The sequence below is a fragment of the Desmodus rotundus genome, chromosome X (assembly GCF_022682495.2).
Source record: "Desmodus rotundus isolate HL8 chromosome X, HLdesRot8A.1, whole genome shotgun sequence".
NCBI classification, from domain to species: Eukaryota; Metazoa; Chordata; class Mammalia; order Chiroptera; family Phyllostomidae; genus Desmodus; species Desmodus rotundus.
Genome location: NC_071400.1, coordinates 82,726,351 through 82,870,529, shown reverse-complemented (window position 1 = coordinate 82,870,529; position 144,179 = coordinate 82,726,351). Strand labels below are relative to the sequence as shown.

At 41.9% G+C, this 144,179-nt stretch overlaps 6 protein-coding genes and 2 non-coding genes across 8 annotated transcripts; all 8 read left to right on the top strand.

The window, feature by feature from the left end:
• Positions 1-47,030: 47,030 nt before the first annotated feature.
• LOC112302020 (melanoma-associated antigen B4-like) lies at positions 47,031-47,996 on the top strand. The gene has a single exon (XM_024557556.2). It carries the CDS (start codon positions 47,031-47,033, stop codon positions 47,994-47,996), a length of 966 nt encoding a protein of 321 aa, XP_024413324.2.
• Positions 47,997-57,498: 9,502 nt separating this feature from the next.
• Positions 57,499-58,548, top strand: LOC112302019 (melanoma-associated antigen B2-like). Its single transcript, XM_024557555.2, has one exon. The coding sequence runs from the start codon at positions 57,499-57,501 to the stop codon at positions 58,546-58,548; it is 1,050 nt and encodes a 349-aa protein (XP_024413323.2).
• A 19,427-nt stretch (positions 58,549-77,975) lies between these two features.
• Positions 77,976-79,019, top strand: LOC112302023 (melanoma-associated antigen B2-like). Its single transcript, XM_024557559.1, has one exon. It carries the CDS (start codon positions 77,976-77,978, stop codon positions 79,017-79,019), a length of 1,044 nt encoding a protein of 347 aa, XP_024413327.1.
• A 10,133-nt stretch (positions 79,020-89,152) lies between these two features.
• Positions 89,153-90,184, top strand: LOC112302025 (melanoma-associated antigen B2-like). The gene has a single exon (XM_024557561.2). It carries the CDS (start codon positions 89,153-89,155, stop codon positions 90,182-90,184), a length of 1,032 nt encoding a protein of 343 aa, XP_024413329.2.
• A 9,523-nt stretch (positions 90,185-99,707) lies between these two features.
• LOC112302026 (melanoma-associated antigen B3-like) lies at positions 99,708-100,790 on the top strand. The gene is given in 1 exon segment (XM_024557562.2): positions 99,708-100,790. A coding segment is annotated over 1 exon segment (1,083 nt).
• Positions 100,791-108,318: 7,528 nt separating this feature from the next.
• Positions 108,319-108,425, top strand: LOC128780038 (U6 spliceosomal RNA). Its single transcript, XR_008426038.1, has one exon. It is a non-coding gene; the product is annotated as a U6 spliceosomal RNA (small nuclear RNA).
• A 23,224-nt stretch (positions 108,426-131,649) lies between these two features.
• LOC112302027 (melanoma-associated antigen B3-like) lies at positions 131,650-132,640 on the top strand. The gene is given in 2 exon segments (XM_024557563.2): positions 131,650-132,584; positions 132,586-132,640. Coding segments are annotated over 2 exon segments (990 nt in total).
• A 7,239-nt stretch (positions 132,641-139,879) lies between these two features.
• On the top strand, positions 139,880-139,986 carry LOC128780037 (U6 spliceosomal RNA). The gene has a single exon (XR_008426037.1). It is a non-coding gene; the product is annotated as a U6 spliceosomal RNA (small nuclear RNA).
• Positions 139,987-144,179: the final 4,193 nt, after the last annotated feature.

Here is a 144,179-nt window from a genome sequence, read left to right as displayed (position 1 = left end):
GAAAGCATAAATTAGGTATTGTTAAAGTTTATGTTCCTTTGGTTTATCATTAGGTTTAAAAATATATGATTATTATCTACCTGTATTTTTCCATTGAATTGTTTATTAATGTCCTAAAGCCAGCCTAATTAAGCAGAAGCACTTAAACAATAATCCAAGGCCTATTTGTTAAGAATGGGTGGCAAGGAAGAAAGGGACAAATGGCTAATTTCTCCTAATCTTGTTACTAAGCCAAATACTTCCAACATCTTCATTTTCTACCCTTACATACCTATAGAATACAAGGGATGCGTATTATGTTAGTTTTGCATCTCAAATTTTCTCAGTTTCTTGTTAAATAACAACAACGATATAGGTGTCAAGTTCTGAATTAAAACATCCTGCAAAAATACATGAGCCGAACTACAGTAGTACCACGGTTTTTAAAATTAAATGGAGGAGGTTTTTGTCTTATTACCTTATTTATTCATAAATCATGCCAATATAAAAAAAGAATCCACCCCGGCTGATGTAGCTCAGTGGATTGAACACTGGCCTGAGAACCAAAGTGTCGCTGATTCGATTCCCAGTCAGGGCACATGTCTGGGTTGCAGTTCAGGTCAGGCCCCCAGTAGGGGGCACTCGAGAGGCAACCACACATTGATGTTTCCTTCTTTTTCTCCTTCCCTTCCGCTCTAAAAATAAATACATAAAATCTTTTAAAAATAAGAATCATAATTGTCACTGGCTCCATTGGTTTAATTTACATAGGGAATCAAAGTTCACACTGAGAGATGACAACATTTTCATCACAAGGTGGCACCAACCAATAAAAGTTTGCTTTGATTCCACTTCATACATAACAATACATTCAAGATCAAAACATTATACTTAAAATGAAATTCAGTAAATATTATTTTGATCTCTTTTCTAATTTGTGAAAATCATATATTTTAGGAAATTTTTCAATTACATTTGTTCTCATTTTTATTTAGAAGTGCAACTGTTTTCCTAGGAAAAGTTTTCTCTTATTACATCTTGTGGTGCATTTTCTGTTTCATTTCTTTTGATCTGATCTTCAGATATTTGATTATCTTTGCTGCTACATGTCTGTTTTCTGGCTTTCACATTTATAATTTCTCATAATTTTATCTCTTTATATTTCCTCTCTACCTAATAAAACATGCATCTCAAGTTTCCCTCCTCTTTTATGATTGTGCTTGTTAATTTTCCTCATTACTGTTTTGAATACAGGTTTTTAATATGCTAAATAATTGTAATTTCTTTGTTAATGTTTATATCTAACATTCCTTTAATTTCCACTTTACTTCCTTCCTGTCTTACCATATCTCATATCCTAGTTATATCTTAGTTATTATAGTCATATTTTCTTAAACATTACTGTGAACAAATATGCTTTCTAATTTTTACTTCTGGTTTTTTGTAATTAAAGCTTTTAAAATTATTCTCTTCCATTGCACCTTCTCATATGTTCTCTCTTTCCATTAACTTGATGTTGGGATTTTACTGATCACTCTCCATGCCATTTCAGTTGGCATTCCCTGGCCTGGTGAGAGGATTCCTCCTGGATCACCTCTCTGACCCAGGAAGCACATTAGGAGGAAGGGCAGCTGATAGACATTTCAATGATTTGGCAGCCAGAGAGAAGTAAGAGAAAGAGAGAGTTGTGAGGAATGTTGTCCCTGTATAGACTCTTCTCTGTGTGTGATGATTTTATGAGAGCCCCCAAATTTCTATAGTAAATACCCCTGCCTTGTGCCAAATAACTGATGTGGTCACCCCTAGTCCTTTCCCTGAGAAGAGGTCCTTCTTCTTTCACCGGGTGACTTGCAAATGAACATTTTGATTGCTGTTGAACACAGGAGCAAAAATCATTTCCAGGGTTCACTCTCACTTCCAAATCTTATCCTTTCATCATTAAGGAGTTGTTCGGAAATTTCTGCCAGATCTCATCTACTTACTTTCATCAGCACTCAACTACCCTCTGGGAAAATTCACTTTGAGAAAACATTCCCTAGGTGCCAGCTTCAGTATAGCAGGAGGAAAAAAGTCATCGTATTTCCCTTTACCCCTGTATTTCTCCCCAAATCCAGTTAATTTTTCAAAAGAATGAAGAGGATGATGGTTCTCTGCATGGTGCATTGATGAAGAATTTACTTTCATCTATGGAATCAGAAGCCCACTGGCCAGCAATTTTTCTGCTTATCTAGCCTTATTTTCAACTGTTATTTCATTTTTCTACTTTGCTAAATTTAACACCTCACCATGGTCCTCTTCAACCTCAGGAGTTAAATTTACCTCTCTTTGTGGTAAAGAAAAACAATCACCAGATGGGAGCCCATTAACCTTCCTGCCTCCAATTTAAAGTTTACCTGCATCCATGCACTGACCAGTGTGACTCAGAGGGTTGGGCGTCAACCCACAAAGTGAAAGGGTGCCACTTTGATTCCCAATCAGGGCACATGCCTGGGTTGGGGGTTTTGTCCCCAGGTGCGGCATCTCTGAGAGGCAACTGATCGATGTATCTCTCACACACCTTGATGTTTCTTTCCCTCTCTCCCTCCCTTCCCTCTCTCTAAAAATAAATAAGTAAATAAATAAAATGTTTTAAAATGTACCTGCATCCTCACCTATTGTGTCTTCTTTCCCATTATAATAAAAATAGCCCCCATTTTCCTGCACTAACATTTGTGTCCTAAACTGTTTAAAACCCCCAACCTAGTTCCGCACAAATAATTCAAGTATAATTTATCCCATGAGCCATCTTTGAAATCTTCATCATATTCCCCATATCTAACCCAACACTTTGTTTTCTCAAACTGCTGCTATCAGCCTCCATGAAACAACCATCATCTATAGACTGGACCACACAAATTGCCCCTAAGTTATCTGCTCTAGCTCATTATTTTATTCTCCAGTTTTTCACTATATTATAGCCAGAGTAACCTTACAGGTCTTTCATAAATGCAGGTCTACTCACATTCCTCCACCACTTAACAAATTTCAGTGCTTCCTATAGGAGAAAGGAAAATCTTTCACATGTAGCTAGCAACCTCTCCAGCCTAATCCTATCACCCTTGCTCCTTATGACCCAACAAGGTCTTTTTGCTTGTGAGTCCTGTGCATAGAATGTTCTTTCTTTCTCTTTTCACCTCATCATTTTCTATCACTCCTTAAATTTCAGTTACACCATTATTCTCTTAGAGAAGCCTTTCCTGACCTCTTGACTCCTACGGTTTGTTCGCTGTTAGAATAGAACTTCCAGAAGGGCAGAGATAGTGTATTTTTAATCACAATTTCAGACTTCGAACCTAGCATAATATAAGGAAGAGATTCTACCTCAATAAATATCTGTTGAATTAATGAAGACTGAATGTAAGAAAAGGAATCTACAATGGGAACCGAGAAAAGAACCAACATGGAAGTTGGAAGAGACTCAGTAGAGCCTTTAGTCTCAGAAGCCAGTGGGAGAAAAAAATTTTCACAAAGGAAAGAAGTAACCACATCAAATGTTGCTGGGAAGTCAAGTGGGCCCATGGAGTTAACCAATATGTGGGCAGTTAATGACTTTAGAGATAGTGTGGTTTCCATAGAGTGATGAAAGCAGGGATACAGTGTCTATAGAGAGGTCTGTAAATATGTTTGTCACCTGAGAAAAGGAGAGAAATAACATAGCAGGTGTGTGAGTTAAAAGGAGAGTCTTTTATTTTACTACAAAAGATGCTTATGTTTAAATGCTAACAGAAAATAGCCAGTTGAGAGAAAGAGTGAAGGTACAGAAATTAAACTATCTGTAGCATAAAAGAGATATTATTTGGAGAAATGAAGTAGATTCCCCTGAAATGGGTTTTACTTTCAGCCACCCAAGGTAGACCTTTAAAATCAAGAAGTTACTCACATTTTAGTATAAAGTATGAGAATGAAACTAAAGTAATTATAAAAACCATTAAGATTAACAGAATATTCCCTGGCTGGTATGGCTCAGTGGATTGAGTGCTGGCCTGTAAACCAATGGGTCACTGGTTCAATTCCCAGTCAGGGCACATGCCTGGGTTGCAGGCCAGGTCCCCAGTAGGGGGTGCGCAAGAGGCAACCACACTCTGAGGTTTCTCTCCTTCTCTTTCTCCTTCCCTTCCCCTCTCTCTAAAAATAAATAAATAAAATTTTTTAAAAGATTAATAGAATATGATCTGTGCCCCCCCCACCACCCTCCAACATGGGACATCACCTTAGGTTTAGGAATCATTGAAAATTGGAGTTTTAAAATATAACCAGAGACATTGAAGTTAAGAACAATCTAACAATGGTCAGGGGGGAGTGGGGAGGAGACAGTGAGGAGAGGGTATTACAGGAACTACTATAAAGGACACATGGACAAAATCAAGGGGGAGGGTGGAGGCGGGGGAGGGAGGTGGGTTCAGCTGGGGTGGGGTGGAGGGATGGGGAGAAAAGGCACACAACTGTAATTTAAAAAAAAAAACAAAAGAAAACTTATTGGTGAAAATGAAAAAAAAGAAAATTGCAGTTTTGAGACTGAAAATGAAATGAAAGCTGAACACTAGTATCTCCAATTTCAAAGATATTTTAATAGTTAGTAAGTAATGATAATTTTCCTTGTTGGAAATTTCTTAAGTATATGACTGTTACTGTTGTTTCATTCTAGCTTATAAATTCGTAACTGTTAAGTAACATAATAATGATAAAAGAAAGAAGACTGGGGATCAGAAGGACTCAGTGACAGTTCTGGCTCTGTTGCTAGTTAGCTGCGGGACCTTGCCCATGCTGTTTCATCTTTCCTGCCTTACTTTCCCCATCTACAAATTAAGGGCAGTAAGGTCTATAATGCCTTTCTCAGAAGGTATATGTCATGAGGATCAAACCTATTCATGCATATGAAAGCCTTTTTACTCATATAAAAATGCTATACAAAGCAGCTAGACAAGAAGACACAAAACCACAGTGCAAAATGTTACTCCATCACTTTCCAGGTACGTGACTTTGGGCAAGTTCCTTAACATGTCTATTCTACAATTCCTTCACCCATGGAATGGGAATGATATTCCTGAATGCTGGCAATTTGTATTAAGAATAAATGAGCTGTGAGTGAAAACAAATAGCATACTTATTAAATGTGCCTTGATTTGAGATTTGTTTGGCCTATGATTTTGTCCTTTCACTTTTAATAGATGGGAAGATGACTCCACTTGAGTGGTTTGATGTAAGACAAGATTCAGATTCTAGTGTGTTAAGGCCTTTTGTAGCTTTGCTGTTTGAAGGGTGGTCCCCAGGCCAACAGCAGCAGCAGTAGCAGCCAGACTGAGAGAATAAGAATATGCATTTTAACAAGATCCCCAGATGATGTGCGCACAATTAATCGGGAAATCACTAACAAGCCATACGGTTGTAAGGCGTTGGTTCAAAGAGAGCTGTGTACATACTGTAACCCATGATGAAATTTCCTCCTGTTTATTTTCCTTTATCCTCAGTCCCCTAACTCTGTTTTACTATGAAAATGAAATGAACTAAAGAACAGAAAAATAGAGCAAGATATTGAACAAACTTCAAATGTGTTTGTGAAGTGGTTTTACACTGAGCAAGAATTAGCTCCAGAGCTACCGCGTGCCTTTGTATTATCACTCATTAGATATCTCTGCCTAGAATAGCACTGTCTAAGTGGAGCCCTTCTTATCCACCCTACCCATCTGTTCTTTAACTTCCCACCACCATCAAAGGCACTATCAAAATGTGGAATGCCAAGGAGAGTGTCCAAGTTACTGCTCATTAACAACAAAGGTAGCTACAATTCTACAGATTCTTCTGGTAGTTTCTCAGAAGTGAATGTGAGAAATGTAGAAAAATATTTAAGCACTAAGTTTATAACTTTTTAATAGGCACTTAGAGGTATGTCATTTTCAAAAACGTAAGCAAAGAATAAAATCGAATCTATTTAAATAAATTTCAATAATAATCAAGCTGCATACCCTGACTCTATTATGGGCAAAGCTTTTGTTGTTTCCTTAAATTTTTTTTCCTTGTGCCCTGGCTGGTGTGACTCAGTGGATTGAGCGCCAGCCTGTGAACCAAAGGGTCACCAGTTTGACTCTCAGTCAGGGCACATGCCTGGGTTGCAAGCCAGGTCCCCGGTTGAGGGCATGTGAGACGCAACCACGCATTGTTGTTTCTTTCCCTCTCTTTGTCTCTCTTTTACCCTCCCTAAAAATAAATAAAGAAAATCTTAAAAAGTTTTTTTCTTGTTCTGTTTTTCTTTATTTTTACTGTTGACACTTACATACAGATGTCCCCATTTCTCCCCACCCTTTGCCCCCTTCCCTCTGGCCATCACCACACTCTTGTCTGTGTCTACGTGTTATGCATATATGTTCTTTGACTAATCCTTTCACCTTATTTCATCCAGTCCCCCTGCCCCCTCCCCTCTGGCAGCTGTCAGTCTGTTCCATGTATCCATTAAAAATTGTTGTACTTTGTTAAATGATAAATTTAAAGACTGAGGAAGTTTGTTACTGAGAACACATGAAATTTCAGCAATGAATTAAGTTTGCACATTGCTGATGAAGGTAAAGTAAGTCTACCTTGGTTCAATCCAAGATCTATAGCTTTCTACTAAATATAAAGAGAGCCATTTTGTCAGTGCTGCAAAGGAAAGAGATTTACAAGTTATCCAAAATAGGGTAGCATCTCTTGGGCTAAAAAGATATGTCATCACAATAAATGTATGGGGAGGTTATCAGGGGTGTGCTTCTAGATGAAGCCATGCTTTTAAAAATTATCCCATTTCCCTCATTAAAATTCTCCCTTTAAATGGCAAATGGGCCCTTTAAACACAGCATCTAAGATTTTGACTTATGGAAAACCAGAACAGAATGAAGTTTGATTTAAATGTCTCTGGGAATAGCTATGATTTTAGAAGCAGTATATACTGCGTTTATGAGGAGGCGTCCCACACAGCATTTAAAGATTTGTGTGTCCCTTGGAGGTACAGGTAAGGGAATTGTTGGTCTTTTCTTTATGCTAACAGGCTCAATTTTTCAATTTGTAATTAGATAGCCCCATAGTCATCTTGTGGGGCTGCTAGAACTGGTGCTATTCAAGAAAACCTTGAGCAAGTTATGACAAATAAAGGCTTAAAAGATGATCACCTGAGAAATCAAGATGATTAAATACTCAGACCCACCAGGGCTCTCAGAATGCAGTTAGCAGTGATTGTGAGCATTTGAAAGAAACACGGATCCAGTCACTGCTAAATAAAACCAAACCTGAGTAATGGATTCTGCTCTTATGATCTGGCTGCAAAATTTAGAAAAAGGAAAGGTGTGAATGAATCTTTGCAAAAGGTCTGAAAGGCAGGGAAAACTAGAATTTCAAACAAGTTTGATGTAAATGACACGAACTTGAGTATTATGAGATTTGCATCCCACCTTAGACTGTGGTCTTGTTCTAAGTATAAGTATATACTCTTCATGGGTGTTCAGGTTCAAGACAAAATAGAACTATTGATAATTTTGAAAGTTCTCAATTTGCTAGCCTTTTCACTTCTAGTTGTTGGGAGAGGAAAATCCGAATCAAATAACACTCTCTTGTGCTTTACACCCTTTATTTTTTCCTTTGTATGGAATTTATTGGGGTGACACTGATTAACAAAATTATGCAGATTTTAGGTGTACAATTCCACAACACATCATCTATACCCGGTATTGGCTATTCACCATGCCAAGTCAGGTCTCTGTTCTTCACCATTTATCCCCCTATCCCCCCACAGTTCTCCCCCCAGCAATCTCCACATTTCTGTTCACATCTATGAATTTTTTATATTTTTTTCTTTTTTGCTAAATCCCTCCACTCCCCCTGCAATAAACATAGTGGTGCTTATGTTCTTTCAAATCAGTGTTTTGGGTTCCTTTGGATATATTCCCAGAAGTGGGATTGCTGGGTCATAAGGCAGTTCCATTTTTAGTTTTTTGAGGTAACTGCATACTCCTTTCCACACTGGCTGCACCAGTCTGTATTCCCACCAACAGTGTACTAGGGTTCCCTTTTCTCCTCATTGTCACCAGCACTTGTTTGTTGATTTATTGATGATAGCCATCCTGACAGGTGTGAGACGATACCTGGTTGTGGTTTTAATTTGCATCTCTCTGATGATTAGTGATGTTGAGCATCTTTTTGTGTGTGTATTGGCCATTTGTATGTCTTCTTTGGAAAAGTGTCTATTCAGGTCTTTTGCCCGGTTTTCAATTAGATTGTTTGTTTGGTGTTGAGTTATATAAGTTCTTTATAAATTTTGGATATTAACCCCTTATCAGATATATCATTGGCAAATATGTTCTCCTATGCAATGAGTTCTCTTTTCATTTTGTTGATGGCTCCTTTTGCTGTGCAAAAACTTTTTAGTTTGATGTAGTCTCATTTGTTTATTTTTTTTTCTTTTCTCTCCCTTGCCTGAGGAGATATATAAGAAAAAATATTGCTATGAGAAATATCTGAGATTTTACTGTCTATGTTTTCTTCTGGGACTTTTATGGTATTGAGTCTAACATTTAACTCTTTAATCCATTTTGAGTTTATTATGTGTGGTGTGAGAAGGTGATCTAGTTTTTTTTTTTTTTTGCATGTATCTGTTCAATTTTCCCAGTATCATTTATTAAATGGACTACCTTTACCTCATTTTATGCTCTTGCCTTCTTTTTCAAATATTAAATGACTATGAAGATGTGGGTTTATATCTGGGCTCCGTATTCTGTTCCATTGATCTTTACGTCTGTTTTTATGCCAGTACCACACTATTTTGATTACTATACCCTTATAGTATACTTTGATATCAGGTAGCATGATTCCTCCAACTTTGTCCTTCTTTCTCAAGATTGTTGTTGTTTTAGAAGCAATAAGAAGAAATAAAAAGAAACAAGAGGATATTAGACAATTTGTTCTTAAGCAAAAGGAAGGAACAAAGAAAAGAGGGCAGGGAAAGCAGGGAGGCAGACAACTTGCCAACCTGATGTGATTCACATGAAAATTCATCCCATAACTTCCAGAATATCATCTCCACTTAAAGTCAATTTATGATTAGATAGTATGGGCAGCTGTCTTGGCAATATGACTTGATTGGAACTACAAATTGATACCCTGCTTCAAAGTAGCTCTTTTGCTGTTTATATATTGGAACATTTCTTTTCAAGTTATCTAATTAAAAGACAAAAACAAAACATATTGTTTGTCTTATAAAAATAACGCACTGTTATTACAGAATGTTTTAAGTGTAGATAAATAAAGCTAAAAAATACTTTTGACATCATCACCTAAAAAGAGAAACACTGCTTACATTTGCCATTAAGTAGGGTTTTTTAGTACATTCCGTACACATCATAAAAAATAATGTTTTGAATTGTAACAATTTCCTTTAATATACATAAGAAAGGTCCTCCTCATCACTGTATATTCTTCTATAACCTAACTTTTTAAAGATTGATAGTATTCCACTTGTGAATTTTAATAACTTGTTAATCCACTGTTATTGGGGTGTTTATGTTATTTACATTTTTTAGTTGTTAGAAACAGTTTTGAAACCAACATTACTGTAACTCAATGATTCTTAGTCACAGTGATTTTGTCAGCATCTGGCAATATCTAGAGATGTTTTTGGTTGTTATAATGAAGAAGCAGGAAGAGATATTATTGCAATTTAGAAAGTAGAAAAACATATTTCATAAAATTATTGAAATGTAAATGAGATCACAGGTTGTGCTTATGAAATTGAGATATAAATTTTACCTATTAGCTATAATACTGTTTTTAATTCTATCTACCACTTATTCAAAGTTTCTATAAAAATATTTTAGCCCTGGCTGGTGTGGCTGAGTGGATTGAGTACCAGCCTGAGAACGAAGGGGTTGCCAGTTCGATTCCCAGTCAGGGCACATGCCTGGGTTGGGGGCCAGGTCCCCAGTAGGAGGCACATGAGAGGCAACCACACATTGATGTTTCTCTCCCTCTCCTTCCCATCCCCTCTCTCTAAAAATAAATAAATAAAATCCAAAATAATATTTTAAGCGTGAAGATATGAGAGTTCTACAGGTGACATAATTTTAAATTTTACAAAATACCATATGATTTCACTCATATGTGGAATCTGAGGAACAAAATGAACTAAGAAGCAAAATAGAGACAGACTCATAGAGAGCAGGCTGACAAGTCTGTGGGGGGGGGTTGGCAGATGGAGGGATCAAGCAAAAAAAAGGAGTCATGGACATGGACAACAGTGTGGTGATTGTGCGAGGGGAGGAGGATATAAGGGCATAAATGGTAATGGAAAAAATACGATAAAAATAAATTTTAAAAAGCACATATCAAAGGAAACTTCTCCAAATATTCATTATCAAAGTGGTCTCTTCATAACATGTTTTTTCCTGAAAAAGAAACTACTTTCACACTAATTGTTAATACTTTGCTTTTATCTTAAAGAGATAGTGTGATTTAGGTAGACATTGGCTATTTTTGTCTTATCTCTTGTTTCCCTGGTTAAGCTTCCCAGAGGTTTGTCAATTTAAGAAACAACCTTTGATTTCGTTGATAACATGTTATATGTGTGTTTTCTGTTTATGATTTTGTTCCCTTTTTCTTTCTTATGCTTTTTAAAATTTACTTTGCTCTTGTATTTCTAACATCTTGGAGTATATGTCTAGTTCATTAATTATCTTCTTTTGTAATACACACATTTAAAACTATACTTTCACATCTAACCTAACTGAAAAGAACAGACATCTGAATTCCAATCGTGATGAAAAAAGGGGTTCAAACTTATAAGAAGGCAAAGGACTATAAATGGAATAATTGTTAATGTAGGAAATGGCCATGCAAGAGTGAAAACTACCTTAAATATTTCCACTTACATCCAGTGGAAAGTTGAGCAGCTGCTCTAGTTACTTGAAGTGTTTCAGTCATGCACTTTGCTTTTCCAATGTAGAAGTTTGGTGCACTGAATTGTTGAAACCCTTTATATTCTTTCTCCACATGGCTTCTGCTCCAAGGAAAATGTGGCATAAGGGGCTCACAGCTAGAGTTACTATCAAAAGCTAGGCAAGCAGAGAAATATTCATGCTCCTATAGGATGCTGCAATTATGGAATACAATCACAATTTTAGGCCAAATGTTGACTCCAACAAAGATCAAGTTGAAATGTTTGCCCCAATTTTGTTTTATACCACACGTATTTTGTAGTTTTGGAGCCTCTCTAACAGAGGTTACCAAATTTCTTTGGTTCATGGCACCCTTAGGTTCTCAGTAATTTTTTCATGGATCCCTAGGCCAAAAGAAATACTTGTGTTTATGAAGCAGATAGGTCCAAACAACTTAATAAGTATTTACATCCTAACAGCTTCTCCAACCTTGGAATCAAATTGGACACTGCCACCCTTATTTCCTGTTCTGCACTGATTTTTGCACAGTACCTGCTTTTTTTTTTTTTTTTTGTCACAACTACTCAGAGTGCCAGTGTTGTGAAGATAGGACGTCATCAATCTGAATGTAATTCACACTGTATCCCACAGAGGTATCTGGTTTACCTTGAAATTTTAAATTATCCTGCGGTGCTTCCGTAAGTTTGCTGTGTCACCTTGGGACACTTGGCACACAGTTTGCAAACAATAACTCCATACCATTCCTTATGTATTTGAAGTTCATTCAAACAGATATCCATTACGGACAGATGGCTGTTGGATCTACATATCACTTTCTACCTTTCAAAGTGTTTCTATTGAGGAAGCTGGATGATGTTATTTGAAAAAGTAAGTGTAAGGAGTTACATTATAACTCATCATAAAATACTTTTTGAGATTTTAGGGAATGTAAAGAGTGTAGAGGGAGGCAAACAGATTTATATGTTTCTCCAGAAGTTTAGTGTATTGGGCTAAATAGTTTATATACGTGATCTGATTATGTCATTTTCTCTGTGAACTTTGTTAATATCTCCCCTATATTTCTACTACATAGTCCTTCACAATTTAGGTTCCCTTTCTTTTTCCTGATATCCTGTCTCTTTCTAACACCACTTCTCTCCCTCTGCCTCCCAGCTCCCCACATTCAAGTATAATCATCTTTATGATAATAAGCTCCTTATGATTCCCAAGTTCATGTCTTTATCCATGCTATTTCCTGTCAGGAGGGATGAATTTCTCCCTATTCTTCACTTAACAAACTTCCATTCATCCTTATAGTCCAGCTCAAATATTTTTCTTAGTGAAATCTTTCCTTACCCTTAACTTGGTTATTCTTCCCCTTTCAGGAAAAAATTACTCATTCACTCATGTTTTTTCTTTTCTTTTTTAAGATTTTATTTGTTTATTTTTAGAGAGAGGGAAAGGGAGAGAAAAATAAAGAGAGGGAAGGAAACATCAATGTGTGGTTGCCTTTCACACACCACCTACTGGGACCTGGCCTGCAACCCAGGCAAGTGCCCTGACTGGGAGTCGAACAAGCGATCCTTTGGTTTGCAGCCCACGCTCAATCCACTGAGCTACACCAGCCAGGGCATGTTTTCTCTTGTAGTACTCAGTACATGTGCCTGTGTTTCTATCAGTGTTCCATAAGTGAAGAACTACTGGGGAATGGAATAGAAACAGGTTAGATAGATGGATGGATAGATGATAGACAGACAGATAGATAGATAGATAGATAGATAGATGGACATGGGATTTCATAAAAGGATTTGACTTTCTATAATTGTTGGGGAAGCAGGTTCAACAATCTGTGGGAGGCAGTTGTCACGGTGATCACTTCATAAGGTATATAAATGTTGAATAACCATGTTATACACCTGAAACTAATTTAATATTGTATGTCAACTATATTTTAATTAAAAAAGAATTAATAATGACTGTGTCTAAGTTAATGCAAATGACCTGGAATGAAAGTACTATGCCATTCTAAAATTTACCCTAAATCCTGAAATCATTGTACAGTAATGGTAGATTAGGAAGGCTTATGATGTTAAGGCTTTGCCATTTTTAAGTGGTTAAAAACCTGAGTTAAAAATCTTGGCTTTGAAATGTATTAGCTGTTTAGTCTTAAGAAGGTATTTAATATTTCTGATCATAAACGCTACCACTTGTAAATGGGAATAAGAATGCCTACCTCATAACCTATCATAATCACACAGTTGCCACTCTAAATTTCAGTTTCCTCTTGCAATTTGAAGACACAAAAACAAAACTTCTAGGAAAAATGTTTACCTGCAAAGGTTTCTTAAAGGTGTCCAGAGGAGAGTAGGATTGATCATAAAATTAAAAATACAACAGGCTTTTAGAAAAATTAAAGAAAATGATTCCATGTTTGCCCAGGTTACAGTTAGTCTGTTCATAGTAAAATAACATTTTTCTCATGTGATTGTCTGTCAAAGTTTTCACATACCTTAAGATATCGACAAAAAGTAAGAATCTAAAGTTTCATTGTTAATTTTTATTATTTTATAAGAAGTAAATAACATATACAAAAAGCTAAGGTTACTTACATTCTGGAGACTGTTTGTGAGACATGAGATATGTGTCTTACAATTAATAACAGCAAAGCAAGATGTTGATTTTCCATCCATAAGAATCATAATAAGTTTAGTTAGGGTGCATATTCTTAAAGTCTCTCTATGAAGGATGCAGTTCAAAATAGAATCGGGCTCTGTCTTGGTGTAGGCTATTAATGATGCAATTACAGGTGGGCATAAGCTATAGATGACAGTAGATTTTGGAGATTGAAAATTATGAAATGATCATGTTAATGATGCTTTGGAGTTTAAAAAAAAGCCCAGCTGAGAAAGAGGGTCTGGGATTGAATTAATGCTCAGAGAAGTAATGATAAATAGAAATGCAGACAGAGTTAGGGTGGCAACATTTTGCTTCAGTTAGTTTTGTGCCAGTGGATTCTGAAATATGATGTATGTAAATGAAAGTAGACTAAAGAAAAATTAAGTAGTAAGTCAGTATTTATTTTTATTTTATAGTTTAATTGAAGCTACTTTTAAAGAATATTTTGTTGTCAAACATATTCAGAAAAGTGGTGATTCAGTCATATTTAACTAAATAAGTCATGTAATAAAATGCATAGTTTATAAATTTGAAAGGTTTATATACATGATAAATTTTTGATAGCCTTAAATATATTAATATCATCTTAAAGGGGTTAGGCTATATAAGGTATGTTAAGTATCTGCTTTGGGAAATAACAAGAGATTCTCTCTGCTTATTACCTTGCTATATGACCAAATATTTAGTTCCTAACAGTTTACTGTCTGATGTTGTTAACCGTCTTTTTTCATTCATACATTTGTTCATTTGTTTGTTTATTCATTATTCAACAAAAGTCTGTGAGTTCCTATTATGTGTCAGGTTTTATAAGAAACACCAGGGAAATATTACAAGATGTGGTCCCTGTCTCCAGGAGCACACATTCTAGAGGCAGGGACAGACATCGAAATAACTGGCTACAGTGAGGCAAATGGTCTTAAAGGCTATGGTGTATTTTTGTTGTGTCGACCTAGCCAAGCTAAAACGATTCATTTCCCAGAATTTCCTTCTCTGCATAGGTCCAATTTGGTGTGGCCCACAAGAGACATATTGTGTGAAATTTAGAAGGCAGAGTTAAAGCAGCTGCCATTTTCATTTTATGCTTTAAAGGTCCACGTAAGGCATAAGACTCTCTTGCAGCTCATAAGCTTCTCTGTGAGCTCCCAGAGGTGGTATGGAGCACCAGCTAGGGCCAGGGCTCTTTCAGCTTCTACTTCAATTTCTCTGGCTCTCAGACCAAATGAATGTTTAGCTTCATGATCATGAGCACGAGCTTCTCCTGCAGGACACCTCCATTGTCAAAGTCGAAAGTCTGAGGTAATGAAAAATCAACCTAGGTTCTAGTCCAAGATCTGTTCATGGGTGTCAGAATAACTTGAGCAAATTAGACCTTTTGGGAAGGGCATCGTGATTGTACTTGCCTCATATATTCATTTGAAGGGATAAGTATGATAAAAACATACTATTCCTAGTGTAGCACCAGGCACTAATACCCTAGAGATAGTTTTAGTTAATTTTATTTTCATCATTAATGAATGATAGGCTTAAGGACAAAGTTGTCTTCCCCGTTTATCTGGAAAACTATTTTGTATATTTCAAAACTCATCTTTAATGTCACCTTTCTGTGATTTCCTGGGAAGACTTTAGGTGCCTTTTTCTTGTGTCCACATAGCACTTTGTTTCTAATTCTGTGTGAGAATTCGATAATTCTAATAATTCAGACATCTCCCTTTCCAGTGGCTACTATATCAACTGTCTAAAGTGAATTTTCCTAAATGCAAGTCCTAACAAAAAGATTTGGGTGAAAGTCATTTATTTAGGAAGTACTCCTCAGAGAAACAGGAAAGGGGACAGTTGAGACCAAAAGAGACAAAGCCAAACAAAGGTGTAACTTCAGGTGAAGTCTCACTCTCATTTTGATCCCACAGGGAGCTCTGGAACATCCATTATAACTCTGAATTTGTCACTTTTATTTTGCAATTGCCAGTTGGCATGCAATATTATAGTAGTTTCAGATGTACAACATACAATAGTTATTAAACGTTTATATGACTTGCAAAGTGATCACCCCAATCAGTCTAGTAGTGCCCATCTGACACCTTACATAGTTACTAGAGTAATATTGACTATATTCTCTATACTGTATTTTACATCCCCACAACTATTTTGTAAGTACCAATTTGTACTTCTCAATCCCTTCACCCAGACTCCCAACCCTCCTTTCATCTGGCAACCATTAAAATATTCTCTGTATCTATGAGTCTGTTTCTGTTTTGTTTGTTCATTTATTTTGTTTTTTAGATTCCACATATAAGTAAAATAAAAATCACTAATTTGAAAAGACATACGCACTCCTATGTTCATTGCAGCATTATGTAAAATAGCCAAGATATGGAAGCAACCCAGGTGTCCATCAATCAATAAATGGATAAAAATATGGTACATACATACTTTGGAATATTACTCAGTCATAAAAATGAATGAAATCTTGCTTTTGCAACAACATGAATGGGCCTTGAGGGCATTGTGTAAGTAAATCTGTCATTCTTTAAGGTGAGAAATCTGGGCTCTCATATACCTTATTTGTTAGTGGTTGGTTGAGGGCATGGGATGGGGCATAAACCTGCAGGTACTTTCAGCTCTGCAGGCAGTGCTTTGAAGAAGGCCTCAGATGAGAACCATTAAGTACAAAGCACACAGAAAACAGACCATAGGGACACCAAATCAAGGAGGGAAGGAATCTGGGTGTAGCACCAAGAGTATCTGCCACATAATCCTTTCTTAATAAAGTCCTACTCTTTTAATGTCTTAATTCCCAGCTCCCCTACACTGCCACACTGTTTCAGGTTTCTGGCTCAGTGCCAAGATGGGTTGGCCTTGGAAGTCCCTTTCTATAGTAAATGGCGTTCCAACTATGGCACTAGCCAGACCAGTAGTCTGGAGTTATTTCCAACCTCTATGGCTGATTTTGTGGATACCACTACCTCTTCTGATCTATAGTAGCTTACATAAGATTGTAAATTTAGCTTCCTTCTGACCCTAATAACCACAGACACCAAGGTGGTCACTTGCATCATCTTTTGTTTGAAGACTTGCTGCCCAATACTTCTGCCCAAATCATAATATCCATTCCATTCTTTCAGTTCCATTCAGGAAAGAAAAATTACCTTTGTCCCTTCCAAATAAAGCCTTTAAAGCTCGTCTTCTTTTATGATGTTCCTGCCATTCTACATGGAGTTGCATTATCAATATGTCAGGGTACCACAGTCTGTCACCCATGTCTTCTGTTTCACAGTTGGAATCTGTTTTATAAATAGAATATTCTTATTGTTAGAAAATATTTCATGATTAAAAAATGTGTGTTCAGATTACATAATTATTGTTTTCATATAGAACACATCTATATTTTTAATCTGTGTATACTATGCAACATTCAGTGATATTTTCTCACCATGAATCTTTTTCTGCTATAAAATTAGAAACTCTCTCTGATAGTATATAAAAAAGAAGAAAGCTGTTCCACAGTGGAAATATATAGTGTAATTTTTAAATGCTAAAAGTAAGTCTTATAGTTTTGTTTGAATCAAGAATCTCTGGTCCAAAATAGGTTTCCATAGATAGATGGATAGATTAGATGGGAAAGATAAATGGATGGATAGATAGATAGATAATACATAGCATAGGTTATAATAATTTGTTGGTCATGTATTTTACAATATTTATTGAGTCCCTACTACCGGGATAGGCCCTGGGAATAAAACAAGATAAAGAAATCAGGAAATCCAAGGGTGGGGGAAGGTAAGGGGAGGAGGGATTGAACAAAAAAGAAAAGGGACTCATGGACATGGACAACAGTGTGGTGATTGGGAGGAGGTATATAAGGGGGATAAATGGTAATGGGAAAAATACAATAAAATACTTTAAAAAACCAAATGAGGAAAAAAGTAGTCATACCAATCAAAAAGGAAAAAGAAAACAAAAAGAAATCAGAACTTCCCTTAAGGCATCACAATCTAATAGGGGAAGACAGACATGAAAACAAATAATTATAGTGCATTGTTAAAGGTTCCACAAAAAAAAAAACAAAAAAAAACAAAGGAAAGAAGTAAAAGCACCAAACATTTGCAAAAACTTTATCGTGAGTGGACAAATGATTTTTCCTGACTCAGCTCAGCCCACCCAGGCTGAGTTAATATTTCTTCTCCTTGTGATTGACTGAAAATTCATCACTTAATCCTATATTTCTTTATTTGTCTACCTCCCTGGCTATCCTCTGAGCTTCTTGAATACATGATTTTGTCTTATTTGTCTTTATATTCAAAGCATGGATTACAATTTTTAGTACATGGATGCTCCTCAACAAATGTTTGCTAACTGAACTAATAAATGAACAAACAAATGAATGAACAAAGGAAAGAAAGGGAAGAATTTCTTTGAAGTCTTTATATATAAAGTTATATTGAAACTGCTATAGCTCACATATTATCCATTTAAAATTCTGACATTCAAAGTAAGGTTAACAGGATCATCTAATTCATGGGCCAGCCCCAATTTTGTTTTCTTGTCCGAAGATCTAGACTTTGCAAAGTCAACATACATTTCTGCATTCACCATCCTAAGGCTCTTTAGAACAGAAAATAGCTAGCTGCACCGACCAGAGCAACATGTGAGATTTACTGGAAAGAAATGAATATTTCCTATGTCACAAACATGGGCTTTTAAACACTTGTTGAATCCAATTCTGGTAATGTTTCATTTTTAAAATATCATCTATAAAGTGTTATTTGCTGTCCCTGCAGTATCATTGGATGACTGCTGCCTCAGCCTTTTGTCAGCAATTATGGCAAGTTTTAAAATCAAATAGCAGTGTAGGGGTGTAATTTTCCTGGTTCCCTAATGCAGTTCGATTTCATGCCTTAATATTTTTTCATCCATTGTTAACTGATTCTTGATGGGCTTTCTAAAGAGTACTTAAGAATAAAAGTGCTCTGCTGTTGATTTTCAAGTATTCAGATATTTTTTTCCATTTTTTGAAAAACAGTCTAAAATTTCTGGATGCATGTGAGAATTGAGTCTAATAACTTAGGTACTCATATTTAGAAACTGGCTATACAGATAATTATCCTCTCCTGCTAAGTTCCATAAGGTATATTTGCCTCAAATGCCTCTTTACAGGGTTCCAGAAAAGAGTTTGGAAGACAGAAGCCTACCTGAAATTTTTGCTTAATGATTCTAAAGGGGGAATTTAAGTTGAGAACAACCAGGTGACACTTTTCTTTTCCTCCAAAATAATCAGGAAGTGAGTTGCAAAAGTCTGGAAGTTCAGACTCTCAAGTGGAAACAAACCTGCCTTGTGTTCATTCTTAAGTAGTCACTCGTGTTATTCTCAGGTAGTACAATATCAAGTGGAGCAGAAATTCAGCTAGCTTGTCCTCTCCTCATTTCCCTCTCACTTCTGACTCCTTTATCCCCTTCTCTCTTTCTCTGTAATCTTGAGCGCCTTCATTTGACCCTGCCACTCTTCCTGCTACTAGGCTCTTTCTTTCCATGAACAAGGGTTCTTGACTTCTTTCAACTCTTCTTTTGCAGAAGAACTTCAAAATGTTCAAAAGAAATAATGGTCCAACTTTCCTAAGAAGTTAAATTTGGTCATGTCCCTGGTGAAAGTGACCTGCTGTGAGGGTATTCCAAGTCGCTAGGGTATGTCTTATAAAAGAGAGTTAAAAGTTAGTAGGAAAATAAAGAAAAATCCAGAAGTTGTTCCAAGACTGAGTTATTTAGGAGGAGCTGCTGTTCATGCAGGGATTTAAAATGCAGTTAGCACCTGTCTTCTAAATATCTGGCAAGCATATATTGAAATGTGTATCTCATAATCTATGAAATGGCCTGGTGCTTTTTGTGACAATAATAATCATACAAATAGAAAAGTATTCACTCAGTGACAATATTCTTCGTTGGATGTTTAAGTAGAAACATAGAATGTAATATGTTTTACTAAAAGCGACCTAAGAGATAATTGAGACTCATGACCTCAGTTTGTATAAAAGGAAACTGTCCTCCAAAAAGATCATACTCTCTTTTTGTGATAACACAGCTTGACTGGGAGAAGTGGAACTAGGACTCAGGACTTCTGATCCCTACCATGCTCTTCTCACTGGAAGAGCCAAGTCAACGAATTTTCAGGCTCTTTGCTAAATTACAGTTTCTTACACTGGGATCTTTGGAAGACATTTGCGGGTCTTCTATAATTTCAGATAAATTCCAATGTGTATGTACATTTTCCCCTGGAGGGAACAGAGCTTTCAAAAGACTAAGAATAGCCCATACTCCCCCTAAGGAAAACAAAGCACAAAACTTTTGTGCTAAATAAATGTTTGTTTTATCTTAATATAAAAATTATATATAAGTGTTTTAATGCTATGTCTCCCTTGCTTCCCTCCGCCATCTACATATGCAGTTACACTAGCTTCAGTTCTAGTTCAGTCATCCAAGGACCATGGAGTAAAAGAAGTGATTCCATATACCTTGACCATACATAATCCATCTGCTAAGAAATTTTGGTTTTACACACTCTGGCTATTTTTGTGGTTTCCATTTCCTCACCACTTATCCCACTCACCTCCTGAAACTCCTTCTTGGGGGACCTGTCAAAAAACGTAACTCATAAGAGTACTGTATCATAGTAAGACAGCTCTCTTGGACAGATAAAGACCACTTGGAAAACATTAGTAAGAGATTAATTGTTTGCTATTTTTTATTTATTAATCTAAATTTCTTTATTATATGTTGTTAACTCTTGTAGCATAGTTACCTTTTCGATAATTGCCTTGTGTCAGCTAAGACAACACTCCTCTTTTTAATTGGCTCTGGTTCCTCTTTTCCTGTCCCATCTGTTGACTCTACAAATCCCAAAATCTTTAGTTCTATATCTTCTTTATATATGTAATATGTTACACATACTCCTTCAAGGGCTTCATTCATTCTGAAGATTTAAATGTGTTCTTTCCACCAAGGAATGCCAAGTCTGCGTCTCCAACCATTTTCCTAATGTATTTCCAACCACTCAGATTTAAGCCCAGTTTATTATATATTCTTCCATCAAATAAGGACTGTGTCCATATAGCCACAAAGGCAGTTAATTTCTTGTTTACAAATTGAATCTCCATTCTACATTCCAAGTGTCTCACAATAGCACCAACTTTTTGATAATCTCCAAATTAAGATATTCAAACTACTTTTTCATTGACAACATCTAGGAATTACGCACACCTATCTGTTTTCCCATTATATCTCTTTGCTTTCATTAATTCATTTAATAAACAAATGTTTATGAGAATCCACTAGGTACTAGATGATTGTTATGTGCTATAGAAGGAACCAAGGTGAATGAGACTGTTTTAGCCCTCTAAGAAATTGCTAAAAATGAGTATTTACAATAGCCAAGTACTGGAAGCAACCTAAGTGCCCATCAGCAAATGAGTGGATCAAAAAACTGTGGTACATTTACACAGTGGAATTCTACGCAGCAGAGAGAAAGAAGAAGCTTATACCCTTTGCAACAGCATGGATGGAACTGGAGAGCATTATGCTAAGTGAAATAAGCCAGGCGGTGAGGGACAAATACCATATGATCTCACCTTTAACTGGAACATAATCAACAAAATAAAAATGCAAACAAAATATAACCAGAGACATTGAAGTTAAGAACAATCTAACAATAGCCAGAGGGAAGGGGGGAGAGGACAGTGGGGAGAGGGGACTACAGGAACTACTATAAAGGACACATGGACAAAATCAAGGGGGAGGGTGGAGGCGGGGGAGGGAGGTGGGTTCAGCTGGGGCGGGGTGGAGGGATGGGGAGAAAAGGCAGACAACTGTAATTGAATAACAATAAAAATTTTTAAAAATGAGTATGAAGTATAGGGTTTATTTCAGATTTTTCCATTCTGTACGCCTTACTTTATTTTCTATTTATTCCCTTACTTTTTCATGTATGGTCCTTTCAGCTATATGACTTGTTTGATTTTTTTCTCTCCTGGGCCTATGTGTAGAAGGGTATGACTCTGTAATCCTCCTGTTGATCCAGTGGAGTTTTTTTTGAGCCCTGCCCTTTAGCAATGAGCATTAATGGGAGGATAACTAGGACATGAACGTTCTTACCTAAAAAGCTGATTTTAATTAACTGGAGCTCCCTTTCTCCAACTCTCCTTGCCTTCCTAAAGCTGAGATCATTTACCTCTTCAGCTCTAGATGTGTTTCTCTTGCTGCAGGAGGTCTATCTTTTGCAGTTTGGCTCAGAATGAACTTTTCGGCTTGTAGGACACATAGGTCACTGCTGAGTATTCTTCTCTTCCCACCTGGAACACTTTGGTGTAATGCAAGCTGTGATAAAGTGATTCCTAGGTCCAAATTAATGAAAGGGAAATGAATGACTACCCCAAAACAAAACAAAAGCAAAACCAAAAACTACTGGACCCAGTGTTCGTTAGCCTACTGCAAGAAAGAAAACTGTCAAAACCTTGGCACCCTGCCCATTGATTTCCTGCTCTTTCAACATCCACATTCTACCGCAGGTATTGTAATTGAGCTCCCGGCTCTCCTGAAATCCATATACCACTCTAATGAATGTTTTATACAGCATTCCATCATGTGTTAACTGCTATGTCACCCAATTGAGTGAAGAGAAGACAACAAATCATGCTTAGTTTTTGAGCTCTTGTCAATTCCAGCTCTCAGGCAAAAGGTTGCCAAAGCAAAAACCTATCCTTAAAACCAGTTATATTTGTTTATATTTTTCTGCCATTAATTAATCCATGAAAGCATCATATCCATATTCTTTTTTTAAAAACAAGAAATCCCCTTTATTCAATTCCTCTAAGATCTTATGAGAAAAACAGTTGCCGAAGCATGATTTCGTTTCTTTTTAGGCTAAGATTTTACAAATCATATAAAAATAAAGAAGAAAATGAGGTAACCCCCATTCTTCATTGCATCTTGTTTCTAACCTGAAAGGTTAGCCATGGAATAGTGAAACAAAATTGGCAAATATAATTATCTATCTTTGAAACCACGCCTTCGTGTGTGTATGTGTGTTACCGCCTGATTTGCAATTTTATATATTAGGAAATCTCATCTTTCAATTCTCTGTTTAGAAAACAGAAATTCAACATCCCTTCAAATATTCACTCCTTTACCTCTGGTGGGAAAGGGTGGGGAGGAGGTCAGTGAGAAAAATTATAAGTGTATAGTGACATCTACAGGTAGCATGTTAAATACGATGTGATTACCCTCTGCTGAAGAATAGATTGTTCTAACAAGCCTCTCTGACTTACCTTCATTTAAATGTGCCTTGCCCACAGTAACTAACAGGAAAAGTTAAACCATTTAAACTGGAATGGCTGGCATAAGTGATCTTGTTAATATTAAAAATCCATACAATAAATAGGGCTTTGATTTACCTAGTTTCTTAGACCTAGTTTATTTTCATGTTTGAAATGGCAATAGCAGTTTGATTGGCAGTTCATGTTGAAAATCTGTGTAAGGTATACATATATACTTGATAAAAGTAGTCACTGAAAACTGATGGAAATCACAGAGAAAGGATATGCCAATTAGAAATTCAGAAAGTCATTTTCAGCTCTCAATGATAAAAGGAGCCGAAATAAAACTTTTTGAAAGGTACGTTCCAGTAATAACGACTCAAGATAACATGTCAGAAGCTATTTGTACATTTATTTAATGACAAGAATGGGGAGAACAGTAAGAGTGAGTGGGGTTGAATAATAAAACATAATCAAATTAGGCTCATTGATGTCAATTCTTTTGCTATCTGCTTAAAAACAAAATAAATCAAGGCAAAGAAAAGATACAATTTAAGCTCTCTGTAGATGGATTCTGTGTTATAATTCTTTGTATTTCTTATCGGTAACTAGACACACATAGTGAATAGTTGATCAATTAAGAAAAATATAAGTAAGGTATTGCCCTAAAAATATATCTTTCTCACAACAATTTCTAGTGTTTTCTCATTTCTATGGTTTTGTTTATGTTTTGGCTTCATAATCTAGAATACCCTTTCTTTCTCTGAACATACAAATCCTACCCAGCTCAAATGTCCTGCCGTCTGTGAAGTCTTCCTTAGGTGAGGTAAAACAGTTATTTCTTCTTCTCTGAATTCTCATAACACTCTCTTATGTCACCTATCACCTTTTAACTTGATATTAAAATATTTATGCATCTATTTTAACTGTCTTTAGATAACTTGAGAACAGGGACAATCCTGAATATGTTTATTTACATGCATTGCACACTGGGTGCTCAATAAGTATTTGTTGAATGAATGAAATGAGAGATTCATCCTCCGGACATTGAATAACAAATCAAGAATTAGAAGGTAAGGTAATATTTATAAAAATGAGTTCACAAGGCCATTAATTAGTTCTTATTTTAAGAAGTCTTCTTTATTCCATAAGACCTCCTTTTTTGGCACAAATCAAAACCTTAAATACCATTTAGGGTTTCATATTTGTGCTTATCTGAGAAGAGTAGGATTAAATACACGTGGATGACTGGGGAGAGAGGGAGGCAGTAGAGCAGTCTAAATTCCCTCCTTTTGGCATGGGAAAAAAATGTATGAGCTCCCAGTGGTCACTGCCAAGATTCCCTGACTAGAGCAATTTTGCTAATAGTCAAATGAAGGAGGATACCAGGTGAGGAATCTCAGCAAGCAAGAGGTTTTAGGATGTTCTGCTACATGAGGACCTCTCCTGTCAGGAACAGCATAACAGACAAGCTTCTTATAGACCGATGAAGAACTCCCATGTGTGTTCAGTAAGAAGGTCAGTATTTGGGCACTGCCACAGAGGGTATCTTCAGCCTGTCAATATTAGCCAGAGAAGCAGGAATAGCCACAAAGAGGGTAAGCTTTAAAGAGATAGGGGACAAGAGGTGTCTGAGAGCCAGACTCGGGCTACACTTCCCAGATCAAACCAAATAGTCAAGACTGCCACTCAAGTCGGACCTGAGGATAAGGAAACGACATTTTAAAAAAACTTTGGAATTAATGCTTTGATTTGAAATAAAGTTGATTCTGAACCCGCGTACAGCTGCCTGCCACTCAAAAGCCAATATTGAAGAGTCAGGGTCTAATAGTAAGAAAGCAGGTTTATTGAAGAGCTAACAACTTGAGAAGATGGGGGATTCTCATCACAAAGACCATCTTAATATCTCAATGCATACCGGAGTTTTTAAGAGTGGGGAAGAGGGAGGCAGAACAAAGGAAACCTGAGGAGTTGTGGCCTCCTGCTGAGGTTGCCATGTGTGAGTCAGCACAAGCTGCTCGATAACCATCTCAGAGCTGCTCAAGTGATGGTCTGGGTTTCCTGGAAGGTAAGCAAATCTCCTGGAGCCAAAATGTCTGAAAGCTAAAGTCTGCTTCCTACAATTCTTTAAGAAAACAGACTGTTTACCAGTAGCTACATGTGAATTTACAAGTCATCATTTACAGAAACAATTCCCAAAAAATGGTGGGGTGGGTTATAAAGTTTAATAACCACAAGTGGCCACAAAGTAATGGAATCTTCATAACATCACATTGCTATACTAGAAAGGGAGATCCAATAGGCAAGAGAGAGAAGACAATAATTGGAAATACTATAGCCACTTTATCTTTAGATTCCACAGAACTCAAACTTCTCAATAAACCCAGGTACATTAGCCAACAAAGAACTATCTTAGTCTCTTAAAGCTGCCGTAACAAAATACCATAGACTGAGTGGCTTAAACAACAGAAATTTATTTTCTCACCATTTTAGTAGGGTTCAGTTTCTGGTGAGAACTCTCTTCCTTGCTTGCAGATGGCTGCCTTCTTGATAGGGGACTCAAGAGTTGGAAAATTTTAGTTTAAGGTAAATAGTTATAAGCCTAGTAAGTAATGCATATGTTAAAGCTTTTGTTTCAGAAACCACAGATAACGCCCATCCTGGCTCCTGGGAAAACAGCCAACCTCCTGCTGCACTGCTAAAGATTACCACCTGGGGGCAAGTGGCGGCATCCGGAGCATTGTGTTCCAGGGAGAGACAGACGACCCACCTGCCCCTGGGAACAGCTACCTGCCCAGGACAGGAATGCTGCAGTCTCTTTCACCTAATCCTCCCTGACCTTCAAAACCACTCGCAGCACCTGGTTTATTCCCTGTTATAAAAACCTTGGCCTGGAAAGAAAAGACAAGATGGTCTGTTGGGGTATGACCCCGCCGCCTTCTCAGATCGCTGGTCATCTGAATAAAGCGCCCATAAAGATTCAATCTCTGTCATTGCTTATTGAGTTTGGTAGTGACAGGCAGCCCAGACGCCAGTGCCTTTCCGGGTTTCATTCTCGTTGAGTCCCCACATGGCAGAGAGACTGAGAGAGAAACAGAGAGATCTGGTGTTTCTACTTTTTTTTATAAGGACACCCATTCTATCATATCAGAACTCCACCCTTATACCCTCATTCAACTTCAATCAGCTCCTTACAGGCATGATCTCCAATACAGTCACATGGAGACTTAGGGCTTCAACGTATCAATTTTAGGAAGATGCATTTCAGCCTATAGCAAGAACCTCTTGCTGTGTGGCAAAACTGCTTAGAGACACAATAAGATAGAGAAAATCAGGCTAGAAAAATGATTTGCTTCCAATTCCTTGGAGGCCAGGGGAAGGGTGGATTTTCAAAATAATTCAATATGGCATAAAACTCAAAACATATTCTTCAAAAGCTGAGATGTATCTCTACCTGTTAGGGTGTTTCCCTCACTGGGTACTGCTTTCATTATCACTGGAGAAGGCATGGATTTAGGTCTGCATAACAACTTTACCCTTGTTTACTGTGCTTTTCCTGGCCATCTCCCATAACTGACCCTCCATCCCAGCATATTCTTTTGTTTTTAGCTGAAGGTGGTATTTAAGGTAATGGCTTTTGCTATTTGGGGGACTTACTCAGTGTTCTGAGATCTCTTCCCTGTATATGAGGTATACATGTCATTAAACTTTAATTTGGTTTTCTCCTCCTAATCTGTCTTACGTCAATTTGATTATTAGAACAGACAGAAGAAACTTGAACGAAAACTTTTTCTTCCCCAACATGCATTTTACCCAGTTATTTTAAAATTACATCTCAACAACTTATAAAAGGTAAGTAGAGGTAAATGTGCTCCTTTTACACATGACAAGCACACCACTATAACTGTTCAAAGAGCCAGCACTCCTGAAACAATGAAATTTTCATTAGCCCCTGTGGTACAGTCAGCTCCACAAATATAAAAGGCTTTGAAAACATTCAACTGGTTACTGCTGTTAATGTTCTGTAGGAAGTTAAAGTACAATGAGAAATAATAAAATACTGACTGTGAGAGCTGGGAACGATGGAACATGGTCCTGGTGTTCTGGAATTTGAGCAGTAACCTATTTGTAAGCCTGGAAGATCTCAAAAAGCAGCTGCTGGCCGGTCTGACAGGTTACAGGCGTAAACTCTATAACTGCAATTGTCTCGAGGAAGACAAGCTCCACCTTGGGTGTGTAACAGTGGAATTCATTGCTTTAGTATGACCTTTTCTCCTTTCTTTCCTTTTGATTCAAACTGGCCTCATCCAGCACCCTGACTCACCTGCCTCCTTCTTTCTTGCACTACTGCTCCTTTAAGCATTAAGCCTTCAGGAAACTGAGGTTCTGGTTGGTATCAAATAATTTTAGGGAAAATGCCTCAGGCCTGTTGACCACAGAGACAGTTTTTTGTCAAGTTAAGATAACATCTAGGCCTCACTTGTCTTTCAGCTCCAGAAAAGCAGGGAAACCAGATGAAGTGACTCCACGGCTGATGTCAGGACCAGACGCACAGACCAGTGAAACCCCTACCCTCGTGCTGAGCAATCAGTAGAGACCACAACCCTGACCACAACCCTAACTCCCATAGTCACCATAATTAATGATTTCTGTCTATAAAACCCAGCCCCTGGAAGCCATTGGAGAGCCAGATCTTTGAGTGTTGGCTCCCCTGTTTCTCCACATGTGGGCCACTTCCTAAAAATAAACTTACTTTCTTTGCTGGAAAAAAAAGTTGAGATGGGCCACAAACTGGCATTCTAGGACTCAACAGTAGAAAGCCTCAAGTTAAACAACAGTACTTTGGAGAATCCAGATAGTAGAAATAATATTAGAAGGTTAAGACTAAGTAGAAAAAAATTTGCATCTGAAAACTACTTGTTACACTACAGTAGTCTGATCTTTTAAAAGAAATAGTTCTGACTTCCAGGTTCAGGTCTGACATGTAAAGAGCTTGGAAGTACTCACTTCTCTCCTCAAAAGAAAAGAGCTGTTCTCAAACTAAAAATCAAGAATTCTTCTAGATTCATCAGAGAATTGAAGTCGCAGGGCAAACTCCTGCCCCTCAAAACTGAAGAGACAGGCTGGCAGATACAAAGAATCACAGCTTCCTAGGAGCAGAAGCTCTGGGGCACAGAAGCCCACAGCTGGAGACAGAATGGTACCAAAACTTTACATTGTAACTGATGAATTCTTGGAGGCTCAATGTAGACTACCTGGAGAGTTAAAGACTCCAAAGGAGGCCCATTCTTAGCATCCCCACTTCCCTAATTTTTACCCTCAGGAACCTTACCAGGTTCTCACTATAAAGATCAGAGAAAAATCCCCTTACTCTTTAAGAACAAGGAGGGGAAAAGTAACATTTTTGAAATATCACCAGAGTTCTTTTTCTTAAGAGGGCCTGCATTCAAGGGAAACTATTTTACTAGAGCTTAACCAAATGTGGTTTTACCAAAGCTTAACCGGACATGGTGAACAGGACAGTTCCAACCCAGCTCTCTCTAGCCTTCCAGGTGACAGAAGAAAAATACCCAATTGAGGCTTAATTAAATATTGAGAACTAATCAAAGAACTATAGCCTCCCCCCCACCTTCCCACCATATCAATAGGGCTCATATATAACAACAGTGGGTTACAGCTAAAGGAACTGGATGCCCCAGACCCTGAAAAACCCAAAGGCAATAGGGGAGGAAAAAAACAAGGACACCAGAGGAAATTTTTGCCCCTGACAATGCAATGACAGCAAACAGTAAACACAGCCTAACTCCTAGCCAGATAAACTTAAACCTCACACTGAACCCATACTCCATACATCATGTTTGGTTTTCGACAAAAACATTGCAAGGTATACTAAAGGACAAAAACACAGTCTGAATGGACAAAGTAAACATCAGAACCTGACTCAGATATGGCAGTGATTTTGGAATTTACTGACTGAGAATTTTAAATAACTATCATTAACATGCTAAAGGATCTAATGGCAAAAAGAGGACAATATGCAAAAAAAAGATAAGTAATATAAGCAGACAGATGGAAACTCTAGGAAGGAATCAAAACAAAATGCTAGAAATTAAAACCACTATAAGAGAATTGAAAACTGTCTTTGATGGATTCCTCTGTAGAGTATACACAGCCAAGAAAAGAAACAGTGAGTTTGAGGATATATCAATAGAAATTTCCAGAACTGAAATGCAAAGAAAGAAAAGAATGAAGAAGACTGAACAGAATGTCCAAGTACTGTAGGAGAGTTACAAATGGTGTAACATACATATGATACCAATACCAGAAGGAAAGGAAAGAAAGGAAAAGAAGAAATATGGAAGTTTTTAATGACAGGGAATTTCCCCAAATTAAAGGCAGACACCAAACCACAAGTCCAGGAATCTCAGAGCACAATAACCTGGATTAAAAAAAAAAAACTTGAAATCTAGGCACATCATATTCAAACTACAGAAAATCAAAGACCAAGAGAAAAACTTGGAAGAAACCAGAGAAAAGTTGCCTTACCTACAGAGGAACAAGGATAAGAATTAAATCAGACTTCTTTTCAGAAACCCTAGAAGCAACAAGAGAATGAAGTGAAATATTCGAAGTACTGGGAGAACAAACAGCTAACATAGAATTCTATATCTAGCAAAAATCCTGCAAAATTGAAGAAGAAATAGACTTTCCCACACAAACAAAAGTTGAAGAAATTTGCCACTAGCTGCCCTGCCTTGAAAGACCTATTAAAAAAAGTTCTTCGCAGAGAAGGAAAATTATGCAGGTCAGAAACTTAGATCTACATAAAGAAAAACAGGAGTGTCAAAGAATGAATAAACTGAAGTACAATATTATCTCTTGTTTTTCCTATTCTTAATTTATCTAACAGGTAACAATTTGTTCAAAATAATAATAATAACAATGTATTCAGTGACTGCAGCTTATGTATATGTGAAATGAAAGACAGCTATGTAATAGGGATGAAAAGAGAAATTGGGAATACTCTGTTATAAGGTACATGTACTACCTGTAAAACAATACAATGTTATTTAAAAGTAGACTTGGATTAGTTATAAATGTATATTCCTAATCCTGCTCAACCCCTAAATTTTTAAAAGGTTTTAATTATTTTTAGACAGAGTGGAAGGGCTGGGGGAAAGAGGGAGAGAAACATCAATGTGTGGTTGCCTATAGCACACTCCCTACCCGGGACCTGGCATGTACCCTGTCTGGGAACTGAACCAGCAACCCTTTGGTTCACAGGCTGGCACTCAATACACTGAGCACACCAGCCAAGGCTGAATTTTTTTTAAGTATAATTGATATGCTAAGACAGGAGAGAAAATGTAATCATGTAAAATGTTCAATTAGAACACTAGAAGGCAGGAAAAGAATGGGATACAAAAAAGAAAGAAACACACTAATTGAAAAGTGGAAACTGTAAGAGGATGTTAAAAAAAAACAAGACCATAATGCTCTCCAGTGTGAGAGCACTATGCTAAGTGAAGTAAGCCAGGCAGTGAAAGACAAATACCATATGATCTCACCTATAACAGGTACCTAATGAACAAAACAAACAAATGAGCAAAATAGAACCAGAGACATTGAAATAAAGAACAAACTGACAGTAACCAGAGGGGAGGGAGGAGGAGGATAATGGGAGGGAAAGGGGGAAGGGTTTTCAGGAACAAGTATAAAGGACACATGGACAAAACCAAGGGGGGAGTGGGATCAGGGGGTGGAGGAGGGGATGGCTGTGGGGGGGGTGGGGGGGAAGGCAGACAGCTGTACTTGAACAACAATTAAATTAAAAAATAAAAAAGTAAAATATTCTTTAGAAAACCAAGATCAAACTAGATGCTGCCTACAAGAAACCCACTTTAAATAGAAAGATAGATGAATTTAATATAAAGGGACAGATAAAGATATAATAAGCAGACATTCATCAAAAGAAAGCTGGAGAGCTACATTAATTTTGGACAAAGCAGCCTTCATAGGAAGGGAAATTATCACTGATAAAGAAGGGAATTACATAATGATAAAAGGGTTGATTTTCCAATAAAACATAATCCTTCATGTGTATTGTACCTAACAGCAGAGCATCAAAATACATCAGACAAAAACTGATAGAATGCAAGGAGAAATAGAAAAATCCACTACAACTGGAGACTTCAATACCCTTCTATTAGTTATTAACATATCTAGCAAGCAAAAAATCACTAAGGATACAATTGAACTGAAAAGCATTATCAACCATTTGGATCTAATTCACTTAATCCAACAACAGTACAATACACATTCTTCTCAAGCTCACATGGAACATTCACCAAGACAGACCACATTGTAGGCCACAAAATAAACTTTAACAATTTTAAAAGAATAGCCATCAAAAACTATGCTCTCAGACCAGAGTAGAATTAAAACAGAAACCAATAATAGAAAGATAGCTGGGACATTTCAATATATTTGGAGACTAAACAACACAATTCTAAATAACAGATAGATCAAAGAATAAATCTTAAGAGAAATTGAAAAATATTTTAACTAAATGAAAATGCAAATAAACCTTATCAAAATTAGAGGCATATAGCAAAACCAGTGCTTAGAGAAAAATTTTATAGCACTGAATGCATATATTAGAAAAAGAATGGTCTAAAAGCATTATGCACCACAACCAAATGTGATTTATTCCAGGTATGCAAGGGGAGTTCAAAATTCGAAAATCAATTAATGTAATCCATTACATCAATAAGCCAAAAATTATATTATCATATGGATATATGCAAAAAAGCATTTGACAAGATATAACATTCATTCATGTTAATATGCTGATAGAGGGGAACTTTCTTCAACTTGATAAAGAACATCTACAAGAAAAACTACAACTATAATTATCCTTTTTAAAATTTATTTTTAATTACAGTGACATACAATATTATATTAGTTTCAGGTGTACAACATAGTGACTACTAACATCATTTTTAATGGTGAGAAACTAGGTGCTTTCCCCCTAAGATGAAGAACAGGGCAAGGATGTCCCCTCTCATCACTACTTATCATGATCTACCAGAACGCCTACCCAGTACAATAAAACAAAACAAGAAAAGGAAATAAAATGTACTCATATTGGGAAAGAAGGGAATAAAACTGTGTTTGCAGGTGACATGACTGTCTATATACAGAGAGAGGGAGGGAGAGAGGAGAAAGAATTTGTATAGATCAACACTGTCCAGTAGGATTTTCTACATAGATGGAAATGTTCTCTATCTGTGCTGTGCATTATGGGAGCCACATATGACTATTGAACACTTGAAATGTGACTAGTACAACATTGAATTTTAATACATTTAAATTTAAATACCCACTATTTAAATTTAGTGTGACTAATGTTTACTGTATTGAACAGCACAGGTATGTATAATTTTCTCACTTGACAAATTTCAATGTTTTAGAAAATCCATGGAGTAAGTTATTATTGAGAGTCTACTACATTTAAAATACCAACTTTGAATATTATGGGTAATAAAGAAGTAAAATCTGTGCTCTTCTTCTTGGAAATTCATTTGAGGGGAAAGAAAATTGAGTGTTGAACAATTAAGTAACAACTGCAGTGTAACCTATATACAAAACCTGTAGATACCACTTTCAACTGTAAGGAAGGGTACTTTCAATTGAAAGTATAAGGCTATAAAGAAACTTAGGTATAAGTATAGGAGTGAAAAGATGTTAATAAATATATGGAGAAGTCTGAAAAGGGAATGGAAAAAGAATATTATGTATGACCCAAAACCTGTTTTTATCCTTACCTACAAAAAAACTCTAAATATTAATAGTGCCTTAGCAAGTGACCTTTTGAGCCATTTTTATTTTATTCATCCTGACACAAGTTGGACAGTTTGAGGCCTATATTTTAATAAATGTTCACTGCTAGCTAAAAAGTGTTCATTACTGAAGGAAAACTCAGCAGTTAAAAATGATCACCAAAATTTTTCAAATAAGTTCCAGAATATCTATGGACTTCCAACTAGTATGTTTGAATTTAAATGGAAAACACTTTTTTACCTTAATTTCCAGTTGTTTAACACTTCTTAATAAAATGCTAACAAGAAAGTGTCGTAACAGTGTGGCTTCAAATTTGGCTTCTTAGAATCACTTGAGACCTCTTTTTAAAAATCTAGATTCCAAGACTCTCTTGATTTAGAGTTGAAGCAGGCTTGGATACCAGTAATCTCAATAAACTCCCCAAGTGATTTTGATTACCAGGGGGAAGGGAACCCATTGCTTTTTAAAATTTTCAATCGCAGTTTACATTCAATATTACTTTGTATTAGTTTCAGGTGTATAGCCTAGTGGTTACACAACATATACTTTATAAAGTGTTCCCTAATATTTCCAGCACCCACCTGACACCATACAGTTACTACAATATTGTTGACTGTATTCTCTATGCTGTACTTTACATCCCCATGACTATATTGTGACTACAAATCTGTACTTCTCAATCCCTTCACCTTTTTCACCCAGTTCCCACAAACTCTCCTCTCCACTGGCAACCATCAGTCTGTTCTCTGTACCTATGAGTCTTTTCTACTTTGTTTGGAACCTACTGCTTTTTAAGAACTCACAAGTTCTGTTGTCCATTGCTTTTCCCCAGCTAATGCTCAGAGACTAGAAAGAAGCTACCACTCCCCCAGTGCCCTGTCATCTTGCCCATTCCCAATGTTCCCATTTCCCCTCCCATTCCCTCCAACATACAGAACTCCACTTTTCCCCTACATCATTTGTGGGACTCTCTGCAGCATAATTGTGTACTCCAGGCATGTGAATGAACTCTGAATTTAACAAAGATCTCCTTTAATTTTAACAGAGCTTTAATTAAAACAGAGCTCCTTTGATTTCAACAACACCTACTTATTAAGTTATGTTTTAATATCTCTGGTACCTTTTGTTGATTGTTTGATGTTGTTCTGGATTTTGAGTACTTGCTGTTTTGTGTCACTACAGAAAGATTGTTTTCATCACTCTTAGTGTTGACTCCACTTTGCTCTCCAAATAGCTTACCTGTGTCTTCATTTTTGCTCTGAAACTGAAAGCCAGGGACATCTTAGTTCTACAAATTTGGACTTGTATAGACATTTCATATAACCTAGAACTTAAGACCCCATCTCTCTAGATAACAGACACTTGATCTGGACCTCTAGCTTTCAGTCATAAATGTCACATCAAATCCAACTAATTAAATAAATATATAGCAAATGCAGGCCACTTTGTCATTGTGTATCTAGTGGATGTTAATGTCTGGAAAAAATTATATTCTACATTAGGTGTTCTCTGTCAATCACTGACAAAGCCTGAAGTTCAAATCCTGATGATGGATTTTTGTTTCCTTTTATTCTTGCTCTTTGAATATCCTATGCAATTTTAAAGCTACTTTCTCCCTAGGGTTCTGTTTTAAGAGAAGATTATTGCCAACAGCCTAAGCAAAGCCCTGAAGTAATCAAAGCAGTATATAGTCATTAGATGAAGAAAAGTAGGGAGGGATAATTTAAAGAGCCAGGGACTTGAGAGAGGCAACCTATTGATGTACCTCTCACATATGTCTCTCCCTCTCTCTCACTCCCTTCCCCTCTCTCTAAAAGTAAATAAATAAAATCTAAAACTGTATTCATATCCAATTATCATAGAGGGAAATATCACAACACTAAAATCCCATTGAAGAGGTATTGCTAAAATAAGAAGCAGTGTCACAGATTTCAGAATTGATTATATTTAATATATTTCTTAATTATCTAGGTGCCACATGACTAAAACAGTATATTATTGACATTCATGAGTTTTGTTCTACTGGGAGATAAAGACGTTAATAATAAGATTGCAAGGAGATGCAATAAATATAGCTCTAAATATATTACTCATATGCTGTTTTTTTAATGTCAGCTATCTTGTGCTATCACCAGTTTCTCTTTTATTTGAAAATGCTTTGAAATATAGCATTTAAGACAGTAACTTGATGAGGTCAACACATTTCTAATTGTCTGTATACCTTATGTCCAAATCAGAAGATAAAGGCTGGGTTTGTATTACAGCTTTGCCTAGCAAATCGTTTTAGTTTTAAAATTTATTTGAACTGTGAAGAGGAAAATGGGTGTGTTTTCAGCTATACCCCTCTGGACTTCTAGAGGCATCTGAGGGTCATTTTTTCTGAGCCCCTATCTCCATTCCCTGCCTTCATCTTTCCCAGATAGATCTACTACGTATATGTGTCCTCTGCGGGAACATGGCTTGCTCCAGTTCCTGAACGAGTCATTATTAAGAATGGCAGAAAGAATATCAACCTCAGTCTCAATATCCAAAGGAGCCTAGAATTAAGTCCTTTAAAAACTGTTATATCCTGTCATAGTTGGAGGAATTGCAGTCACTTGTGTAGCTTCCATATTACCACATTCCCTCTCCACTCTCACTATGTAAAATCAGTTAATAAGATACAATTTCTCCCCTGTGGTTTCCAAACATTCTCATTCTCCACTGAGAGTGAACACTTGCCCTGTACTCACACTTTCCTGATTAGCTGAGTGGCTCTAGCCTATTCTTCCCCTTGGGGGTTGGGAGGCTGAGAAATTATGCATCTATTTTCCTTTCAGCAGCCCTAGTACAATATCATTCTTTGGGAAATTTAGGGTGACCTACATTTAACATGACCCTTAGATTGTGTCTTTCAATGATCATGCATCTCAAGCAAGTTTTGGATGTGGCTGAGTCCTATTCACTCTAAAATGAAATTTTGGAAAAGAACCTGAAGAGCTGATATTTCATGTCACTCCTTAAACAGATGTCTTTGCACTTCATAGGCACTAATACAGACATTTTGTTTTGAAAATGTCCATAGTTTATATTCGTGTCCCCTGCAAGGACCACTGCATTTTCACCAAAAAAATTCCAAAAAACGTAAGTTGAGCATCTTCCAGGAACTTCATAAACACCATCTCCAAAATGCAAAATGTTCTGTGATGAAGTTTTGAGATTCAAAGTGAAAAAAAAATGACACAAGGACATACTTTCCATGGTGAAATATGTTAAGAAAACTCAACATACTATATCACCCCTCTTGGAGTTTCTGGCACAGTGGAGGCTCTGGGAATCTTGCAGAGAAAACAAAACCAGAAACTAAAATATATTTAACTTTAAGCCAGTTTACTCTAAAATAATTAAAATTTTTTGTAGCACCTAATACTATCTCACAGACCCGATTTTTGGAAATGCTGATGTAAACACCATTACAGTACTGATTGGGAGGTACCTTCAATTCCCTATAATAAAATGTCTCAGCAAGACCTACAAGCACAGTCTGCTGTTTCACTATTCATTGCTGTCACTCCCTCCCCAACAGGTCCCTTGAAGATGCTCAAACTTCCTTTCCTCTGAGCACCATGATGTCTCAGAGTACCTCCCATATGAACTAAGAATAATATAACTCCAGAACACACAGACCTGAGTCCTGCTCCACCCCTGAGGTGAAACCTGGGACGCCCAGGCAGAATTTCAAGCTGATGTCTTTCACTTCCCCCTCAGGCAGGTTTTCCAGGCCTCCTATATACATAACAATACATCCTGTATTTCTTTGCCTTGTGCAATTTTCTATTCAGAGGACTCAAAAAGGCGAGGTCCTTGGTCTGAAGAGGGTAACTCCATTTCAGCAGAGAAATGAATTCCATACTCTGCCAGGAGTCAAGGTAGGGAATCATAACGAGGGGTGAGGAGACCACCCGCCCCAGAAAAGGGGGTGCTCTCAAGACTCAGGGTACTTCTGTCACAGAGAGGAAACCATATGAGATGCCCCTTCACTTACTCATAGCAGTCACAGGGAGGTGAAGGCCTTGGTCTAAAAAGGTATAGCCTCAGGTCAGCAAAGTGAGTGTTTTAATAGCTGCCAGGAATCACGGTAAGGACCTTGAGTGAGAACTGAGGGGACCACCCACCTTAGTACAGAGGGGACCCCACAAAGCCCAATTCTGTCTGCCCTACTGTGAGACCTGGAAAGTCTCCAACTGGGTTGGCTGGCTTTACCGTGAAATGTCTCCTCAGCTTTTCCTTCAAGTATTTATAGGACCAGCAAGATAAGAGATCTATGAGGACTGAGACCACTGGCCTTAGGAAAAGTCTCTTGGAGTTGGCCTTTGTCAGAGACAAAAAGTTGAGCTTACCAGATGAGGCCACTGAGATCCTCTTCTTCTTTAGCCTGTGGTGCCCTATCACTATGCCTCCTACCCACACTCCTGTCTATTGATATCAACAAGAGTCATCACACATCAGTGGCAGAAGCATCAGTGCTGTACACATAAGAAACACTTTCAGGCCCACAGGGAGACCCAAGGCTGGGAATGTCCATAGACACCTCATCAAACATATCAAATGACAATCAAATCCAGTGGTCACGAATGGAAGAAACACCCTCTGGACTAGAAAGCGGCTGTGTAGGTGAATTCGCTTGTGCTCAGTTATCAAATGAAAGAGTACATCACAAAGTCATACCTGATGGAGAATTTCATGAAAGAAGATAAGAAACACTTCCTGAGATGCTCAGGAGAGCCTCTGAGGACATGGAGCTGGTCTTTGAGTTGACATGAAGGAAGTGGACCATTTCTATACCCTTGTCAGAAAACTGGACCTCACTTAAGAGGCTGAGTTACGAAAAAGGTATGCAGAAGACTACTCTCTTGATGACAGTCCTGGACCTGATATTCGCCAAGGGCAACTATATCACTGAGGAAATAGTCTGGGAAGAGCTGAATATAATGGGTGTCACTTCTGGGAAGAGGTACTTCATCCTTGTGGATCCAATGGAGTTCATTATCAGCAATTTGGTGTGGCTAAAAAAACAGAAATACTGAGAGGGATCTTCCACGCTACAATTTCCTGTAGGGTCCCAGAACCCCATTGAAACCATCAAGATGAAAGCCCTGGAGTTTCTGGACAAGGTCAATGGTACATCACCAATGTCTTCCTATGTCATTATAAAGAGGCTTTAAGAGATGAAGGAGAGGCTGAACCAGAGAGGCAGCCAGGGCTACCGCTACTGCCAAGGCCATTGTGCAGCCAAATTCATGTCCAGCAGTTCCAACCATCCCTAGTGAGGCCTGAGGCAACCTCTTCATTTTGTGTTTGAAGTGGGTAATCAGTGTTCCAAATAATAGAGGGTCAGGACTGGAATGAAGGGCAGAGAGAGTATGTCTCTTTTGTTCTCCTAATCTATCTGGGTAAAATGTCCGTTATTTACTTATTTATTGGTATTTATCAAATGTTCATTTTAATGAAAGATTTATTTAGTTTCAGACTCTAAGTTTTTGAATGACATGGGTCTTACTTTTATTTGTTTGTCAGGTTTAAGAATATGAGTTTTGGTATTTAGTAAAACAAATAGAAAATCATTGAATTGTTTTTTTCAGTGATCTACACAAAATAACATAGCATTGGAATACGCATTTTCTTGGAAATATGAAAGAAGTCTACATTAAAATAGGATCATACAAAAAATAAAAGGATAAGAGGTTGTCAGTTCTTGGTTTACTTTATACCTTTCTTTTAGTCTTTATTTTTGTGAAATTAAAAGATATATACCTGGATTTGCTTGGCTTATTCAAGACTATAGAATAAATTAATGGTAATAATTTAGACTACTTATTCACTGGTTCTTTAATTCTCTCAAATATTGATGAAACATCTACTTTTTAAAAAATTCTTATTGTTATTCAGTTACAGTTGTATGTCTTTTCTCCCCATCCCTCCACCCCACCTCAGCCGAAACCCCCTCCTTCCCCCACCTGCACCCTCCCTCTTGATTTTGTCCATGTGTCCTTTATAGTAGTTCCTGTAATCCCCTCTCCCCAGTGTCCCCTCCTCACTCCCTTCTGGCTATTGTTAGATTGTTCTTAATTTCAATGTCTCTGGTTATATTTTGTTTGCTTTTTTCTTCTGTTGATTAGAAACATCTACTTTTTGGAAGTTTCCGTGTTAGTACTAGGGATGGAAATTAAAAAAAAAAAAAAAAAAAGACTGAGCCACTGCCCATAGAATTTTAGTGGTTAAGGGCAGCTATCATATAAAAAGAAGGTAAGATTATGTCTCAGACATAAAAGCTAGGCAAAAAAGGAGGATGAGGAAAAAGGGGGGTTCCCAATTAGAGCTTCAAATGTAAATACCTTAAAGCAAGGAAGCATTGAGCCTTACAAAACTGCAAGTCCCTCAGTGTCGGGGAATTCTAAGTTAGCTGCATGCTGGGCTAGATGAGTTTGTGATACTGGTGAGCAGGGGCTAGACTCTCAGATGGAGAAACTCATGATTGAGAATTAATCCTGAAATGCAAAAGTGCCCTTAACAGTTACTTTGGGATTCTGGGTAAACCAGAGAGAATTTCCACCTGGGCCAGGGATAAAATCTGTCCTATGCTTTTGTCCCAGTGCAGATTAATACGATGTGAAAATTAGATGTTTTGATCACATTATCTCAGGGAGTTTCTCAGAAGTAAGGGTGAGTCTCCTCTGAGGTGAGAATGTAAGAAGCCACTGGGCACTCTTTGCGCTGATCATGGAGTGTCCCAACCTGCTCCATCAAAATGACATTCAAATTAAGTTGTCATGTACATGATAACTTAGCAAGTCCTAAGGTTTGGTGTTGGTTAAATTAATGAAAACGAAAGTGGTTTATATGAAAGGGCTTCTAGGAGGGAGGAAAGTTGTCAATCCTTGACACACATTCTACTAGCTTTGTGTTGCATCTATCTGGGGAAGTATACCTCATACCCACACTGAATGACTTACCATGTAATAGGAAAATACTACTGAGTTTTCCTGGCTAATCATCATTTTAGCTGACTGCATTTCTTTGTTCTAGAATGCTACATACTTGCTGATTTATTCTGGATTCAAACAAACAAACAATCTCAGCAGGGTGGGTGGCATTATTGGAGTTCAAGTTAATAATAGTAATAAATGCCATGTTAAAGTCTCAATAGAGGTCAGGTGCTGTTCAAGCACTTAATACATATTAACCACATTCCACCAGTCCAGTAAGATAGAGCTTATCAAACCCACTTTAAAGATGCAAAGCCTGATGCTCATGAAGTTTAGAAATGTGCCCAAATTCACACAGCTGTTTAGGGACAAGGCTGAAACTAGAACTCCCAATCTGGGTAAGTTTAGGGCTCACACTAACCCCCTTTAATCTTTCTGGAGTGCCCTTGGACCAATGAAAATCATCCCAGATATGCAGAGAGAGCTCCAATTCTCCCAGCCTGAGGCCCACCTTGTGCCTCTTAATTCAATTTTCCTTTTCCTCCTTAAAAAGTTATCTCAGGTAATAAAAATAAAGAACCTATGGTCATACTACAGGGTTGGACTACATTCCCAGTGCAATATGAATACCAACTGAGAGGTCTGAGAAGAAAGCTAATACTTGGTGGCAGTATGATCATCTACATATGTAATGTCAGATAACCTCAAAAGATCAGAATCTCATAAAATTATCCCAGACATCACCTTCCCTGTAGAATATAACTGTATCAGTGCAGACTTTACATGAGAATCTAAGTCTGACTGATGATCAGAAGAAAAATATCAGCATATTTTGCCTGACAGTCCTTTATTTGTCCTGGGACTCCTGACTTGTGCTTCAGCTACCCCATATCACATCACTCCTAAAATAGGGACCAAGGTTTGCAGATGGGAAACTATTCAAGGTTTGCAGGTATGTGGCATTTCCCAGGAAGCTTTTTAACTCAAAGGCAGGAGCCAAGATTAGGGGACTGGTTAATCAAACACCCCAGATTATTGGGGGCCACACACAAACATGCTTCCACCTGCTCTCAAAGTTAGAGGGTCCCAGACAGAGAAGTCAGGCTGAGCATGTGCACAACTATTTGTCAGGACTTTCAGGGACTTAAGAGTCTTGGCCTAAGATGGGCAACCTCAGGTAAGCAGATGGATAGATATAAAGGGGATAAACCTGAATGAGGAATGATGCAGGGACCCTGACAAAACAGTAAGGTTCCATAAAGTCTGGCTCAGACTATAAACATTTGGAGATCTTGAACAGTCCTGGCTGGATGTGGCTTATCCTGACTTCCAGTTTGGAGGTCCCCAAAAGGGGAGCACCTTAATTTGATGACAGCAACCTCAGGTTAGCAGAGAGTAGACTCCCAAGAATGGTCAGGTGTCAAGGTGAGGTCTCTAAATAAGAATTAGAGAGCCACCCATGCCAAAAAAGAATAACCGTACAAATTCCCCCAATGTTGTTGCCCCTGGGGTGCTCAGCACAGAGTTGTGATGTGACAGAACCCCATTAATCTTTCTGGAGTGACCTTGGACTAATGAAGATAGTCCCGGATATGCAGAGGGAGAAAACCCAGGCATTAACAAGAGTCCTGGCAAAGACCCTAAGTGTTGTGAAGGAATCCCCACTAGCAGAGGGAGTGAAACAGAGCTCAATCTGATTCTTAGCCCGGGGAAACTGTGGAAGAGCTATAACTAATTACAACTGTGGACCCTCAAGAAGGAAGGCCCTCACTTTGAAGGAGGCAGCCCCACTTCTGCGGAAGGAGTGGTCTTGATGTTAACTGAAGTTATGAAGAAGCACCTGAGCGCTTAAGATAAAACTACTCCCTAAATAGAGGGTCTCACAGAGAACTTGCCCTGCTGTCAGGCTTATAAGGCAGAGGAAGGACGAGACGTAGGTCACATAACCAAACATCCCCACCAGAAACTCAGAAACATGTTTGTTTGTTCAGAGAATGGCGGACTCAGGTACTTAAAAAGAGAACACCCAGTTTGCGACAGAAACAAGATGAAGACACTAAGAGGACTTAAGGTTCACGAACACCTAACCAAGGGGTTCAAAAGAGTACCGCCCCTCATGTAAAGCCTATAAGGCCCAGGGCGCACATCAGAAGCTGTCCACCCCAAATGCCACACTGGAACTCAAGAAAGTGAGCGTTTGGTTTGCAACTGGGACCACCCATGTCACTAGAGAAATGAGCCAAGGATCTGAAGACACGAAAGTGCAGGCCCACCCACTCCTAAGCAACCGTGTCGCCCGGAGCACCGCCCCCCCCCCCCCCCCCCCCCCCCGTGGCTCTCAGTTCTCAGGCAGGCACCCTGGACAGCCCCACCGGATAGGCCCCACCCACTTCCGCCCGGGGGCTAGGGCCTTTCCTGGCGCGCGGACGAAGGCTTTCTGGTTGAGGGCGGATTCCTAGGACGGTCCTCCCCTCGAGGTGAGGATCTAGAGTGGCAGCGGAGGAAACCACAGCTCTCCCAGAACGAAGGTAAACCCCCCACCCCTGATCCCTTCCCTTTTGTCGGGCTCTGAGAGGTCCCAGCAGAGCCTTTGGGCTGAATTTGGCCTCAAATGTGTTAGTGAGAAGGCCGTCCTCGCTTTACGGGAAGAGCACGATTCGGCAGACCGACGACATGTAGGTCCGAACTGCTTTCTTTTTCTTTTTAGTTTTATTTGTATTTATTTGCGTTTACTTATTCACCTGCAGTTGTCCCCATTTCCTTCCATTACTCTCCCCCACCCTACCCACCTCCACCTCCCACATTCAATCCAACCTCCAACCCCGTTGTCTTTGTCCATGGGTACTTCATCCATTTTCCTTGACGACCCTTCCCCTTCTTTCCCCGTTATCCCCTTCCACCCTCCTCTCTGGTCACTGCCAGTTTGCTTTTCATTTCCATTTCTGTGGTTCTATTTTGCTCGCCTGTTTGTTTTGTTGATTAGGTCCCACTTATAGATGAAATCATACGGTATTTGTCTTTTACCACCTGGCTTATTTAACTTAGCACAATGCTCTCCAGTTCCATCCGTGCTGTTGCAAAGGGTAAGAGCTGCTGCTTTCTCTCTGATGCATAGTATTCCATTGTGTAAATACACCATGATTTTGGGATCCACTCGTTTGCTGATGGGCACTTAGGTTGCTTCCAGTACTTGGCTACTGTAAATTGTGCTGCTATGAACATTGGGGTGCATAGGTTCTTTTGGATTGGTGTTTCAGGGTTCTTAGGGTGTAATCCCAGCAGCGGAATTACTGGGTCAAAGGGCAGTTCCATTTTTAGTTTTCTGAGGAAATTCCATACTGTTTTCCACAGTGGCCTCACCAGTCTGCATTCCCACCAACAGTGCACTAGGGTTCCCTTTTCTCCGCATCCTCTCCAACATTTGTTTGTGGATTTGTTTATGTTGGCCACTCTGACTGGTGTGAGATGGGACCTCATTGTGGTTTTAACTTGCATCTCTCTGATGGCTAGTGACGCTGAGCATCTTTTCAAATGTCTCTGGGCCCTCTGTATGTCTTCCTTGGAGAAGTGTCTGTTCAAGTCCTTTGCCCATTTTTTAATTGGGTTGTTTGTCTTCCTGGAGTGGAGTCGTGTGAGTTCTTTATATATTTTGGAGATCAGGCCCTTGTCTGAGGTATCATTGGCAAATATGTTTTCCCATTCTGTTAGTTCTCTTTTTATTTTAATGCTGTTTTCTTTAGCCATGCAGAAGAATTTTATTTTGATGAAGTCCCATTTTTTAGTCTTTCCTTTATGTTTCTTGCTCAAGGGGACATATTGGTAAAAATATTGCTGCGTAGAATATCTGAAATTTTCCTGCTTATTTTCTCCCCCAGGACTTTTATGGTGTCACAACTTACATTTAAGTCTTTTGTCCATCTTGAGTTTGTTTTTGTGTGTGGTGTAAATTGGTGGTGGAGTTTCATTTTTTTTCATGTACCTGTCCAGATCTCCCAACACCATTTTTTGAGGAGGCTATTTTTAGTCCATTTTATGCTTATGCCCTGTTTGTGGAATATTAATTGACCATACAAACAAATAATATTTATTTCTGGGCTCTCTAATCTGTTCCATTGATCTATGTGTCTGTTCTTATGCCAGTACCAGTCTGTTTTGATTACCATGGACTTGTAATATAGTTGGATATCAGGTATTGTGATTCCTCCTACTTTGTTCTTCTTTCTCAGAGTTGCTGAGGCTATTCAGGGTCACTTATGGTTCCATATAAATTTTTGAAGTGTTTGTTCTATATCTGTGAAATATGTCATCAGTATTTTTATAGGGATTGCGTTGAGTCCATAAATCATTTGGGGTAGTATGGACATTTTGATTGCGTTAATTCGTCCAATCCGTGAACATGGTACATGCTTCCATTTGTTTGTGTCTTCCTTAATTTCTTTATTCAGTGTTCTGTAGTTTTCTGAGTACAGATCTTCTACCTCCTTGGTTGAGTTTATTACTAGGTACTTTATTTTTCTTCTTGCTATAGTAAATAGGATTTTTTTTCCGGAATTCTGTTTGTGATATTTCATTGTTGGGGTACAAAAATGCCTTCAATTTCTGAATAATGAGCTTGTATACCACTGTTTTTACCAAATTCACTTAATAGGTTGAGTGCCTTTTTTTGTGGAGTCCATAAGGTTTAAATCTGTGTTCACTATCATGTCATCTGCAAACAATACAGTTTTACTTCCTCCATTCCAATTTGGATGCCTTTTATTTCTTTTTCTTGTCCGATTTCTGTGACTAGAACTGCCAATATTATATGGAATAGAAGTGGTGAAAGTGAACACCACTTGTCTTGTTCCTGATCTTAGTGGGGAAGCTTTTAGTTTTTGCCCATTGAGTAAAACATTGGCCGTAGGTCTCTAATATATGGCCTTTATTATGTTGAGGAATGCTCCCTCTACTCCCACTTTGCTGAGTGTTTTTATAATACATGGGTGCTGCACATTATCAAATGCTTTTTTCACATCTATTGATATGATTATGTGATTTTTGTCTTTCCTTTTGTTTATGTGATGTATTATGTTTATTGATTTGCAAATGTTGTACCATCCTTGCATCCCTGGGATGAATCCCACTTGATCATGGTGTATGATCTTTTTAATGTATTGGTGGATGTGGTTTGCCAATATTTTGTTGAGGATTTAGCATCTATGTTCATCAGTGATATTGGCCTGTAGTTTTCTTTCTTTCTTGTGTCTTTGTCTGGTTTTGGGATTAGGATGACGCTGGACTCATAAAAAGAGTTTGGGGTTTTCCCTCTTCTTGGATTTTTTGGGATAGTTTGAGAAGGATGGGGATGAGCTTTTCCTTACATGTTTTGTAAAAATCTCCTGTGAAACGGTCTGGTCCAGAGCTTTTTGTGTGCTGGGAGTTTTTTGGTTACTGCTTCAATTTCACTAGCTGTTATCACTCTGTTCATGCTTGCTGATGCTTGATTCAATTTTGGAAGGTTATATGTTTCTAGAAATTTATCCATTTCTCCCAGGTTTTCAAATTTCTTGGTATATAGTTGTTCACGGTACTTTCTTACAATCCTTTGGATTTCTGTGATATCAATTGTAATTTCTCCTCTTTGATTTCTGATTTTTTTGGTCCTTTCTCTTTTTTTCTTGATGCATCTGGTTAAAGGTCAGAACTGCTTTCAAAATGAGGGCCTGAGTGCTTAAGAGTCGACATCTATCCTGAAAAGCGGGCTGCAAAGATCAGCAATCCTGCCCTCAGCCCTAGGAAGCACCGGGCAGAGGAAACAGATAAAAAGCAAAGTAATATCCCTTCTAGAGGTAAGTAAGGGAGGTGAGGGCTGCGCCCACCAACTCCCAAACTCAACAAAGGAAGCGTGGGCAGAGCTGGCAGACTGAGCTGGGCCCTCATTTCCTGTGGTGGTGGTCTCAGGTTGATGAGGGCCTTGGTGTAGGTAAGGAAGCTCAACTCAAAGGAGGGGAGCCAGAGCCTAAAGGGATTCAGGATTGTGACACTGAGGTGGATGGGAGACTGGCTCAGAAAGTAGGAAGCCAAGTAAAATCTCAGCCCTCTTTTCAGCCCTGGGAGATTGGGCCTGTCAGCATGATGAGTTGCACTCAATTCTTTCCAGGCCATCTCATTGGAGGAGATAGATTACATCAAAGGGGGCAACCTCCTATCATGGGTAGCAGGGTTTCATGTTATGCCAGGTTTCTCCAAGAGATGACTAGGGGCTGTAAGGATATGCCACACCATACCAGTGGATACACAAAGAATCCTCCCTATTTTCCATGCTAGCACACCTCAAGGACAGATGTCATGCAGGAGGGCCCATCCATGGTCACTCAAGAGAAACAGGAAATTGAGGAAAGTGGTCCCAGGTTATCAGAATGAGAAATCATGACCCCAGCAGGAGTCAAATTTAGACCTTGAATTGGGATCCTGTGTGACACCACCTGCCATAGGACCTCAACTTGCTTACAACAGCCCCTACCCTTGGGACACGACATTTGGTCAGAAAAGATCAACTTCATTTCCTTCTATTGGGTTTCAGGGAAGCTGGCTCTTAACTGTGAGAAGTACTCTACCAGGACATGAAAGTGTCCATCTCAACTCTTTACTATCAGCCCCAGACATCTCAGGGATGGTCTGTCAGGTGGAGCAACACCCCTATTTCCTTATATAAGGTCTAAGAGAGGTGAGATCTATAGTTGGAAGGTCCACTACCAGTCAGCCCAAGGGGAGTACTCCCAAGCCTTACAAGAAGGCAAGGTGAGGACCTTCACTGACAACTGAGGATCCAAATAAAACCAGAAAACAAAGGGCCCCACTAATTTCTCAGCACTGGGCATTCCCTGATACATGGACTGAGGCTCCTGTCTAGTTCCTTGTCCTGGGTCCCTGAGAACATTACAGTGTCAGCGTCAGAGTAGCAGAGGGGAAAGTGCTCAGGCTCTGGCCATGGTCGATGTGATAATATGGAAGATGAACTGAGAGGACCTCACATGCCAGAACAGAGGGGGCTACACTGACATCACATGTTGTCACCTGAATAAAGTCAAGGCAAGGCTGGTAGGATGCAGCCTCAGACTCTCTCAAAAAGTTCTATGGTTTCTCTATGGGATTTTTAGGGGACAGGTTGACCTGGAGTACTTCATGGGTTTCTAGAGTAGTGCCCCATAAAAAAGCCTGCGAGGCAGCATGTAATAAAGCCAAGGTTGAATCTACCTGTTGAAGGTGTTCACATGCTGTCATTCTCCATCCACCAGGTGCCCAGATCACCTCTTTGTTGGCCACACTCCTGTCTGCTGTCCTGAACCACAGTCATCATGCCTCGTGGTCACAAGAGTAAGCTCCGTGCTCGTGAGAAACGCCGCCAAAACAGAGCTGAGGCCCAAAGTCTTCAGAGTGCTGAGACCACTACAGGAGAAGGTACAGAGGCTGCTTGCTCCCCCTCTTCAGTTCCGGGGGACGCTCCCTCAACCTCCACTGGTGCCGGCCTTCTCCAGGCATCTCTGAGTGCTTCAGCCACCAGCAGTACTGCTGCAGGTGTTTCATCTGAAAGATCCCCTGGAAAAGCCAAGGGACGTGGTAGTAAAAGTAAAAATTCATCTGGGGCTTCAGCTTCCACTGGGATCCCTGGCAAAGATCTTCTAAATAAGAAGGCTACGCAGTTAGTAGAGTACCTGATGTATCAGTTCAAAATGAAGGAGCCCATTAGAAAGGCAGACATGATGAAGATAGTCCACAAATGGTGCAGAAAGGACTTCCCTGAGATTCTCAGGAAGGCCTCTGAGCGCATAAATCTGTTCTTTGGCCTAGAATTGCAAGAAGTCAAGCCCAGTGGTAACTATTACATACTTGTAGACAGTCAAGGTGACACCAGTGATGGGAGTCTGAGCAGAGGCTGGAGGTTTCCTTTAAAAGGGATTCTGATGCCTCTCCTGAGTATGATCTTCCTGAATGGCAACTGTGCCTCTGAGGAGGAGGTCTGGGAATTCCTGAATAATTTGGGCATCTATGATGGAAAGAGTCACTTAATTTTTGGAGAGCCTAGGAAGCTTATCACCCAAGATTTGGTGCAGGAAAAATATCTTGTGTACCAGCAGGTGGTCAATAGTGATCCTCCACGCTATGAGTTCCTTTGGGGTCCAAGAGCCCATGCTGAGACCAGCAAGATGAAAGTTTTACAGTTTTTGGCCAAGCTCAATGATAGTGAACCCACAGCTTTCCCAAAGTATTATGAAGAAGCTTTGAAAGATGAGGAAGAGAGTCCAAGCTGCACCCAGGGCTAGCAATCCTTCCAACACCAGTGGTCACCCCACAGCCACATCCAGCCACCTCTCTCCCCCTGAGTGACACCAAGGTGGAGTGTTCAATTTTTGGTTGGAAAGCCCTATAAAACAGTTTCTTAATATGTAAAATATCTTGTTGGCTTATCTTTCAGGGGTGTTTTTGCATTTTTAAGTGGTGTTCTTTTAGGTAGAATATTTTCTTAGATTCAGAACATAAGTTTATGAAGATGGGGATCACACTTTAAAGGCATTTATGAATCAGGTATAAGAGCTTTGTTTTTGAAATAAAAATTTGCAATCCTTAATTACTTTTGTGATCCAGAACAAGTTAACATGGCTCTAGGATAGGACTATCTTTTGAGATGTGAAATAAGTTTACACTAAAATTGTTGGGCACAGTAGATAGATAAATATATAGATGAGTAGGTGGATAAAGAAAATTGTCCGGTTAAAATTTTAATTACAGTTGACATACAATATTATATTAGTTTCATGTGAGGAATATATTGATTAGACATTTATATACCTTACTAAAGTGTTCACTGTCATAAGTTTAGTACCCATATGTACCCATATGTACTTATTACAATGTTATTTACTGTATTACTTATGCTTTACCAAGCATAATCTGTAACATCCAAGACATGGATGCAAACTATGTGTCCACCTGTAGACAAATGGATAAAGAAGGTGCACATATATAAAATTGGACACTACTTTTTTTGCTTCACTACATGTGTTCTTTCATTGTGTAAATTGTGAAGATACGTACCTGGATTTGCTTATGTTTTTCAAGACTGTTTCAAAATATAAATCAGTGAATCAGACCTCTTGGTTCATGGCTTTTATTTCACACAGTTGTTAATGGAGCATCAGCTCTTTGAAATTATTCACACTTGGATCAGGAATGTAAATTTAGACAAAGAAGACCCTGTCTTTGCCCATGCAAATATAAAATGTAGATGTTATTAGAAAAGAGGGCAAGCTACACTCTTCTTCATATGGAACAAGTGAAAAGACTAAATGGTGTGGAGATAGCATGTCAGTTAGCTTCCATTGCTAAGCAAAATTTAGTCCCATTGGGAAGGCAGTGTGTAATGTAGGGCCACACCCAGTGACTGGTGTCACCCTGAGTGAAGTCTGAGGTGGAGTCCTCCAAGTTGTGGTTGGAAGTGCCTGTTGACCAGTGTTCCCGATGTGCACAGACATCTCACTCACTTCTATTTTGAGGTAATTTTCAAGTGGTCTATCAACAGAAAGTCTATTTAGGTTCAGAACATAAGCATACGAATGAAAGGAATCACACACTTATTGTTGTCTATATCAGGTTTAGGAGCGAGTGTTTTGTGTTCTGAAATACACATTGAAAATCCTTAAATCACTTTGGCGATCCTGAAGAAGACAGCATGGCATTCCATTCGGGCTGTGTTTGGTAATGTGAAAGAAACTCAAATGGAAATAGATCTGGTGAGAACGTAGAGTGGTAGAAAAATATAAAAGTTGGTCAATTACGGGTTTGCCTTACTCCAATCTTTCTTAAATTTAAAATTTATATACCTGGGTATCCTTAGATTATTCCAAAATGAATGAGTTTCAGGGAAAGTAAACTGATGCAGCCACAGTGTAAGACAGTATAGAGATGCCTCAAAAAGTTAAAAATTGAACTACCATATTCTGCAGCTGTTCCACTACTGGGCACTTAGGTAAACAAAATCCCTAACTTGAAGGGATAGAAGTACCCCCATGTTCATTGAAACTGTATTCACAGTAGCCACGACATGGAAACAACCTCGGTAACCATTAATGAATGAATACGGAAAGGCACTGTGATACTCGCACACACACTCACCCACTCAGGGAAAAAGATACATCAATCAGCCATAAAAGAGAATGAGTTCCTGGTATTGGTGACAGCACGTGCGAGGTGAAAGAAGGGGTAATTTTCAAGTGCTGTTCTTACATTAGAAACTTTTCAAAAGAGACAAATACTGTGTAGTGTTGCTTATATGTGGAATCTTTAAAACACACACAATGATAAATTAACTCACAGATCGAAGAGATTGGTGTTTGCGGTGGGGAGGGGGAGTTGAAGGTGACCAAAAGGTACAAACTCAGTTATAAAATAAATAGCCCCTGGGGATGAAATATAGAGGAACAGTAATAGTTAACAATACTGTATTAGATGTGTGAACATAGCAAAGAGACTATATCTTTAATGATATAAGAAAGAAAAAACCTGTTAATTTTTTTCAGTGTATATATTACAATACTTCATGAAAAATTACTACAAATTTAATAGCTTCAACCTACACGCATTTAGTATCTCACAGTTGTGCAGGTCAGCAGTTGGGCATGAAGTACCTGGGTTCTTTGGTTCGAAAATCTCACAACTCTGCAATCTGTGTACCTGGTAGATTTGTTGTCATCTGGCGATCAGGAGCTCCTTCCAGTAACATGCATTTGGGGGGCAAAATTCAGTTACCAAAAATTAATGGACTAAGGTTCCCATCTGCTTGCATGCCATTGGCTAGGGGACATTCTCAGGTCTCTCTTAGGTCTTTGCTATGCTATGCAGCCCCTTCCATCTTCAAAGCCGACAAGGAGAACCTCCCTCTCACCCTTTGGAATTCTCTTACCAGGAAAAGCCTCATCTGATTTAAGGATTCACCTCATTAGGTCAAGCTCATGGAGGATAATCACCTTACTTTAAGAATATCAGATTTGGGACATCCAGTACATCTGCTAAGTCCCTCATAGCAGCAACTAGATTAGTAATTGATGAATTAACTGGAAGAAGATGTTTCTACATCAGGAGTCAGGAATCCAGGAGGTCATCTTGGAATTCAGACTGCCTGTGCCCTTGAGGTATTTTTGTTATGTTTGTAAATAAGAGCTTCAACCTTTAAAGGTACATAAGGTAAATATTGTTATTGATGTATGCCTCGAAATGACTTGGGGGCTGAAGGTGGATACAGATGAGAAAAGATTTGCCTTATGTTGATATTGCTGAAGCTGGGAAATGAATACCTAGAGCACTGGTTATATTATACTCTTACTATTGCAAAAGTATAAAGTTCATCACACAAGTATTACAGAGCATGTGAATTAAACCAAACTTTCCAAAAATTTTTAATAAAACATATAGACCAAAGTAGCTCATAATCACTTACTTTATTATTATATTACTAGAATATTACTTCCCATATTACTTAAGAACATTGTTGCAAACATTCTCAAAATGTTAACTTGACAATATGCAACAAAACTAAATATTAATTTACTGGTGACCCACTATTCCACTTTTGAAAAGTTACCCTTAAGGTGTACACTCAACTACATAAAAATATGTACATGTTTATGTATCGATTGATTGAAAAAGATGTGGTATATCCACACTGAGTCAGAGCTTCAGCCCGGGTTCCCCTACTGCAGCTAAGGCCAGTTTGCTGCCCGGGGCATGTCCCGCAACTCCTCCCACCCCTGGTGAGGTCTGAGACACAGTCTTCACTTTGTGGTTAAAGAAAGCAGCCAGTCTTCTAACTAGTGACGAGCCACCATGTGGCTCCTGCAAATACAGGGCATACTCTGTTCTACGGTGTGGGGAAATTAGAGACCGATCTTTTCTTTTTTTCTATTGTAAATGTTGTTCCTTTCAATTACTGGTTATTGAACTCCAGAACCTAAGTAAAGGAATGACATGGATCACATATTTATTATAGATTCGCAAATTGAAAATAGGAATTCTGGTATTAAGATGGAAAATCATTGGATCATTTCCTGTGATTTAGAACAAGATACTATACCATTGGAATATGGATTTATTTTTTAAAATGAGGGAGGGGATGTTACCGCAAAATAAACCCTGTTATCATGAGAATGGAAAAAAATGTAAAATGTTTTCAATTCTTTGTTTGTTTTCTTCCTTTTAGGTTATTTGTAGAATTAAAGAATATGGATGTGCATTAGCTCGGCTAGTGGAAAAATGTTGGAGAAATTAAATTGTAGTAAGATTGACTTCTTGTACACTTGCTCTTTACAAATCCAAATATTACTTCAGCATCTGCTCTTTGGAAGGCACCACACCATTGGGGATGCTATGAGAAACGGACCCTGCCTTCGATGCCCATAGGATTTTAAAGTCTAAGAGCAGTTTTCATATAAAGTAGGGAGTCAAATTCTCCAAGAGATCTAGAGGACCAGTAAAATTAAGAGGTCAGAAGCGAGGCCTGAGGTTCCTGATTTCGGGCCTAGCAGAGATGCCATACACCACCGTAGTTAAATACTAGGAGAGTGAAATTCATGCATTGAGAGGTAATGTGAAGGTGACAGCATGGTGGGCTAGATGAGGCTGTGATAGAGGTGGGAAGGGGCCAGGCCCTCAGATACTGGGTCTCAGAGTTGAAACACTTACACCTGGAATGACAAACTGCCCTTACCAGGTCTTGTGGAATTTTCTCAGTAGCCAGTATGTTTTCTTTTTTTAATTTTTAAAGCTTTTTCTTATTGCCCTTGAATTACAGTTGTCCCAAAATTTCCCCTGTTGCTCTCCCCTGTCCCAACCACACCCCCACTCCCTCATTCAATCCCCAGCCTGTTGCCCATTACCGTGGATCCTTTGTACATGTACCTTGGCTAGATGCTTACCTTTCTGTCCCCTGGTCTTCCCCCTTCCCTCCACTCTGGTCACTGACAGTTTTTTCCTTACTTCCATGTCTCCGGTTCTGTTTTGCTCATTTGTTTGTTTCGAAATCATCAGTAGACCAGAGAGAATCTCCACATGGGACAGGGAAAGGGTGCATCCTGTGCTCCTCTCCCTCTGCACGTGGCCACAGTGCACAGACAAGTTGCTGTATGCACGTCAACGCCGCCGGGTATCTGTGAAGTAAGGGAGATGAGCTGCGACGGAAACTCAGGAGCCATCGGGTTGGCACTCTTCGCAGTGTGTCAGGGAGTCACAGCCCATTCTGTTAACATGCCATTCACGATCCTTGTGTTCTGTTGTTGCTCTTGTTGTTGCTGTCATGTGGCAAACTCTAAGACAAGAGCACGTTTGAGTGGATGGTGAAATAATGAAGATGGGGCGGTAAGTATGGAAGGTCGGCTAGGTGGGAAGAAGAAAGTGAGTCTTTGAAACAAAGTTTAGAAGATTAGAGTTGTATCCGGCTGCAAAAACACCCCTACACTCCAAATGTGATTGAATGGGAGGAAATTTACTCAGAGGGTCTCCTCGGCAGCGTTCTGGACTGCTTTTGGTGTTCCGTGTACTAGAGTGCAACATATGTGCTGCTCTCTACTGAATGATTTTTTATTCCTTTAAGGTGAGTGGTATTTTCTGAGGTTGAAATAGTCGTTATCATAGACGTAACAGATATTGTGCAAAATCTCAATGAATAACAGGCACTGTGCACAGTTTTACGTCCATGGAGCCCAATCCATGAAGCCTACCAGTGAGGGCTTTAAAGTACCCCATGGAAAGAGCAGAACCCGAGACCCCTAAACAGAGAATAGGTGACAGGACTGGGATTAGACCCCCTGGACTGGATTTGTCCAGAGCTCCCAGGAGAGCACTCTCTGAAGCCAACCCCGAGTCAGTCAAGTCACTTATGCCTACTACCCCAAAGGACGGCTCAAGTGATAAAAGAGAGGACCTTGTGACCAAAACACTGGATGGACTACATAACAAGAGCAATTAGAATACCCACATAAATAAGAGGTGTGAATAAAGGAGAGATCATGCTTGGTGACAGTATGATGAGCTACATATGCAATATCAGATAGTGTCAAAACATCAGCCAGGGCTCACACACCACAGGCTCTATCCTTCTGTGCTCCGTAAGCTCGGCTCATGAAAAGAAAGCTTTGTTTTCTTGGACAGCACAGCACATGGGCTCCAATATGTACTGCAGTTTCCTAATTTTACATCACTCTTTGAGGGGACCCATTTTCTGCAGGTTTACAAGAAGGAAGAAGCCCAAGTCCTAGCAGGGAGGTGTCACCACACAGGAAGCCATTAATTAAGAGACAGGTGCCAAGTTCAGGACTCCCATGACTGAGGGGTGAGGAAACAATGAGACCAAATTAAGTGGATCAAAGAAAAACGGAAAGAGGGTATCTCAGTTACATAGAAGGAGTGCGAGGCTCTGAGAGTTTTGGTGAGGATCGTACGTAAGGAAGAGTAGAGTGAAAAGCCAGAACACTAAGTCCTGGAGTCTCACCCTCATTGCCTCTGTTTGGAGGCCTCAAAGGACCATGATCCTATGAGGATGACCTTGATTTCCAACTTGGAATTCTCAGAAAAGTGCGATATTAATGTAACATGAGCAGAGTCAGGAAAGCGAAGGCCAAATTTACAGGACTGTTCATCTGTCAAAGTAAGGACCCCAAAGTGGACTCAGGGTACCACCCAGAGGAAGAAAGGAGGTCTCACAAAATAGGTGCTGTCATCTCGGGGAAGTCCTGGGCAGAGATGTCAGGCAGATTTATGTCTGGGAAGTCTCCGTAATCTGAGGGCCTCAGTGTAATGCAGGCAGGTTTCGTCTGGCAACGGGCATGACTGGATCTCTAATAGGAATCCATCCTGTTTTCCATCCATCCATCCATCTCGCAAACCCTGCGAAAAACCTGAGGGTTTGAGGGGATACACCAACAACCAGAGGGCACCCCCAAAACCAGAGGGTACCCCAAAAACTATAGGGTCCACATATACAGCAGGATTTTCCATGGCCTTGGGGAACACAGAAGCACTACCACTGAGTGTCCACACCCTCCACGTGGGTGGTCTCTTGGAGGGAATGGCCTTGCCTAATAGGATAGACCTCAGTCCTATAGGAGTCTTGCATGTAACTGAGGCAAGTCAAGGACACTCATTGCTATAGGAGAGGATCTGCCCCACAAAGCCAGCGTCTCATTGGGTCCCGCCCCTATCATCAGAGCTGTAAGGCCCAGGGCACACATCAGAAGCCGTCCATCGCAACTGCCACATGGAACTCGGGAAAGTAAGCATTTCGTTTGCGGCCTGGACCACCCGGATCACTTGAGGGACGAGCTGAGAATCAAAGTGCGGACCTTTTGTGTAGTCCTAGGGCCCACCCACTCCTAAGCAACATGTTTCCCTGGACCCCCCGCTTGGCTCTCAGTTCTCAGGCACCCCGGACAGCCCTGCCGGTTAGGACCCACCCACTACGCTAGGGAGCTAGGGCCTTTGCTGGTGCACGCGGCTGGTGCCTTTCCGGCTGAGGGCAGATTCGCCTGAGGGGCCTCGAGTCAAGGTGAGGACCCCGAGTGGGAGCTGAAGAAACCAAACTCTCCCAGAGCGAAGGTGAGCCCACCACCCCCGGCCCCCAGATCCCTGCTCTGCCGTTGGGCTCTGAGAGGCCCCAAGAGAGCTATCGCGCTGAATTCAGCTTCGAATGTGATAGTGGGAATGCCGTCCTTGTTCTCTGGGAGTAGCCCGATTCGGCAGGCGGACAACCTGTAGGTCTGAACTGCTTTCAAAATCAGGGCCTGAGTGCTTAATAGCTGAACTCTATCCTGAAAAATGGGCTGGAAAACAACAGCAACCCTGTGCCCACCTCTTGGAGGCTCCAGGCAGAGGAGACAGATACAGGAAGTATCATCCCCTCCAGCAGTAAATGCGGTATGCAAAGGCTGCACCCGCTGACTACCAAACTCAGCAAAGGAGGCCTGGGCTGAGCTGGCAGTTTGAGCTAGGCCCTCATTTCTTCCTCGGTGGTCTCAGGGAGGTGATCCTCTTTCTTCTTAGAGTAGGAAGCCCAGTTCATAAAAGGGGAGCCAGTGCGAAAGAGGATTGAGGGTTGTGATACTGAGGAGGCTGGGGTACCCTGCATAGAAAGTAGGGGGCTGACTAAAATCTCAGTCCACGGAGATTGGGCATGTCACCATGATGAGTTGCACTTCTTCCCAATGCATCTCAAGGAGGAGACAGATCAAGTCGAATGGTGAAACCTCCGGTCATGGGTGGCAAGATTTCATGTCATGCCAGGTATCTCATAGATACCACTGCAGACCTGGTGGTGTGCTGTCCAATACCAGTGGGGACACAAAGTATTTTGCCATGTACAACGCGCACTTTTTCACCCAAGATTTTGTGGGAAAAATAAGGGTGCACAGTATACATTAGTATTAAGCCATACCTATGTAGATGTTTTTAATTTATACTGATGCGTTAAAAGTGTAACTCTAGAAAGCAATAAGGATATCTGTATGGAAATAATGCTTTGGGACATGATAATAAGTTTTGTTTCTATATAAAGAAGTAAATAATTAAATTAAAAATTAAAACAAAACTTTTTTTTTTCCTGAAAGTTTGGCCCAAAAACATGGGTGTGGATTATACACTTGAGTGCATTATACATGGCAAAAATACTGTATCCTCCCCATAATCTGTGCTGGCAGGCCTCAAGGATAGATTTCAGGCTGGAGTGCCCATCAGTTGCCACTCAAGGAAAATGGGAAAGTGAGAGGAGTGGTCCCAGAGTAGTAGAGAGAGAAATTATGACCCCAGCAGGAGTCAAGTTTAGACCTTGAATTGCGATTCTGTTTGGAACCAATTACCATAGGACCCTAACTTGCATGCAAGAGCCCCCATCTTGGGCGATGTGCTCTGGACACATAAGGGCATCTTTGTATCCCCTTACTGGGTCTTGGGGAGGCTGGATCTCACTGCGAACAGTTCACTGACTGAGCCCAATTCAGGAATATGAGAGAGGGTTCAGCAACCAATGAACCCTGAATAAAGAATTTATCAAAAAAATAAAATAAAATAAAAATAAAAAAGAATTTATCAAAGCATCCATCCTAAAACTTACCTATCAGCCCAGGATAGCTCAGAGAGGTCTAAGGGAGCCGAGATCCTTAGTCTGTCAGTCCAGCCACCAGTTAAAGAAGGAGAGGTGCTAGGCCTCACAAGGAGCCAAGGTGAGGAGCTTGACTGACAACTGATGATACAAATGAACTTGGGAAACAAAAGAACCAACAAAACTCTCAGCACTTGGTGTCCCCTGATATGCAGTTGTATTGAGGCTCTCCTCCAGTTCCTTCTCCTAGGTCCCAGGGATTGTTGACATGTCAATGTCAGAGTAGCAGAGGGGAAGGTACCCAGGCTCTGGCCAGAGTTTACATGATAATACTGAAGGTGAACTGAGAGTACCCTACATGTCAGAACTAAGGGGGCTACACTGACATCATCTGGTGTCACCAGTAAAATCAAGGCAAGGCTGGTAAGATGCAGCATGAGACTGTCTATAAAGGTTCAGTGGTTCTACCTTGGGAGTCTTAGCAGACAGACTGACATGGTGAACCAGAACCTTGTGGGTTTCTAGTGTGGCACCCTCAATGAAGCCAGCAGAGGCAGCCTTCAATAAAGCCAAGGTAGAATCTGCCTGTTGAAGGTGATCACATCCTGTCTTTCTCCATCCACCAGGTGCCCAGATCACCTCTTTGTTGGCCACACTCCTGTCTGCTGTCCTGAACCACAGTCATCATGCCTCGTGGTCACAAGAGTAAGCTCCGTGCTCGTGAGAAACGCCGCCAAAACAAAGCCGAGACACAAAGTGTTCAGAGTGCTGAGGCCGCTACAGGAGAAGGTGCAGAGGCCGCTTGCTCCCCCTCTTCTATTCTGGGAGACGCTCCCTCGACCTCCACTGGTGCCGACCCTCTCCAGGCATCTCTGAGTGCTTCAGCTACCACCAGTGCCGCTGCAGGTGTTTTGTGCAAAAAATCTGCTGGAAAAGCCAAAGGCCGTGTTTGGAAAAGTAAAACTTCCTCCCAGGCCTCATCTTCCACTGAGAGCTTTGCTGTAGATATCCTAACTCAGAAGGCAAGTCACTTGGTAGACTATCTTCTGAATCAGTATCAAAAGAAGGAGCCCATGAAGAAGGCCGACATGCTGAAGATAGTCCGCAAATGGTACAGGAAGGACTTTGCTTATATTCTCAACAAAGCTTGTATGCACCTGGATGTAGTGTATGGTCTAGAATTGAAAGAAGTCAAGCCCAACGGTAACTTCTACACCATTGTCGACAATCAAGGTGACACCAGCGATGGGAGTGTGAGCAGAGCCTGGAGATATCCTGTACGAGGGATTCTCATGCCTCTCCTGGGTATGATCTTCTTGAATGGCAACCATGCCTATGAGGAGGAGATCTGGGAGTTCCTGAATGCAATGGGCGTCTATGATGGAATGCATCACTTCGTATTTGGGGAACCCAGGAAGCTCATCACCCAAGATTTAGTGCAAGAAGAATACCTGGTGTACCAGCAGGTGCCCAACAGCGATCCTCCACGCTATGAGTTCCTTTGGGGTCCAAGAGCCCACGCTGAGACCAGCAAGATGAAAATCCTGGAGTTCGTGGCCAAGATGAATGATACAGGCCCCATTGCCTTCCCAGCCTATTATGAAGAAGCTTTGAAAGATGAAGAAGAGAGAGTCCAAGCTACACCCAAGGCCAGCAGTCCTCCCAAGGCCAGCAGTCCTCCCAAGGCCAGGCGTCGCCCCAAAGCCACATCGAGCCACTCCCCTCAGCCTGAGTGACGTCGAGATGGAGCATTCCATTTTTGGTTGGAAAGGCGTGTTAATCAGTTTTCTAATATGCAAAATATCTTGTTAGCAACTTTTGTGGGTGTATTGTGCATTTTCAAATGGTGTGCTTTTGAGTAGAATGTTTCTTTAGATTCAGAATAGAAGTTTAAGAATGACAGGGGTCACACATTTATTGCCATATACCATGTTAGCGGTAAGCATTTTGTTTTTGAAATACAAATTGGGAATCCTTCAGTCACTTTTGTGATCCCGAAGAAGGTAAAGTGGCTTTAGGGTAGGAATATCTTTAATGATGTGGAAGAAGTTTACACTAATATAATAGGCAATAGTAGATAGATATATAGAAGAGTGAATAAAGTAAAAGTTGCCTGCTTGCTATAACTTTGTATTCAGTTATGATAGATATAGAATATTATTTTAGATTCAGTTGTGCAACATAGTGATTAGATATTTGTGTTACTTACAAGGTGTTCACCCCCATGAGTCTATAACCCATGTGAACCATATGTAGTTATTACAATAGTATTTACTATATTAGCTATGCTGTACCTAGTTGGGCTGTTAGAGAAACGACAGGGACACAAACTACATGTGCCATCTGTAGACAAATGGATAAAGATGTGGTACATATATAAAATTGGTCATTTCCTGTTTGCCTCACTCTATTTTGTCATTTGTTATATAAATTGTAAAGATATGTACCTGGATTTGCTTATGTTTTCAAAAATGTTTGATAATATAAATGATAGTAAATCAAGCCTTTCGGTTCATGGCTTTTATTTGCAGCGTCTTTAATGGAGCATCAGCTCTTTGGAGGTCTTAATGCTTGCACTGGGGATGTTTAGGCAAAGGAGACCCTGCCCCTGCCTATGCAAATATAGATTGTAGGAGAAGCTATCATTACTAAAGAGGGTGAGATTCTCACAACTTCAGAAGGAACAAGAGAAAAGGAGAGTAAAAAGGGGTAGGGAAATAGCAGATTACTTAGCTTTCATCACTAAGCTGAATTTTGTCCTGTTGGGAGGTCGATGGGTGATCCAGGGCCATATCCAGTCACTTCTGTCGTCCTGCATGAGGTCTGAGGTGGAGTCTTCACGTTGTGGTTGGAAATGTCTGTTGACCAGTATGTGCATGGGTATCTCGCTGACTTCTATTTTGAGGTAATTTTCAACAGAAAGTCTATTCAGGTCCAGAATATAAGTGTATGAGTGACAGGAATAACAGACTTACTGTTCTGTATCAGGTTTAGGAGTGAGAGTTTTGTATTTTGAAATGCACATTGAGAATCCTTAAGTCACTTTGGTGATCCTGAAGAAGACAGCATGGTGAAATTGGGGATGTCCTTGGTAATGTGAAAAAACTTTATACTAAAATAGGTGGAATCAGAACATGGGGGGGAGGGAAGTAAACATTGGTCAATTATGGGTTTGCCTTACTCCAGTCTTTCTTTTTCTAATTTAAAATTCGTATACCTGGATGTCCTTAGATTATTTAAGAGTGAATGAGGTGAGGGGAATATATATTGGTGCATCCACTGTGAAAGACTATAGAGATTCGTCAAAAAGTTTAAAATTAAACTACCAAATTATCCAGCATTTCCAATATTAACTATTTATGTAAAGATAATGAAAATATTAATGTGATGGGATATCTGTGCTCCCATGTTCATTGCAACATTATTTATAGTTACCAAGACATGGAAGCAACTTAAGTGCCCACTGAGGAATAAATGACTAAAGGAAATGTGATGTACACGTACACACACACATACAGAAGCATATGTCATTCAGCCACAAACAAGGAAGAAATACTCCCATTTGTGACAACATGTGAAGAACTTGAGGACATGCTAAGTGTAATTTTCAAGGGGTGTCCTTCCAACAGAAACTTTTCAACAGGCAGGGAAAGAAAAATACTGTATGGTATCATGCATATGTGGAATCATTAAAATGCACACACAAATACATGCAAGTGAACTCAGATACAGAGAACAGATTGATGGTTGCCAGAGGCAGAGGGCGGGGTGTGGAAAGTGGGCAGGTGGGTGAAGGTGGTCAAAAGCTACACCCTTCTAGTTATAAAATGGATAAGACATGGCATGTCGTACACAGGATGAACAGTAATAGTTAACACTCCATTGCATGTGTGAAAGTGTTCAAGAGACATCTTAAAAGTTCTAATTACAAGAAGGAAAAAATCTACATGAAATTTATTATGCATATATTAGTTAACTTCATAACAAATTCCAGCAAATTTAACATCTTCAGGCCACATACATTTAGTATCTCGCAGTTCCATAGGTCAGAATTATGAGCACAGAGAGGCGGGGATCTGTAGGTCAAAATCACCCAGTGCTGCAATCAATGTATCAGATAGCCGTGTTCTCAAATGGGACTCAGAAGCTCCATTCAATACCATGCACATTTCAGACAATTCAAATGGACTGAGAAGCCCATTTGCTTGCTAGCAGTCAGCTAGGGATCATTCTCGGGACACTCAGGTCTTCGCTATGCTATGCAGCTCCTTCCATCTTCAAAGCCAGCAAGGGGAGCCTCCCTCTCACCCTTTGTATTTCTCTCAGAAGGAAAAGCCCCATCCCATATAAGGATTCACCTCATTAGGTCTGACCCATGGAGGATAATATCCCTGGTATAAGAATATCAAACTTGGGACCTCAATTAGAACTGTTAAATCCCTCATAGCAGCAGCACATTCCTGTTTGATGAATTAACCAGAAGAAGATGTATGTACACCAAGAATCAGGAATCCAGGAATCTTGGAAGTCTGCCTGTGTCCTTGCGGTATTGTTATGTTTTTTTTAAGAGCTTTACTCTCAAATGGTACATAATAGGATAAATACTGTTCTGGATGTTTGCCTCAAACTAACCTGAGGTCCGAGGGTGGATATAGATGAGACAGGACTATGCAGTGATTTTGCTGAAGGTGGGAAATGAGCATGTGGAGCACTGATTGATTACTCTCTTATTATGGTAAATGTATAAATTTCATTACACAAATTATTCCAGAACATGAAAACGGGCACAAAACATAAAAAAAAAAATTTATGAAACAAGTTCAACAATGTGATTTAGGCTAGGTAAAGATAGCTCAAAATTAATTAATTTATTATTATATTATGTAAAAATATCAATTATAAAATTACTTAACACTGATGCAAAAATTCTCAAAATGCAAACTTGCACAATTTCACAACATATAAAAAAAACTTTTCACCTACCTGTGACCCAGTCATTTCACATTTTTATGACTTACCCTGAATAATGCCCACAACAATAGGAAAGGGCATAAATGCTTATCAATATGTTGATTTAAAAAATCATATATTTACACTGTTTTCTGTAGCTGTAAAAAGGATGACTGTTGTCTTTGTAGATGGGTGTGGGGTGCTTTTTTATATATACACACAATGTGTGAGTTTTGGGCTAACGTCCATGGCACCGTGCCCAGTGCCCTCCCATTTCATTATAGGAGGTTTTGAGAGAGAGAAAAGAGAGAACCTGAATCAGAGCTGCAGCCAGGGTTCCCGTACTGCTGCCCAGGGCACGTCCCACAACTCCTCCCACCTCTAGTGTGGTCTGAAGCAGAGTGTTCACTTTGTGGTTAAAGGAAGCAGGCAATCCTCTAACTAGGGAGGAGCGAACATGAGGCTCCTGGGAACACAGTGCGTAACATCTCTGTGTTCATGTAATAAATGGGTTAATTGGAAGTTCATCTTTTATCTATTTTAAATGTTGTTACTCTCCATAGAGGATTACTTAGCTCCATAGAGGAATTAAAGAAACAGTTAATTAAACGGGTCAGAAGCATGGCTAAAGGTTCCAATGAGGGGTCTAGTGTAGATGCCATCAAGCCAAGCAGGTACAGACTGGGAAAGTGAACATTGTGTGGTGGGAGATAATGTGAAGGTAACAGCATGGTGGGATAGATGAGGTTGTGAGAATGGTGAGCAGGGCCTGACCCTCAGATAGTGGGTATCAAAGGTGAGACACTTACTCTCAGAGTGGAAGACTACCCTTACCAGTTCCTTTGTAATGATGAGTCAACCAGAGAGAATCTCCACTTGGGAAATGGATGGAACACATCCTGTGCTCCTGTCCTACTACAGTTTACCCTGGTGCACAGAATAGAGGTTTTATGCATATCATCATCAGAGAGTTTCTGCAAAATATGGTAATATACTGTGTTTGGAAACTCAGCACCCATTGAGCTGGCACTCTTTGGTGGCGGTTGGGGAGTCAGATCTATTCTATTAGAATGGAAATCAAATCTTTTGTTGTGTTATTGTTCTTGCTACATATGTCAAAGTTTAAGAGATGTGTAGATTTTATGTGATGGTGAAATCAATGAAGGTAGGGGAGGTTCGTATGAAAAGGCAGCTAGGTGGAAAGAAAGATTTGGACATTGAACCAATTTGTAGCAGATTTGAGTTGAATTCAGATGCAAAAACATCCTCACACTCAAAATATGATTTAATGGGATGAAATTTACTCTGAATTTCTTTGTAAACAACATTTTGGATTGATTTGGTGGTCTGTGTACTAAAGTGCCACACACTCTCTGATATCTAGTGGATTTTTAAAAATTCTTTAAAGTGAGTGGTATTTTCTGGGGTTGAAATAATCCTAATCATGGACTTAACAGACATTGTACAAAATATTGATGAATTCCAGGCACTGTGCCACACACTTTGCATACATAAACCCCATCCATGAGGTGTAAGAGACAGGACTTAAAAAACCCAGTCTATTTCCAGTCTGGTTGCAGGCCAGGTCCCTAGTAGTGGGCACGTGAGAGGCGACTACATGTTCATGTTTCTCTCCCTCTCTTTCTCCTTCCCTTCCCCTCTCTAAAAAAAAATAAATAAAATCTTTTTTTTTTAAAAAGAATGTTTTAGAAAATGAATCATAGTGAATAAGACCTCTTGGTTCATACCTTTTATTTGACACAGTCACTGATGGAACATCAGTTCTTTGGAAGTCTTCATGCTTGCACTGGGGGTGTTTAGGCAAAGAAGAACCTGCTGATGCAATTATAGACTGTAGGGTAAGCTTCATTACCAAAGAGGTGAGATTTTCTCTACTTCATTTGGAACAAGTGAAAAAGAGAATGAATAGGGGGTGGGATATAGGACATTACTTACTTTGCATTGCTAAACACAATTTTGTCCCAAAGGGAGGTATTCTTTTTACCATAACACTGTTTATTTTCTGACATCTCTTAGATGTAAAAAATCCAGATGAATGGATGATAACATCTAAGGTCAGAGATAATCATAGTAATCACTACCATTTTCTAATGTCTCAATCCAAGACAGGCACAGGGACAGATGCTTTCCCAATATTATATATATTCCAACAGTCCTACAAGACATGGCTCCTCAGTGTCACTGTCCAGTGAAGAGTCTGAGGGTCAGAGAGGTAGAGCTTGGTAATGTGCCAAAATTCCTGGGGCTTGTAAACGGCAAGGCTGGAACTAGACTCGGTAAAATTCCAGTAAGCCCACACTGTTCTACTCCTCCCACACCAGACATACCCTGTACTTCTTATTTCCCTTTTCTACTCAGTACTCCAAAATATGTCAGAAGTGATCAAGGGAATGGCCCTGATCCCAAACTATTGGATCGGAATATATAGCCAGAACAATAGGAATACCATTATAATTGAGAGTTACAAATATATAAATGAAAGACAGTGTTCTGTGATAACATGATCACCTACATTTTCAACATCAGATTCAACTTCAAAAGGTGAGGGCTCTCAAAATTATCCTGGGTAGTCACTTCCCTGTAGAAAGTAAATCTGTCAGAACAGAAGTCACATGAGAATCCCCATCTGGCTGATGAAGAGAGGAACAGATCAATATAATTTTCCCCAGCAGCTCACCACCTGTTCGGGGACTCCTACCTAGTTGTACAGTTTTCTCCTGGACAGGGAGCCATTCCCTGCAAGTGTTCAGAGTGGTGACTGCTTAAGAGTTTACAGAGACATGGAATTTTCCGGGAAACGTTTAATCCAAGAGATAGGAACCAAGAAGAGGGCCCCGTGTAGGGGGACAGCAACACCCCAGAATATAGAGGGTCACAGGGACACCAGTCCCTTCTGCCTCGAACACGGATGGTCTGAAAAACATCTGTCAGGCTGAGCATACCTTCCCTTCTTACTCTGTCTTCTCAGGGGCATGAGAGCCTGGTCAGAGGGCAGAGTTCTCAGGTGAGTAATGGAAGGAGTATCAGGTTCTCATAGAAACGACAGCGATGAACTTCAGTAAGTCTGACGCAGCACCCAGCCAGAACAATAAGATCCCATAAAGTCCCATCTTGGTCATCATCTCGGTGAGGTTCATAAGAGTCTTGGTTGCTTGTGGCTGACACTGATTTTCAATTCAGGTCCCTGGAAGGTGAGGATTTTGTCTGTGGGATATAAGCTCAGATCAGCAGAGAGTGCAGACCCAGGAAGGGTGCAGAGTCAAAGTAAAGACCTTGCGTGATGACAAATCAACATCGCAATTGACAGGGTTATGAGGAATCCCTCCTCTGCTCTTATCCTTGGGATGCATGGGCAAAAACAGGCAGGCTCAAGTCCCCCTTGGATTCTGCCTGGAGTCTGTCAAAGAGGTGAAAGCATTGGTTTACAGGCTGAGTCTTCAGCAGAGAGTGGAATCTCAGGCATGCCAGTGTCATGGCAAAAATCCTGTATGAGGAATGAGGCGAGCAACTGCTTGGTAGCAGGTATGTCTTTAGAATGTTCTGCTCTGGAGCTGCACATTGAAAGTCAAAGGTGGGGCTTCCAGATCAAGGTTACCCCTCCTTTCTTGAAAGGGGCTGGTCTCAAGGGCTTAACTAATAGGGGAGGCCCCATTCACCAGAGGAAAGATACCAGGTTTCTAACAAGATTCAATATGATGACACCGAGTAACAGTGAGTGAATCCTTTCCAGAAGAAGAGGGCCACATACAGCCCTATCTTTGTTGTCAGACCTGAGACCATGTGACCTAGTCATGGGGACATGACTCATACTCACTTTGTCCCAGAGGTGTCATGGAGATAAGAACTTCATCAAAGTGAGTGGCCACAGGTCACCACAGGGTATTTTTCCAGATTGTGTCAGGAAAGAAGGTAAAGATCCTGATGCCTGAAAGGACAACCCATCTCTTAAGAGTGAGAGCAGCAGAGATTCCTTCTATTTGTGTTAGCCTTGAGAGACCATGGGCTGTTGTGACCAGATGAGACAAACTTCACTTTTTCCTAGGGAGTCTTAGTGAATTGGGGGCTTTAGTAAGAAGGGAGAAGCCTCGAGTCAAGACAGGGAATATCTCCAGGTTGTCTCCAGAACAAGGACAGGGAAGAGTGTGGGGATACATGCCCCATAGCATCCATGAACACACAGTATCTTCCACTGTCAGCTCTATGAAGTCCCAGGCAGAGATATCTGCTGGGGGGGGGGGGGGGGGAATCAATTCCCACTAAGGAGTAACAGGAAAGTGAGTGTTTTGGTCTCTGTGTGGTGGTCACACGTCAACAGGGAAGAATATTAGGCCTGCCCAGGAGTCAAATTTAAGACATGAGTTGGGTCCCTGTGTGAGACCGTCCCTCATAGACCCTGAACCTGCCCGCCACATCTTTCATTCTTGGGAGGCCATGGGCAGGTGTGGCCAGATAAGGTCAAACTTACTTGTTCCTGTTGGGTCACAGGGAGGGGTAGGTCTTACTGTGAGGAGATAGGCCTCAGGTCCTGAAGGAGGGTAACTCTGGCTGGCATGGCTCAGTGGATTTAGTGCTAGACTGAGAAGCAAAAAGTCACTGGTTGGATTCCTGGTTGGAGCATGTGCCTGGGTTGTGGGCCAGATCCCTGGTGGGGGATGCATAGGAGGCAACCACACATTGATGTCTCTCTCCCAATCTTTCTCCCTCCCTTACCCTCTCTCTTAAAACAAATTAAATATTCTTTAAAAAAGAAAGAAGAAGGAGGGTAACCCCCGGCCCTGGCAAGACTCAAATTTTGGAGCCTGAATAAGAACTGAGTGCCCATCTACACTTGAATGGAAGGGATAACAGAGAGTCATCTCCAACCCTTTGATATCAGCTTGAGAAAGCACAGGGCAGGTGTCTCAGGTAAGGCTTCCCCAATCTTCTTTTTTTTTAAAAGACATTTTAAATTAATTTTTATAAAGTGGAAGAGAGGAAGAAAGAGAGGGAGAGAAACATCAATGTGTGATTGCCTCTTGAGTGCCGCTTACTGGGGACCTGGCCTGCAGCCCAGGCATGTGCCATGATTGGCAATAGAACCAGCGACCCCTTGGTTCACAGTCTGGCATTCAATACACTGAGCCACACCAGCCAGGGCCCAATATTTTTTTTTAAGATTTTCTTTATTTATTTTTAGAGAGGGGAAGGAAGGGAGAACGAGAGGGAGAGAAACATCAATGTGTGGTTGCCTCTCACGTGCCCCTTTCTGGGGACCTGGCACAGAACCCAGACATGTGCCCTAGACTGGGAATCAAATCGGCAACCTTTGGTTCATAGACCAGCACTCATACCACTGAGCCGCACCAGTCAGGGCTCCCCCAATCTTTTTCTATCAGGTATAAGGGAGGTAAAACCTTTCACTTAGAAGAGTGGCCACCAGGCCTCTGAAGGAGAGATATGATATGTGCCAACATGGGCTTTCCATTTACTACACACATTCAACCAGTCCTACAGGACAGGGCTTATCAAATTCACTTCACAGATGAGGCTCACCTATATGGTTTAAAAATGTACCAAAGTTCACGTGGCTGCTGGGTGATAGGGATGGAAACACACACTCATTCACTCCTCCATGTCTGAGGCTGACCTTCTGTCTCTTAATTCACGTTTCTGTCATTAATGCAAGAATAACACCCAAACAAATGTGTGGTAGGACTAAAGGAGAAAAAGAGATAAATTTACCTGACAATAAGATCATCATCTACATATGTGATTTCAGATAACCCTAAAGATCAGGGACTCAAATAATTTATCTGACTTAGCCACTTCCTTAGAAAAAGTAAGGCTATCAGTTCATTAGATTCCACATATGAGTGAAATAAAAAACAAACTGAACTAACAAGCAAAATACAGACAGACTCATAGATATAGAACAGGATGACAGCTCTGGGTGGTAAATTGGGGAGTAGACGGACTGAACAAAAAAGAAAAAGGACTCATGGACATGGACCACAGTGTGGTGATTGGGGGGCGGGGGATACTGTTAGAGGTGCTAGTGGGAAGACAGAAGTCTTCGACAAACTTCCAAGAACTTACAGTTGTAACCAAGGGTGACAGACTCTCTGCACATGATATATTATATCCTCTGATGAGGACATATTACATAATTGTCCTTGTTAAGAAGTATTTGGTTGATTGCAATTTCTGTGTCTTGGAGTTTGCGAATATGCTTGAGTTAACTGGACTAATAAGTGATGGGGCTGGTACAAGTCTCCTGGTCTGAATTCCTCTAGAGCCCACTGTGTTCATTCCACTCCTCCATGTCTAAAGTAGTCCTTGTGTTCCTTAATATTCCAAAAGGTATTTCAGGGAATAAAAAACAAGGACTTTGTGCCCTAAGAATTGGATGGGAATACAGAGCCAAAGCACCTAGGTACACCACAAGAAAATCAAAGAAAAGAGAGGAAAAGCAGGTATATTTGGTGACAATATGATCCTCTCCATTCACAGTGTCAGATAAACTTCAAAATCAGGGAGCACACAGCCATCCTGGACACCTCCTTCTTGTTAACACCTAAATCAATTAAAACAGAAGTCAGAAGGCTAACTCTGACCATTGAAAAGAAGGGTTAATCAGCATCATATTTCTCTGGCGCTCCAATTTTTTTCCCTTGAAAGTAAAGTCCCAGCACTGGTCTGAATTCTAAACTGAGGCTCTGAGTGTGGACTGCTGAGTCCACGCCCACTGCCAGAAGAAAAGTGGCCCTAAAAAGTCCTTCTGAGACCAACAGTGGAAAGTTTCTAAGAGCTCTCTGGCTACATTCTGCCTGGACAGTCTTCAGGAAGGAAGGCTTTGGTCTAAGATACTTGCTCTGATTCTTCAGATCAGGGAAACCTCAGCTAACTAGAGCCAAAGGTAGGGCCCTGGAAGTTAACGAGGCACTCCCATTATCTCTCATTTCTTCTCATTAAGGAAGAAAACACAAAACAGCACCCCTACTCTCAGTTCTGGGAGTCTCCAGGCAGGGGTATCATTTGACAGTCCCTGATTCCCCCTAGGAGCTCACAGAGGTGAGGGCTCTGTTAGGAGGCTGGTGGAACAGCAGAGGAAGGAGCCCCTGGCTTGGGTAAATATCAAATGAGGATCTAAGTGAGGACTTTAGAGACCACCAGAATACCTGTCAGTGTGAGGCACCCCTGTCATTTCTTGCTAAAGAGTCTCAGGCAGGTAAGTGTGTTGGACTCATTGAGCAGCCTCAGTTCTGGAGAGATGAGACCCAGGGGGAGGATCCTAAATAAAGTAAAGGCTGCTGGTAGCACTCACCCTCCCCCCAAAAGTAGGAAAGAACCAGAGAGTCCCCCTCCTTGCTTGCAGCACAGGAGGCCAGGCCTGGGAGTCAAGTGTATGTGAACCCTCTTTTATATTGATGGTATTGTGTTGGCAAGAGCCTTTCTGAGGATATGGACATCAGATCCACAGAAGCAGGTGGCCAAGGCCTTACCTAGAGTGAAGGTGAGAACCCTGAATGAGGACTTAGGGTGCGACTGAGCTCAGCACAATGAGTCCCATGGAGATGACAGCAGTGGGTGTCCCCTAGCAAGGGTGGTGGGTTTAGGTGCCCCTTCGGATTCTCTTAAGATGCCAAGAAGATAAGGACCTGGGTTTAAGGTGTAAATGTAGATCAGCCAAGAGCAGGGGGCCCAGGCCTTGCTAAAAGTGGATATGGTGGTCTCAAATGTGAACCGGGGAGACCCCCATACTCCATAGCAGATGGGGCTCCACAAAGACTAGACCTGCCTGCTTCTGCGGTCAGGCCTGGTAAGCAGTGGTCAGGCTGCTCAGCTACAGGCCGAGGCCCACTTTAATGGTTTCCACAGGGTTCTCAGGGGACAGGTTGGTCAGAGAAGGGGCTCTGTAGGTGCCTAGACCACTTCCCTCCAGGAAAGCTAAAGAAGTGGCCTTCTTAAGGTCAATGTAGTATATCCCTGAGGAAGGTGCTCAACCTTCTCATCTTCCTTCCTCTCATGTCCAGGTTGCCTGCTGTCCCACCCGCTTTCCTGACTACTATCCTTGACAGTCATCATGCATGCCTCGGGGTCATAAAAGGAAGCTCCACATCCCTGCGTAACATCACCAGGTCCAAGGTGCATTCCAGAGACTGAGAAATGTCAAGGAGGAAGCACTGGCCTCCTCATCCCCTCCTCCATTTGAAGCTGCCACACAGAGGCAGCCTAGTGCTAGGTCCCGTAGCCCTGTCAAGTGGCTTCAGAGAGCCCTGTCCACCATCACTAAGTCAGCAGGTGTGTCAAACGCAGGATTATCTGAAGGAGCCAAGTGCAAAATGGAGAACAAGCCAAGTTCCTCCAAGGCCCCACCTTCCATGGCGCAGTTTCAGAGAGAAAGTCTGACCAAGATGACCTGTATGGTGGTACGGTTCCTGATGGAGATGTACAAAATGAAACAGCCTCTTTAGTGAAGCAGATACGCTGAAAATTGTCAATGAAAAGCACAAAAATTTTTTCCATAAGATCCTCAGAAGAGCATCTTCCAGTAAGGAGGTGGTATTCGGTGTTTGACTTGAAGGAAGTTGATGCTACACTGTATTCCTATAAATTGCTCAGCAAAATAGATGTCACCAAAAATGGGAGTGTGAGGGGTGGCAGCACGGGATTTCCCAAGTATGGTCTCCTGATGAATATCCTGGGCATGATCTTCATGGAAGGCAATTGCACCATGGAGCAGAATGTCTGGGAATTTGTGAATAAAACGAGGACATATGCTAGAAAGAGGCATATATTCCAAAGAAGCTCATCACCCAAGATTTCTTGAAGCTCCAGTAGCTGGAAAGCTGCCAGCTTCCCAACAGTTATCTTAAGAACATTGATGCAAAAATTCTCAAAATGCAAACTTGAAGAATTTGAAAATATATTTTTAAAAACTGTGCATTTACCTGTGTCCAGTAATTTCATTTTTTAAGACTAACCCTGAACACACACCCATAACAATAGGAAAATACTTAAATGCTCACTAATATATTCATTTAAAAAATCATCGTATATCCACCCTGTATTATGTGGGTATAAAAAAGAATGAATATGATTTGTGTAGCTTGATATGCAGTGCTTTCTTATGTATACACATAAGTGTGAGTTATTGGTTAACACCCATGACACCATGCCCAGTGCCTTCCCATTTCATTACGAGGTTTTGAACAATAAGAAAAACAGAGCCTGAGTCAGAGCTGCAGCCAGGACTCCCCTACTGCAGCCAAGGCCAGTTTGCAGTCCAGGGCATGTCCTGAAACTCCTCCTATCCCTAGTGAAGTCCAAGTTATGTTCTTCACTTTGTGGTTAAAGAAAGCAGTCAGTCTTCTAAAGTGAGGAGCCAAAGTAGGGCTTCTGGGAACACAATGCCTAACATATGAGTTCCAATACAATATGGGGAAATTGGATGTTTGTATTTTTTTTTTCTATATGAAATAATGTTCCTTTGAATTATAGGATTACTTAGCTCCAAAACCTAAGTTTATAAGTGACATGGATCACAACTTTATTGGAGATTATCGGGTTGAAAAATAGAAGGTCTACTCTTTTGCAACAAATTGAGAATCTTTGGATAATTCCCTAATATTCAGAACAAGACAGCATTATATTAGAATATGGATTTTTATGAGAACGGAAATTACCTCAAGGTAAAGTCTGTGTGACCATGAGATGTGAAAAGAAATGTAAAAGTTACTCAAATCTTGGTTTGCTTTATTCTATTCAGTTTCTTTGTAAAATTGCAATATATGGACCTGGCTTGGCAGAGCTTACTCAGAATGCAGGGGAGTTTAAATAATGTTTGACTTCTTGTACACTAACTGTTTACATGTCCAAATACTAATTTTGCATCTGCCTTTTGAAAGACTCCTTGCTGGTACCAGGAACGCAAAGGAAAATAGAGCCTACCTGCACTGCCAATAGGATTTTAGAGTCCAAGAGAAGCTTTCATGTGAAAAACATAGTGAATATTCTATTGCATTCAAAGGACCAGTAAAATTAAAGGGTCACAAGCAGGAAGGGAGCTTCCAATGAGGGGTCTAGTGTAGAAGGTGTAAGGCAAGGAGGTTAGAGAATGGGAATCTGAAAGTCATGCGGTGAGATGTAATTTGCAGTTCACAGCATGGTGGGCTAGATGGGGCTGAGCTAATGGTGAGCAGGGGCCAGACCTTCAGAGAGTGGGCACCAGAGGTTTGACACTTACTCCCAGAATGGAAAAGTTCTCCTGCCAGTTACTTTGAAATCATGAGTAAATCACAGAGAATCACCACTTGGGACAGGGATGGAACACATCCTATGCTCCTGTCCCAATGTACACGTGCACAGTGCACAGACTAAGTGCTGTACGCACCTCATCTCCAGAGAGCTTCTGTGAAATAAGGGTGATTAACTGTGTTTGGAAAATCAGCAACCATTGGGCTGGCACTATTTGCTGTGAGATGGGGATTGAGAGCCCATTCTATTAGAATTGCATTCAAAATGCTTTTGTTATGTTGCCATTGTTGCTTTAATTTGGCAAACTCTAAGAAAGAAGTATATTTTACCTGACGGTGCAATTAATTAAGGTAGGGGAGGTTTGTATGAAAAGGTATCTAGGTGGGAAGAAAAACTTAGACACTGAACCAATTTCTAGCAGATTTGAGTTGTATTCAGATGGAAAAACACCCTCACACTGAAAATCTGATTTAATGAGAGGAAATTTACTCTGAGTTTCTTTGTAAACAACATTTGGACAGATTTGGAATTCCACGTACTAACGTGCCACACATTCTCTGATATCTACTGGATATCTTAATTCTTTAAAGTGAGTGGTATTTTCTGGGGTCAAAATAATCCTAATCATGGATATAACAGACATTGTGCAAAATTGCAATGCCTTCTAGACACTGTGCTATGTGCTTTGTATACATTAACCACAATCCTGGAGCTCTAAGAGACAGAGTTTAAGAAACTACCTTCACAAATGCAGAATCTGGGGTTCACAGAGTTCCTAAAGTACCTGTGGTCACACAGCTAATAAGTTACAAGGCTAGGAATACACCCCTTGGACTGGACTTGTACAGAGCTTACACTAGAGCACTCCTTCCAGCTGAGCATGAGTCGGTTAATTCACATATGTCTACTCCCAAGTGTATCTCAAGAGATAAAGAGGAGAACCTTGTGAACCAACACTGGATTGGATTCCAAAACTGGAGCAATAAGAATATCCAAAAAAATAAAACATGTAAATAAAAGAGAGAGAAAATCCTTAAAAGATCAATCAGCACCTAACTGGTGCAGCTCGATGGGTTGTACATTGTCTCACAAACCGAAAGGTCACCAGCTGGACTCTTGGTCAGGGCATATGCTTAGGTTGCAGGCCAGGTACCTGATTGGGAGTATCCAACAGGCAACTGATATACGTTTCTCTCACACATTGATGTTTCTCTGTACCCTTTCCCCTCTCTCTAAAAATAAATAAGTAAAATCTACAAAAAATGTCAATCAGGATGCACACACATCTGGTTCTATCTTTCTATGCCCCCTATGTATGGCTGGTGAGGAGAAATCACATATCAGCTGTCTTTTCTCCAACAGAACAGCACAAGTCCTGGGTTCCAATTGTTGCTGCTGTTTTCTGGGTTCACATGACTCTTGGTATGGTGGCCCATTGCCAGCAGATTTGCAATAAAGAAAATGCTCATGTGTTTGCAGGGAGGTATCATTTCCTATGACTCATTTAATCCAGACACAGGAGTCAATTTGAGGACTCCAATGACTGAGCAATGAGGAAAAAATGGCCACAGAATATAAGCATCAAACAAAAATCTATAGAGGATATCTCAGTTAGGTAGAAGGAGTCCAAGACTCTTGAGAAATATGGTGAAGATCGTTAAGTAAGGAAGACTAGAAGGAACCACCTAGAACAGTAAGTTCCAGCAGCAGCACCCAAGTGCCCTGTACTTGGAGGCATCAAAGACCATGACCAAATGAGGATTGCCCTGATTTAAAATATGGAATTTCCAGGAAAGTGAAACATTGACGTTAGATGAGTAGTCAGGAAAGCAAAGGCCAAAGTTACAGGATTTGGCATCTGCCCAAGGAAGGACCCTGAAGTGGACAGGCGTAGCACCCACAGCATGAAAAGGAGGTATCACGAAATCTCCTGTGCTGTCATTCCTTGGAAGCCCTGACAGAGACGTCAGGCTGATTTGAGCCTGGGAAGCCCCAGGTAGGTGAGGGCCTTGGTGTAACGGAGGCAGTTTTCATCTGGCAGAAGGAATGACTGGGTCTCTAACAAGAATCCGTCTACATGAGTATCCTCAGTATTAAGAGGGGCTGCACCAAAAAACACAGGGTTCCACACAGAGAGCAAGACTCTCCATGGCCCTGAGGAACCCAGAAGCACTAACACTGAAGTGTCCACACCTTCCATGGGGGTGGTCTCAGGGAGGGAGGGGCCTTGCATAATAGGATAGAAGCCCAGAGCTGCAGATACAGGAATCTTGCACAACACCAAGGCAAGGTGAGGACATTCAGGCCTAAGGGAGTGGATCATTCCACAAAGCCAGCGTCACTGGGTTCCGCCCCTATCTTCAGAACTGAAAAGCCCAAGGCGCACATCAGAAGCCGTCTGCCCCATTTGCCACAGTGAGCATTTGGTTTCCAGCCAGGACCACTCATGTCACTAGAGGAATGAGCCGAGGATCTGAAGACACAAAAATGTGGACCCTGAGTGAGGACCTAGGGCCCACCCACTCCTAAGCAACCAGGTCCCCAGGAGTGCCTCGCGGCTCTCAGTTCTCAGGCACCCTGGACAGCCCCACCGGATAGGACCCACCACTTCCCCTTGGGAGGAAGGGCCCTTCCAGGTGCGTGCAGCCGTCTGCTTTCTGGCTGAGAGGCTGATTCCCAGGACTAGGCTCCAGTGAAGGTGACGACCAACAGTGGAACTTGCAGAAACCACAGCTCTCCCGGAGCCAAGGTGAGCCCACCCCCCATCCCTGCTCTGCCATCGGGCTCTGAGAGGCCCCAGGAGAGCCGCTGGCTGAATTCGGCCTCGAATGTGTTAGTGAGAAGGCCGTCCTTGCTCTGTGGTTGTACCCTGATTCCGCAGACGGACGACGTGCAGGTCTGAACTGCTTTCAAGATGAGGGCCTGAGTGCTTAAGAGCCGAGCTCAGTACACAAAACGGGGCCCGCACAGAGCAGCATCCCAGCCCTCAGCTGTAGGAGGTGACAGACACAGTAGCCACGTAAAAAAACCGCAAAGTATCATCCCATCGAGTGGTAACTGAGGGAGGCAAGCTCTGCACTCCTTAACTCGCAAATTCAAGAAAGGAAATCCGAGCTGAGCTGGGAGTTTGAAGTGGACCCTCATTTCCTCTGGGGTCATCTGTGGGAGGTGAGGGCTTGGTTTACAGGAGGACATTCAGATCAGGAAAGGAGAGCCAGTGCCTGAGGGAATTCAGGGTTGTGACAGTGTGGAGGATGGGGTACCCTTCCCACAAAGTATGGGTCCACTGGAAATCCTGGCCCTGTTTTCACCCCTGGGATATTGGGCATGTCGCCATGATGACTTGCACTCACTTCTTCCCAGGTCATCTCGGGGAGGGGACCGATCAGGTCAAAGGGGGCATCCTCTGGTCATCGGTGGCAGGGTTTCATGCTATGCCATTTTTCTAGAGACCATTGATGACTGTGGGTATATGCCACACTATACCAGTGGGACCACAGAGAATACTCCCTACTTTCTTCACTGGCAGACCTTAAGGATAGGTGTCATACAGGAGTGCCCCTGACTCATAATTCAAGGGAAAGAGGGAAATGAGAGAACTGGGCCCCAGGTTAAGAGAGAGAAATCATGACCCAAGCAGGAGTCAAATTTAGACCGTGAATTGGGATTCTGTTTGGATCTGCCTCCCATAGGACCTCAGCCTGCGTGTAGCAGCCCCCACTCTTGGGCGACCTGTCTTGCTCACAGAAGGTCAACTTCATGCCCTCTTTTTGGGTCTCGGGGAAGTTGGCTCTTTCTGTGAGGAGTTGTCTACAAGGGGCCCAGTTGAAGAACGTGAGAGAAGGTTCAAGCAACCAGCCAGCCCTGAATAAAGGGGACATCAAAGCGCCCATCCCTAAAGGTCATACCTTGAAGTCAGAATTCAGGATTGGAAGTAGAGGTCATACTTGGATGTCAGGGTTGAAGTACAGGTCAGGAGGAGTTACCATTACAGGGTAAGGGATCAAATACTGAGGTAAGAGGTCACATTTTTAAGTCAGGGTTGGATAGGGGTCAAGGTCACCTTCTGAGGTTACAAGTAACCCTCTAAGGTCAGAAATGTGTTAGGGTCAGCAGTTCAGCCTGTTAGGTCAGGGGCCACAATGCAGTCAGGGTGGGCTCAGTGCTCACCCCCTCAGGGCCCGGCCCAGGTCGCAGCAGGAGGACAGGCTGCTCATTCTCCAGGTTTTGAAGTGTTGGATCTGCCCCAGCTGCCAGCAGGCTCCACACTATGGCCTCTTGAGATGGGCCAGGGGGCAGGGCAGCTGCCATGTGGAGTGCTGTGTTCCCATGGGCCTGAAAACAGTAAGGGGAGGATTGATTTAGATTCAGCTGGCCTGGGCCACAACATTACACTTCATGGTTTGCCACATCCATGGCACATATTTCTCCCTCCACAACAACACTCTACATACCCTTGTCTACGTCATACACATCCCATCCATCTATGTCCACATCCTGTGCAGCCTCCATCCAGGTCCCATCCAATGATCCCCTCGTAGTCACAGCCCACAGCACTCTCAACATCCCACTGCCCTCTATGCCAGATCTCTCACAATCTGCATATTCCAGCCTAGGTCCCCACCTTCATGTTGACAAAGGCTCGCAGGTCTCCCTGTGGCAGCTCCAGCAGCAGCTGAACTAGGGTGGGGTTGGCGGCCTGCACAGCCAAATGCAGAACTGTCTTGTTGCTCTTAATCTCCTGTGGGAAGAGGAATAGCAGAGGTCAGGCCAGTCCTCACACTCAGGCCCCCTCCCACAGAGCCCAGGAGCCTTTAGAAACCCTGCCTCTCCTCTGTAAGCACCCAGGGGTTCCTTATACAGTTGTATGCATTGTGCACTACACAAAAAAGTTTAAGGAGGTGCCATTCGAATCATACAAATCACAGAACTTTACACTTATTAAGATAATTTTCCAGCCCAAGTGTCTGAGAAAAAGGCTCTTTTCCCAATCTTCCAAAGGTGCTCTCTGTACTAGCAGCTGGCCTGGCCACCCCACATTCTATTAAGCACAAATGTACTCACATCCCACATGGACTGTACTTTATTTACAAAGATAAGAACTGAGCAAAATTAACCAATAGACTAAACTAAACCTATATCCATTTCCATATTAAGCTGTTCTCTTCATATTTTGGAGCAAATAAAGCCATTTTCCACAATGAAAAAAAAAAAAAAAGCGCCCATCCCAACCCTTAGCTATCAGCCCAGGATATCTTAGAGATGGGTTATCAGGTTGACCTTCCTCTGCATTTTTTTGTATCAGGTCTGAGGGAGGTGAGATCCTTAGTCTGTAGGTCCAGCCACCAGTTAAAGAAAAGACAAGTGCTAGGCCTCACGAGGAGCCAAGGTGAAGAGCTTGACTGACAACTGAGTGTCCACATGAACTCGGGATACAAATGAGCCCTGCAAACTCTCAGCACTGGGTGTTACTTGGTACACAGGTGGACTGAGGATCTGCTCCACCTCCTTCTCCTAGGTGTCAGTGAGTGCTGAGGTGTCGAGGTCAGAGTAGCAGAGGGGAAGGTACCCAGGCTCTGGCCATGGTTGATGTGATAATATGGAAGATGAACTGAGAAGACCCCACATGCCAGAACAAAGGGGGCTACACTGACATCACCTGCTGTTACTCGGGTAAAGTCAGGCAGGGCTGGTAGGATGCAGCATGAGCCTCTCTCTAAAGGTTCTGCTGTTCCTCTGTGGGATTCTCAGGGGACAGACTGACCAGGAGAACAGGAATCTTGTCACTTTTTAGAGAGGCGCCCTCACGAAGGCCAGCAGAGGCAGCCTTCAGTAAAGACAAGGTAGAATCTACCTGTCGAAGGTGTTCACCTCCTCTCTTTCTCCATCCACCAGGTGCCCAGATCACCTCTTTGTTGGCCCACACTCCTGTCTGCTGTCCTGAACCACAGTCATCATGCCTCGTGGTCACAAGAGTAAGCTCCGTGCTCGTGAGAAACGCCGCCAAAACAGAGCTGAGGCCCAAAGTCTTAACAGTGCTCAGGCCACTGCAGGAGAGGAAGAAGGGGCCGCTTGCTCCTCCTCTTCTGGTCTGGGGGACACTCCCTCAAGCTCCACTGGTGCTGGCCCTCTGCAGGCATCTCTGAGTGCCCCAGCCACCAGCAGTGCCACTGTAGGTGTTTCACGTGAAAGATCTGCTGGAAAAGCCAAAGGCCGTTCTCGGAAGAGTAAAGATTCCTCCGGGGCCTCAAGTTTTACAAAGAAACCTGGCCTGAATATTTTATCTCAGAAAGCAAATAACTTGGTTCAGTATCTGCTGACTCAGTATAAAATGAAGGAGCCCATTAAGAAGACCGACATGCTGAAGATAGTCCACAAATGGTACAGAAAGGACTTTCCTGAGGTTCTCAGGAAGGCGTCTGAGCTAATGGATCTGGTGTATGGTCTAGAAGTGAAAGAGGTCAAGCCCAATGGTAACTTCTACACCCTTGTCCACAGTCAAGATGACACCAGTGATGGGAGTCTGAGCACAGTTTGGAGATTTCCCCTTAAAGGGATTCTGATGCCTCTCCTGAGTATGATCTTCTTGGATGGCTGTCGCACCCCTGAGGAAGAGGTCTGGAAATTCCTGAATATGATGGGCGTCTATGATGGAGAAATTCACTTCATTTTTGGGGAACCCAGGAAGCTTATCACCCAAGATTTGGTGCAGGAAGGATACCTGGTGTACCAGCAGGTGGTCAACAGTGATCCTCCACGCTATGAGTTCCTGTGGGGTGCAAGAGCTCAATCTGAGGCCAGCAAGATGAAAATCCTTGAGTTTTTGGCCAAGCTCAATGATAGTGAGCCCACAGCCTTTCCATCTGTTTATCAAGAGGCTTTGAGAGACGAGGAAGAGAGAGCCAAAGCCAGGGCCCAAGCTGAGCCCAGGGCTGGCAGTCCTTGCAAGGCCAGTGGGCACCCCACAGCCACATCCAGCCACTCCCCTCAGCCTGAGTGAATTCGAGGTGGGGTCTTCACTTTTTAGTTGAGAAGGCCTGTTAGGCAGTTGCCTAATGTGCAGAATAACTTGTTGACTTATCTTTGTGTTTACGTTGAATGTTTCAGTAGTGTTCCTTTGGGCAGAATGTTCTTGTAGATTCAGAATATAGGCTTATGAAGGCCATGGAACTCACAGTTATTGCCCTTTGTCAGATTAGTACTATGACGTTTATTTTTTGTTTTGTTTCTTTTTCTTTTTTGGAAATACAGATTGGCAATCCTTCAGTCACTTTTGTGATCCAGAACAGGGTAACGTGGCTTTAGCATAAGAATGTCTTTCCAGGTCAGAAGGAAGTTTGCACTAACATAGTGGGGAGCAGTAGATAGATAAATATATAGGTGAACAGACAGATGAAGTAAGACTTGGCCACATTAACGAAATTTTAACTACAGTTGTCATACAACGTTGTACTAGTTTCAGGTGTGGAACATATTGATTAGACATTTATATAACTTAAAAAGTGCTCATTGTGATAAGTTTATTACCTATCTGAACCATATGTACTTATTACAATGTTATTTCCTATTTTACCTATGTTGTATCCAGCATGATCTGTTACAGCCAAACATGGACACAAACTACATGTACATCTATAGATGAATGGATAAAGAAGATGTGGTACATATATAAAATTGATCATTTCCTGTTCTCCTCACTGGATTTAGTCATTTGTTGTATAAATTGTGAAGATATGCACCTAGCTTTGCTTATGTTTTTCAAGAATGTCCAATAATATAAATGATGGTGAATCAAACTTCTTGGTTCATGGCTTTTATTTGACACAGCCATTAGTGGAACATCAGCTCTTTGGAAGTCTTCATGCTTGCATGGGAGATGTTTTCTTTAAAAGATTTTATTTATTTTTGGAGAAAGGGGAGGGGAGGGAGAAAGAGAGGGAGAGAAACATCAATGTGCGGTCACCTCTCACATTGCATCCAACTGGGGATCTGGCCCGCAAAGCTGGCACGTGCCCCGACTGGGAATCAAACCGGTGACCCTTTGGTTCTCAGGTTGGCACTCCATCCACTGAGGCACACCAGCCAGGGTTGCGCTGGGGATATTTAGGCAAAGAAGACCCTGCCCCTGCCCATGCAATTATAGATTGTAGGAGAAGGTATCATTACTAAAGACGGTGAGAATCTCACAATTCAAAACAACAAGGGAAAAGGAGAGTAAAAAGGGGGAAGAATATGGCAGATTACATAGCTTTCACCATTAAGCAGAATTTCCTGCCTTTGGGAGGTCGATGGGTGATCCAGGAGTACACCCAGTCATTTCTGTCACCCTGAGTGAGGTCTGAGATGGAGTCTTCAGGTCGTGGTTGGAAATGCTTGTTGACCAGTATTCCTGATGTGCATGGATATCTCGCTGACTTCTATTGTGAATTAATTTTCAAGTAGTGTTCTATCAACAGAAAGTGTATTTAGGTTCAGAAGATAAGTGTATGAATGACAGACATAGCACACTTATTGTTGTCTATATCAGGTTAAGGAGTGAGAGTTGTATTCTGAAATACCCATTGAAAATTCTTAAATCACTTGTGGTCTTGAAGAAGACAGCATGGCATTGCACTGGGAGTATGTTTGGTAATGTTAAAAATCTCAAAAATATATCTGATGAGAACACAGAGAGGTAGAAAAATATAAAAGTTGGTCAATTATGGGTTTGCCTTACTCCATTCAGTCTTTCTCTTTTTAACTTTAAATGTTACATACCTGAATATCCTTAGATTATTCCAAAAGGAATGAGTTTAAGGGAATGTAAAATGATGCAGCCAACATGACAAAGAGTATATAGATGCCTGAAAAAGTTAAAAATAAAACTACCATATTCTGCAGCCATTCCACTATTGGATACTTATGTAAACAAAATCCCTAACGTGAAGGGAAAGAAGTACCCCCATGTTCATTGGCACTATTCACAGTATCCACGACATACAAACAACCTCAGCAACCATTAATGAATGAATGTGTAAAGGCAGTGTGATGCTCACACACACTTACCCACTCAGGGAAAAATATACACCACTCATCCATAAAAAAGGAAGAATTCCTGGTATTGGTGACAGCATGTGCTAGGGGAAATAAAAGGTAACTTTTCTATTTTTCTTTAAAGGGTAATTTTCAAATGGTTGTCTTTCATTAAAACTTTTCAAAAGACAGACACAAATACTGTGTAATGTCACTTAACCCAAGATTAAACAGAAGGAGAGAATCTTAGAAGCAGCAAGAGAAAAGGACACAGTTACCTACAAAGGGGTTCCCATAAGACTGTCAGCTGATTTCTCAAACGAGACCTTACAGGCAAGAAGGGACTGGCAAGAAGTATTCCAAGTCATGAAAGGCAAGGGCCTACATCCAAGATTGCTCTATCCAGCAAAGCTTTCATTTAGAATGGAAGGGAAGATAAAGTGCTTCTCAGATAAGGTCAAGTTAAAGGAGTTCATCATCACCAAGCCCTTATTATATGAAATGTTAAAGGGACTTATCTAAGAAAAAGAAGATAAAAAATATGAACAGTAAGAATGACAGCAAACTCACAGTTATTAACAACCACACCTAAAACCAAACCAAAACAAAACAAAAAAACTAACCAAACAACTAGAACAGAAACAGAACCACAGAAATGGAGATCACATGGAGGGTTATCAACAGGGAAGTGGGAGGGGGAGAGGGGGGGAAAGGCACAGAGAATAAATAGCATAGACGATAGGTGGAAAATAGACAGGGGGAGGGTAAGAATAGTGTAGGAAATGTAGAAGCCACACAACTTATAAGTATGACCCATGGACATGAACTATAGGGGGGGAATGTGGGAGGGAGGGGGTGGGCAGGATGGAGTTGAGTGAAGGGGGGAAATGGGACAACTGTAATAGCATAATCAATAAATATATCAAAAAAACCCACACACACTGATAAATTAACTCACAGATGGAAGAGATTGGTACAGGCCGAGGCGGGGGATGGAAGTTGGGCAAAATTGGTGAAGGTGGCTAAAGATACGAACTTTCCATTATATAATGAACAGCCCCTGGTAGTGCAACATAGAGGATGAAAACGAATAGTTAACAATACTGTATTAGATATGTGAATATAACCAAGAGATTATGATAAATTATCTAATTATTGGAAAGAAAATAAAAAGTTCTGCTTATTGTGGATGAGTGGAATGAGAGTCAGACAAGGAAAAACAAGGTGGCTAATGTCATTCCCGGTCACGGCTCATGCCTGGCTTGCAGGCAAGACCCCAGCTGGGGGTGCTGGAGAGGCAACCACACATTGATGTTTCTCTCCCTCTCTTCTCTGTCCATTCCTGTCCTTATAAATCAATAAAATCTTTTCTAAGAAAGAACCTGTAGGTAAAAATTTTTCAGCGTATATGTTACAATACTTTACTTTTGAAGAATTGCCTGTGTGTCATACGTTCTGCCTGCAGACATTTGGTATCTCACAGTCCATAGGGCGCAAGTTAGGCGTGGAGTCACTGGGATCCCTAGTTCCGAAACCTTCCAGCTCTGCAATCATTGTACCTGTTGGCTTTGTTCTCATGCGGAGCTCAGGAGCTCCTTCCAATACCACGCATTTTGGTGGGAGCAGAATTCAGTTACCAGGAACTGAAGCACCTATGTTCCCATTTGTGTGCATGCCATGGGCTAGGGATCATTCTCGGGTCTCCCTTGGGTCTTTGCTATGCTATGCAGCACCTTCCATCTTCAAAGCTAGCCAGGAGAACCTCCCTCTCACCCTTTAGTTGCTCTCACCAGGAAAAGCCCCATCCGTTTTAAGGATTCACCTCATTAGCTCTGGCTCATGGAGGGTAATCTCCCTACTTCAAGAATATCACATTTGGGACCTCCACTACATCTGCAAAATCCCTCATAGCAGCAACTAGATTAGTGTCTGATGAATTAACTGGAAGAAGATGTTTGTGCGCCAGCAGTCAGGAATCCAGGAGGTCGTCTTGGAATTCCGACTGCCTGTGCCCTTCAGGTACTTTGGTTATGTTGGTAATTAAGAGCTTCAACCTTTAAAGGTACGTGATAGGATAAATACTGTTATTTTGTTTGCCTCACAATAACTTGAGGGCTGAGGGTGACATAGATGGGACAAGATTGGCCATGTGTTGATACTGCTGAAGCTAGGAAATGAGTACCTAGAGCACTGGTTACATTATTCTGCTACTACTGCAAATGTCCTAATTTCTTCACAGAAATTATCCAGAGCATGACGAATAAATCAAAACTTCCAAAAAAATTTTAATGGATTTCATACACATTCATTTTTAGAGAGAAGGGAAGGGGGGGAGAGAGTAGGGAGACATCCATGTGTGGTTGTCTCTCATGCGCCCACCTCCCCCCGGGGACTGGCCTCACAACCCACACACATGCCCTAGACTGGGAATCAAACCCGCGACCCTTCGGTTCACAGGCTGTCACTCAGTCCACTGAGCCACAACAACCAGTGCCAAAACGTCCAAAAATTTTAATCCAGCAAGTATAATATTATAATATAGACCCGTTAAAAATAGCTCAAAACCACTTAATTTATTATTGTACTACTTAAGAATATTACTTATTTCCCACGTGACTTAAGAACCTTGTTGCGAACACTCTCAAAACCTTAACTTGAACTTGACAATATGCGACTAAACTAGGTATCCATTTACCGGTGACACACTATTCCACTTTTGAAAACTTACCCTTAAGGCATACACTCAAACATATAAAAATATATACATGTTCTTGTATCAATTGATTGAAAAAGATGTGGTATATCCACACTGAGTCAGAGCTTCAGCCCGGGTTCCCCTACTGCAGCTAAGGCCAGTTTGCTGCCCGGGGCATGTCCCGCAACTCCTCCCACCCCTGGTGAGGTCTGAGACACAGTCTTCACTTTGTGGTTAAAGAAAGCAGCCAGTCTTCTAACTAGTGACGAGCCTACGTGAGCCTCCTGCAAACAAGGACATGCTCTACTCTTTTAGAGTATGGGGAAAAGTAGGAGATTGGTCTTTTGTTTCTAAAGTAAATCTTGTTCCTTTCCATTACTGGGTATTGAGCTCCGGAACCTAAGATTACGAGTGACATGGGTCACACATTTATTGGAGACTACCAGGTTGAAAAATAGGACTTCTGGTACTGTGTAAAAATGGAAAATCCTTGGATCATTCATCTGATTTAGACCAGGATACTATAATATTGGAGTATGCATTAAAAAAAAAAAAAAAAAACAATGGGGAGGGGATCTTACGACCCAGTGAAGCCTGTGTTACCACGACAATGGAAAAATATGTAAAACGTTTTCAACTCTTCCTTTGTTTTCTTCCTTTTGGGCTCTTTGTAAAATTGAAGAATATGGATATGGGTTAGCTAGGCCAACTGAAAGATGTTGGAGACATTAAATTATAATGAGATTGATTTCTTGTACACTTGCTCTTTACAAATCCAAATATTACTTCAGCATCTGCTCTTTGGAAGGCACCACACCATTGGGGATGCTATGAGAAACGGACCCTGCCTTCGATGCCCATAGGATTTTAAAGTCTAAGAGCAGTTTTCATATGAAGTAGGGAGTCAAATTCTCCAAGAGATCTGGAGGACCAGTAAAATTAAGAGGTCAGAAGCAGGGCTTGAGGTTCCTGATTTCGGGCCTAGCAGAGATGCCATACACCACCGTAGTTAAATACTAGGAGAGTGAAATTCATGCATTGAGAGGTAATGTGAAGGTGACAGCATGGTGGGCTAGATGAGGCTGTGATAGAGGTGGGAAGGGGCCAGGCCCTCAGATGCTGGGTCTCAGAGTTGAAACACTTACACCTGGAATGACAAACTGCCCTTACCAGGTCTTGTGGAATTTTCTCGGTAGCCAATATGTTTTCTTTTTTTAATTTTTAAAGCTTTTTCTTATTGCCCTTGAATTACAGTTGTCCCAAAATTTCCCCTGTTGCTCTCCCCTGTCCCAATCACACCCCTACTCCCTCATTCAATCCCCAGCCTGTTGGCCATTACCGTGGATCCTTTATACATGTACCTTGGCTACAGGCTTCCTTTTCTTTCCCCTGGTCTTCCCCCTTCCCTCCCTTCTGCTCACTGACAGTTTGCTCCTTACTTCCATGTCTCCGGTTCTATTTTGCTCGTTTGTTTGTTTCGAAATCATCAGTAGACCAGAGAGAATCTCCACATGGGACAGGGAAAGGGTGCATCCTGTGCTCCTCTCCCTCTGCACGTGGCCACAGTGCACAGACAAGTTGCTGTATGCACGTCAACGCCGCCGGGTATCTGTGAAGTAAGGGAGATGAGCTGCGACGGAAACTCAGGAGCCATCGGGTTGGCACTCTTCGCAGTGTGTCAGGGAGTCACAGCCCATTCTGTTAACATGCCATTCACGATCCTTGTGTTCTGTTGTTGCTCTTGTTGTTGCTGTCATGTGGCAAACTCTAAGACAAGAGCACGTTTGAGCGGATGGTGAAATAATGAAGATAGGGGCGGTAAGTATGGAAGGTCGGCTAGGTGGGAAGAAGAAAGTGAGTCTTTGAAACAAAGTTTAGAAGATAAGAGTTGTATCCAGCTGCAAAAACACCCCTACACTCCAAATGTGATTGAATGGGAGGAAATTTACTCAGAGGGTCTCCTCGGCAGCGTTCTGGACTGCTTTTGGTGTTCCGTGTACTAGAGTGCAACATATGTGCTGCTCTCTACTGAATGATTTTTTATTCCTTTAAGGTGAGTGGTATTTTCTGAGGTCGAAATAGTCGTTATCATAGACGTAACAGATATTGTGCAAAATCTCAATGAATAACAGGCACTGTGCAGAGTTTTACGTCCATGGAGCCCAATCCATGAAGCCTACCAGTGAGGGCTTTAAAGTACCCCATGGAAAGAGCAGAACCCGAGACCCCTAAACAGAGAATAGGTGACAGGACTGGGATTAGACCCCCTGGACTGGATTTGTCCAGAGCTCCCAGGAGAGCACTCTCTGAAGCCAACCCCGAGTCGGTCAAGTCACTTATGCCTACTACCCCAAAGGACGGCTCAAGTGATAAAAGAGAGGACCTTGTGACCAAAACACTGGATGGACTACATAACAAGAGCAATTAGAATACCCACATAAATAAGAGGTGTGAATAAAGGAGAGATCATGCTTGGTGACAGTATGATGAGCTACATATGCAATATCAGATAGTGTCAAAACATCAGCCAGGGCTCACACACACCGCAGGCTCTAACCTTCTTTGCTCCCTAAGCTCGGCTCATGAAAAGGAAGAATATATCAGCTTTCTTTTCTCGGACAGCCCAGCACATGGGCTCTGATATATGCTGCAGTCGCCTAACTCTACATCGCTGTTGGAGGGGACCCATTTTCTGCAGGTTTGCAGGAAGGAAGAAGCCCGAGTCCTAGCAGGGAGGTGTCACCACCCAGGAAGCATCGTACGTAAGGAAGAGTAGAGGGAATAAGTCAGAACGCTAAGCCCTGGCATCACAGCCTCGTTGTCTCTCCTCGGAGGCCTCAGAGGACCATGATCGTATGAGGATGACCCTGATTTCCAACTTGGAATTCTCAGAAAACTGCGGTATTAAGGTAACATGAGCAGAGTCACTAAAGCAAAGGCCAAAGCTACCAGACTGTTCATCTGTCAAAGTAAGGACCCCGAAGTGGACTAAGGGTAGCACCCAGAGCATGAAAGGAGTCTCACAAAATCTCCTGTGCTGCCATCCCTGGGAAGCCCCTGGTAGAGATGCCAGGCGGATTTGGGACTGGGAAGTGTCAGGGAGGTGAGCAGCTCCGTGCAATGCATACAGTTTTCGTCTGGCAGAAGGAATGGCTGGGTCTCTAACAGGAATCCGTCTATATGAGTATCCTGAGCATTATGAGGGGCTGCGCCAAACAAACATGGGGGTCACATAGAAACCAGGGCTTTCCATGGCCCTGGGGAACCCAGAAGCCCTGCCACTGAGAGTCCACGCTTTCCACGGGGGTGCCTAATAGGATCGAAGCCCCGTGCTGCAAAGACAGAATCTTGCACCAAGGACACCCGGCGCTAAAGGAGAGGATCACCCCGACAAAGCCACAGCCTCCCCGTGTGCCTAGCCTGGCGTCAGGCCAGGAAGGCCCAGGGCGCACAGCAGAAGCTGTCCACCGAACTGCCACATGGAACTCAGGAAAGTGACCGTTTGGTTTCCGGCCGGGACCACCCCTGTCACTAGAGGGACGAGCCGAGGCTCTGAAGACACAAAAGTGCGGACCCTGAGTGAGGGCCTAGGGCCCACCCACTCCGAAGCAGTGGGGTCCGTCGGGGCCCCCACCCCCCGGCGGCTCTCAGTTCTCAGGCACCCTGGACAGCCCCACCGGATAGGCCCCACCCACTTCCGCCCGGGGGCAAAGGCCTTTCCTGTTGCAGTCCGAGGGCGGCTTTCCAGCTCAGGCCGGAATCCCGGGACGGTCCTCGAGTCAGGGCGACGACTTACAGTGGGACCTGCGGAAACCACAGCTCTCCCGGAGCCCAGGTGAGCCCACGCCCCATCCCTGCCCTGCCGTCAGGCTCTGAGAGGCCCCAGGAGAGCCTTTGGCTGAATTCGGCCTCGAATGTGTCAGTGAGCAGGCCGTCCTTCCTCTGTGGGTGTACCCTCCCTGGTTGCGCAGAGGGACGACGTGCAGGTCTTGAACTGCTTTCAACGTGAGGGCCTGAGTGCTTCAGAGTCCACCTCTGCACCGAAAAGTGGGCCGCACAGAGCTGCATCCCTGCGCTCACCTCTAGCAGGCTCCAGACAGAGGAAACAGATAAAAAGTGAAGTACCACTCCCTCTAGCGGTAACTAAGGGAGGCCAGGGCTGCACCCACCAGCTACCAAACGCAGCAAAGGAAGCCCAGGCAGGGGCAGAGCTTGTAGGCCGAGCTGGGCCCTCATTTCCTCCGGCGGTGGTCTCGGGGAGGTGAGGACCTTGGTTTATTGGAGGAAGCCCAAATGAGGAGAGGGGAGCCAGTCCCTGGTGGGATTTAGTGTTGTGAAACTGATGAGGATGGTGGGTCTGCCCAGAAAGTAGGGGGTCCACCTGATGTCTCACGGGTTTCTTTCAGACCTAGGAGTTTGGGCATATCGCCATGATGAGTTGCACTCCCTTGTTCCCAGAGCATCGCTGGGAGGAGACAGGTTAGGTCAACGTGGCAGCCTCCCGGCAGGAGTGGCAGGATTTCACGTTATGCCAGGCATCTGGGAGAGACCATGGCGGACTTTGGCGATGGGCTGCACGAGACCATAAAGCGTCCTTCGTATTTTCCATGCTGGCAGCTCTCTAGGATAGGTTTCAGGCTGGAGTGCCCACCAGTCTTCACTGAAGGGAAACAGGGTAGTGACAGAGGTGGTCCCATACTATCAGAGAGAAATTACAACCGAAGGAGGGGACAAATTTAGAACTGGAATTGCGATGCTGTTTGGAACCAGCTAGGATGGGAAATTCCACTGAAGGCAGCAGCCCCCACCCACTCTTGGGCGCCATGCTTTGGTTACGTAAGGTCAACTTTATACCCTCTTGTTGGGTCTCCCTGGGGGATGTTGCAACTTACTATGAGCAGTTCTCCTCCAGGAGTCCAATTGAGCAATATTCAGAGGGCTCAAGCAACCAACCAACACAGAAAAAGGAGGACATCAAAGCCTCCTCCCTACCGTTAGCTGTCAGCCAGGGACACCTCAGAGATGGGCAGTCAGGTTGAGCTTCCCCTGCATTTCTTCATATCAGGTCTAAGGGAGCTAAGACCCTTAGTCTGTAAGTCTAGCCACCATTTAAAGAGAAGGCAGAGGTGCCAGTCCTCACAAGGAGGCAAACTGAGGAGCTTGACTGACAACTGATGATACTCATGAACTCGGGGAACAAAGGAGCCCACCAAACTCTCAGCACTGAGTGTCCTCTGATAGGCAGGAAGACTGAGGCTCCCTTCGCCTGGGTCCCAGGGAGTGTTGAGGTGTCAGTGTCAGAGTAGCAGAGGGGAACTCAACTGGCTGTTGAGGGTGCTCACATCTTCTCTTTCTCCATCCACCAGGTGCCCAGATCACCTTTTTTTGGCCCACACTCTTGTCGGCTTTCCTGAAAAGCACCCATCATGCCTCGTGGTCACAAGAGTAAGCTCCGTGCTCGTGAGAAGCGCCGCCAAAACAGAGCTGAGACACAAAGTCTTCAGAGTGCTGAGGCCGCTACAGGAGAAGGTGCAGAAGCCGCTTGCTCCCCCTCTTCAGTTCCGGGGGACGCTCCCTCGAGCTCCATTGGTGCCGGCCCTCTCCAGGCATGTCCAAGTGGCCCGGCCACCACCAGTGCCGCTGCAGGTGTTTCGTGCAAAAGATCTGCTGGAAAAGCCAAAGGCCATGTTTGGAAGAGTAAAAATTCCTCCCAGGCCTCACCTTCCACTGAGATCTTTGCCCTAGATGTCCTAACTCAGAAGGCAAGTCACTTGGTAGACTATCTTCTGACTCAGTATAAAACGAAAGAGCTCATTAAGAAGACCGACATGCTGAAGATAGTCCGCAAATGGTACAGGAAGGACTTCTCTGAGATTCTCAAGATGGCCTCAGACCACATGGATATAGTGTATGGTCTAGAATTGAAAGAAGTCAAGCCCAATGGTAACTTCTACACCCTCGTCCCCAATGAAGACGCCACCAGCGATGAGAGTGTGAGCAGAGCCTGGAGATTTCCTATAAAAGGGATTCTGATGCCTCTCCTGAGTGTGATCTTCTTGAATGGCAACTGCACCTCTGAGGAGGAGATCTGGGAGTTCCTGAATATGATGGGCATCTATGATGGGAAGAATCACTTCATTTTTGGAGATACCAGAAAGCTTATCACCCAAGATTTGGTGCAGGAAGAATACCTGGTGTACCGGCAGGTGCCCAACAGCGATCCTCCACGCTATGAGTTCCTGTGGGGTCCAAGAGCCCACGCTGAGACCAGCAAGATGAAAATCCTGGAGTTCGTGGCCAAGATGAATGATGAAGTCCCCACTGCCTTCCCAGCCTATTACGAAGAGGCTTTGAAAGATGAGGAAGAGAGGGCCCAAGCTGCACCCGGTGCTAGCAGTCCTCCCAAGGCCAGGGGTCACCCCACGGCCACATCCAGCCACTCCCCTCAGCCTGAGTGACGTCAAGGTGGAGCGTTCCCTTTTTGGTTGGAAAGGCCCGCTAAGCAGCTTCCTAATATGCAAAATGTCTTGTTAGCAACCTTTGTGGTGGTATTGTGCGTTTTCAAATGGTGTGCTTTTAAGCAGAACATTTCTTTAGATTCAGAATAGAAGTTTAAGAATGACAGGGGTCACACATTTATTGCCATATACCAGGTTAGCGGTAAGCGTTTTGTCTTTGAAATATAAATTGGGAATCCTTCAATCACTTTTGTGATCCCGAAGAAGGTAAAGTGGCTTTAGGGTAGGAATATCTTTAGTGATGTGAAGGGAGTTTACACTGACGTAAGAGGCAACAGTAGATGGAGATACACAAGGGTAGATAAAGTAAAAGTTGGCCACTTTATAACTTTGTGTTCAATTACAGTAGATGTAGAATAGTATTTTAGATTCAGGTGTACAACAGAGTGATTACACATTTGTATTACTTACAAGGTGTTCACCCCCTTGAGTCTACAACCCACCTGAGCCATATGTAGTGATTACAAAATAATTGACTACATTAGCTACGCTGTACCTAGCTGGGCTGTTACAGACACGACAGGGACGTGTCCCATCTGTAGAGGAATGGATAAAGAAGATGGGGTACATACATAAAATTGGTCATTTCTGGTTTGCCTCACTACATGCAGTCTTCTGTTGTGTAAATGTAAAGACATGTACTTGGATTTGCATATGTTTTCAAAAATGTTTGACAATATAAACGATAGTGAATCAGAGCTCTCGGTTCATGGCTTTTATTTGACACAGTTAGTAATGGAGCATCAGCTCTTTGGAAGTCTTCGTGCCGCCACTGGGAGTGCTTGGGGAAAGGAGACCCTGCCTCTGCCCATGCAGTTTGATTGTAGGAGCAGCTGTCATTACCGAGGAGGGTGAGATTCTCTCTACTTCGGAAGGAACCAGTGAGAAGTAAAGCGGGACTGGAGATAGCGTATTACCTAGCCTTTGTCACCGAGCAGAATTTAGTACGATTCGGAGGTCGATGAGTGGTGATCCGGGGCCATATCCAGTCACTTCTGTTACCCTGAGTGAGGTCTGACATGCAGTCTTCACGCTGTGGGTGGAAATGCCTGATGAGCAGTATTCCTGATGAGCACAGGTATCTTGTTCACGTCTTTTCTGAGGTAATTTTCAAGTGGTGTTCTGTCAACAGAAAGTCTATTTAGGTTCAAGATGTAAGCCTACGAGTGACAGGGATCACAGACATACTGTGTTGCATGTCAGGTGTAGGAGTGAGAGTTTTGGTTTTTCAAATTCACCTTGAAAATGCTTAAATCACTTTGGCGATCCTGAAGAAGACAGCATGGCATTCCACTCGGGCTATATTTGGTAATGTGAAAGAAACTCAAACAGAAATAGACCTGGTGAGAACATAGAATGGTAGAAAAATATAAAAGTTGGTCAATTACGGGTTTGCCTTACTCTATTCAGTCTTTTCTTAAATGTAAAATTTATATACCTGGGTATCCTTAGATTATTCCAAAATGAATGAGTTTCGGGGAAAGTAAACTGATGCAGCCACAGTGTAAGACAGTATAGAGATGCCTCAAAAAGTTAAAAATTGAACTACCATATTCTGCAGCTGTTCCAGTACTGGGCACTTAGGTAAACAAAGTCCCTAACGTGAAGGGATAGAAGTACCCCCATGTTCATTGAAACTGTATTCACAGTAGCCACGACATGGAAACAACCTCGGTAACCATTAATGAATGAATACGGAAAGGCACTGTGATACTCGCACACACACTCACCCACTCAGGGAAAAAGATACATCAATCAGCCATAAAAGAGAATGAGTTCCTGGTATTGGTGACAGCACGTGTGAGGTGAAAGAAGGGGTAATGTTCAAATGGTGCTCTTTCATTAGAAACTTTTCAAAAGACAGAGACAAATACCGTGTGGTATCACTTACATGTGGAAACTTTAAAACACACACTGATAAATTAACTCACGGATTGAAGAGATTGATGTTCGCCTGGGGGTGGGTGGTGTGGGGGTGGGGTGGAAGTTGGGCGACATTGGTGAAGGTGGTCTAAAAGTACAAACTGCCCATTATATAAAAAAATAGTCCCTGGGGATGCAACGTACGGGATGAAAACTAATAGTTAACAATACTGTGTTAGTTGTGGGAATATAGACTAGAGATTATATCTAAATGATGTAATTATATGAAAGAAAGTAAGCCATGGCTGGTGTGGCTCTGGGGAATGAGCATCACATGGTGAACCACAGGGTTGTCCATTTCATTCCCAGTCATGACACATGCCTGGCTTGCAGGCAAGACCCCAGCTGGGGGTGCTGGAGAGGCAACCACACATTGATGTTTCTCTCCCTCTCTTCTCTGTCCATTCCTGTCCTTATAAATCAATAAAATCTTTTCTAAGAAAGAACCTGTAGGTAAAAATTTTTCAGCGTATATGTTACAATACTTTACTTTTGAAGAATTGCCTGTGTGTCATACGTTCTGCCTGCAGACATTTGGTATCTCACAGTCCATAGGGCGCAAGTTAGGCGTGGAGTCACTGGGATCCCTAGTTCCGAAACCTTCCAGCTCTGCAATCATTGTACCTGTTGGCTTTGTTCTCATGCGGAGCTCAGGAGCTCCTTCCAATACCACGCATTTTGGTGGGAGCAGAATTCAGTTACCAGGAACTGAAGCACCTATGTTCCCATTTGTGTGCATGCCATGGGCTAGGGATCATTCTCGGGTCTCCCTTGGGTCTTTGCTATGCTATGCAGCACCTTCCATCTTCAAAGCTAGCCAGGAGAACCTCCCTCTCACCCTTTAGTTGCTCTCACCAGGAAAAGCCCCATCCGTTTTAAGGATTCACCTCATTAGCTCTGGCTCATGGAGGGTAATCTCCCTACTTCAAGAATATCACATTTGGGACCTCCACTACATCTGCAAAATCCCTCATAGCAGCAACTAGATTAGTGTCTGATGAATTAACTGGAAGAAGATGTTTGTGCGCCAGCAGTCAGGAATCCAGGAGGTCGTCTTGGAATTCCGACTGCCTGTGCCCTTCAGGTACTTTGGTTATGTTGGTAATTAAGAGCTTCAACCTTTAAAGGTACGTGATAGGATAAATACTGTTATTTTGTTTGCCTCACAATAACTTGAGGGCTGAGGGTGACATAGATGGGACAAGATTGGCCATGTGTTGATACTGCTGAAGCTAGGAAATGAGTACCTAGAGCACTGGTTACATTATTCTGCTACTACTGCAAATGTCCTAATTTCTTCACAGAAATTATCCAGAGCATGACGAATAAATCAAAACTTCCAAAAAAATTTTAATGGATTTCATACACATTCATTTTTAGAGAGAAGGGAAGGGGGGGAGAGAGTAGGGAGACATCCATGTGTGGTTGTCTCTCATGCGCCCACCTCCCCCCGGGGACTGGCCTCACAACCCACACACATGCCCTAGACTGGGAATCAAACCCGCGACCCTTCGGTTCACAGGCTGTCACTCAGTCCACTGAGCCACAACAACCAGTGCCAAAACGTCCAAAAATTTTAATCCAGCAAGTATAATATTATAATATAGACCCGTTAAAAATAGCTCAAAACCACTTAATTTATTATTGTACTACTTAAGAATATTACTTATTTCCCACGTGACTTAAGAACCTTGTTGCGAACACTCTCAAAACCTTAACTTGAACTTGACAATATGCGACTAAACTAGGTATCCATTTACCGGTGACACACTATTCCACTTTTGAAAACTTACCCTTAAGGCATACACTCAAATATATAAAAATATATACATGTTCTTGTATCAATTGATTGAAAAAGATGTGGTATATCCACACTGAGTCAGAGCTTCAGCCCGGGTTCCCCTACTGCAGCTAAGGCCAGTTTGCTGCCCGGGGCATGTCCCGCAACTCCTCCCACCCCTGGTGAGGTCTGAGACACAGTCTTCACTTTGTGGTTAAAGAAAGCAGCCAGTCTTCTAACTAGTGACGAGCCTACGTGAGCCTCCTGCAAACAAGGACATGCTCTACTCTTTTAGAGTATGGGGAAAAGTAGGAGATTGGTCTTTTGTTTCTAAAGTAAATCTTGTTCCTTTCCATTACTGGGTATTGAGCTCCGGAACCTAAGATTACGAGTGACATGGGTCACACATTTATTGGAGACTACCAGGTTGAAAAATAGGACTTCTGGTACTGTGTAAAAATGGAAAATCCTTGGATCATTCATCTGATTTAGACCAGGATACTATAATATTGGAGTATGCATTAAAAAAAAAAAAAAAAAACAATGGGGAGGGGATCTTACGACCCAGTGAAGCCTGTGTTACCACGACAATGGAAAAATATGTAAAACGTTTTCAACTCTTCCTTTGTTTTCTTCCTTTTGGGCTCTTTGTAAAATTGAAGAATATGGATATGGGTTAGCTAGGCCAACTGAAAGATGTTGGAGACATTAAATTATAATGAGATTGATTTCTTGTACACTTGCTCTTTACAAATCCAAATATTACTTCAGCATCTGCTCTTTGGAAGGCACCACACCATTGGGGATGCTATGAGAAACGGACCCTGCCTTCGATGCCCATAGGATTTTAAAGTCTAAGAGCAGTTTTCATATGAAGTAGGGAGTCAAATTCTCCAAGAGATCTGGAGGACCAGTAAAATTAAGAGGTCAGAAGCAGGGCTTGAGGTTCCTGATTTCGGGCCTAGCAGAGATGCCATACACCACCGTAGTTAAATACTAGGAGAGTGAAATTCATGCATTGAGAGGTAATGTGAAGGTGACAGCATGGTGGGCTAGATGAGGCTGTGATAGAGGTGGGAAGGGGCCAGGCCCTCAGATGCTGGGTCTCAGAGTTGAAACACTTACACCTGGAATGACAAACTGCCCTTACCAGGTCTTGTGGAATTTTCTCGGTAGCCAATATGTTTTCTTTTTTTAATTTTTAAAGCTTTTTCTTATTGCCCTTGAATTACAGTTGTCCCAAAATTTCCCCTGTTGCTCTCCCCTGTCCCAATCACACCCCTACTCCCTCATTCAATCCCCAGCCTGTTGGCCATTACCGTGGATCCTTTATACATGTACCTTGGCTACAGGCTTCCTTTTCTTTCCCCTGGTCTTCCCCCTTCCCTCCCTTCTGCTCACTGACAGTTTGCTCCTTACTTCCATGTCTCCGGTTCTATTTTGCTCGTTTGTTTGTTTCGAAATCATCAGTAGACCAGAGAGAATCTCCACATGGGACAGGGAAAGGGTGCATCCTGTGCTCCTCTCCCTCTGCACGTGGCCACAGTGCACAGACAAGTTGCTGTATGCACGTCAACGCCGCCGGGTATCTGTGAAGTAAGGGAGATGAGCTGCGACGGAAACTCAGGAGCCATCGGGTTGGCACTCTTCGCAGTGTGTCAGGGAGTCACAGCCCATTCTGTTAACATGCCATTCACGATCCTTGTGTTCTGTTGTTGCTCTTGTTGTTGCTGTCATGTGGCAAACTCTAAGACAAGAGCACGTTTGAGCGGATGGTGAAATAATGAAGATAGGGGCGGTAAGTATGGAAGGTCGGCTAGGTGGGAAGAAGAAAGTGAGTCTTTGAAACAAAGTTTAGAAGATAAGAGTTGTATCCAGCTGCAAAAACACCCCTACACTCCAAATGTGATTGAATGGGAGGAAATTTACTCAGAGGGTCTCCTCGGCAGCGTTCTGGACTGCTTTTGGTGTTCCGTGTACTAGAGTGCAACATATGTGCTGCTCTCTACTGAATGATTTTTTATTCCTTTAAGGTGAGTGGTATTTTCTGAGGTCGAAATAGTCGTTATCATAGACGTAACAGATATTGTGCAAAATCTCAATGAATAACAGGCACTGTGCAGAGTTTTACGTCCATGGAGCCCAATCCATGAAGCCTACCAGTGAGGGCTTTAAAGTACCCCATGGAAAGAGCAGAACCCGAGACCCCTAAACAGAGAATAGGTGACAGGACTGGGATTAGACCCCCTGGACTGGATTTGTCCAGAGCTCCCAGGAGAGCACTCTCTGAAGCCAACCCCGAGTCGGTCAAGTCACTTATGCCTACTACCCCAAAGGACGGCTCAAGTGATAAAAGAGAGGACCTTGTGACCAAAACACTGGATGGACTACATAACAAGAGCAATTAGAATACCCACATAAATAAGAGGTGTGAATAAAGGAGAGATCATGCTTGGTGACAGTATGATGAGCTACATATGCAATATCAGATAGTGTCAAAACATCAGCCAGGGCTCACACACACCGCAGGCTCTAACCTTCTTTGCTCCCTAAGCTCGGCTCATGAAAAGGAAGAATATATCAGCTTTCTTTTCTCGGACAGCCCAGCACATGGGCTCTGATATATGCTGCAGTCGCCTAACTCTACATCGCTGTTGGAGGGGACCCATTTTCTGCAGGTTTGCAGGAAGGAAGAAGCCCGAGTCCTAGCAGGGAGGTGTCACCACCCAGGAAGCATCGTACGTAAGGAAGAGTAGAGGGAATAAGTCAGAACGCTAAGCCCTGGCATCACAGCCTCGTTGTCTCTCCTCGGAGGCCTCAGAGGACCATGATCGTATGAGGATGACCCTGATTTCCAACTTGGAATTCTCAGAAAACTGCGGTATTAAGGTAACATGAGCAGAGTCACTAAAGCAAAGGCCAAAGCTACCAGACTGTTCATCTGTCAAAGTAAGGACCCCGAAGTGGACTAAGGGTAGCACCCAGAGCATGAAAGGAGTCTCACAAAATCTCCTGTGCTGCCATCCCTGGGAAGCCCCTGGTAGAGATGCCAGGCGGATTTGGGACTGGGAAGTGTCAGGGAGGTGAGCAGCTCCGTGCAATGCATACAGTTTTCGTCTGGCAGAAGGAATGGCTGGGTCTCTAACAGGAATCCGTCTATATGAGTATCCTGAGCATTATGAGGGGCTGCGCCAAACAAACATGGGGGTCACATAGAAACCAGGGCTTTCCATGGCCCTGGGGAACCCAGAAGCCCTGCCACTGAGAGTCCACGCTTTCCACGGGGGTGCCTAATAGGATCGAAGCCCCGTGCTGCAAAGACAGAATCTTGCACCAAGGACACCCGGCGCTAAAGGAGAGGATCACCCCGACAAAGCCACAGCCTCCCCGTGTGCCTAGCCTGGCGTCAGGCCAGGAAGGCCCAGGGCGCACAGCAGAAGCTGTCCACCGAACTGCCACATGGAACTCAGGAAAGTGACCGTTTGGTTTCCGGCCGGGACCACCCCTGTCACTAGAGGGACGAGCCGAGGCTCTGAAGACACAAAAGTGCGGACCCTGAGTGAGGGCCTAGGGCCCACCCACTCCGAAGCAGTGGGGTCCGTCGGGGCCCCCACCCCCCGGCGGCTCTCAGTTCTCAGGCACCCTGGACAGCCCCACCGGATAGGCCCCACCCACTTCCGCCCGGGGGCAAAGGCCTTTCCTGTTGCAGTCCGAGGGCGGCTTTCCAGCTCAGGCCGGAATCCCGGGACGGTCCTCGAGTCAGGGCGACGACTTACAGTGGGACCTGCGGAAACCACAGCTCTCCCGGAGCCCAGGTGTGCCCACGCCCCATCCCTGCCCTGCCGTCAGGCTCTGAGAGGCCCCAGGAGAGCCTTTGGCTGAATTCGGCCTGGAATGTGTTAGTGAGCAGGCCGTCCTTGCTCTCTGGGAGTAGCCTGATTTGGCCGGTTTGAACTGTTTTCAAGATTGCCTCCGTACTTAAGATTGCTCTTCGTCTTTCTGTTTAGCCTTATGTTTTCTGTTATTTTGCTTTCTTCTTTCCTTTGGGCTGTATTTCTTTCTTCTTCCTTTTGGCAACCTTACTCTGTTTCTAATGTTAGGTAGAGTTACTTTACCTGTACTCTGTCTTGTTAGTGTGGCCTAATGTAGTAGGTTTCCTGAACCATCTAGTGACAGAGCTTCCCTTGTCCAGCAAGCTGAGACTCCAGTTGTACCCTTCGTGTGAGCTGAGTACTCCCTTGTCTTCTAGTTGGGTCTTGATTGCTTTCAGCAGGTCAATAGCAGGTACTTACCCAGGCCATAAAGCCTGTAGGGCTATCTCTGACCACTGGTCAACAACCATCTCCCACCTATGCTTGTGCAGGGACTGGATGGTTGTGCTCTCACATGGTCTCTATCTGTCCACTGGATCCACAGGCCCAGAGGTTTTCTGTGTGGTGCAAGCCATTGTCAATGACCAACAGTTTTCTGTCTGGGGTCACTTGGCATAAGCTATAAAGCGATCTGCAAATGGCTGGTGTCAGTGCCGAGCCTGGGGCTACTTAGCAAAAGGAACAGGGGCTTGGCTCAGCTGTTGCTTATTTGAGTGGGTTTAGGACAGTCTGTAGCAAGAGCCTATACCAGGCAGTCATATGGAAAAGCACTGTTACCAGCTAGGGTGGGCCAGAAATTTGGATGGGACAGAACCTTAGATAATCAATAGAGCAGGGCTAATCATCTCAGCCACGTTGATGGAGTCTTGTCTCACATATGGTGCCATGGTTCTGTGGCTGTGTGGGGCAGGGCTAAGAAATAGAACAATGGCTGCTGTCTGCAGTTCTTCCCAGGAAGAAGCTGTCACCCAGCTGTCACTCTGATGCCAGACAGTTCATTTGCTCCCTCTATGACATTGGTGCCCTTCCAGGTGCTGCCCTGGTGCTGGAGCCCAGAGGGAGTGATCTGAGTGACTCCACATGTGAGGATGTTCCAAGAGGAGGCGTGTGAGATTCCTGCAGTATCTTCTGCTCACTGAACCCCAACTGGTTTATAGCCAGAAGTTATGGGGACTTATCATCCTAGCACTGGAATCCTGGGCTGGGGTGTCTGTATCTGACCCTCTTATTTTGATGGAATTGTGTTCACAGGAGCCTTTCTGAGGATAGGGACATCAGATCCACAGAAGCAGGTGACCAAGGCCTTACCTAGAGTGAAGGTGAGAACCCTGAATGAGGACTTAGGGCACCACCGAGCTCAGTACAATGAATCCCATGCAGTTGTCAGCAGTGGGTGCCCCCTAGCAAGGGTGGTGGGTTGAGGTGCCCATTTGGATCCTCTTAAGATGCCAAGAAGATGAGGACCTGGATTTTAAGTGTAAATGTAGATCAGCCAAGAGCAGGGGCCCCAGGCCGTGCTAAAAGTGGATATGGTGGTCTCAAATGTGAACTTGGGAGACCCCCATAGTCCATAGCAGATGGGGCTCCACAAAGACTAGACCTGCCTGCTTCTGCGGTCAGGCCTGGTAAGCAGTGGTCAGGCTGCTCAGCTACAGGCCGAGGCCCACTTTAATGGTTTCCACAGGGTTCTTGGGGGACAGGTTGGTCAGAGCAGGAGCTCTGTAGGTGCCTAGACCACTTCCCTCCAGGAAAGCTACAGAGTGGCCTTCTTAAGGTCAAGGTAGTATATCCCTGACGAAGTTGCTCAACCCTCTCATCTTCTCTCCTCTCATGCCCAGGTTGCCTGCTGTCCCACCTGCTCTCCTGACTACTTTCCTTGACAATCATCATGCCTCGGAGTCGTAAAAGGAAGCTCCGCATCCCTACAGAACAGCACCAGGCTCAAGGTGCAATCCAAGGACTGGGAAGTGCCAAGGAGGAAGCACAAGCCTCCTCGTCCCATCCTCCATTGGAAGCTGCCACACAGAGGAAGCCTAGTGCTAGGTCACGTAGCTATGTCAAGTGGCTTCAGAGAGCCCTGTCCACCATCACTAAGTCAGCAGGTGTTTCAAATGTAGGATTATCTGAAGGAGCCAAGTGCAAAATGGAGAACAAGCCAAGTTCCTCCAAGGCCCCACCTTCCATGGCGCAGTCCCAGAGAGAAAGTCTGACCAAGATGACCTGTATGGTGGTGCGGTTCCTGATGCAGATGTACAAAAGGAAACCATCTATTAGGAAGGCAGATATGCTGAAAATTGTCAGTAAAAAATACAAAAATCTCTTCCATGAGATCCTCAGAAAAGCATCTTCCAGTAAGGAGGTGGTATTTGGTGCTGACTTAAAGGAAGTTAATGCTACACAGCATTCCTGTACCCTGGTCAGCAAAATGGATCTCCCCAACAATGAGAGGGTGAGTGGTGGCAGCAGGGGATTTCCCAAGTACAGTCTCCTGATGAATATTCTGGGCATGATCCTCAAGAACAGCAATTGTGCCACTGAGCAGAAGATCTGTGAATTCCTAAACAAGATGACACTATATGCTGGAAAGAGGCATGTTCCATTTAGGGAGCCAAAGAAGCTCATCACCCAAGATTTCATGAAGCACAAGTACCTGGAGTACCGCCGGGTGCCCAACAGTGATCCTCCACGTTACGAGTTCCTGTGGGGTCCAAGAGCCCATGCCGAGACCAGTAAGATGACCGTGCTGGAGTTTGGGGCCAAGATTAATTACACCGTCCCCAGCACCTTTCCATCTGGGTGTGAAGAGGCTTTGTGAGATGAGGAAAAGCCCAAGACAAAATGCCATGAAGGGCTGGTACCAATGCCATGGCAGTGTTTGATTCAGGGCCATGTCCAGCAGCTGCTCCCACAGCTGGTGAACTTGAGGTCCATTCTTCATTCTGTAGTTGAAGAGAGCAGTCGGTGTTCCTAGCAGTGGAAAGCTGGGTGTGACTGAAGGAACACAAGGTATGATACCTTAGTGTTCCTATTTTGTGTGGGCGATTTGGAAATTCATCTGTGTTTTTACTTTGTTCTGTTTTTAGTGGGTTTACTTCTAAATAAAGGTTTGTCTGTCCTTATAATCTAAGTTAATTATTTTGGTCACACTTGTTGTTTATCAGGTTTAAGAGTGAGAAGTTTGCTGTTTTTTAAAACAAGTTTGGAAAACTTACATTTTGTCAAGTGATCTGGTGCTAGGTAACATATGCATTTCCTTGAAAATGTAAAGACATGAAGCAGTAAAACATATGGAATCACCCAATAGATAACAACTAATATGTCTATATTGCCCTCCCAATCTCTCTTACTCTGTTTTATAGAGATAAAAATAACAGCAAGTACTTGACTAGTTATAGAATGTAGTGAAATAAGTCAGTCAGTGAAAGACAAATACCGTAAGATCTCATTTGTAAGAGGAATCTAATGAGCAAAATAAACTAATGAACAAAATAGAACCACAGGTATGGAAACATGGAACAGACTGAAAGTCACCAGAGGGATGGGAGAGAGCAATAATGGTGGAAAGAAGGGGAAGGGACTAGAAAAATAACTTGTATGAATGACCCACAGACATGGACAACAGCATGGGGATTGACTGTGGGAGCAGGGGGAGGGGCTGGGATGGGAGAAGGAGGGCAAAGTGGTAAAAAATGGCACAACAGTAATCCAGTAACAATTAAAAATGATTTTATAAAGTAAAAAAATGTAGTAATAAAACATTTAAAGTAATAAAACTAGTAAATTAGGCTCCATGTCCATAGGCTCATTTAATCCCCAAATAGTAATCGCACATCTGCTATAAAAAGTCTCCACGCTAACGCTGGAAGAGGTGAGAAGCAGAAGACCTAGCTACAGCCCCTAAACATTGTAGTGCTGAGAACCAGCTATCATATTGGGGAAATGGTAATATACAATGTAAGAGCCACAAAACAAATGAAATGACAGGATAGGAACAGAGAAAGGGGGTTCCAGAGATGATTGGTGAAGTGTAAATGCCTTGAGGCAAGGCAGTATTGGATCTTGGGAAAAGAAAAGTCCCTCCTTGGGAGGGAATTTCATTTAGCTGTATGGTGGGCAAGATAATGCTGTGGAAATCATGAGCAGAGGACAGATAGATGGCAGGCCACATAGTTGAAGACAAAGTCTGGAATGGGAAACTGCACTTAACAGTTACTTTGAAATTCCAAGGAAAGGGCACAGAGATAATCTGGGGCAGGGATGGGACAGGCCCTGTGCTCTTGTCCCAGTGCAGGTGAACACGGTGTGCAAATTAGATATTTTAGTCATGTGGTCTCCAGGGAATCCTTAAGAAATAAGCGTGATACTCCCTTTAGGAAGGAATGCCCAGAATTCGCTGGACTGACACTTTTCCTTGAGCTGGAGGAGTCTGAGTCTGTTCCTTTGGAAAGACGTTGGCATTAGGTTACCTTGCGTGTAATGTGGCCAACTCTAGGCAAGGTTACATTGTTGCTGGTGGTTAAAGGAATGAAACTAGGAGTGGCCTAGAAAGAAGGGCAGCAGAGAAGGGGCTAAGACTTTGATCCTTGAAACACATTTTGACAGTTTTCTGGTACATCTGCTGAGGAAGTCGACCTCAGACTAATGGACATTGAACAACATACTCTAAGGGGGGAGGGGGGAACATGACTGAGTTCCCCTTGCTAAGCAGCATTTTGCCTGATAGGGTTTTCTTTGTCCTAGAGCACTGATATTCTCTGACATCTCTGGGATTAAAAACTCAATCTCAGTGTAGTGGGTTGAAACCCCAGGGAATAAATTAATCATGGTAGGAACTGGCATCCCTTAAAGTCAATACAGGCCGGGCACTTTGTGTGCATTATATACCTTTGTGTGCACTGGCCCCCGAGATGGAGCTTATCAAACCCATTGCACTGATGAGGAGACTGAGGCTCACGGTGTTTGCTAATGTGCCTGATTGCATACAATTGTTAAGAGAAAGGGTAGGAGCCAGACCCCTAACCTGAATTGGTCTGAAATCGACAGTTTTCCTCCCAAGCTGAGTCCCAACTTTTGAGTCCCTTCATTCACCTTTCTTTTCACTTCTCCCAAATGGATCTTAGGTGATTAAAAAAAAAAAAAAAAAAAAGCAGTCTGTGTCCAAGACTCTAGATTGAAAGACATACCAGAGTAATAACAATTTTGAAATGATTGAGACATGTGAGTAAAGGAGAGACAGAATATTGGCTGAAAATAGATCATTTACATATGCAAAATGAGTGCAGCTCAAAACATCAACGGTTCACAAAACCACTTTGGACAGTGTGTTCTGGATAGAAATTGAAATCTGCTCAAACAAAAGTTACACAAGATGCTGAGTCTAGCTGGAAACAGAAGGATATGTCCACACCATTCTTTTTTCTTTCACAAGACATCTGTCCTGGAGTCTGTGTCTAGAGTTACAGTGCCCTTATCTCATGTTATTCCTGGGTCAGAGAGCCATTCCCTGAAAAGTGTGCAGTAGGGAAAATGGTAAAGAGTTTACAGAGATGTGGTCTTTACCAGAAAGGTTTGAATCAAGAAACAGGAGCCATAAGGAAAATTCCCAAATTGAACTGGAAGGATCAACCTGCCAGGCAATTGTCATCCTGTGCATCCCCTCACTTATTCTTCAGGGCTCTCAAGGACTTGTGAGACAACCCTCAGAGGATAACCCAAGACCACTAGAGGGAAGGGTCCTAGTCTCTGACACAAATGAAAATGAAGGATGAATTCCCTGAGTGAGGAATGAAGGATGGATTGAAATCCCTGAATGAGGAATGAGGGGAGCACCTACACAGAACGGTAAGGCCCGTAGATGCCTGACTTGTTGGTCAGCCCTCAGAGTCCCAAAACAGCCTTGACAGGATATGAGTGAACCTGAATTCCCTTTCAGAGGTCAAGAAGGTAAAGACCTTATTTTGAGGTTCATCGATGCTGGTGAGTAGAGGTAGGATTTCCAAGGTGTGCCAGGAGAAAGGTGACCATCAAACTCTTATCAGTGGAGACATCACCAAAATCTTTCTATTCCATTGGCATGAGAGATCCAGGAATAAACATCAGGCAGAGAAGGTCTCAGATCCTCCTCAGGTGTCATGGAGGAGTTGCAGTGTGATCAGAGGGCTGAGACCCCACTTTAGCAGAGAGAGCAATCTTTGGCCTTCACATGACTCAGATTGAGGGTACTGAGTTGGAACCCTCAGAAGGATCACCATCACAGGGCCTCAACCTGCATTCAAGAGTTACATCCCCAGTGCTGAGGTGAGACTGAGGACCCTCCCTCCCTTTTATACTTGCTGTTGTTTCATACAGCAGTTCTAGCTTTTTAGCAGACTGAATAGAAAGCACAGAGGCTACCCATGTACCCCCTTACCAGAAGCACTCACAGCCTCCCCCACAATCAACATCCTGCCACAGAGTGGTACATTTAGTACAGTCTATGAACCTACATTGGCACAGTGTTAGCACAGAGTCCATGGTGACATTAGACTCCATTCTCAGTGTTGTACATTTTGGGAGTTTAACCAATGTATGACAGCTTGTAGCCACATTATAATTTCATGCACTGTAGTTTCACTGCCCTAAAAATGCTCTGTGCTCTACCTATTCATCCCTCCCTGCCTCCTAGCCCCTGGATGACCTTTTCACTTTCCCGATAGTGCTGGCTTTTCCAGAATGTCTTATAGTAGGAACCATAGAGAATGTAGCCTTTTAAGATTGGGTTGTTTCATATAGTAATATATTGTTAAGCTTCCTGTATGTCCTTGTGTATCTTGAAACCTCATATCTTTTCTCCGGAGGTACCACAGTTTAGGAATCCATTAAACTTCTGAAAGACATCTTGGTTGATTTTAAGTTTTGGCAATTATGAATACACCTACTAGAAACATATATATGCAGGGTTTCAAAGTTCCATTTATTTTTATTTTTCAGGTACAATTTACATTTAGTATTGTGCAGGTGATTTTTGTAGATATGTGTTTTCAATTCATTTTGGTAAACACCAAGATGCAATATTGTTAGACAGTATAGTAAGAATATGTTTAGTTGTTTTATTTTTTAAAAAACACATTTTAGTGAGTTATAACTGACATACATGGAGCTGTACATAGCTAGTGTACAGAAACTGAATAGATTGGAGAGCCTTGTGGGGTCCAATAGCAGTGCTGTCAAGAAAACCTGCTGTGGCAATCTTGGTTAAAGCCTAGGTGCAATCTCCTTGCTCAAGGAGTTCACACAATGACACTCTCCCTCCTCCAGCTGCATCATCCACTTGCAAAATCACACCAAGCCCAAAGTAAGACCCAGGGTCTCAAATGTTCTCAGGCCACTGCAGCCAGGAAGAGTCCCCTTCTCTTCATCTCCTGCTTTGGAGGTGCTCCCTTGGATTTCTGCATTGTTAGCATTCCCCAGAGACTCATAGATCCCCTCCCACCATCATTACTTCTACAGGCATTTCATGCACAAAGTCTGAGAAAGTTTTCAAAAGCCAATGTGAGAAAGTGCAAGTTTCTCTGAATTGATCCACAGAGAGTGAACTGAAAGATTTTTCTGCTCAAGAAGGTGCAGTTTTTGATTCAATTCCTGATGCAGAAATAATGAATGAAGGAGCCTGTTATGAAGACATAGATGCAGAAGGCAGTGAACCAAAGGTAAAGGGAGCACTTCCCCAAGCCATTCAGGAGCTCCACTAAGCTCATGAAGCCGGTCTTTGGCCTAGAACTGAACAAAGTCAAGCCCAATATCCACCCCTATAACCTTGTCTCCAAATTGCACACCACCAAGTATGTGTGTCTGAGTGATGGCGGGGACTTTGCAAGAATGGGCTTCCGACGACTATCATGACCATGATCACCTTGAACAATAGCTATGCCACCAGAAAAGAGAATGGGAATTCCTGAACTTCAAGGCATGCATAGCGGGAGTTGGCACTTTTGATTGGAGATTATTTGAAGCTTGTAGCTCAAAGATTTGGTGCAGAAAAAAATAAAAAAGCTGCAGAAGCAGGAGGTGCCCAAAAGTGATTTTTCATACATTGAGTTCCTGTAAGGTCCAAGATTCCATGTAGAAACCACCAAGATGAATCATGCAGTTTGGGTCCAAGGTCAATGATACTATCCCTGCTGCCTTCTCATGCCCTTATGAAGATGCTTTGAAAGATGAGGGTTAAGGAACCTGAGTTGAAGGTTAACCTAGTGCAGGAACTCCTTCAGAGGCCAGAGAATATCCAGTGCCACGTGTAGCTGCTATTCTTTCCTTGAGTGAGGTCTGGGGCAAAGTCCTCACATTGTTATTGGAAAGGTCTGTTGACTGGTATTCCTGAAGTGCGCAAATACTCTATTGATTCATTTTTAGTGGTAATTTTTTTGATATATTTATTGATTATGCTATTACAGTTGTCCCACTTCCCCCCTTCACTCAACTCCATCCTGCCCACCCCCTCCTTCCCACATTCCCCCCCTATAGTTCATGTCCATGAGTCATACTTATAAGTTCTTTGGCTCCTACACCTACACTATTCTTACCCTCCCCCTGTCTGTTTTCTACCTATCATTTATGCTATTTATTCTCTGTACATTTCCCCCCTCCCAATCCCCTGTTCATAACCCTCCATGTGATCTCCATTTCTGTGGTTCTGTTTCTGTTCTAGTTGTTTGCTTAGTTTGCTTTTGTTTTGGTTTTAGGTGTGGTTGTTAATAACTGTGAGTTTGCTGTCATTTTTACTGTTCCTATTTTTGTTCTTCTTTTTCTTAGGTAACTCCCTTTAACATTTCATATAATAATGGCTTGGTGATGATGAACTCCTTTAACTTGACCTTATCTGAGAAGCACTTTATCTGCCCTTTCATTCTAAATGATAGCTTTGCTGGCTAGAGCAATCTTGGATGTAGGCCCTTGCCTTTCATGACTTGGAATACTTCTTTCCAGCCCCTTCTTGCCTGTAAGGTCTCTTTGGAGAAATCAGTTGACAGTCTTATGGGAACTCCTTTGTAGGTAACTGTGTTATTTTCTCTTGCTGCTTCTAAGATTCTCTCCTTCTGTTTCATCTTGGGTAATGTAATTATGATGTGCCTTGGTGTGTTCCTCCTTGGGTCAGCTTCTTTGGGACTCTCTGAGCTTCCTGGACTTCCTGGAAGTCTATTTCTTTTGCCAGACTGGGGAAGTTCTCCTTCATTATTTGTTCAAATAAGTTTTCAATTTTTCGTTCTTCCTCTTCTCCTTCTGGCACCCTTATGACTCGGATGTTGGAACATTTCAAGATGTCCTGGAGGTTCCTAAGCCTCTCCTCATTTTTCCGAATTCTTGTTTCTTCATTCTTTTCTGGTTGGATGTTTCTTTCTTCCTTCTGGTCCACACCATTGATTTGAGTCTCAGTTTCCTTCGCATCGCTATTGGTTCCCTGTACATTTTCCTTTGTTTCTCTTGGCATAGCCTTCATTTTTTCATGTACTTTTCGAACAAATTCAACCAATTCTGTGAGCGTCTTAATAACCAGTGTTTTGAACTTGTGCATCCGATAGATTGGCTATCTCTTCCTCGCTTAGTTGTATTTTTTCTGGAGCTTTGAAGTGTTCTGTCATTTGGGCCATTTTTTTTTTTCTCTTAGTGCGTCTGTTACTTAAAGGGGCGGAGCCATAGGTGTTCCCCGGGGCGGGGTAACGCTGGTAGCTGCGCTGTGAGTCTGTATGTGGGACTGGGGCCGAGAGGGAGCAATGGCGCCCCCTCCACTCTCCACCGTATCTCAGTCACTCCCTCTGCTACCCACAATCAAACCGGGCCCCTTTGGTTCTGGTTCCCGAGTGGGTGGGCTTGTGCACACTCTAAGCCCCTGTGGGTCTCTCCAATGACCTCTCCTGTGAGGCTGGGAGTTTCTCCTGCTGCCGCCCCAACCCCCACGGGTGTTTTCAATCAGATTTAAGGCTTTATTTTCCGGCGCTGGAGCCCTGGGTTATGTGGTCTGCTTCGCTCCCCGCTGTTCCTCTCGGTTTATCTGTGCGTGAGTGGGGGGCTGTGGGGTGCTACCCACTGCTCTGCCTGCCCCTTTCTCCGCCACTCTGAGTCCAGCCCTCTCGGTTTATCTGTGCGCGAATGTGTGGCCGCAGCGTCTGCTAGTGGTCAGACTGCCTGCCCCTTTTGTCACCAGTCTTGGTCCCGCCACGGCCACATGAGTCCCCTCCGCCCCAGTGCCCATCTCCGCCCCTCATACCGGACTGGATGTATGTTTCTTTTTTATCTACTTGGTGTCGGACTTCCTTGCCGTTCGATTTTCTGTCAGTTCTGGTTGTGTGAGGAAGCGCAGTGTGTCTATCTACGCCGCCATCTTGGTTCTCGACCTTTAGTGGTAATTTTCAAGTGGTGTTCTTTCAACAGAAACTTACATACAAAGACAAATACTGTATAGTAACACTTAAGTGTTAAATCTTTAAAACACAGACATGCACACAGACAGAAATGAATTCATAGTGCTCACTTTGGCAGGACATATACTAAAATTGGAATGATGCAGAGAAGATTAGCATGGCTCCTGTGCAAGGATCACACGAAAATTGGTGAAGTGTTCCATATTTTTATGAAAACCAAAGGCCTGCAAATAAGACTACTCTAACCAGCAAGGCTCTCAATTAAAATTGAAGGCCAAACGAGGAGTTTCCCAGACAAAAGAAATCTAAAAGAATACACCTCCCCCAAACCAGCTCTGCAAGAATGCGAAAAGGTCTACTTTAAGAAGAGCAAGAAAAACAGTGAGAGAGAAAGGAACAAAGGTACAAAGGGAGTAAAATGGAAATGAATAAGTGCCTATCAATGATAACCTTAAATGTAAATGCATTGAATGCTCCAATCAAAAGACATAGGGTAACTGAATGGATAAGAAAAGATGACCTACATATTTGCCCTCTACAAGAGATCCACCTCAGAACAAAAGACCTACACAGACTGAAAGTGAAGGGCTGGAAAAAAACATTCCATGCAAATGGACAGGAAAAAAAAAAAGGCCAGGGTAGCAATACTTATATCTGACAAAGTAGACTTTAAAACAAAGGCCATAAAAAGACACCCAGAAAGACACTTCATAATACTCAAAGGAAGAATCCATTAAGAAGACATTATAAACATTATAAACATATATGCACTCAACATAGGAGCACCCAAATATATAAGGAAAATTTTGGAGGACTTCAAGAAAGATATAGACAGCAACACACTCACACTAGGGGACTTTAACACCCCACTGTCAAAAATGGATAGATCTTCCAAACAAAATGTTAGCAAGGGTATTGTGGCATTAAACAATGCCCTAGATCAAATGGACTTAATTGATATATATAGAACCTTTCATCCCAAAGAAGCAAAATGCACATTCTTTTCAAATGCACATGGAACACTTTCAAAGACAAACCACATAATAACACATGTAACAGGCCTCAACAAATTCAAGAAAATTGAAATTATATCAAGCATCTTCTCAGACCACAAGGGCCTGAAACTAGAAACCAACCTCAAGGAAAAAATTCAAAAACATTCAAATTCATGGAGATTGAATAGCATGCTATTATTAAACAATGAATGGGTTAAGAATGAGATCAAGGAAGAAATCAAAAAGTTTCTGGAAACAAATGAAAATGAACTCACAACAGTCCACAACTTATGGGAGACAGCAAAGGCAGTCCTGAGAGGGAAATTCATAGCAATACAGGCCTACCTAAAAAAGATAGAAACATTTCAAATAAACAACAACAAAGAAAGCCCAGAGCAAGCAGAAGGAAGGAAATAACCAAGATCAGAGCAGAATGAAATGACATAGAGACTAAACGAACAATTTTAAGGATCAATAAATTCAGGATTTGGTTCTTTGAAAAGATAAACAAAATTGATAAGCCTTTAAGCAGATTCATCAAGAAAAAAAGAGAGAGGACCCAAAAAAACAAAATTAGAAGTGAAAGAGGAGAAATTACAACAGATACCACAGAAATGCAAAGGATTGTAAGAAATTACTACAAAGAACTGTATGCCAAGAAACTTGAAAACCTAGGTGAAATGGACAAATTTCTAGAAAATATAATCTTCTAAAACTGAATGAAGAAGAATCAGGAAGCCTGAATAGACCAATAACAGCAGACGAAACTGAAGCAGTAATCAAAATACTCCCAGCACAGCAAAGCCTTCTACCACATGATTTCACAGAATTTTACAAAACATTTAAGGAAGAACTAACCCCCATCCTTCACAGACTATTCAAAAAAATCCAAGAAGATGGAAGACTCCCAAACTTGTTTATGAAGCCAGCATCATCCTAATCCCAAAACCAGATAAAGACACAACGAAGAAAGAAAACTACAGGCCAATATCTCTGACAAACATAGACACTAAAATCCTCAACAAAATATTGGCAAACTACATCCAGCAATACATTAAAAAGATCAAACACCATGACCAAGTGGGATTCATCCCACGGATGCAAGGATGGTACAACATTCGCAAACCAATAAACATAATACATCACACAAACAACAGCAAAGACAAAAATCACGTGATCATATCAATAGATGCGGAAAAAGCACTTGATAAGGTACAGCACCAATTTATGATAAAAACACTCAGCAAAGTGGGAATAGAGGGAGCATTCCTCAACATAATAAAGGCCATATACAAGAGACCTACAGCCAACATCACACTCAATGGGCAAAACTAAAAGCTTTCCCACTAAGATCAGGAACAAGACAAGAGTGTCCGCATTCACCACTTCTATTCAACACAGTATTGGAAGTCCTAGCCACAGCAATCAGACAAGAAAGGGAAATAAAAGACATCCAAATTGGAAAGAAGAGAGTAAACCTGTCACTGTTTGCAGATGACATGATAGTGTACATGGAAAATCCTATAGACTCCACCAAAATAGTGCTCGACCTGTTAAGTGAATTTGGTAAAACAGTGAAATATAAAGTCAATATTCAGTAATCAAAGGCATTCTTGTACACCAACCATGAAATATCAGAAACAGAAATCAGGAAAAAAATCCCATTTGATATAGCAACAAGAAAAATAAAGTACCTAGGAATAAATGTAACCAAGGAGGTAAAAGACCTGTATGCAGGAAACTACACAACGTTGAAGAAAGAAATTAAAGAAGACACAAATAAATGAAAGTATATACTGTGTTCATGGATTGGAAGAATTAACATCATCAAAATGTCCATACTACCCAAAGCAATTTATACATTCAACACAATCCTTATTAAAATACCAATGACATATTTCACAGATACAGAACAAAGACTTCAAAAATTTATATGGAGCCATAAATGACCCCGAATAGCTGCAGCAATTTTGGGAAAGAACAACAAAATAAGGGGGATCAAACTTGATATCAGTAGGACCTGATATAAAACTGTATTACAAGGCCACCGTAATTTTGTCTGATACTGGCATAAGAACAGACACATAGATCAATGGAACAGAATAGAGAGCCCAGAAATATACCCAAGTCTCTATGGTCAGTTAAAATCTCACAAAGAGGGCAGAAGCATAAAATGGAATAAAAATAGCCTCTTCAACAAATGGTGTTGGGAGATCTGGACAGCTACATGCAAAACAATGAAACTCGATCTCCAACTTACACCACACACAAAAATAAACTCAAGATGGATAAAAGACTTAAATGTAAGTCATGATACCATAAAAGTCCTAGAGGACAAGATAGGCAGGAAAATCTCAGATATTCCATGCAGCAATATTTTCACCAATATGTCCCCTCGAGCAAGGGACATAAAGGAAAGAATAAAAAATGGGACTTCATCAAAATAAAAAGCTTTGCATGGCTAAAGAAAACATTAGAAAAATGAAAAGACAACCAACCATATGGGAAAATATATTTGCCAATGATACCTCAGACAAGAGTTTGATCTCCAAAATATATAAAGAATTCACACGACTCCACACCAGGAAGACAAACAATCCAGTTAAAAAATGCGCAAAGGACCTGAACAAACACTTCTCCAAGGAGAACATAGAGAGGACTCAGAGACATATAAAAGGATGCTCAGCATCACCAGCTATCAGAGAGATGCAACTTAAAACCACAATGTGATACCACTTCACACTGGTCAGAATGGCCATCATAAACAAATCAACAAACAAGTGCTGGTGAGGTTGTGGAGAAAAGGGAATCCTAGTGCACTGTTGGTGAGAATGCAAACTGGTGCAGCCACTGTGGAAAACAGTATGGGATTTCCTCAAGAAACTACAAATTGAATTGCCTTTTGACTCAGCAATTTCACTGCTGGGATTGTACCCTAAGAATGCTGAAACACCAATCCAAAAGAACCTATGCACCCCAATGTTCATAGCAGCACAATTTAAAATAGCCTAGCGCTAGAAGCAGCTTAGGTGCCCATCAGTAAATGAGTGGATCAATAAACTGTGGGACATTTACACAATGGAATTCTATGCTGCAGAAAGAAGGAGCTCCTACCCTTCGCAACAACATGGGGGGTACTGGATAGCATTATGCTAAGTGAAGTAAGGCAGTGAAAGACAAATACTATATGATCTCACCTATAAGTGGAACCTAATTAACAAACCAAGCAAGCAAGCAAAATATAACCAGAGACATTGAAATTAACAACAAACTGACAGTAACCAGAGGGAAGGGGAGAGAAGAGGGAAATAACCTGGGAAAGATGGGGAAGGGTCATAAATGAACATGTATAAATGACCCATGGACAAAGCCAAAGGGGGATGGGATTGATGGTGGGAGGTGGGGGTGGGTAGAGAAGGGGAAAGTGGTGGTGGGAAAATGGAGACAACTGTATTCAAACATCAATAATTTTTTTTAAAAAGAAGATAAATTTCAGTGAGAATTAATGCATGACAATAGAAAATAAAAATAAAATACTTTAATATGAAAAAAGACAGAAACAAAAAGAAACCACTCACAACCACTGTCTGTAGTATAACTAGGAGACAGAGAATGCTACAAATCTCAATTTACACAGAAGAAGGAAAATGCAAATCTGGAACCTGCAGATCCATACCTGAGGCCCCTGCTGGAGCTGAGAGTCAGGTGGAGAAAGCTTGGAATAGAGTGTGTGAGATTTTGGTTCATCAGAAAAGAAGGAGAAGCCCTCCTCCCCAAACAAAGAGGCTATCTTTTTTAAAGAAAGTACACTTCACTATATTAGCGTAAGACAGGTCTCTCGAACTAAGAAACCCAATGAGCCTCTCCAAAACCTGCCACTGTCTACACAGAGTCACCTGTTATTGTTGGTCTAGGAAAATACAAGCTAATTCAAAGTTAAAACAGGAGATATCATCTCCACAAAGTTACTATACTATCTTGAAAAATGAGAATCAAAATATTTTAGTGAGTGAAAAGTCTTCCCTCTAAAAAACTACAAAGCAGAAGAAAACTAACACAACCCCTAAACTGAATTAAGTGTTTATTAAAAAAGCACTAACATATATTTAAAAAAACATCTTGGTGAAATAGGTGAAAGAAGTTAAAAGTACAAACTTCCAGGTATAAAATAAGTTTTGGAGGAATAATATATAGCATGGTGACTATTGTTTATAGTAGTATTGTTAATAATACTGTCTAATATATCTGAAAGTTGCTAAGAGCATAGATCTTAAAAGTTTTGATCATGAGAAAAAATTTTGTAATAATGAGTGTTCATAGATGTTAACCAGACTTATGGTGATCATTTAGCTATATATATATATATATGTGTGTATACATATAAAATTATTAAGTTGTGTACCTGAAAAAAAAAGAAATGAATTCACAGATACAGAGAACAGATTTGAGGTTGACAGAGGCAATAGTGGAACGTGGGTGAATGGGATAAGGTGGAGAAAAGGTACAAATTTTCATTTATATAATGACGGGCCCTGTGGATGTAATGCACAGGATGAACAGTAAGAGGTAATAATACTATATTAGATGTGTGAATATAGTCAAGAGAGATCTTAAAAGATCTAATTTTAAAAAGGAAAAATAAATAAGAAGCTGTAGGTAAACACTTTTCAGTGTGAATTTGTTTACTTTATAACAGAGTAGCTGGTTATCTGTAGGTCGAAAATCTTACAATGCTGCAATCAATGTATCTGATAGCTGTGTTCCACATGGAGCTCAGGAGCTTCTTCCAATGCCATGCATGTTTGGAGCAGAATTCACTTACTGGAAATTTAAGGACTGTGATGCCCTTTTGCTTGCTAGCTCTTGGCTAGGGATCATTCTCAGGTCACTCTTAGGTCTTAGCTATGCTATGCAGCTCCTTCCATCTTCAAAGCCAGCAATGAAGAACCTCCCTCCTCCGCTTTGGATTTCTCTAGCCAGGAAAACCCTGTTCCATTTAAGTATTCACATCATTAGATCTGATCCATGGAAGAGACTTTAAGAATATGAAATTTGGGGCCTCAATTACATCCGCTAAATCCCTCATAGCAGCACCTAGGTTAGTGTTTGATGAATTAACTGGAAGAAGATGTATGTACACCAGGAGTCAGGAATCCAGTAGGCCATCTTGGAATTCTGACTGCCTGTGTCCTTGCGGTATGGTAGTTATGTTTGTAATCAAGAGCTTTAGCCTCATATCATCAGCGAAATGCTAGTTAAAACCACAATGGCATACCATCTCACACCTGTCAGAACATCTATCATCAATAAATTGATAAACAACAAGTGCTAGCGAGGATGTGGAGAACAGAAAAATCTTTTGCACTGTTGGTGGGAATGTAGATTGGTATAGCCACTGCAGAAAGAAGTACAGAGATACCTCAAAAAAAATGGATAATGGATATGCCTTTTGACCCAGTGATCTCATTTCTGAGAATATATCTGAAGGAAACCAAAACACTAATTCAAAAGAATATATGAAGTATTGAAGGTGGTAGGTGGGGATGGGTGTGGCAGGGGAGAGTGGTGGTGGGATAATGGAGACAACTGTACTTGAACAACAATATAAAAAAAAAAGAAAAAGAAAAAATAAAATAAAATAAAAATACAAAATCAAACAACAACAAAAAAGAATATACACACCCCTATGTTCATTGCAGTGTTTTTTACAGTTGCCAAGATATGGAAGCAACCCAAGAGTCCATCAATAGATGAGTGAATTAAACAACTATGGGACATTTACACAATGCAATTCTACTCAGTCACAAAAAAAAGAAAAAAAATTTAGAGGGGAGTGGGGTTTATAGGAGCTACTATAAAGGACACATGGACAAAATCAAGGGGGAGGGTGGAGGTAGGGGAGGGAGGTGGGCTTGGCTGGGGTGGGGTGGAGGGATGGGGAGAAAATGCAGACAACTGTAATTGAATAACAATACAAATTTAAAAATAAATAAATAAATTCCAGTAGTTGATTAAAAAAATATATAAATAAATAAATTAAAAGGGAAAGAAAAAAAGAAAAAAAATTTATACTTTGACACAGTATGGATGGACCTGAAGAACATTATGCAAAGTGAAATAAGCCAGTGAGAGAAATACAAATACCTTATGATTTCACTTATATGTGGAATGTAATGAACAAAATGAACTAACAAGGAAAATAGGAACAGCCTCATAGATGGAAAGCAGATGATAGCTAGTTAACAGGGAGGTTAAGGTATGGAGGGATTGAGCAAAATGGAAAAAGGACTCATGGTCATGGACAACAGTGTGGTGATTGCTGGGGGGAGAGAGGGATAAGGGGACTAAATGATATGGAAAATAAAATGAAGATTAGATTTAAAAAAGAGCTTTACCCTCTAAAGGTAAATAATAGGATAAATATTGTTATTGATGTTTGCCTCAAAATAACCTGGGAGCTGATGCTGCGCCTCAAAATAACCTGGGAGCTGATTCTGCGTATAGACAAAACAAGATTGACTGTGTGTTGATTTTGCTGAATCTGGGAAATGAGTGCATGGGGCATTCATTTACATGTGCTCTTACTATTGCAAATGTATAAATTTCATCATACAAATTATTCATAAGCATAAACACTAAAACAAAACTTCCAATAATATTTTATGAAACAAGTAAAACTATTATTTAGGTGAGGTGAGGTAGCTGAAAATTATTTAATTTATTTTAATTACTTTAAAATATTATTTAATTCCAATATTACTTAAAAACTTGATGCAAAAATACTGAAAAGGTGAACTTGCAGAATTTGACAGTATATAACAAAACTATCCATTTACCTGTGACCCAGTAATTTTACATTTTTAAGATTTATCCTGAATTCACATCCACAACAATAGGAAAACACATAAATGCTCATCAGTATATTGATTTTTTCAAAAACCATTGTATATCCACGCTGTACTAAGTACCTGTAAAAATGAATGAGTATGATCTTTGTAGATGGATATGGGGTGCTTTCTTATTTTATATACGCATAATGGATTCGTTTTTGGCTAAGGTCCTTGACACCATGCCCAGTGCCTTCCCATTTCATTATCAGAAAGTTTTGACAGATAAAAAAGAGAGAACTTGAATCAGAGCTGTAGCCAGGGCTCCCCTACTGATGCCAAGGCCAGTTTGTTGTCCAGGGCATGTTCTAAAACTCCTCCTGTCCCTCTCCAGTGTACTTCAGTGAAGTCTGAAGTATGGTCTTCACTTTTTGGTTAAAGAAAGCAGCCAGTCTTCTAACTAGTGACGAGCCAAGGTGGGGCACTTGGGAACACAGTGCATAACATCTCTGTGTTCCTGTACAATATGGGGAAATTGGAGATTTGTCTTTTCTCTTTTTCTACTTTAAATGTTATTACTTTCGAGTAGAGGATTATTTACCTCTGAAACCTAAGTTTATGAGTGTCATGGATCACACATTTACTGGAAATTATCAAGTTGAAAATAAGAATTTGGATATTATGTAACAAATTGAAAATCTTTGGATAATTTCCTGTTATTTAAAACAAGATAGCACAGCATTGGAATATGGATTTCTGTGAAAAAGGAATTTACCTCACAGTAAAGTCTGCATTATCATGAGATGTGAAAAAAATATGACATGTAATTAATTCTTGGTTTGTTTCCTTCCAGTTTCTTTGTAAAATTGAAGTGTATGTATCTGGATTGGCTCTGCCTATTCAAGAATGTAGAAGAAACTAAATTATAATAAGTTGACTTCTTGTACACTCGCTCTTTATGTGTCCAAATATTAATTGAGCATCTGCTCATTTGAAGATTCCTGACTAGTACTAGGAACATTAAGAAAAATAGACCCTACCTGAGCCTGCCACAAGATTTTAGAGTCTAAGAGCAGCTTTCATGTAAAGTACCTGGTGAAATGCTCCATCAAATCCAAAGAAACAGTAAAATGAACGGGTTACAGTCAGGGAGGGAAGTTGCAGATGAAGGGATTAGTGTAGATACAGTAAGGCAAGGCAATTAGAGACCAGAAACGTGAAAATCATGCAGGGGAAGGTAATTTGAAGTTCACAGCATGGTGGGCTAGATGAGGCTGTGATAATGGTGAACAGGGGCCAGACCCTCAAATAGTGGGTATCAGAGTTGAGACGCTTACTCCCAGAATGGAAAACTACACTTTACCAGTTACTTTGGAATCGTGAGTAGACCAGAGAGAATCACCACTTGGAAAAAGGATGGAACACATCCTGTGCTCCTGTCCCAGAGCACATGACCACAGTTCACAGACTAGTAGTTTTATGAACAACACCTCTGGAGAGTTTCTGCAAAATAGGGGTGATAATCTGTGATTGCAAACTCAGCAGACATTGGGCTAGCACTATTTGTTGTGTATCAGGGAGTCAGAGACCATTCTATTACAATGACATTCAAAATATTTTGTCGTGTTGTTGTTGTTGTTGTCATTTGCCAGACTCTAAGAGAGGTGTAGATTTTAGGTGGTGGCAAAATTAATGAAGATAGTGGAGGTTTGTATGAAAGGGCAGCTAGGTGGGAAAAAAGACTTAGACATTAAACTAATTTCTAATAGATTTTAGTTGTATTCAGCTGTAAAAACACCCCCACACTCAAAATATGACTTAATGGGAGGAAATTTACTCAGAGTTTCTTTGTAAAAAGCATTTGGGACTGATTTGGTGTTCCATGAACTAAAGTGTCACACATTCTTAGATATCTACTGGACTTTTTTTATCCTGTAAGCTGGGTATTATTTTCTTGTGTCATAATAATCCTAATCATGGACATAACAGACATTGTACAAAATATAAAATCTTTACAGGAACTGTGCTTTGTGTTTTACATACATAAACCACAATCCACGACCTCTACAAGGCAGGGTTTAACAAACCCCTATCACAAATGCAGAAGCTGGGTCTCACAGAGTTTGCTAATGTATCTGAGGTCGCACAATGAATAAGTGACTGGACTGGGACTAGCCTCTCCAGTCTGGGATTGTCCAGAGCTCACACTAGTGCACTCCTTCCAGCTGACCATGTGTCAGTTAATTCACTAAGGTCTACTACTCCAAAATGTATCTCAAGTGACAAAAAATTAGACCCTGTGACCAAAACACTGCATTGGTTTACCTAAACAGAGCATTAAAAATACTCAAATAAATGAGAGATGTGAATGAAGGAGAGAGCAATCTTAATAACAATATGATCATTTATATATGCAAAATCAGATACTCTGAAAAGATTGGTTGGGGCTCAGAAATATCTGGTTTTATCCTTCTAGGTAGAAAGTGGATGCTTGAGAACTTCCCTAAGCTTGGTTGGTTAAAAGAAAGAATATATCAGGTTTATTTTCTCTGACAGCACAGCACATGTCCTATACACCAATTTATGCTACAGTTTCCTAATTTTACATCACTTCTGGAAAGATGGCCCGTTTTCTGCAGATTTGCAATAGGGAAACAGCTCATGTGTTTGCAGGGAGGTATCATTTCCCAGAAAGCCTTTCATCATCAGACAGAGGCCAACTTGAGGACTCCCTTGTTTGAGAAGTGAGGAAACAATCACCCCCAAAGTTAGGGATCAATCAAAAACCTAAGGAGGTTTACCTCAGTGCAGTAGAAGGGGTGTGAGGCTCTGACATATATGGTGAATATCCTAAGTAAGGAAAAAAAGAAGGAACCAGCCAAAACAGTAAGGTGTTGGAGTTGCACATCTGTTGTCTGTCTTTGGAGGCCTCGAAGGACCAAGATCGTATAAATATCAACCTGATTTCTAACTTGAAATTCTCAGGAAAGTGCGATATTAATGTAACATGAGCAGAGTCAGGAAATGAAGGCTGAAGTTACAGGACTGTTCATCTGTCAAAGTAAGGACCCCGAAGTGGACTAAGGGTAGCACCCAGAGCATGAAAGGAGGTCTCACAAAATCTCCTGTGCTGCCATCCCTGGGAAGCCCCTGGCAGAGATGTCAAGCGGATTTGGGACTGGGAAGTGTCAGGGAGGTGAACACCTCGGTGCAATGCAGACAGTTTTCGTCTGGCAAAGGGAATGACTGAATCTCTAACAAGAGTCTACCTGTGCAAATAACCTGAGCTTTATGAAGAGATGCGCCAAAAAACAGAGGGGCCACACAGAGACCAGGACATTCCTTAGCCCTGGGGAACCCAGAAACGCCACCACTGAGAGTCCACGCCTTCCACGTGGGAGGTCTCAGGGAGGGAAGGGCCTTGCCTAATAGGATAGAAGTCCAGCACTGCAAAGACAAGAGACTTGCACATAAGTGAGGCGAGGCGAGGCGAGGACACTCCGCGCTAAAGGAGAGAACCACTCCGAGAAAACCATAGCCTCACTGGGTCCTGCCCATCGTGTCAGGCCTTTTAGGCCGAGGGCGCACATCAGAGGCTGTCCACCTCAACTGCCACATGGAACTCAGGAAAGAGAGCATTTGGTTTGTGGCTGGAACCACCCAGCACACTAGAAGGCTGAGCCGAGGTTCCGAAGACACAAAAACGCAGACCCTGAGTGAAGACCTAGGGCCCACCCACTTCTAAGCAACAGGCTCTCAGTTCTCAGGCACCCTGGACAGCCCCACCGGATGGAACCCACCCACTTCCGCTTGAGGGCAAGGGCCTTTCCTGCTGCACGCGGCCGTCGCCTTTCCGGCTGAGGGTGGTTTCGCAGGACAGGCTACGAGTCAAGGCGAGGACACTGAGTGGGAGCTGAAGAAACCCAAGCTTCCCTGAGCGAAGGTGGGCCCCCGATCCCTACCCTGCCATCGGGCTCTGAGAGGCCCCCAGCAGAGCTGTGGGCCTGAATTTGGCCTCGAATGTGTTAGTGAGAAGGCCGTCCATGCTCTCTGGGAGTAGCCCGATTCCGCAGACGGACCACCAGTAGGTCCAAACTGCTCTCAAGGTGAGGGCCTGAGTGCTTAAGAGCCAACCTGCGTCCCAAAAAGGGGCCGCACAGAGCAGCATCCCAGCCCTCAGATCTATGAGGCGCGCCGCAGAGTAGACTGAGAAAAAGCTAAATACCGTCTCCTCTAGCAGTAACTGAGGAAGGCGAGGGCTGCACCCGTGAACTCGCAAATTCAAGAAAGGAGGCCCGAGCTGAGCTGGCAGTTTGAACTGGACCCTCATTTCCTTTGGGGTCATCTCAGGGAGGTTAGGGCTTGGTTTACAGGAGGAAGCCCAATTCAGAAAGGGAGAGCCAGTCACTAAGGGGATTCAGGGTGGTGTCAGTGAGGAGGATGGTGGACCCTGCCCCAAAAGTAGGATGCCACCTGCAGTCTCAGCCCTGTTTTCAGCCCTGGGAGATGGGACATGTCGTCACAATGAGTTGCACTCACTTCTTCCCAAGCCATCTCAGGGAGGGAACAAATCAGGTCAAAGTGGGCAACCTCCCATCATCGGTGGCAGCATTTCATGCTATGCTATTTCTTGGACCATTGATGACTATGGGCATGTGCCACACCCATAACAGTTGGACCACAAAGAATCCTCATTTTCCATGCTGGCAGACCTTAAGGATAAGTGTCGTACAGGAGTGCCCATGAGTCATCATCAAGGGAATAGGGAAGTGAGAAGAGTGGTCCCAGGTTATCAGAGAAATCATGATGTTACCATGTGTCAAATTTAGACCTTGAATTGGGATCCTGTGTGGAACCAACTACCATATGTCCTCAACCTGCTAGCAGCAGACCCCATTCTTGGGAAACCAGGTTTGGTCAGATAAGGTAACCTTCATATCCTCCAGTTGGACCTCTGGGAGGTTGGATGTTCCTGTGAGGAGCTCTCTGCCAGGAACCCAGTTGAGTAATAGAGAAGGCTCAGCAACCAGCCAGCCCTGAATAAAGGGGACATCAAAGCGTCCATCCCAACCCTTAGCTATCAGCCCAGGATATCTTAGAGATGGGTTATCAGGTTGACCTTCCTCTGCATTTCTTTATATCAGGTCTGAGGGAGGTGAGATCCTTAGTCTGTAGGTCCAGCCACCAGTTAAAGAAAAGACAAGTGCTAGGCCTCACGAGGAGCCAAGGTGAAGAGCTTGACTGACAACTGAGTGTCCACATGAACTCGGGATACAAATGAGCCCTGCAAACTCTCAGCACTGGGTGTTACTTGGTACACAGGTGGACTGAGGATCTGCTCCACCTCCTTCTCCTAGGTGTCAGTGAGTGCTGAGGTGTCGAGGTCAGAGTAGCAGAGGGGAAGGTACCCAGGCTCTGGCCATGGTTGATGTGATAATATGGAAGATGAACTGAGAAGACCCCACATGCCAGAACAAAGGGGGCTACACTGACATCACCTGCTGTTACTCGGGTAAAGTCAGGCAGGGCTGGTAGGATGCAGCATGAGCCTCTCTCTAAAGGTTCTGCTGTTCCTCTGTGGGATTCTCAGGGGACAGACTGACCAGGAGAACAGGAATCTTGTCACTTTTTAGAGAGGCGCCCTCACGAAGGCCAGCAGAGGCAGCCTTCAATAAAGCCAAGGTGGAATCTACCTGTTGAAGGTGTTTGCATCTTCTTATTCTTTTTTTATTATATTTTATTGATTATACTATTACAGTTGTCCCAGTTTTTCACCCTTTGCCCCCCTCCACCAGCATGCCTGACTCCCTCTGATGACCTCCCTGCTTTGTTCATGTCCATTGATCATGCATACAACTTCTTTGGCAACTCCGTGTCTTACACTTTCTCTTAACATCCCCTTGCCTACTCTGTAACTACCTATTTGTACTTCTTAATTTCTTCAGCTTTTTCCCCAATTCCCCAGACCCCCCTCCCAACTGGCCATTATCTCAATCTTCTGCATATTTATGATACGGTTTCTGTTCTGCCTGTTGGCTTGTTTGTTTTTTAGATTCAGTTGTTGATAGTTATGTATTTTTTGCCATTTTAACGTTCATAGGTTTGATATTTTTCTTAAATAAGTCCCTTTAACATTTCATATAATAATGGTTTGGTGATAATGAACTTCTGTAGCTTTACCTTGTTGGGGAAGCACTTTATCAGTCTTTCAATTCTTAATGATAGCTTTTCTGGATAGAGTATTATAGGGTGTAGGTCCTTGCTTTTCATCATTTTGAATATTTCCTGCCAATCCCTTCAAGCCTGCAGAGTTTCTTTTGAGAAATCAGCTGATACTCTTATGGGAACTTCTTTGAAGGTAACTATTTGCTTTTCTCTTGCTTTTTTTGAGATTCTCTCTTTATCTTTAACCATTGGCACTTTATGATGTGCCTTGGTGTGGTCCTCTTTACATCCATCTTGTTTGGGATTCTCTGTGCTTCCTGGACTGGCATGTCTATTTCCTTCAGCAAATTAGGGAAGTTTTCTTTTATTATTTTTTCAAGTATGTTTCCAATTTCTTGCTCTTTCTCTTCTTCTTCCGGCACATATGATACGACTGTTGATGTGCTTGAAGTTGTCCCAGAGGCTCATTACACTATTTTCTTTCTTTTTTAGGGGGGCGGATATTTTTTCCTTCTTGCTGTACTGATTGGATGTCTTTTGCTTCCTTGTGTTCCAAATCACTGATTTTTTTTTCTAACTTCTTTTTTTTTTATTGTTGTTCAATTACAGTTGTCTGCATTTCCTCCCCACCCCCCCCACCGCACCGCAGCCAAACCCACCTTCCTCCCCCGCCTCCACCCTCCCACTTGGTTTTGTCCATGTGTCCTTTATAGTAGTTCCTGAAAACCCTTCTCCCCACTATCCCCTCCCCACTCCCCTCTGGCTATCGTTAGATTGTTCTTAACTTTAATGTCTCTGGTTATATTTTGTTTGCTTTTTTCTTTTGTTGATTATGTTCCAGTTAAGGTGACATCATATGGTATTTGTCCCTCACTGCCTGGCTTATTTCACTTAGCATAGTGCTCTCCAGTTCCATCCATGCCATTGCAAAGGGTACAAGCTCTTTCTCTCTGCTGCTTAGAATTCCATTGTGTAAAAGTACCATAGTTTTTTGATCCACTCATTTGCTGACGGGCACTTAGGTTGCTCCCAACACTTGGCTATTGTAAATTGTGCTGCTATGAACATTGGGGTGCATAGGTTCTTTTGGATTGGTGTTTCAGGGTTCTTAGAGTATATTCCCAGCAGCGGAATTTCTGGGTCAAAGGGCAGTTCCATTTTTAGTTTTCTGAGGAAATTCCATACTGTTTTCCACAGTGGCCTCACTAGTCTGCATTCCCACCAACAATTTACTGGGGTTCCCTTTTCTCCGCATCCTCTCCATCATTTGTTTGTGGATTTGTTTATGTTGGCCACTCTGACCAGTGTGAGATGATACCTCATTGTGGTTTTAATTTGCATCTCTCTGATGCCTAGTGATGCTGGGCATCTTTTCATATGTCTCTGGGCCCTCTGTATGTCTTCCATGGAGAAGTGTCTGTTCAAGTCCTTTGCCCATTTTTTAATTGGGTTGTTTGTCTTCCTGGAGTGGAGTCGTGTGAGTTCTTTATATATTTTGGAGATCAGGCCCTTGTCTGAGGTATCATTAGCAAATACGTTTTCCCATACTGTTGGTTCTCTTTGTAATTTGATGCTGTTTTCTTTAGCCATGCAGAAGCTTTTTTATTTTGATGAGGTCCCATTTGTTTATTCTTTCCTTTATGTCCCTTGCTTTAGGGGACATGTCTGTGAGGATGTTGCTGAGTGGAATGTCTGAGATTTTCCTGCCAATGTTTTCCTCAAGGACTTTTATGGTGTTACAACTTATATTTACGTCTTTTATCCATCTTGAGTTTATTTTCGTGTATGGCATAAGTTGGTGATCGAGTTTCATTTTTTTGCATGTAGCTGTCCAGATCTCCCAACACCATTTGTTGAAGAGGCTATGTTTGCTCCATTTTATGCTCCTGCCTCCTTTGTCAAATATTAATTGACTGTAGAGACTGGGGTTTATTTCTGGGCTCTCTGTTCTGTTCAGTTGGTCTATGTGCCTGTTTTTGTGCCAGTACCAGACTGTTTTGATGCCAGTGGCCTTGTAATACAGTTTGATATCAGGTATTGTTATCCCTCCTGCTTTGTTCTTTTTTCTCGAAATTTGCTGCAGCTATTTGGGGTCGTTTATGGTACCATGTAAATTTCTGAAATGTTTGTTCTATATCTGTGAAATATGTCATGGGTTCTTTAATAGGGATTGCATTGAATCTATAAATCAACCAAATCACTGATTTGATTCTTGACTTCATCCACTCCACTGTTGAATCCCTGTAAATATTTCTTTATTTCAATTAATGTCTCCTTCATTTCTGATTGCATCCTTTATTTGATGTTGAAATACCTACTGAGTTCCTTGAGCATCCTTATAACTAGTGTTTTGACTCTGCGTCTGATAGATTGCTTATGACCATTTTGTTTAGTTCTTTTTCTGTAGTTTTGTTCTGTGCTTCCATTTGGGTCATGTTTCTTTGTGTCCTCATTTTGGCAGCCTTTCTGTGTTTGTTTCTAATATTAGGTAGAGGTTCTTTGACTCCGTGTCTTGATAGTGTGACCTAAAGTAGTAGGTTTCCTGTAGGGTCCAGTGGCACAGCCTCCCCTATCCACCAAGCTGGGTACTCGAGGTGTGCCCTCCTTGTGGGCTGAGTACTCCTTCTTCGTGTAGTTGAGTCTTGATTGCTTTCAGCAGGTCAATGGGAGGGATTTACCCAGACCAGACAGCTGGTAGGGCTGGCTGTTTCCACTGGGCACCAGCCACCTCCCTGTGTGGCTTGGTGGGCGTGTTTGGGTGGTGTTGTTCCAACGTGGTCTGTAGCTGTCTTCTGGGTGCACAAGATCTGAGGTTTACCAGGTGGTGCAGGCCAAGGTCAGCCACCACCCATGTTCTCTCTGGTGCCACTTGGCATAAGCTATAATGCATTCTGCAGATGACAAATGCTAGTGCTGATCCTGGAGCCACTCAGCAACAGGGATAGGGGCTGAGCTCAGCTGTTGCTTGTTTGAGCAGATTTAAGGTCTGAAGTCTGCACCTAGCCCAGACATTTATATGGAAAAGTCACTGGTACCAGCTTGGGTGGACCCGAAATTTGGATGGGATGGAGCCTCAGGTAATCTTGGGGGTGGGGTGCTAACCATGTAAGCCAGGTTGATGGAGTTCCTATATGGTGCCACTGCACTGCGGCTCTGTGTAGGAGAAGGCTTAAGAAAAGGAACAATGGACACTGTCTGCAGTTCTATCCAGGAGGAAACTGTCCTCCAGCTCCCACCCTGATGCCAGACACTTCAGTTCCCCCCCATATGCCACTGGTGCCCTTCAAGGTTCTGCCCTGGTGCTGGAGCTCAGAGGGAATGAATCTGAGTGAGTCCATGTGCTGGTGTGTGTGGGGGGGTGCCCTCTAAGAGGAAATGCCTGAGATTCCTGCAGTTTCTTCTGCTAACTGAGGCTCCACTGGGTTTACAGGCAGAAGTTATGGGGACATATCTTCCTGGCAATGGAACCCTGGGCTGGGGGGCCTGTTGTGGGGCTGGGATCCCATGCTCCTGAGATATACCTCCATTTTTATCTACCACATAATGGATGTGGGACCACCCCATTCCATGTCTCTGCTTATTCACCCCTCCTACCTGTCAGGAAGAATATGGTTTCTTTAATTTCTTAGTTGTCAGACCTCCATAGAGCTCAGTTTTCTTGACAGTTCTGAGTGATATTTCTGTAGTTTAGCTGTAATTTTGCTGTAGTTGCGCAAGGAGATCCTCATTTACCTACATCTCCATCTTGACTGGAAGTCTCCACATCCCTTCATTCTTTATCTGTCAGGTGCCCAAATCATGTCTTTGTTGGCCCACACACCTGTTTGCTGGCTTAAACAACAGCCAGCATGCCTTATGGTCACAAGAGTAAGCTCCATGCTTGTGAGAAACGCTGCCATAACAGATCTGAGACCCAACGTCTTAAGAGTGCTGAGGCCGCTACAGAAAAGCAAGGAGAAGCCACTTGCTCCTCTTCTTTTTCAAGGGATGCTCCCTTGACCTCCACTGGTGCTGGTCCTCTCAGGTACCTCTGAGTGCCCTAGCTACCACCAGTGCCACTGCAGGTGTTTCATGTGAAAAATCTGCTGTAGAACCCATGGGCTATGCTAGTAAAAGTAAAAATTCCACCAGGGCATCAACTTTTACAAAGAGCTGTGGCCTAAATATTCTATCTTAGAAGGCAAATAAGTTGGTAGAATATCTGCTCCATTGGGATAAAATGAAGGAGCTCTTCAAGAAGGCAGACATGTTGAAGATAGTCCACAAATGGTCCAGGAAGGACTTTTCTGAGATTCTCAGGAAAGCTTATGAGCACATGGATCTGGTCTATGGCATAGAACTGCAAGAGGTCAAGCCCAACGTAACATCTACACCCTTATCTACAATTAAGATGACACCAGTGATGAGAGTTTGAGCAGAGGTTTGAGATTTCTTATAAAAAGGGTTTGATGCCTATCCTGAGTGTGTTATTCTTAAATGGCAACTGCACCTTTGAGGAGGAGATCTGGGAATTCCTGAATATGATGGGCATCTATGATGGAAAAAGTCACTTCATTTGGGAGGAACCCAGGAAGCTTATCACTCAATATTTGGTGCAGGAAAAATACCTGGTATACCAGTAGGTGCTCAACAGTGATCCTCCATTCATTGAGAAAAAAAGAAACTTTGTACACTGTTGGTGGGAATTTAAATTGGTACCGCCATTATAGAGTGCAGTTTGGAAGTTCCTTAAAAATCATTAAACTGGAACTATTACATGTTTCAACAATCCCACTTTGAGTATGTATCCAAAGGAAATTAAATCAGAATCTCAAAAATACATCTGCACACCCATGTTATTCACAATGACCAATTATGTAAACCACCCACATATCCATCAACAGATAAATGGGTAAAGAAAATGTGATATATACATACAATGGAATATTGTTTAGCCTTAAAGTTGGAAGAAATCCTGTTATATGAGATGACCTGAATAAACCTATATTATCTTATTTCTAAATGAAGTCAGTCACACAATTGTAAATACTGCATGATTCCACTTATATGAGGTCTCTAAAATAGTCAAACACATAAAACATAGTGTAGAATAGTGGTGGCAGGGTCTGGGTACAGGGAGAAACGAAGAGTTGCTGTTCAGTGGGTGTATCAGTTATGCAAGACCAGTAAGTTCTAGAGATTTGCTATAAACACGGTGCCATATTTAACAATATTCCATTGTGCACTTAAAATTTTGTTAAGAGAGTATTGTCATGGTAAGCATTCTTACCACAACAAAAATAATAGTTGATTGCCTTGCTCTCTCCCCAACTAGAGAGTAACCTGATTAAGTGTAAATACTTGGAAAAAATAACTTATCATATTAATGGGAGTGTAAATGGTGCCATGACTATGGAAAAACAGTGTGGAGGTTGCCCAAAAATTTTTAAAGAGAACTGTATAATTCATCAATACCACTTTTGGGTATCTATCCAAAAGAATTGAAATTGGGATCTCAAAGAAAGATCGGCACTACCATGGTCATTGCAGCATTATTCACAATAGACAAAAAATGGAAGCAACCTACATGTCCATTTATGGATGAATGGATACAGAAAACAAGGTATTACATACAATGGAGTGTTATTCAGCCTTAGAAAGAAGGAAACCTTGCCATTTGTAACAACAGAGATGAACTTAGAGGACATTAAGCTACGTGAAATAAGCCACACAGTAGAACAAGTACATGATACTACTTATATGAGGAATCTAAAATAATCAAACTAATACAAGCATAATAGAATGGTGATTTTGCCAGGGGCTGAGAAGAAAGGTAATGGGAAGGTGCTGGTCAAAGGGCACAAAGATTCTGTTATATAAATTGAATAAGTCTTAGAAATATACTCTATGCCATAGAGCCTGTAGGTTACAATATATTAGATACTTATATATTTTGACAAAAGTGTAAATGTTATGTTCATTGTTCTTGTACCCCCAATATAATACATACATACATACATAAAATAGAAGAGAAAATTTTTGGAAGTAGGGGATATATGTTTATGGCATAGATTGTAGAGATGATTCAAGGGTGTATACTTATCTCCACACTCACCAAGTTGTATATATTAAATGTGTAGATATTTATATATGTCAATCATACCTCAATATTTTAATTTTAAATAGAGAAGATATTTTGTCTTATTTGGGATTGTAGTCTCAGCACAGTGCCTAGGTATACTAGGCCAAAAAAGAAAGAATACAAATAAGGAAAAGAATATCAATTCTTAGTTTGCCTTATTGCTTCTAGTGTTTCCTCTTATAAAAGTAAAAATTATAGCCCCAGCTGGTGTGGCTCAGTGAATTGAGTGCCAGCCTGCAAACCAAAGGGTCGCTGGTTTGATTTTCAGTCAGGGCACATGCCTGGGTTGTGGGTTGGGTCCCCAGTGGGGGGCCCATGAGAGGCCACCACACATTGATGTTTCTCTCCCTCTCTTTCTCCCTCCCTTCCCCTCTCTCTGAAAATAAATAAATAAAATCTTTTTAAAAAATAATAATTATATACCTAGATTTTCTTAGAGTAATTAGAAATACAAGAAAAATTAAATCCTAATAATGAGAATTTGTGCACACTTGCTGAGTTTATTTCCCAATTACTAATGAAGAATGAGACCTCTAGAAGAATTCATGCCAGCACTGAGGATGCCTTCAAAAACAGTAACAAAAACAACAAAATTAAGACCCAGCTCCTGCCCACTGAACTTTAGAATCTAGGGCTTGCTCTCATATGAAAAAGATGTTGAGATATTCTCTTTGACTTAACAAACAAGTAAAAAGAAAATTTAAAGAAGGGACGAGGTCTGAGTTGAAAGCAATCAAATGTAAATGCAGTGAGACGAGGTAATTTGGAGTCTTACAAAACTGCAAATCCTTCAGTGAGGGGTAATATAAGTGAGGATGTATGGTGGGCTAGGTGAGGCTATGGGAGTGGTGATCAGAGACTGAACCCTCACTCAGACAGAGGACTTTGTCGGAGATGAAAGATAAGCCTGCGATGTGCAATTCAAAAATAATCTTTAACATTCACTTTGGGATTGTGAGTACACCAGCAACATTCTCCACCTGGGGTTGGGATGAAGGTGGCCCTTGCTCTCTTCTCAGTGCAGTTGAACACAGCACCCTTAGTACATATTGTATGCACATATGTATCACTTAGAAGTTTCTGAACAATAAGGTTGAAAGTTTCTTGGGGTAGGATGCCCAATATCCACATGCTGGACTGGCATTAACTACCCTGGGGTGGGTAGTCAGAGACTGCTCCATTAAAAGGGCTCTCAACTAACATATCTGGCGTCTAATTTGGCGAATGCTAGGCAGGGTCTAGATTTGCACTGGTGGTTAAATGAATAAGAAAATAGTTGTGATTAAGATGGAAGGGTAGCTGGGAGGGAAGATTTAAGTCATTGACAAACTTCAAAGAACTTTGAGTTCTTTCCAAAGGTGACAGACTCTCCCACAGATGATATATTATATCCTCTGATGAGGATATATTAAATAATTATCCTTGCTAAGCAGAATTTTGGTTGCTTGGAGTTTCTCTGTCTTAGAGTTTGGGAATATGCTTGAGGTAACTGGACTAATAAGTGACAGGGCTGGCACATGTCTCCTGATCTGAATTCCTCTGGAGCCCACACAGTTCATTCCACTCCTCTCAGTTTAAAGTAGGCCTTATGCTCCTTAATGTTCTAAAATGTATCTCAAAGAATGAAAATAAGGCTGTTTTTCCCTAAGAATTGGATGGGAATACATAGCCAAAGCAACTAAGAACTTTGCAGGAAAATCAGTTATGCATATAGAGGAGAAGCAGATATATTCAAGGACAATAGGATCCGCTCCATGAACATAGATAACTTAAAAATCAGGGATCACAGAGCCATCCTGGAGAAGTCCTTCTTGTTGGTACCTAAATCACTTAAAACAGAGGCCAAAAGGCTAACTCTGACCATTGAAAAGGATAGATCACCATCATTTTTTTCTGGCGCTCCCCAATTATTTTTTTTCCTTAAAAATAAAGTCTCAGCACTGGTCTGAAGTCTAAGGTGGGACTCTGAATGTGGACTGCTGAGTCCACACCCACTGCCAGAAGAAAAGTGGCCCTAAAAAGTCCTTCTGAGACCAACAGTGGAAAGTTTCTAAGAGCTCTCTGGCTACATTCTGCCTGGACAGTCTTCAGGGAGGAAGGCTTTGATCTAAGATACTTGCTCTGATTCTTCAGATCAGGGAAACCTCACCCAACTAGAGCCAAGGGGAAGACCATGGGAGGTAATGAGGCACTCTCATTACCTCTCATTAAAGAAGAAAACACAAAACAGCACCCCTACTCTCAGTTCTGGGAGTCTCCAGGCAGGGGTATCATTTGACAGGCCCTGATTCCCCCTAGGAGCTCACAGAGGTGAGGGCTCTGTTAGGAGGCTGGTGGAACAGCAGAGGAAGGAGCCCCTGGCTTGGGTAAATATCAAATGAGGATCTAAGTGAGGACTTTAGAGACCACCAGAATACCTGTCAGTGTGAGGCACCCCTGTCATTTCTTGCTAAAGAGTCTCAGGCAGGTAAGTGTATTGGACTCATTGAGCAGCCTCAGTTCTGGAGAGATGAGACCCAGGGGGAGGATCCTAAATAAAGTAAAGGCTGCTGGTAGCACTCACCCTCCCCCCAAAAGTAGGAAAGAACCAGAGGGTCCCCCTCCTTGCTTGCAGCACAGGAGGTCAGGCCTGGGAGTCAAGTGTATGTGAACCCTCTTTTATATTGATGGTATTGTGTTGGCAAGAGCCTTTCTGAGGATATGGACATCAGACCCACAGAAGCAGGTGACCAAGGCCTTACCTAGAGTGAAGGTGAGAACCCTGAATGAGGACTTAGGGTGCGACTGAGCTCAGCACAATGAGTCCCATGGAGATGACAGCAGTGGGTGTCCCCTAGCAAGGGTGGTGGGTTTAGGTGCCCCTTCGGATTCTCTTAAGATGCCAAGAAGATAAGGACCTGGGTTTAAGGTGTAAATGTAGATCAGCCAAGAGCAGGGGGCCCAGGCCTTGCTAAAAGTGGATATGGTGGTCTCAAATGTGAACTGGGGAGACCCCCATATTCCATAGCAGATGGGGCTCCACAAAGACTAGACCTGCCTGCTTCTGCGGTCAGGCCTGGTAAGCAGTGGTCAGGCTGCTCAGCTACAGGCCGAGGCTCACTTTAATGGTTTCCACAGGGTTCTCAGGAGACAGGTTGGTCAGAGAAGGGGCTCTGTAGGTGCCTAGACCACCTCCCTCCAGGAAAGCTACAGAAGTGGCCATCTTAAAGGTCAAGGTAGTATATATCCCTTATGAAGGTGCTCAACCCACTCATCTTCTCTCCTCTCATGCCCAGGTTGCCTGCTGTCCCACCCGCTTTCCTGACTACTGTCCTTGACAGTCATCATGCCTCGGGGTCATAAAAGGAAGCTCCGCATCCCTGCAGAACAGCACCAGGCTCAAGGTGCAATCCAGGAACTGGGAAATGCCAAGGAGGAAGCACTAGCCTCCTCATCCCCTCCTCCATTTGAAGCTGCCACACAGAGGAAGCCTAGTGCTAGGTCACGTAGCCCTGTCAAGTGGCTTCAGAGAGCCCTGTCCACCATCACTAAGTCAGCAGGTGTGTCAAATGCAGGATTATCTGAAGGAGCCAAGTGCAAAATGGAGAACAAGCCAAGTTCCTCAAAGGCCCCACCTTCCTTGGTGCAGTCTCAGAGAGAAAGTCTGACCGAGATGGTTGGTATGGTGGTGCAGTACCTGATGCAGATGTACAAAATGAAACAGCCTATTAAGAAAGCAGATATGCTGAAAATTGTCAATAAAAAGTACAAAAATCACTTCCATGAGATCCTCAGAAGAGCATCTTTCAGCATGGAGGTGGTATTTGGTGTTGACTTGAAGGAAGTTGATGCTATACAGCATTCCTATTCCTTGGTCAGCAAAATGGATCTCCCCAACAATGGGAGGGTGAGTGGTGGCAGCAGGGGATTTCCCAAAACCGGTCTCCTGATGAATATCCTGGGCATGATCTTTGTGAACGGCAACTGTGCCACTGAGCAAAAGATCTGGGAATTCCTGAATAAAATGAGAATATATGCTGGAAAGAGACACTTTCTATTCGGGGAACCAAAGAAGCTCATCACCCAAGATTTCGTGAAGCTCAAGTACCTGGAGTACCGCCAGGTGCCCGACAGTGATCCTCCACATTATGAATTCCTGTGGGGTCCAAGAGCCCATGCCGAGACCAGCAAGATGAAAGTGCTGGAGTTTTGGGCCAAGATCAATCACACCGTCCCCAGCACCTTCCCATCCTGGTATGAAGAGGCTTTGCGAGAAGAGGAAAAGTCCAAGCCACAATTCCCCTAAGGGTTGGCACCAAGGCAGTGGCAGTGATTGATTCAGGGCCATGTCCAGCAGCTGCTCCCACACATAGTGAACTTGAGGACTGTTCTTCATTTTGTGGTTGAAGAGAGCAGTCAGTGTTCCAAGCAGTGGGGAGCTGGGTGTGACTGAGGGAACTCAAGGTATGATACCTTAGTGTTCCTGTTCTGTGTGGGCGATCTGGAGATTCATCTGTTTTTACTTTGTCCTGTTTTTAGTGGATTTACCCCTAAATAAAGGTTTGTCTGTTATTACAATCTGTTAATTATATTGGCCACACTTGTTGTTTATTGGGTTTAAGAATGAGAGTTTTCCTGATTTGTACAACAAATTGGGAAATTTTTCATCTTGTTAAGTGATCTGGTGCAAAGTAACATGTGCATTTCCTTCAAAATGTGAAGATATAAAGCAATAGAAAATAGAGACTCACTAAATAGTGATAAAATAATACTGACAGTATTGCCTTCAAATCCCTTTTAGTCTGTTTTATAAAGTTGTTAATAAAAGCACATACTTAACTAATTCAAGAATGTAGAATTAAACTGTAATAAATTAGGCTCCATGCCCACAGGCTCATTTAATCTGCAAACTAATTGCATATGAAGTTCCCATGCTAATACTGGGTGAGGAGAAAAGAAGAAGACCTAGCCATGGACTATAAAAATTATAGCACTGAGAAGCAGCTATCATATTTGGGAACTGGTAATATACAATCTAATACTGAAAAAAACAAATGAACTGGCAACATAAGAATGGAGAAATGTTTTTCCACAGGAGAGCAGTGAAATGTAAATGTCCTCAGGCAAGGCAGTATTGGATCTTGAGAGAACAGAACTCCCTCCCTGGGAAAGAATTTCATTTAACTGCATGGTGGGCAAGATAATGCTGTGGAAATCGTGAGCAGAGGACAGATAGATGGCAGGCCACATAGTTGAAGACAAAGTCTGGAATGGGAAACTGCACTTAACAGTTACTTTGAAATTCCAAGGAAAGGGCACAGAGATAATCTGGGGCAGGGATGGGACAGGCCCTGTGCTCTTGTCCCAGTGCAGGTGAACATGGTGTGCAAATTAGATATTTTAGTCATGTGGTCTCCAGGGAATCCTTAAGAAATAAGCGTGATACTCCCTTTAGGAAGGAATGCCCAGAATTCGCTGGACTGACACTTTTCCTTGAGCTGGAGGAGTCTGAGTCTGTTCCTTTGGAAAGACGTTGGCATTAGGTTACCTTGCGTGTAATGTGGCCAACTCTAGGCAAGGTTACATTGTTGCTGGTGGTTAAAGGAATGAAACTAGGAGTGGCCTAGAAAGAAGGGCAGCAGAGAAGGGGCCAAGACTTTGATCCTTGAAACACATTTTGACAGTTTTCTGGTACATCTGCTGAGGAAGTCGACCTCAGACTAATGGACATTGAACAACATACTCTAAGGGGGGAGGGGGGAACATGACTGAGTTCCCCTTGCTAAGCAGCATTTTGCCTGATAGGGTTTTCTTTGTCCTAGAGCACTGATATTCTCTGACATCTCTGGGATTAAAAACTCAATCTCAGTGTAGTGGGTTGAAACCCCAGGGAATAAATTAATCATGGTAGGAACTGGCATCCCTTAAAGTCAATACAGGCCAGGCACTTTGTGTGCATTATATACCTTTGTGTGCACTGGCCCCCGAGATGGAGCTTATCAAACCCATTGCACTGATGAGGAGACTGAGGCTCACGGTGTTTGCTAATGTGCCTGATTGCATACAATTGTTAAGAGAAAGGGTAGGAGCCAGACCCCTAACCTGAATTGGTCTGAAATCGACAGTTTTCCTCCCAAGCTGAGTCCCAACTTTTGAGTCCCTTCATTCACCTTTCTTTTCACTTCTCCCAAATGGATCTTAGGTGATTAAAAAAAAAAAAAAAAGCAGTCTGTGTCCAAGACTCTAGATTGAAAGACATACCGAGTAATAACAATTTTGAAATGATTGAGACATGTGAGTAAAGGAGAGACAGAATATTTGCTGAAAATAGATCATTTACATATGCAAAATGAGTGCAGCTCAAAACATCAACGGTTCACAAAACCACTTTGGACAGTGTGTTCTGGATAGAAATTGAAATCTGCTCAAACAAAAGTTACACAAGATGCTGAGTCTAGCTGGAAACAGAAGGATATGTCCACACCATTCTTTTTTCTTTCACAAGACATCTGTCCTGGAGTCTGTGTCTAGAGTTACAGTGCCCTTATCTCATGTTATTCCTGGGTCAGAGAGCCATTCCCTGAAAAGTGTGCAGTAGGGAAAATGGTAAAGAGTTTACAGAGATGTGGTCTTTACCAGAAAGGTTTGAATCAAGAAACAGGAGCCATAAGGAAAATTCCCAAATTGAACTGGAAGGATCAACCTGCCAGGCAATTGTCATCCTGTGCATCCCCTCACTTATTCTTCAGGGCTCTCAAGGACTTGTGAGACAACCCTCGGAGGATAACCCAAGACCACTAGAGGGAAGGGTCCTAGTCTCTGACACAAATGAAAATGAAGGATGAATTCCCTGAGTGAGGAATGAAGGATGGATTGAAATCCCTGAATGAGGAATGAGGGGAGCACCTACACAGAACGGTAAGGCCCGTAGATGCCTGACTTGTTGGTCAGCCCTCAGAGTCCCAAAACAGCCTTGACAGGATATGAGTGAACCTGAATTCCCTTTCAGAGGTCAAGAAGGTAAAGACCTTATTTTGAGGTTCATCGATGCTGGTGAGTAGAGGTAGGATTTCCAAGGTGTGCCAGGAGAAAGGTGACCATCAAACTCTTATCAGTGGAGACATCACCAAAATCTTTCTATTCCATTGGCATGAGAGATCCAGGAATAAACATCAGGCAGAGAAGGTCTCAGATCCTCCTCAGGTGTCATGGAGGAGTTGCAGTGTGATCAGAGGGCTGAGACCCCACTTTAGCAGAGAGAGCAATCTTTGGCCTTCACATGACTCAGATTGAGGGTACTGAGTTGGAACCCTCAGAAGGATCACCATCACAGGGCCTCAACCTGCATTCAAGAGTTACATCCCCAGTGCTGAGGTGAGACTGAGGACCCTCCCTCCCTTTTATACTTGCTGTTGTTTCATACAGCAGTTCTAGCTTTTTAGCAGACTGAATAGAAAGCACAGAGGCTACCCATGTACCCCCTTACCAGAAGCACTCACAGCCTCCCCCACAATCAACATCCTGCCACAGAGTGGTACATTTAGTACAGTCTATGAACCTACATTGGCACAGTGTTAGCACAGAGTCCATGGTGACATTAGACTCCATTCTCAGTGTTGTACATTTTGGGAGTTTAACCAATGTATGACAGCTTGTAGCCACATTATAATTTCATGCACTGTAGTTTCACTGCCCTAAAAATGCTCTGTGCTCTACCTATTCATCCCTCCCTGCCTCCTAGCCCCTGGATGACCTTTTCACTTTCCCGATAGTGCTGGCTTTTCCAGAATGTCTTATAGTAGGAACCATAGAGAATGTAGCCTTTTAAGATTGGGTTGTTTCATATAGTAATATATTGTTAAGCTTCCTGTATGTCCTTGTGTATCTTGAAACCTCATATCTTTTCTCCGGAGGTACCACAGTTTAGGAATCCATTAAACTTCTGAAAGACATCTTGGTTGATTTTAAGTTTTGGCAATTATGAATACACCTACTAGAAACATATATATGCAGGGTTTCAAAGTTCCATTTATTTTTATTTTTCAGGTACAATTTACATTTAGTATTGTGCAGGTGATTTTTGTAGATATGTGTTTTCAATTCATTTTGGTAAACACCAAGATGCAATATTGTTAGACAGTATAGTAAGAATATGTTTAGTTGTTTTATTTTTTAAAAAACACATTTTAGTGAGTTATAACTGACATACATGGAGCTGTACATAGCTAGTGTACAGAAACTGAATAGATTGGAGAGCCTTGTGGGGTCCAATAGCAGTGCTGTCAAGAAAACCTGCTGTGGCAATCTTGGTTAAAGCCTAGGTGCAATCTCCTTGCTCAAGGAGTTCACACAATGACACTCTCCCTCCTCCAGCTGCATCATCCACTTGCAAAATCACACCAAGCCCAAAGTAAGACCCAGGGTCTCAAATGTTCTCAGGCCACTGCAGCCAGGAAGAGTCCCCTTCTCTTCATCTCCTGCTTTGGAGGTGCTCCCTTGGATTTCTGCATTGTTAGCATTCCCCAGAGACTCATAGATCCCCTCCCACCATCATTACTTCTACAGGCATTTCATGCACAAAGTCTGAGAAAGTTTTCAAAAGCCAATGTGAGAAAGTGCAAGTTTCTCTGAATTGATCCACAGAGAGTGAACTGAAAGATTTTTCTGCTCAAGAAGGTGCAGTTTTTGATTCAATTCCTGATGCAGAAATAATGAATGAAGGAGCCTGTTATGAAGACATAGATGCAGAAGGCAGTGAACCAAAGGTAAAGGGAGCACTTCCCCAAGCCATTCAGGAGCTCCACTAAGCTCATGAAGCCGGTCTTTGGCCTAGAACTGAACAAAGTCAAGCCCAATATCCACCCCTATAACCTTGTCTCCAAATTGCACACCACCAAGTATGTGTGTCTGAGTGATGGCGGGGACTTTGCAAGAATGGGCTTCCGACGACTATCATGACCATGATCACCTTGAACAATAGCTATGCCACCAGAAAAGAGAATGGGAATTCCTGAACTTCAAGGCATGCATAGCGGGAGTTGGCACTTTTGATTGGAGATTATTTGAAGCTTGTAGCTCAAAGATTTGGTGCAGAAAAAAATAAAAAAGCTGCAGAAGCAGGAGGTGCCCAAAAGTGATTTTTCATACATTGAGTTCCTGTAAGGTCCAAGATTCCATGTAGAAACCACCAAGATGAATCATGCAGTTTGGGTCCAAGGTCAATGATACTATCCCTGCTGCCTTCTCATGCCCTTATGAAGATGCTTTGAAAGATGAGGGTTAAGGAACCTGAGTTGAAGGTTAACCTAGTGCAGGAACTCCTTCAGAGGCCAGAGAATATCCAGTGCCACGTGTAGCTGCTATTCTTTCCTTGAGTGAGGTCTGGGGCAAAGTCCTCACATTGTTATTGGAAAGGTCTGTTGACTGGTATTCCTGAAGTGCGCAAATACTCTATTGATTCATTTTTAGTGGTAATTTTTTTGATATATTTATTGATTATGCTATTACAGTTGTCCCACTTCCCCCCTTCACTCAACTCCATCCTGCCCACCCCCTCCTTCCCACATTCCCCCCCTATAGTTCATGTCCATGAGTCATACTTATAAGTTCTTTGGCTCCTACACCTACACTATTCTTACCCTCCCCCTGTCTGTTTTCTACCTATCATTTATGCTATTTATTCTCTGTACATTTCCCCCCTCCCAATCCCCTGTTCATAACCCTCCATGTGATCTCCATTTCTGTGGTTCTGTTTCTGTTCTAGTTGTTTGCTTAGTTTGCTTTTGTTTTGGTTTTAGGTGTGGTTGTTAATAACTGTGAGTTTGCTGTCATTTTTACTGTTCCTATTTTTGTTCTTCTTTTTCTTAGGTAACTCCCTTTAACATTTCATATAATAATGGCTTGGTGATGATGAACTCCTTTAACTTGACCTTATCTGAGAAGCACTTTATCTGCCCTTTCATTCTAAATGATAGCTTTGCTGGCTAGAGCAATCTTGGATGTAGGCCCTTGCCTTTCATGACTTGGAATACTTCTTTCCAGCCCCTTCTTGCCTGTAAGGTCTCTTTGGAGAAATCAGTTGACAGTCTTATGGGAACTCCTTTGTAGGTAACTGTGTTATTTTCTCTTGCTGCTTCTAAGATTCTCTCCTTCTGTTTCATCTTGGGTAATGTAATTATGATGTGCCTTGGTGTGTTCCTCCTTGGGTCAGCTTCTTTGGGACTCTCTGAGCTTCCTGGACTTCCTGGAAGTCTATTTCTTTTGCCAGACTGGGGAAGTTCTCCTTCATTATTTGTTCAAATAAGTTTTCAATTTTTCGTTCTTCCTCTTCTCCTTCTGGCACCCTTATGACTCGGATGTTGGAACATTTCAAGATGTCCTGGAGGTTCCTAAGCCTCTCCTCATTTTTCCGAATTCTTGTTTCTTCATTCTTTTCTGGTTGGATGTTTCTTTCTTCCTTCTGGTCCACACCATTGATTTGAGTCTCAGTTTCCTTCGCATCGCTATTGGTTCCCTGTACATTTTCCTTTGTTTCTCTTGGCATAGCCTTCATTTTTTCATGTACTTTTCGAACAAATTCAACCAATTCTGTGAGCGTCTTAATAACCAGTGTTTTGAACTTGTGCATCCGATAGATTGGCTATCTCTTCCTCGCTTAGTTGTATTTTTTCTGGAGCTTTGAAGTGTTCTGTCATTTGGGCCATTTTTTTTTTTCTCTTAGTGCGTCTGTTACTTAAAGGGGCGGAGCCATAGGTGTTCCCCGGGGCGGGGTAACGCTGGTAGCTGCGCTGTGAGTCTGTATGTGGGACTGGGGCCGAGAGGGAGCAATGGCGCCCCCTCCACTCTCCACCGTATCTCAGTCACTCCCTCTGCTACCCACAATCAAACCGGGCCCCTTTGGTTCTGGTTCCCGAGTGGGTGGGCTTGTGCACACTCTAAGCCCCTGTGGGTCTCTCCAATGACCTCTCCTGTGAGGCTGGGAGTTTCTCCTGCTGCCGCCCCAACCCCCACGGGTGTTTTCAATCAGATTTAAGGCTTTATTTTCCGGCGCTGGAGCCCTGGGTTATGTGGTCTGCTTCGCTCCCCGCTGTTCCTCTCGGTTTATCTGTGCGTGAGTGGGGGGCTGTGGGGTGCTACCCACTGCTCTGCCTGCCCCTTTCTCCGCCACTCTGAGTCCAGCCCTCTCGGTTTATCTGTGCGCGAATGTGTGGCCGCAGCGTCTGCTAGTGGTCAGACTGCCTGCCCCTTTTGTCACCAGTCTTGGTCCCGCCACGGCCACATGAGTCCCCTCCGCCCCAGTGCCCATCTCCGCCCCTCATACCGGACTGGATGTATGTTTCTTTTTTATCTACTTGGTGTCGGACTTCCTTGCCGTTCGATTTTCTGTCAGTTCTGGTTGTGTGAGGAAGCGCAGTGTGTCTATCTACGCCGCCATCTTGGTTCTCGACCTTTAGTGGTAATTTTCAAGTGGTGTTCTTTCAACAGAAACTTACATACAAAGACAAATACTGTATAGTAACACTTAAGTGTTAAATCTTTAAAACACAGACATGCACACAGACAGAAATGAATTCATAGTGCTCACTTTGGCAGGACATATACTAAAATTGGAATGATGCAGAGAAGATTAGCATGGCTCCTGTGCAAGGATCACACGAAAATTGGTGAAGTGTTCCATATTTTTATGAAAACCAAAGGCCTGCAAATAAGACTACTCTAACCAGCAAGGCTCTCAATTAAAATTGAAGGCCAAACGAGGAGTTTCCCAGACAAAAGAAATCTAAAAGAATACACCTCCCCCAAACCAGCTCTGCAAGAATGCGAAAAGGTCTACTTTAAGAAGAGCAAGAAAAACAGTGAGAGAGAAAGGAACAAAGGTACAAAGGGAGTAAAATGGAAATGAATAAGTGCCTATCAATGATAACCTTAAATGTAAATGCATTGAATGCTCCAATCAAAAGACATAGGGTAACTGAATGGATAAGAAAAGATGACCTACATATTTGCCCTCTACAAGAGATCCACCTCAGAACAAAAGACCTACACAGACTGAAAGTGAAGGGCTGGAAAAAAACATTCCATGCAAATGGACAGGAAAAAAAAAAAGGCCAGGGTAGCAATACTTATATCTGACAAAGTAGACTTTAAAACAAAGGCCATAAAAAGACACCCAGAAAGACACTTCATAATACTCAAAGGAAGAATCCATTAAGAAGACATTATAAACATTATAAACATATATGCACTCAACATAGGAGCACCCAAATATATAAGGAAAATTTTGGAGGACTTCAAGAAAGATATAGACAGCAACACACTCACACTAGGGGACTTTAACACCCCACTGTCAAAAATGGATAGATCTTCCAAACAAAATGTTAGCAAGGGTATTGTGGCATTAAACAATGCCCTAGATCAAATGGACTTAATTGATATATATAGAACCTTTCATCCCAAAGAAGCAAAATGCACATTCTTTTCAAATGCACATGGAACACTTTCAAAGACAAACCACATAATAACACATGTAACAGGCCTCAACAAATTCAAGAAAATTGAAATTATATCAAGCATCTTCTCAGACCACAAGGGCCTGAAACTAGAAACCAACCTCAAGGAAAAAATTCAAAAACATTCAAATTCATGGAGATTGAATAGCATGCTATTATTAAACAATGAATGGGTTAAGAATGAGATCAAGGAAGAAATCAAAAAGTTTCTGGAAACAAATGAAAATGAACTCACAACAGTCCACAACTTATGGGAGACAGCAAAGGCAGTCCTGAGAGGGAAATTCATAGCAATACAGGCCTACCTAAAAAAGATAGAAACATTTCAAATAAACAACAACAAAGAAAGCCCAGAGCAAGCAGAAGGAAGGAAATAACCAAGATCAGAGCAGAATGAAATGACATAGAGACTAAACGAACAATTTTAAGGATCAATAAATTCAGGATTTGGTTCTTTGAAAAGATAAACAAAATTGATAAGCCTTTAAGCAGATTCATCAAGAAAAAAAGAGAGAGGACCCAAAAAAACAAAATTAGAAGTGAAAGAGGAGAAATTACAACAGATACCACAGAAATGCAAAGGATTGTAAGAAATTACTACAAAGAACTGTATGCCAAGAAACTTGAAAACCTAGGTGAAATGGACAAATTTCTAGAAAATATAATCTTCTAAAACTGAATGAAGAAGAATCAGGAAGCCTGAATAGACCAATAACAGCAGACGAAACTGAAGCAGTAATCAAAATACTCCCAGCACAGCAAAGCCTTCTACCACATGATTTCACAGAATTTTACAAAACATTTAAGGAAGAACTAACCCCCATCCTTCACAGACTATTCAAAAAAATCCAAGAAGATGGAAGACTCCCAAACTTGTTTATGAAGCCAGCATCATCCTAATCCCAAAACCAGATAAAGACACAACGAAGAAAGAAAACTACAGGCCAATATCTCTGACAAACATAGACACTAAAATCCTCAACAAAATATTGGCAAACTACATCCAGCAATACATTAAAAAGATCAAACACCATGACCAAGTGGGATTCATCCCACGGATGCAAGGATGGTACAACATTCGCAAACCAATAAACATAATACATCACACAAACAACAGCAAAGACAAAAATCACGTGATCATATCAATAGATGCGGAAAAAGCACTTGATAAGGTACAGCACCAATTTATGATAAAAACACTCAGCAAAGTGGGAATAGAGGGAGCATTCCTCAACATAATAAAGGCCATATACAAGAGACCTACAGCCAACATCACACTCAATGGGCAAAACTAAAAGCTTTCCCACTAAGATCAGGAACAAGACAAGAGTGTCCGCATTCACCACTTCTATTCAACACAGTATTGGAAGTCCTAGCCACAGCAATCAGACAAGAAAGGGAAATAAAAGACATCCAAATTGGAAAGAAGAGAGTAAACCTGTCACTGTTTGCAGATGACATGATAGTGTACATGGAAAATCCTATAGACTCCACCAAAATAGTGCTCGACCTGTTAAGTGAATTTGGTAAAACAGTGAAATATAAAGTCAATATTCAGTAATCAAAGGCATTCTTGTACACCAACCATGAAATATCAGAAACAGAAATCAGGAAAAAAATCCCATTTGATATAGCAACAAGAAAAATAAAGTACCTAGGAATAAATGTAACCAAGGAGGTAAAAGACCTGTATGCAGGAAACTACACAACGTTGAAGAAAGAAATTAAAGAAGACACAAATAAATGAAAGTATATACTGTGTTCATGGATTGGAAGAATTAACATCATCAAAATGTCCATACTACCCAAAGCAATTTATACATTCAACACAATCCTTATTAAAATACCAATGACATATTTCACAGATACAGAACAAAGACTTCAAAAATTTATATGGAGCCATAAATGACCCCGAATAGCTGCAGCAATTTTGGGAAAGAACAACAAAATAAGGGGGATCAAACTTGATATCAGTAGGACCTGATATAAAACTGTATTACAAGGCCACCGTAATTTTGTCTGATACTGGCATAAGAACAGACACATAGATCAATGGAACAGAATAGAGAGCCCAGAAATATACCCAAGTCTCTATGGTCAGTTAAAATCTCACAAAGAGGGCAGAAGCATAAAATGGAATAAAAATAGCCTCTTCAACAAATGGTGTTGGGAGATCTGGACAGCTACATGCAAAACAATGAAACTCGATCTCCAACTTACACCACACACAAAAATAAACTCAAGATGGATAAAAGACTTAAATGTAAGTCATGATACCATAAAAGTCCTAGAGGACAAGATAGGCAGGAAAATCTCAGATATTCCATGCAGCAATATTTTCACCAATATGTCCCCTCGAGCAAGGGACATAAAGGAAAGAATAAAAAATGGGACTTCATCAAAATAAAAAGCTTTGCATGGCTAAAGAAAACATTAGAAAAATGAAAAGACAACCAACCATATGGGAAAATATATTTGCCAATGATACCTCAGACAAGAGTTTGATCTCCAAAATATATAAAGAATTCACACGACTCCACACCAGGAAGACAAACAATCCAGTTAAAAAATGCGCAAAGGACCTGAACAAACACTTCTCCAAGGAGAACATAGAGAGGACTCAGAGACATATAAAAGGATGCTCAGCATCACCAGCTATCAGAGAGATGCAACTTAAAACCACAATGTGATACCACTTCACACTGGTCAGAATGGCCATCATAAACAAATCAACAAACAAGTGCTGGTGAGGTTGTGGAGAAAAGGGAATCCTAGTGCACTGTTGGTGAGAATGCAAACTGGTGCAGCCACTGTGGAAAACAGTATGGGATTTCCTCAAGAAACTACAAATTGAATTGCCTTTTGACTCAGCAATTTCACTGCTGGGATTGTACCCTAAGAATGCTGAAACACCAATCCAAAAGAACCTATGCACCCCAATGTTCATAGCAGCACAATTTAAAATAGCCTAGCGCTAGAAGCAGCTTAGGTGCCCATCAGTAAATGAGTGGATCAATAAACTGTGGGACATTTACACAATGGAATTCTATGCTGCAGAAAGAAGGAGCTCCTACCCTTCGCAACAACATGGGGGGTACTGGATAGCATTATGCTAAGTGAAGTAAGGCAGTGAAAGACAAATACTATATGATCTCACCTATAAGTGGAACCTAATTAACAAACCAAGCAAGCAAGCAAAATATAACCAGAGACATTGAAATTAACAACAAACTGACAGTAACCAGAGGGAAGGGGAGAGAAGAGGGAAATAACCTGGGAAAGATGGGGAAGGGTCATAAATGAACATGTATAAATGACCCATGGACAAAGCCAAAGGGGGATGGGATTGATGGTGGGAGGTGGGGGT

Bases quoted from the DNA above. Each gene is read 5' to 3' on its own strand.
- LOC112302020 (XM_024557556.2), top strand. From the start codon at position 47,031: ATGCCTCGTGGTCACAAGAGTAAGCTCCGTGCTCGTGAGAAACGCCGC.
- LOC112302019 (XM_024557555.2), top strand. From the start codon at position 57,499: ATGCCTCGTGGTCACAAGAGTAAGCTCCGTGCTCGTGAGAAACGCCGC.
- LOC112302023 (XM_024557559.1), top strand. From the start codon at position 77,976: ATGCCTCGTGGTCACAAGAGTAAGCTCCGTGCTCGTGAGAAACGCCGC.
- LOC112302025 (XM_024557561.2), top strand. From the start codon at position 89,153: ATGCCTCGTGGTCACAAGAGTAAGCTCCGTGCTCGTGAGAAGCGCCGC.